The following is a 144,179-nucleotide window of genomic DNA, read 5'->3' on the forward strand; positions in this document are numbered from 1 at the left end:
GAAAAAAGGGGGGTCCCAAAACGCATTTTTCCCATGTTAATTTCCATAGGGCGGTTGGCCTCACTTTTAGCTCGAACGGCTGAATGGATTTGCACGAAACTTGGCAAAATTGTAGGGACTGTTAGCCCGATGTGCCTTTGCTAGGTCTCAATATATGTGTTCCAGTGGATTTTGAGTAATTTAGGTTAAAAAAAAGATATATATCTGGGCGGAGCCTAACCACACATCTGATCTGATTGGCTGTCAGCACTTCATCCAAGAAGTGTTGGCAGCCATCTTGGGACCAATATACATGATAGCACCTCATTAAAAAGCATTTTAGTTAATAGAGGGTTTTAGGACTTTAGTTACATTATAAATCATTTGTTGATGGTACCATACTCGTTTTAGGAATTGTGGTGGGTTCTAAGGTGATTTTACCATGTGAAAAAACCTTCTGCTGTGATATCATGAATATTGTTTGAAAGAAAACTAATATCTCATGATTTTCCCACAGTGGTTTGGAAGGGGATCTATAAGCTAAACTGAAAGCATATTTTCTGTAAATTCACATTATCTTTCTCAGTCATGTGAAAATGAAGTCTGACATTCTCAGTAAAACATGTACATCCAACAAGGACAGAGACTGTCAGTTGATTCCTTTGTGTTCTACTGCAGCCTCCTAGAGTGTTCTAAAGAACAACTAGAGCGCTAACAGTCCTACTTATTACAAAGGTATGGCACACCTGAAGCCATCTTGATTGGAATAAAGTGGTAACTCTTAAAACATTTAATTTAAAAAGAAACAACATGAGGGGGTATATTTTGCCATAGAAAGTATGATTAGTGCTGCAGAATGAAAAATTAGGGCACATTTTGAGTGACTTCTCAAATCCTTTTCTATTTCATTAAAACATTCTGACATGCAGTCTCCCAAAATGGCCACCAGAGACAAAAGAGCCCAAATGTAGCCCAAATATCACCCAGATGTAGCCCAAGTATAGCCCAATGACAGAATGTCCCAGAGTGTTCTAAAGAACAACTAGAGCGCTAACAGTCCTACTTATTACAAAGGTATGGCACACCTGAAGCCATCTTGATTGGAATAAAGTGGTAACTCTTAAAACATTTAATTTAAAAAGAAACAACATGAGGGGGTATATTTTGCCATATAAAGTATGATTAGTGCTGCAGAATGAAAAATTAGGGCACATTTTGAGTGACTTCTCAAATCCTTTTCTATTTCATTAAAACATTCTGACATGCAGTCTCCCAAAATGGCCACCAGAGACAAAAGAGCCCAAATGTAGCCCAAATATCACCCAGATGTAGCCCAAGTATAGCCCAATGACAGAATGTCCCAGAGTGTTCTAAAGAACAACTAGAGCGCTAACAGTCCTACTTATTACAAAGGTATAGCACACCTGGAGCCATCGTGATGGGAATAAAGTGGTAACTCTTAAAACATTTAATTTAAAAAGGAACAAAATGAGGGGGTATATTATGCAATAGAAGGTATTATTAGTGCTGCAGAAAGAAAAATTAGGGCACATTTTGAGTGACTTTTCAAATCCTCTTCTATTTCAATAAAAAATTCTGACATGCAGTCTCCCAAAATGGCCACCAGAGACAAAAGAGCCCAAATGTAGCCTAAATATCACCCAGATGTAGCCCAAGTATAGCCCAATGACAGAATGTCCCAGAGTGTTCTAAAGAACAACTAGAGCGCTAACAGTCCTACTTATTACAAAGGTATGGCACACCTGAAGCCATCTTGATTGGAATAAAGTGGTAACTCTTAAAACATTTAATTTAAAAAGGAACAAAATGAGGGGGTATATTTTGCCATATGAATTATGATTAGTGCTGCAGAAAGAAAAATTAGGGCACATTTTGAGTGACTTCTCAAACCCTCTTCAATTTCATTAAAAAATTCTGACATACAGTCTCCCAAGATGGCCACCAGAGACAAAAGAGCCTAAATGTAGCCCAAATATCACCCAGATGTACCCCAAGTATAGCCCAATGACAGAATGTCCCAGAGTGTTCTAAAGAACAACTAGAGCGCTAACGGTCTTACTTATGACAAAAGTATGGCACACCAGAAGCCATCTTGGTTGGAATGAAGTGGTAAGTCTGAAAACACTCAATTTAAAAAGGAACAACATGAGGGGGTTAATTTTGCCATAGAAAGTATGATTAGTGCTTCAGAAAGAAAAATTAGGGATCATTTTGAGTGACTTCTCAAATCCTCTTCTATTTCATTAAAAAAATTCTGACATGCAGACTGAAACATGCACTTTGAATACCAGCAGCAGACGTCCCTGGTGAGCAGTAGCTTTACTACAGTGATCTAATGTGCAACTAGAGTGCTAACATTCAGAATTTATGGCAAATGTGTGACACATCTGAATGCCTTCTTGATGGAACCAAAGTAAACAAGCATTAAAAATGCAATAGATCTCGCCCTCGTTTAAGTTAAAGCCATTCTGTTTGTAATGAGGTGGCTTTTTAGCTTTGCTTTTATTAGTGTTTTTTCAACTTTCATGTAAATAACATGCATCTGTATGCATATAAGTATATGTATGCATGCATTTATGTTTGTATTTATATAGATATACAGATGATATATGTTTATATATGTATGTATATATATATATTCACTGAAAAAACCATAGGCTATAGACCATATATAGTTAGGAATTAGCATTTACAAAACCTTGAAAATTCACTGAAAAAACCATAGGTTATAGACCATATATAGTTAGGAATTAGCATTTACAAAACCTTGAAAATTCACTGAAAAAACCATAGGTTATAGACCATATATAGTTAGGAATTCGCATTTACAAAACCTTATTTTACTCACACAAAACCATTGAAATTCCATATATAGTTAGTTGCACTAACTATATATCGCGCACCCGCAATCCACTGCTGATGATGTCACATATTACATCATTCATGACATGGTCAGTGACATCACTGATGACATCTCAAATGACATCACTGATGACATCTCAAATGACATCACTGATGACATCACTTATGACATCTCATTTGACATTACTGATCACATCACTGATGATATCATTCATGTGATAATACGATGAACCTCTTCAGACTCTAATATAACCTTAGATACAATCAGTGTAAACAGACACTCACAGACTGTCACTCATCCATGGAGTTACTCACACACCTAGTCAGTCATGCAAAGAATCAATCACACCTCCATTTCCTCAACTATACAGTTATACAAACTTTACTTATTCAAACATATACTAACACATATTTACTCTCTTATACAATCCCTGATACAAGTTCACAATGATCCATACAGCCACTCACACATTCACTGGCTCTTATGCACAGTTATTTATATATGTCAACTCTCACATGTACTGTGTTTTACATATGTACTTACTTTGACATGTAGCACTGAGATATCCATTCACTCACCAATACACTCATGCACACAGTCAACCGCCCATACAGCTGTTTCCACATGCACTTTTGAAACCATACATCTAGTGAATCAACTGCTCACACATCTATGCACAGAGTCATACACCTCCCAGCCACCCACACACACACTCAGTCTCCCATACAAATACTTGGGCAACCAATCAATAACCCATATAGTTACTCATATAGCTACTTATCAACACATGCAACAGTTTAAAGAACAACAGACATAATGATGCACAAATTAAGACAGTTTAGTCACTAACCCATGCACTCAGTGAGACACATTTAATCACTCACTCATACAGTCAGTCATGCACCTACAAAATCCTTCATCCAGACACTTATACATCCACTCATTCTTCAATATGTAAGACATATTTTAACTTTACAGAAACATACAGTCACTGGATGTTGTCATCAGTGATGTCATCAGTGATGTCATTTGAGATGTCATCAGTGATGTCATCAGTGATGTCACTGACCATGTCATGAATGATGTAATATGTGACATCATCAGCAGTGGATTGCGGGTGCGCGATATATAGTTAGTGCAACTAACTATATATGGAATTTCAATGGCTTTGTGTGAGTAAAATAAGGTTTTGTAAATGCGAATTCCTAACTATATATGGTCTATAACCTATGGTTTTTTCAGTGAATATATATATTTCCGACCTGTTCACTTAATATATACGGAGTGCATGTCGTAGGTTGATTAGGTTTCAACATTATACCACTGTCTTAACCTTGTGATATACTTTATATGATGAGTATTGGGTTTTTTTGTTGACAGGAGGATAGCCGATACACGGCATTATTGTTGTTTGTGGTGTTACTACTAGCAAAACAGTATTATAATTGTGATATTGAGACACTCTAAGATGGCGCCCCTTGCTGAAAAGAAAAAAAATAGCATCAGTCTTTTGTTTGTTTCTTTATGTTTGTAAACATTCATAATGGCGCTGCGCTCGTCTTGTGAGACGAAAACATTGAGAAAGGGAGGGCTCTCCCGAAACGCGTCTGTCCTGAATAAATCTGCCCTGTGAATACGAGCTGTGCCGTGCTTGCGAGTGCTTTTTTCTTCCTTTGACCCGGCTGGGCATTTTGAGGATTGTGGAGCTTTGATATTTTTGCCGCGAGCATCAACGCGGTTTGAAAAGCACCCGCTACTTGGAGTGACTCGTGTCTTGTTGGTGCAACAACGGAGCGGTTTTGATCTATACACGAGTGCACCGCCACCACCGGAGAACGTGTACCGAGGCTGAAAGCATACCTCGACGTTGCATCACTCCGGACTCGAGCAGAACAAGGGATTGCAGCTAATCGGCAGACCCACGAAGCGGTAAGCCGTTTTTCAATTACTTTCCCAATTTGACTGTTCGAGTTGAGAGATTAGGTGGCTTAGCGAAAGCCGGCAGTAGACTCTTAGCAGGGCAACTCCTTGGATCCTGGGACCAGGCTCCAATCGAGACACAAGCAGCATGTTCAACATGTCAGAGCGCAGAGACGCCGCTGGGGGCATGTTCAAAAACAAAAACCCGGACATCTCCAAACCAGCACATACCACCAACGTGACCACTCCTAATGCCCTGACAACGCAGTTCCAGAAGTTGGAAAAATTATACGAACGTGAATTGCGGAAATGGTGGGAGGGTACGTCTTTGCAGGGTTACGTGGAGGTACAGAGAGTACCCAGAGGTTTAAGAATCTTTACCGTCCCTGCATATGAAAATCCGGACCCCCTCCTACTAGAAGCCTGGGCGGCTCACATAGCGAACTCGTGCAAAGGCATGCTGGAGATCTTAATCCAGTTCGCTTGGAGTGATCGCGACAAAGTGGTCAAAGAAATTGAAGAATTGGAATCTGTCATAGCACAAAACACAGACAAAGAGGAGCAAGATATGCTGAGGGCCAATATGAAGAAAAGACTCCAAAAATATGAAACGAAAATCAAATTACGGAAACAAGAAAAGTTTGACCGAGATGAACGTGACTATGCTATGGGAAGGGTTCTGACCTTCTCGAAAAAATATGATCAGCCACGTAAGGAGGTGGCCAGAAAGAGGCAGTTGCCCAAATCAAACGTCGACACGAGAGTGGAAACTTCAGACTCCGACGTTAATGCCAGTGAACTGTCAGGAGAAGAAACATCTGGCGCGGCATCCTCATTTGAGGCAATAGATGAACAGACCCCTTTTCAGCAGGAGTACACGGTCATCCAAGAAAGTTGGCTAAGGGGCGGCAAGAACAAGCCACCAGAAGCGGCCGACAAACCCGACGGGGAGGCTGGAAAAGAAAAAGAAAAGGGAAAGGGCAGAGGCACCAACCAGACCAAACCGACAGCCAGGGTCACCAGGAGTCAAAGAAGAGGAAGACGGTAAATTTATCAGAACAACTTACCATCGTTAACCTCTCTGAAAGACACCTTACACCAACGGAAGAGTCTGTACTAAAGCTAGGACTCACTTTTTGTCCGAATAGAAATATGGAATATACGCAAACGCGTATTGATTTATACAAATTCATTCGGAAAGTCAAACTTCACAAATTTCATAAAACTAAGCCCACAGCAAAAGAAGCTCAACAACTGAGACTAAATCGGAATGTAACGGACCTCCTCACAGTTAACGACCTGACAGCCTGCGAGGTATTACACAATCTGAGAAGAGAAGGCGACCTGGAAGCCAGTCCAGTAGAAAATACGCTTACACAAAGACTGGCCAATGTCGACATAGATCAGATTGCACCCAAGAGTGATTTTAAGTTGGCTTCCAAATTTGTGCCCCAATCACCAGTGGATCCTATCGACGTCTTTTCTGATGTGGTCATCAGGGACCTGATGTCCTTAAGAAACGCTGAGAGCAACCAGAAGACGCAATTCAATACCACGAGGGAGCAACAACATGCCATTAAGTCACTCATGGAGGATAAGAACATTGTATGCAAACCCTCAGATAAGGGAGGCAATGTTGTAATCATGTCAAGGCCTAAATACACCGCAGAAGCTATGCGTCAGCTACAGGATACGTCATGTTATGCTGTGATCAAAAAACAAGAATATCTTAACAGCATTAACGAGCTTCATACCTTACTCAAGAAGTGGTACGATAAACAAATGCTAACGCTGGAGGAATATCTGTTTCTAAAAACTACGAATCCCATATTACCTTGCTTTTCTACCATCTACCCAAGGTTCACAAGGACATCAAGGAACCTCCAGGGAGACCAATTATTTCTTCCATAGGAGGTCTGACTGAAAATCTGTCCAAGTTCCTGGATCACCACCTGTTTAACTTTGTATTGTCCCTCAGATCATATATCAGGGACACTACTGATTTCATTGAAAAGGTGGAACAGTTGGAGTGGCAATCTTCTTATATCTTGATCACCATGGATATAACGAGTTTATATACTTGTATTGACCACGAACAGGGGTTACAGGCAGTCGAATACTTCCTCAACAAGAAAGAACTCAAATATGCGATGCATAATAAGATGCTTTTGGAATTGATTTCATACTGCCTGCATAATAACATCTTTCTCTTCCAGGATACTATGTACCGCCAACTCTCTGGTACGGCCATGGGTTCCTGCTTCGCCCCCAGCTACGCAAATCTTTTCGTCGGCTGGTGGGAGGAGCAGGTAGCCTGGGCCCCCAGACTGGCCACCTGGAACACCAGGGTGGTCAACTGGAGCAGGTACATAGATGATCTGTTCCTGGTGTGGAACGGTACAGTAGAGGAAGCTAACCAGTACATCCAACTGCTCAATGAAAACGAATACCATCTGAAGTTTACCAGTGAAATCAGTAGGGATAGGGTCAACTATCTAGACCTAGAAGTGAGCGTGAGTGAGGGACGTATCTGCACACAACTTTACCGCAAGCCCACGGCCGGCAATAGCGTCTTACACGCTTCTAGCGGTCATCCCCGTAAATTAATCAACAGTATCCCGTACGGGGAGTTTTTGCGGTTAAAACGTAATTGCAGCCACAATACTCATTTTGAGAAAGCAGCTGGTGAATGCATGGAACGATTTCTAACCAAAGGCTACAGTTTTTCCCTATTGCAAAACACCCTAGAGAGGGTTAGGAAAGTACCACGTGCTAGTCTTTTTGTTAAAGAACAAAGTCCTGATACTGAAGGTAAATTTCGCATAATAACACCATATGCTGCCGACTCATGCAAACTGCGATCCATTTTGTCTAAACATTGGCATATCTTAAAATCGGATCAAATTGTAGGGCCGGATATCCCCAACACCCCACTGATCACATTCAGAAAGGCCAGATCACTCAGGGACAAGATGGTTCATAGCTATCTACCACCATTGAAAAGATCACTAGGCACCTTAAAAGACGCCAAAGGCTTTTTCCCTTGTGGAAAATGCAAAGCCTGTGCCTCAAGTAAAAGGACGTTAACATACCGAGTCCCAGGAATTAAGAATGGTAGGAAAATAGCAAAGTTCATGTCATGTCAGTCTGACTTTGTTGTTTATTGCCTCATGTGCCCCTGTCAGTTACAGTATGTTGGGAGTACCATCAATCCTGTTAAGTTGAGAATTTTGGAACATATGCGGGCCATTGTGAACAAGGATATCACGTATCCAGTGGCCCGCCATTTCTCTCTTAAACACAACAGTGATAGAAACCTTCTTAGATACTTCTGTTTGGACCGAGTCGAGGAAAATCCCAGGGGGGGTAATAGATTACTTGCACTCAGAAGACTCGAGTCCCGTTATATTATAGACCTTGAGACGAAAGCACCTGGAGGCTTAAATTTGGGAGAGGAACTGGCCTCACACCTGGGTTGAACATATGTGCAGTTCTATGCTATGACTTCTTGTCAAGTTGAGTACTGAATTTCCAACATTGACTTGACATCTTGCTAATTTGTGCTAAGATTCATTGGAGTTGTTTTGTATGTTTTTGTTTTTGATTTGTTTCCGATGTGTGATGGATGCCTTCATCACCACTGAAATTATACTGAAGGATATGCTTAAGTAGGTAACCACATTGCATGTTCTGCAGTCCATACAGGGGCTGCAATTGCCGATCCACGGCAAGATTTTTCCGACCTGTTCACTTAATATATACGGAGTGCATGTCGTAGGTTGATTAGGTTTCAACATTATACCACTGTCTTAACCTTGTGATATACTTTATATGATGAGTATTGGGTTTTTTTGTTGACAGGAGGATAGCCGATACACGGCATTATTGTTGTTTGTGGTGTTACTACTAGCAAAACAGTATTATAATTGTGATATTGAGACACTCTAAGATGGCGCCCCTTGCTGAAAAGAAAAGGAAAAAAAATAGCATCAGTCTTTTGTTTGTTTCTTTATGTTTGTAAACATTCATAATGGCGCTGCGCTCGTCTTGTGAGACGAAAACATTGAGAAAGGGAGGGCTCTCCCGAAACGCGTCTGTCCTGAATAAATCTGCCCTGTGAATACGAGCTGTGCCGTGCTTGCGAGTGCTTTTTTCTTCCTTTGACCCGGCTGGGCATTTTGAGGATTGTGGAGCTTTGATATATATATATATATATATATATATATATATATATATATATATATATATATATATATATATTACCTACTGGCGGTCGCCACTAGGTAGTTATAGTTAGGATCTAGTTTCCATTGGAAATCCGCAACATTCTATTTCGAATAACTTTGGCGCTGGTGGATGAATCTTTGCGAAATTCTCCAAGAAGATGGCCTGCTCCGCTCCTTCCCTGAAAGTTTGGAGTTGATCCTTCAAGCGAGGGCCAAGAAAAAAGGCCCGAACAGCTGAATGGAATTACACCAAATTTGGCAAAAAGGTAGAGTTCGGTTCTCAGATCACCCTTTTTGTTAAATGGTGTAAATCCATTCAGTAGTTCCTGAGAAAATCAAAAGTAAAATCATATATATATCTTGAGGCGCTTACCGTACGCGTACTGTCAGCGTATGGTAAAGCGTACCATTACGCGCATGAGCTGCATGCTCATTGGTTGTCAACTGTCTGTCAACACTCCAAACCAGGAAGTGTTGGCAGCCATCTTGTGCCTCGGTAGAACCGTGGCACAAGAAAGTAGTAAAATAAAGGTGAAAAACACGCACAGGGGGCAGGGTAGAAACACCCTGACCCCCTAGTCCTGCTCAGTGGGTCCCACAAGGACCCCCAAGCCCAACATTTTTTTTTTTAATTGCTTGGTACGCATAGGTGCGCGTACCCCGTGGTTAAAAAAAAACAAAAAACTAGGTCTGATTTTTTGGGGTAATTAGCCCCCCCACACTGCCCGGGGCTTTTTAAATAAAAATTAAAAATTAAAATAAAAAGACATGTGTGGGGGGGCTGAAACCCCCCCCCACACGCCCCGGGGGCCGCCACCTCCCTGGGGCTTTAATATTTAAAAGTGGGGGGTACGTGATGGACCCCCCAGCCCTGGGGATGACCACCCCCCAGGGCTTTACAATTGTTGGGAGGAGGGCCGCGCGGCCCCCACCTGGAGCCCTCGATGGCCCTGGGGACCGCCACCTCCTAGGGCCGGCTCCTGCAGTGTCCCTGGGTGCCTACCCCTGGCACACAGCTGTTTGCTATGGTAGGGCGGGAGCCTCGTGGCTCCCACCGTACCACAGCAAACCGCTTTCCTATTTGAAAGAGAAAGCAGGTTAACCTGCTATCGCTTTCAAGTAGGAAAGCAGATTGCTTTTCGTCAGAGAGAGCAGCATGTAAGCTGCTCTCTCTGACGAAAAGCAATGCCGGCTCCCGAAGGACGCGGGGAGCCAGCTGGGACCGTGGGGGCTTTGGGGCTCCCCCCACGGTCCCCAATGTTATATTTCAGCCCCGAGGGATGGGGTCCCCGGGGATTATAAAAAATGAGTAATACCGGCTATTTTTTTTTTACGGTAGATTTACCGTACGCGTACCATGCTCGTACGTACGATGTACCGTGCAAAGTCTGTAAGTCGTCCGGTAAGCGTACCTAAGCAAGAATAATAAAAATATTTTTCAAATATTTATGAAGTGTATGTGTTTAGATGTTGGGTGGCTCTAATCAGAGCCCTTGTGTTTATTGGGAGATTTTAGAACCTATAAGTAAGTACCGATGGAGAGTCTTAAGTTCAAGAGGAAGACTCTGTTCCCCTCACCTGTAAAATGTACACCATCTCTTCTATAGATGCCATCCATATTGAAGCATAGATTGTTATGGTAAATGGACCTCATTCTATAGTCTCTGAAAACGCAGAAACAGATTTATTTACATGTTTCCTAGCTTTGTCAATTTGTGGACAAAATTGATTGGACCAGTTCCAGTTCTGCCTTTAGCATACATTAGAATAGACAAAGGTAGTTTGGGGGAAAAGTGACATCAGTTCTGTAAAGGTGTCCTTCATAAACATTTCCAGAGCTATCCCAGTCAAAGTGCCTAGGTCATTGCCACCACAGTGCACAATTATGAGATGAGGGTGTTGGAGATGCAAAAAGGATTTCACCAATGGCATCAATTGGTGCAATTTTTTCCCTCTCTGTCCAATCCATTTAATGTCTACATTTGGTAAACCTAGGTCTTTGTTAATTCCTTTCTGTTGTGCGTACCTTTGACTCCAGAAAATATAGTTGTGTCCCACAATCTACACTGTAAGCATTTTGAAGAGAGGTCTGGATGCACTCGGATGGTCTCTGTAAATGAAATGGCAGTTTGAAAACTAAGATTTTTCTAAAATGGTGGATTAAATGCAGTTTTGAAAAAAGAAAAGAAATGATTGGTTGTTTGAGAACATTCTACACTGAACAGTAGGGTGCATGTTTCTGCTTTTTAAAAGCCTGTTATTTATTGGTTAAGAAAAAGTGATACAAGAGAACATTACTGAAGATAAGCTGGTTTATTGAGAAGTCAAGCACACTTGCTGTTTTGATTTGCAACAATGTATGATGAACTTTTCACCTGTGTGCTCAGTTAGGTGTTCTCTGAAGTGTTTCTATGGTAACTGGCAGAATGTGGAATGGGGGCAGGGTTGAAAGTTTTGTGAGGTGGGAATGCTTGCTTTTTAACATGCACCATTTTTCTCATAACAGACAGAAGCTTCCTTTCTACGAACAAGAGCAATATGTTACTCATCATCTTCACCACCAGTACTTTAAGTTCTAACCAGGGGCCAGATGTAGGTGTCCAAATACCGGTCGGAAACGGCCGAAAATACAGATTTTCTGCCGTTTCCGACAGGTATTTGGACATTGGTATGTAGGGTTAGCAAAAACATACAGATTTGGTAAATTTACCGAATCGGTAATTTTATCGAATCGGTAAAATGACTGAATCTGTCATTTCTTATGTAGGTAGCACTTTAAACAGTGCTGCAGGGCCTTTAGAATTTGTTATTTACCACCTAATTCCTGTGTACATGCACATCTGTGCATGTACACCTGTGCCATGTGACGCACATACATGCCCTTAGGGCATGTATGTGTGCCACATGGCACACAAGCCAGAAACAGGGGTGTAACAGGGTGTCAAAGTGACACCCTGTCCCCCTTGGCAATTCGGTATTTTTACCGATTCAGTAATTACAGAATCGGTATTTGCTATTGATTCCTATGGGCTTCAAGGCCCATAGGAATCAATGGCAAATACAGATTCGGTAATTACCGAATCGGTAAATAACAAATCCTTCCGATTCTGTAAAAATTACCGAATTTTTACCTATATCCTATTTACCGATTCATAAATACCGAATCGGTAAAATTCGGTATTTATGAATCGGTAAATAAGATTTACCTACATCTAGCCCCATGTGAGGGGTCTCCCACAATGTATGTGTAAAATTAGCCACTGTTCACTTTTCATGAGTTCACCGTTTACTTCTATGAAGTTGATATTAATAAATGTTTTTATATAATGCACAATTGAAAATTAATATACAGAGTACACACAGAGCTAGTTGTTTTACTTTTAAGAAAGCTGTAAAACTTACATAGACTCTGTGGTTTTTGGTCATGAGTGAGTGAGCGACTCTGAGAGGTCGGGACTCTGACTCCGTAGTCTTATGTTCTGGGTTGTATAATCATTGGGGATCATCGCTGCATTTGGGAGCTAAATAATGACTCTGACACACTAGCTAGTCAGTAAGGAGATTGGGGGTTCAACTTCTTTTTATGACTGAGGTATGTGGAAAGTCTAACTGCGCCTATTATCACCAATGCCCTATTTCTTGTCCATAGTTCTGTATGTGTAGAATAGTCCCTGCAACAGTAGTAGTATGTCCTCCTATCCAATCAAAAAGTAAACTAGTATCTTATTCTTGGTGGCCATTGACATTTTATTGTTGGGAATTGTCAAAGCATAAACATTAAGAAGACTTCAATAGACATTATGGACAACCCAGGAGACTGCACTCAGTGCCTAGAGCTATTGCTGAATAGGAGTTGTGTTTAACACCTTTTGCCAACTGTGCAAGCTTAGCTAGCTACACAGACAGACTGATAATAATAAATAGTAGCAGCCAAGAGAGCCATAGTAGAGGCAGGATAAGGATTTAGAAACAGTCTACAAGAAGATCAAAGACGATTTAGGAAAAAATAGAATTATGATGAACGTTTTGAATTAATAGGCGCTGTAATAGTTAGGGAAGTATAATTATTAATAATAACAGGAAAACGTACTGGGGCCAGCAGAAGAGCCTTTGGCGGACCGATCCTGGCCTTCCTGCTCCGCCGGCGCTACCACCTCTGTCCTCTTGCCCATGGGAGGTGCTGATGTACATGAAAGAAAGACACAAACATGGATGATTGTTGTCAACAAAATCAAACATTTCAAAAAACCAATAACAAAATATTTCGGGGAAATAAACAACAATTGCACTAAATTTATTGACCTATCTGATGTGGTCCACTAGGATATTAGTATTGCTAGATTCGCTGACTGTCTACTTGGAAAGTTATGTAACTCACTAAACCAACTACAAAAAAGGTTCTACTAGGACTGGCAGCACTCAGTAGCACGCGAAGTGACAGACACAGTCCGCCATGATTGCAGACCGCTAAAAAATTTCCTAGTAAATAACAAGTCATAATATACTCAACCTATCAATCCACCACCACTATCTCTTCTTAGTGGCAGGAGTACAAAGGAAGGACTGGACTTGAGTCTCTAATCTCTCTAGCATTAGGCAGTTCTGTAAAGTACACTCGTACATAATCACTCAGGCCAAATGAGCACAAAATTGAAAACAAGTAAGAATAGAAGCACCGCCACTGAGCAGGCGAGCACCTGCAATCATAGAAGTTTTTGAAACATAATTTAGCTGCAATATAATCGGCAGCATTCTTGCTCTTCGGAAAAAACATATATTTGCAATATAACACAGAGCAGAAGAAAACAAAGTAGTTATTAAATAGCTACTAGTACTCACCAAGCCCAGGGATCTCGACGCTAAGCAGGTCGAGCAGGTTTTGTTCCAGGTCCAGTATGTCGGAGCACCAGTATGTCACCTGGTTGTAGGTGCGCCGGACCCCTGACTCCCGATACATGGCCCAGCACACCTTACCCCATAGCTGGCGACGCTCCCGGAGCCCGTACCCGGTATTGGGCCTGCCGCCTGCTGCGATGGTCTTGGGGAGGTTGTATGAAAAACAGAAGTGAAAACCCATCAACCTTGTTGGGATTGGGGCAGAGAGATATATACAGCAAACAATATCCCAACTGGTATTATTTTTGGAAAAGTATAAAGGATATCTATACAGTATTATCCATCAAAGACCAAGGAAACTCATTTTGGTTTTCTTTTGTGCCCAAGGCATCATTTTATCAGCATTTATCTGCAAAAATAGGGCAATTGTGGTTACAGTTGATATCAGCACTGTAATTAGTAAATAACAAATAACAGCCCAAAGATGTACAAGGTGCACAAGTACAAAAAGTGAGTGACACTACGGCGACACAAGTGACAGTGAAAGCCGCGTGAACGGCGCAAGGTGTATGGTGAAAAATTATGTACAGTGCTTAAAAACAAAGTGGTTTATCAAACAGTTCAAGTTTGTTTTACAGTTTTGACAATTTTTTCAAAAACCACTAAGTACGGGGCGCCTAATGTCTTGCTGGAGAGTCGACGGCGTTTCGATCCATATGAGTAAGGATCATCATCAAGACTGAGGGGCTGTAAACTGTGCTGTAGAGGGAAGATGAAGGGTGGGGGTAGGGAGGAAAGGGGTTAATGAAGGAGGGGAGGAGGTGTAGATGAAGTGTTGTTGGGGTAAAGTAGAGGGTCAAGCTGGGGGTAGTGTTTTAGGGTAGTGCAGTGGTGTTTGTGGTGTTTGTGTAGTATCAGGGGTCATGCTGGGGGTAGTGTTTAGAGTAGTGCTGCGGTGTTTGTGTAGTGTACAAGGTAGTGTTTTAGGGTTAAGGGTAGTGCAGTGGAGTTTGTGTAGTGTAGTGGGTCGTGCTGGGGGTATTGTTTTTGGGTTTAGGTTTTTGCAGTGGTGTTTGTTTAGTACAGGGGGTCATGCTGGTGGTAGATTTAGGGTTTATGGTAGTCCAGTGGTGTTTAGGTAGTGTAGGGGGCCGTGCTGTTGTAGTGTTTAATTAATTAGGGTAGTGCATTGGTATTTGGGTAGTGTAGGGGTCGTGCTGGGGTAGTGTTTAGGGTTTAGAGTAGTGCAGTGGTGTTTGTGTAGTGTAGGGGGTAGTGTTTTAGGGTTTAGGGTAGTTCAGTGGTGTGTGGGTATTGAGTGGGTTGTGCTGTGGGTAATGTTTTAGGGTTTAAGGTGGTGCAGTGGTGTTTGGGTAGTGTAGTGGGGCATGCTGGGGTAGTGTTTTAGGGTTTAAGGTGGTGCAGTATTGTTTGGTAGTGTAGGGGGGCATGCTGTGGTTAATATTTTGGGGTTAGGGTAGCGCAGTGGTGTTTGTGCAGTGCAGGGGGTCATGGGGGTTAGTGTTTTAGGGTTTACGGTAGTGCAGTAATGTTTGTGTAGTGAAGGTGGTCATGGGGGTAGTGTTTTAGGGTTTAGTGTAGTGCAGTGGTGTTTGTGTAGTGTAGAGGGTTGTGGGCAGTATTGTTTTAGGTTTTAGGTGGTGCAGTGGTGTTTTGGTACTGTAAGGGTTTGTGCTAGGTGTAGAGTTTTAGGGTTTAGGGTAGTGCAGTGGTGATTGTGTAGTGTAGGGGGTCATTCTGGAGTAGTGTTTTAGGGTGTAGGGTAGTACCGTGGTGTTTGTGTAGTGCAGAGGGTCATGCTGGGGGTAGTGGTTTAGGCTTTAGGGTAGTGCAATGGTGTTTGTGTAGTGTAGGGGGCCGTGCTGGGGGTAGTGTTTTAGTGTCTAGGGTAGTGCAGTGGTGTTGAGGTAAAGCAAGGGGTCGAGCTGGGGGTAGTGTTTTAGGGTAGTGCAGTGGTGTTTGGGTAGTGTAGGGGGTCGTGTTACCGGAGAGGTCGTCCAACTAAACTTCAATGGTGCCCTAGTGAGGAGCCGGCCGCGTTCAACGTGTCGTCCTCTGCCGGAGTGAATGATGATGCGGAGCCCACCCTCCGCCCGCATCTGATGCCGAGTTTGCTGCTGATGTTTCCGCCTGCCTCTGTCACCTGTTGAGTCTGTCACTACAGTGCCAAGCTTTGAGCATTTAAAGTAATTTGTGCCAGATATTTGATGCCCGTTTGAGCCTGCCTCCCGCCTGCCTGTGGTGCTGAGTAGGACCGGAGCTGGATGCCGGTGTCGAGCCTGCCTTCCCCTTGCCTCTGATGCCGTTTTTCTTCAAGGCGCACCATTGTTGAGCCAGCCCGTTTCCAACTTGTCAGTATTTGCAGTTTGACACCGGAGTTGGAAGCCGGTGTTCAGCTCGCTATCCGCCCACCTCTGATGCCGCTTTTCCTGACATCGTTAGAGAAGCTTAATGGCCGCCCGTAATCCCACCAATCGAAAAAATGAGATGATAAAAAATGGCGGACGAGGAACAACATCAACAACAGCATTACCGATGAAACTGAAATGATCCCGAATGCCATTCTGGGTGCTTGTTACCTGAAGATCAATTTGACCTCACTTTTTTTTGCTAAAGATACAATATTGACTGCAGCCATGCAAAATGATTTTAACGTTAAAGGATTCATTAGTTTAAGTCGCCTGACCCTAGGATGGCGACTATATAAGAAGTATGTGAAGCGCTTCACCTTCTCCTGTGGGGCTGCATGGTGAAATCTTGTAATCTGAGCTAGTTTGTCTGATGCAGTGCCTGGTATTTATGAGTGAGTTATTGCTAAGTCGATCCTTTCAACGCGGCGATTCTCATGAGCGCTGAACCTGACCTTAAGATGGCGCCCGTGTTTTAGAACTTGGCGTATTTAATGAGCGATATGTTCATATGAAACTGCTTCATGACTGTCACTGATTATTGCGGATTCGATACCTGTTGATAATAAGGAGCGCTTTATTATAAGTATGGCTTCATGAACACGGCGACCATTATGAGAGCTTTTCCTGTCCCCAAATGGCGCCTGTGACTCAGTTCTTAGCACATTCAATCAGTGATATGGACGTCTGATAATGCTGTTTTATTGATTTCGGATCAATCATTTTCTACTACACTTAGCTGGGGGACTCTTCATCAACATTTCCAGTGCCTTACTAGTTTAACTTGCAAAGCACTGGAGCCCTCTTCAACCCTCACACAGCTATCATGGAACTCATCCTCTTAAGGTGTTATCGTCAATGTATTCAAACTATTCAAGGATTTACATAGGCCCGGTCCTTACATGCTTGACTTAAAAATGGCGGCCTCCGCTGCCTTTATTTCTCCTGCAGCCACTATAACAGAACCCAGGTCCTTCTCAGATACCGAGCTGGACTACACCAAGCATCGCCTTCTCCGCCTACATGTCAATTTCAGCAACAACGTCATCCAGCAGGGATGTTTCCCTGAGCGTGGAGTGCCAGCAGTTTGGCCTCTCCTCTATTGGGGACTTGGTATTCTATGTTTGACTATGTAACTGTAGCTAATATACCTACTCAAAATTGATTATTCCTGTCCTCTCAACCGCTGACACCTGAGCAACATGGCTGATGCCCGGTGGAGCTGTTAGGTAGCTGTTGAGGAGATTGGCCCCATTTTAACCCCTTGACCATCACCTACCCAGCCGGATATTGGGCATAGTTCACCTTGTCTCCCCGCTGTGTCTCAACTCCCTCTCTGGCTTGTTTCTTTGCCCTCCCCCACCTCCTTCTTTTACTTCTATCCTTGTAACCTATAAACCTACTCTAAACTGTTTTTCACTAATGTTGACACCTGAGCAAGTTGGTTGATGCCCGATGGAGTTGCTAGACAACTATTGAGGAGATGGGTCCTGGTTCCCCCTCAACCTTCACCTACCCAGCCGGGCATTGGGGACAGTTCTTCCTCGTCTCCCTGCTATGGCTCCTTCCTCCACTCCTTTCCTATAAATTCTCTCAACCTCGTTGTTTGTTTACTGTAAATTATTACAGTATTGCAACTGATTTGTAGCGCATTGTTCCTCAGTTATAGTTATGTGATTCCAAAGGGTCTAGCCAGCGCATTATAATCATTTTGATTTACCTTCTAATGCAACGTTCCCCTGGTTAAGTGCTCTGATACCTCCGGGTCTAGATAGTGCTATATAACCATCGCAAATCAAATGAACAAAATTTTTTTTTTTCCTGAACGCTGAGACCTGTGCAACATGGCTGATGACCGATGGAGCTGCTTGACAGCTAATGAGGAGATTGGCCCTGGTTTCCCCCTTGACCGTAACCTACCCAGCCGGACATTAGGCATAGTTCCTCCTTGTCTCCCTGCAAATACTCCATCCTCCCCTTCCTCCTACAAATTTATGAAACATTGTTTAAGTGCACTGTACCTTACTATGCTCTTGTATCTGATGTAACTTGTAACGCAACGATCCTAAATGTAAAGAGCTCTGATACCCTCTTGGGTCAAGTTTGCGCTATATAAAGCTTTATGAATAAATAAATAAATAGGGTAATGCAGTGGTGTTTGTGTAGTGTAGGGGGTTGTGTTTTAGGGTTTAGTGTAGAGCAGTTGTGTTTGGATAGTGTTGGGGTCATGCTATGGGTAGTGTTTTAGGGTTTTGGGTACTGCAGTGCCAATTGATTAGTGTAGGGAGTCGTGCTAGGGTAGTGTTTTACCCTTAAGGGCAGTACAGTGGTGTTTGTGTAATGTTGGGGGTCGTGCTGCGGGTGGTGTTTCAAGGTTTAGGGTAGTGGAGTGGTGTTTGTGTAGTGAAAAGGGTCATGCAAGGGTAGTGTTTGAGGGTCTAGGGTAGTGCAGTGGTGTTTGGGAAGTTTAAGGAGCTGTGCTGGGGTCAGTGTTTCAGGTTTTATGCTAGTGCAATGTTGTATGTTTAGTGTAGCGGGTCATGCTGGGGGTAGTTTTTTAGAGTTTAGGATAGTACAGTGGTGTTTGTGTAGTGTAGGGAGTCCTGCTGGGGTAGTGTTTTACGGTTTACCGTAGTGCAGGTGTGTTTGGTAGAGTAGGGGGTTGTGCTGGGGGTAGTGTGTTAGGGTTTAGGGTAGTGCAGTGGTGTTTGTGTAGTGTAGTGGGTCGTGGGGGTAGTGTTTTTGGGTTTATGGTAGTACAGTGGTGTTTTGTGTAGTGTAGGAGGTCATGGGGGTAGTTTTTTGGGTTTATGGTAGTGCAGTAGTGTTTGGTAGTGTAGGGGGTCATGCTGGGCGTAGTGTTTTAGGGTTTAGGGTAGTGCAGTGGTGTTTGTGTAGTGTACTGGGTTGCGGGGGTAGTGTTTTAGAGGTTAGGGTAGTACAGTGGTGTTTGTGTAGTGTAAGGGGTCGTGGTGGTAGTGTTTTAGGTTTTAGGGTAGTGTAGTGGTGCTTGTGTCCTGCAGGGAGTCATGCTTTTGGTAGTTTTTAGTGTTTAGAATAGTGCATTGGTATTTGTGTAGTGTAGGGGGTCACGTTGGGGTAGTGTTTTAGGAGTTAGGGTAGTGCAGTGGTGTTTGGGTAGTGCGGGGGTCGTGTTTTAAGGTCTAGGGTAGTGCAGTGGTGTTTGTGTATAATGCAGGAGGTCATGCTGGGGATAATGTTTTAGGGTTTAGGGTAGTGCAGTGTTTTTTTGGTAGTGTAGGGTTTTGTGCTGGGTGTATTGTTTTAGGGTTTAGGGTAGTGCAGTGGTGTGTGTGTAGTGTAGGGGTCATGCTGGGGGTAGTGTTTTAGTGTTTAGGGTAGTGCAGTGGTGTTGGGGTAAAGTAGAGGGTCGTGCTGGGGGTAGTGTTTTAGGGAAGTGCAGTGGTGTTTGTGTAGTGTAGGGGGTCATGCTGGGAGTAATGCTTTTATGGTAGTGCAGTGGTGTTTTGGTAGTGTAGGGGGTCGTGCTACCAGAGGGATCGTCCATCTAAACTTCAATGGTGTCCCAGTGAGGAGCTGACAGCGCTCGCCACAACGTCCTCAGCCGGAGTGAATGCAGATGCGGATCCCGCCCTCCGCCAGCATCTGATGCCGAGTTTGGTGCTGGTGTTTCCACCTGCCTCTGTCGCCTGCTGAGCCCTTCTCTACAGTGCCAAGCTTTGAGCATTTAAAGTAATTTGTGCCAGTTATTTGATGCTGGCTTGAGCCCGCCTCCCACCTGCCTGTGGTGCTACGTGGGACCGGAACTGGATGCCGGTGTCGAGCCTGCCTTCTGCTTGCCTCTGATGCAATTTTTCTTCATGGTGCAACATTGTTGAGCCGAGCTAGCTTCCCGCCTGCCTGTAATTGCAGTTTGACACCGGAGTTGGAAGCCGGTGTTCAGCCCTCCATCCGCCCACCTCTGATGCCGCTTTTCCTAACATCGCTATAGAAGCTTAGTGGCCACCCGTAACCCCACAGATCAGAAAAATGAGATGATCTAAAATGGCGGACGAGGAGCAACACAAACAATGGCATTACCGATGAAACTGAAATGAGCCCGATTGCCATTCTCGGTGCCCGTTACCTGAAGATCAATTCAACCTCACTTTTTTTCGCAAAAGGTACAATATTCACTGCAGCCATGCAAAATGATCTTAATGTTACGGGGTTCATTAGTTTAAGAGACCTGACCCTAAAATGGCGACTATATAAGAAGTATGGGAGCGCTTCACCTTCTCCTGCGGGGCTGCATGGAGAAATCTTGTAATCTGAGCTAGTATAACAGTGCCTGTTATTATGATGAGTGAGTTATTGCTAGGCCGATCCTTTCAACGCGGCGATTCTCATGAGCGCTGAACCTGACCTTAAGATGGCGTACGTTTTTAAGAACTTGGCATATTTAATGAGCGATATCTTCATCTGAAACTGCTTCATGACTGTCACTGACTATTGCTGATAATAAGGAGCGCTTTATTGTAAGTACGACTTCATCAACACAGAGACCTTTATAAGAGCTTTACCGGTCCCCAAACTGCACCTGTGGCATAGTCCTTAGCAAATTCAATGAGTGATATGGCCGTCTGGCAATGCTGTCTTATTGATTTTGGATCAATCATTTTCTACTACACCTAGCTGGTGGACTCTTCATCAACATTTCCAGTGCCTTATTAGTTTAACTTGCAAAGCGCTGGAGCCCTCTTCAATCCTCACACAGCTATCAAGGAACTCAGCCTCTTAAGGTGTTATTGCCAATCTATTCAAACTATTCAATGATTTACATAGGACCGGTCCTGACATGCTTGACTTAAAAATGACGGCATCTGCTGCCTTTGGTTCCCCGGGAGCCACTAAGACAGACCCCAGTTCCTTCTCAGATACCGAGCAGGACTACACCAAGCATCGCCGTCTCCGCCTACACGTCGGTTTCAGCAGCAACGTCATCCACCGGGGATGTTTCTCTGAGGGTGGAGTCCTAGCAGGGTGGCCTCTCCTCTATCCTCTATTGGGGACTTGGTATTCTATGTTTGGTTATGTAACGGTAGCTAATATACCTACTCAAAATTGATTATTACTGTCTTCCTGACCGCAGAGACCTGAGCAACATGGCTGATGCCCGGTGGAGCTGTTAGATAGCTGTTAATGAGATTGGCCCCGGTTCAACCCCTTGACCATCACCTACCTAGCCGGACATTGGGCATAGTTCACCTTGTCTCCCGCTGTGTCTCAACTCCCTCTCTGGCTTGTTTCTATGCCCTACCCTCCACCTCCATCTTTTGTTTCTATCCCCATTAACCTATAAATCTACTCTAAACTGTTTTTCCCGAATGTTGACACCTGAGCAACTTGGCTGATGCTCAATGGAGTTGTTAGACGACTATTAAGTAGATTGGCCCTGGGTTCCCCCTCGACCATCACCTACCCAGCCGGACAGTGAACACAGTTCTTCCTCGTCTCCCTGTTATGGCTCCTTTCTCCTCTCCTTTCCTATAAATTCTCCCAACCTTGTTGTTTGTTTACTGTACATTATTTCATTATTGTAACTGATGCAATTTGTAACACGTTGTTCCTCTGTTATTGCTTTGTGATTCCAAAGTGTCTAGCCAGCGCATTATAATCATTTTGATTTACCTTCTAATGCAACGTTCCCCTGGTTAAGTGCTCTGATACCTCCGGGTCTAGATAGTGCTATATAACTATCGCAAATCAAATGAACAAAAAACTGTTTTTTCCTGAACGCTGAGACCTGTGCAACATGGCTGATGAGCGGTGGAGCTTCTTGACTGCTAATGAGGAGATTGGCCATGGTTTCCCCCTTGACCGTCCCCTACCCAGCCGGACATTAGGCATAGTTCCTCCTCGTCTCCCCGCTATTACTCCTTCCTCCCCTCCCTCCTACCAATTATTGAAACATTGTTTAAGTACACTGTACCTTAATATGCTATTGTATCTGATGTAACTTGTAACGCAACAATCCTAAATGTAAAGAGCTACGATACCCTCTTGGGTCAAGTTTGTGCTATATAAAGCTTTATGAATACATAAATAAATAGGGTAATGCAGTGGTGTTTGTGTAGTGTATGGGGTCGTTCTGGGGTAGCGTTTTAAAGTTTAGGGTAGTGCAGAGGTGTATGTGTAGTGTAGGGGGTCATTCTGGGGTAGTGTTTTAGGTTTTAGGGTAGTGCAGTGGTGTTTGTGTAGTGTAGAGGGTCGTGTTTTAGGGTTTAGCGCAGTGCAGTTGTGTTTGGATAGTTTTGGTGTCATGCTGGGGGTAGTGTTTTAGGATTTAGGGTAGTGCAGTGGTGTTTGTGTAATGAAAGGGGTCGTAACACCACTGCACTGCCCTAAAGGGTAAAACACTACCCCCAGCACAACTCCCTACACTAATCAATCGTCACTGCACTACCCTAAATCCTAAAACACTACCCCCAGCATGACACCTACACTATCCAAACACAACTGCACTACTCTAAACCCTAAAACACGACCCTCTACACTACACAAACACTGCTGCACTACCCAAAAACCTAAAACACTACCCCCAGAATGACCCCCTACACTACACATACACCTCTGCACTACCCTAAACTAATCTTTAATCTTTATGTTTCCCCAGTGGCTCCGATTGCTGTGGGCCATGGTTTGCAAATTGTGTCCTACGCCGATGACATGCAGTTGGTTATCTCCCTTTCGCGTGTGCCCGGCCTTGCTGTGGACAGTTTCAGAGCTTGCATGCAAGACCTTGCAGCCTGGATGTCCACTAACTGCCTCAAATTAAATGGCAGCAAGACCGAGGTGCTCGTGGTTGGGGGGAACCCATCTGTTTGGTCGTCGGCGTGGTAGCCCCCATGCTTAGGTGAGGTTTCAATACCTCGTCAGCAAGTTAGGAACCTTGGAGTCTGGCTTGACATTGACCTGTCCTTTGGACCCCAGATAGGCCGTGTGGCGGGTGTCTGTTTCAGCTTTCTAAAAAAACCTACAGAAGGTCCTAGATCTCCTCCCTACGTCTGTCCGTAGAACGCTGGTACATGCCCTCGTCACATCGCGCCTAGACTACGGCAATCTGTTGTATCTGGGAGCAACCTGTAAAGCAATAAATCGCCTTCAGGTGTTACAGAATGCGGCAGCTCGCCTCATTTTAAAATTTCCCAAAAGTTCGGTCTCCAAAGCTGCCCTTCAGACCCTCCACTGGCTGCCAGCAAGGAGCAGAGTTGAATTCAAGGCCCTCTGTACTTGTCATCGCCTCCTTGCTGGGAAGACGCCAGCACCACTCCAGAATCTGGTCACCAGGTATGTACCAACACGCGCCCTGCGCTCCTCCCATGGAGGCCCATTAAAGGTCCCTAGGATAAGGAGGGCTCGCATGGGAGGAAGATCATTTCGCTACCTGGTCGTGAAGAGCTGGAATGCCCTACCTCTTAACCTCCGCCTGGAGTCATCTGAATCCAGCTTCCGGAAGAAGCTAAAAACATACCTATTTTCACGATAATCGGGCTTACTCCACACTCCTGTCTTTTGAGTTCTTCAGTTTCAGCGCGGGGACACGCCATCTGAGCGTAACCAGGCGCTTTATAAAATTCCCTTATTATTATTATAAGAGAACTGACCCTAAGATGGCGACTATATAAGAAGTATGGGAGCGCTTCACCTTCTCCTGCGGGGCTTCATGGTGAGATCTTGTAATCTGAGCTATTATAACAGTGCCTGTTATTATGATGAGTGAGTTATTGCTAGGCCGCTCCTTTCAACATGGCGATTCTCATGAGCGATGAACCTGACCAAGATTGGGTCCGTTTTTTAAAACTTGGCGTATTTAATGAGCGATATCTTCATCTGAAACTGCTTCATGACTGTCACTGACTATTGCTGATACGATATTTGTTGATAATAAAGAGCGCTTTCTTGTAAGTACGACTTCATCAACACGGCGACCTTTATAAGAGATTTACCTGTCCCCAAACGGTGCTTGTGACATAGTTCTTAGCACATTCAATGAGTGATATAGCCGTATGGCAATGCTGTCTTATTGATTTTGGATCAATCATTTTCTACTACAACTAGCTGGTGGACTCTTCATCAACATTTCCAGTGCCTTATTAGTTTAACTTGCAAAGCACTGGAGCCCTCTTCAGTCCTCACACAGCTATCATGGAAATCAGCCTCTTAAGGTGTTATCGCCAATCTATTCAAACTATTCAATGATTTACATAGGCCCGGTCCTGACATGCTTGACTTAAAAATGGCGGCATTTGCTGCCTTTGTTTCCCCGGCAGCCACTTAGACAGACACCAGTTCCTCCTCAGATACCAAGCAGGACTACACCAAGCGTCGCCCTCTCCGCCTACACGTCGATTTCAGCAGCAACGTCATCCACCGGGGATGTTTCTATGAGGGTGGAGTCTTAGCAGGGTGGCCTGTCCTCTATCCTCTATTGGGGACTTGGTATTCTATGTTTGGCTGTGTAACTGTACCTAATATACCTACTCAAAATTAATTATTACTGTCTTCTTGACCGCTGAGACCTGAGCAACATGGCTGATGCCCGGTGGAGCTGTTAGATAGCGGTTGAGGAGATTGGCCCCGGTTCACCCCCTTTACCATCACCTATTCAGCCGGACATTGGGCATAGTTCACCTTGTCTCCCGCTGTGTCTCAACTCCCTCTCTGGCTTGTTTCTATGCCCTCCCCCCACCTCCTCTTTTGCTTCTATCCTCTTAACCTATAAATCTACTCTAAACAATTTTTCCCGAACGTTGACACCTGAGCAACTTGGCTGATGCCCAATGGAGTTGTTAGACAACTATTAATGAGATTGGTGCTGGGTTCCCCCTCGGCCGTCATCTATCCAGCCGGACATTGAACACAGTTCTTCCTCGTCTCCCTGTTATGGCTCCTTTCTCCTCTCCTTTCCTATAAATTCTCCCACCTTGTTGTTTGTTTACTGTACATTATTACATTATTGCAACTGATGCAATTTGTAACACATTGTTCCTCTGTTATTGCTTTGTGATTCCAAAGGGTCTAGCCAGCACTATAATCATTTTGATTTACCTTCTAATGCAACGTTCCCCTGGTTAAGTGCTCTGATACCTACGGGTCTATATAGTGCTACATAACCGTCGCAAATCAAATGAACAAAAAACTGTGTTTTCCTGAACCCTGAGACCTGTGCAACATGGCTGATGACCGGTGGAGCTGCTTGACAGCTAATGAGGAGATTGGCCCTGGTTTCCCCCTTGACCGTCATCTACCCAGTCGGACATTAGGCACAGTTTCTCCTCGTTTCCCCGCTATTACTCCTTACTCCCCTCTCTCCTACGAATTATTGAAACATTGTTTAAGTACACTGTACGTTACTATGCTCTTGTATCTGATGTAACTTGTAACGCTACAATCCTAAATGTAAAGCGCTCTGATACCCTCTTGGGTCAAGTTTGCACTATATAAAACGTTATGAATAAATAAATAAATAGGGTAGTGCAGTGGTGTTTGTGAAGTGTAGGGTGTCATCCTAGGGGTAGTGTTTTAGGGTTTAGGGTAGTACAGTGGTGTTTGGGTAGTGTGGGGAGCCATACTGGGGTTGTGTTTCAGGTTTTAGGGTAGTGTAGTGTTGTTTGTGTAGTGTTGCTGGTCATGCTGGGGGTAGTAATTTAGGGTTTAAGGTAGTGAAGTAGTGTTTGAGTAGTGTGCGGGTAGCATTTTAGGAAAATGCAGTGGTGTTTGTGTGGTGTTGTGGGTCGAGCTGGGGGTAGTGGTTTTGTGTTTAGGGCAGTGCAGTGCTGTTTGTGTAGTGTAGGGTGTCTTGTTTTAGGGTTTAGGGTAGTGTAGTTGTGTTTGGGTAGTATAGACCGTTGTACTGGGGTAGTGTTTTAGGGTTTAGCGTAGTGCAGTGGTGTTTTTCTAGTGTCGGGGGTTGTCATTGGGGTAGTGTGTTAGGGTCTAGTGTAGTGCAGTGGTGTTTGTGTAGTGAAGGGGTCGTGCTGGGGTGGATTTATAGGTTTTATGGTAGTGCAGTGGTGTTTGTGTAGTGTAAAGGGTCGTGTTTTAAGGTTTAGGGTAGTGCAGTGGTGTTTGTGTATTGTAAGGGGTCATGCTGAGCGTAGTGTTTTAGGGTTCAGGGTGGTTCGGTGGTGTTTGTGTAGTGTAGGGGGTCGTACTGGGGTATTTATGTATGCTTTAGGGAAGTGCAGTGTTGTTTGTGTAGTTTAGAGGGTTGTGCTGGGGGTAGTGTTTTAGGGCTTAGGGTAGTTCATTGGTTGTTGGGTAGTGTAGGGGGTTGTGCTGGGGGTATTTTTTATGGTTTAGGGAAGTGCAGTGGTGTTTGTGTAGTGTAGGGGGTAGTGTTTTAGCGCTTAGGGTATTGCAGTGGTGTTTGTGTAATGTAGAGGGTTGTGCTGGGGTAGTGTTTTAGGGCTTAGGGTAGTGTAGTGGTTTTTTGGTAGTGTAAACGGTTGTGCTGGTGGTAGATTGAAAGATTAAGTTTGTGCAGTGGTGTTTGTACAGTGTAGGGCATTGTGTTGGGGTATTGTTTTAGGGTTTAGGACAGTGCAGGGGTATTTGTGTAGTGAAGGAGGGCGTGCTTGGGGGAGATTTGTATGTTTTAGGGTAGTACAGTGGTGTTTGTGTTATGTAGAGGGTCGTATTTTAGGGCTTAGTGTAGTGCAGTGGTGTATGTGTAGTGTACAGTGTATTGCTGGGGGTAGTGTTTTACCATTTAGGGCAGTGCAGTGGTGTTTGTGTACTGTAGGGCGTTGTGTTGGAGGTAGTATTTTAGGGTTTCGGGTAGTGTTGTGGTGTTTGTGTAGTGTAGGGGGTCGTGCTAGGTGTAGTGTTTTCGGTAGTGCAGTGTTGTTTCGGTAGTGTAGGGAGCCGTGCTGGGGTAGTGTTTGATGTTTTAGGGTAGTGCGGTGTTCTTTGTGTAGTGTAGCGGGTCATGCTGGGGATAGTGTTTTAGGGTTTAAGGTAGTGCTGTGGTGTATGTGTAGTGAAGGGGGTTGTGCTGGAGTAGTGTTTTAGGGTTTAGGTTACTGAAGTGGTATTTGAGTAGTATAGGTGGTAGTTCTTTAGGATTTAGGGCATTGCAGTAGTGTTTGTGTAGTCTAGGCGGTTGTACTGTGGTATTGTTTTAGGGTTTAGTGTAGTGCAGTGGTGTTTGTGTAGTGTAGGGGGTTGTCCTTGGGGTGGTATTTTAGGGTCTAGGGTAGTGCAGTGGTGTTTGTGTAGTGAAATATGGTGATGCTGGAGGTAGATTTTTAGGTTTTAGGGTAGTGCAGTGGTGTTTGCGTAGTGTAGGGTTCATGCTTGGGGTAGTGTTTTAAGGTTTAGGGTAGTGCACTGGTGTTTGGGTAGTGTAGGGAGCTGTACTGCAGGTATTGTTTCAGGTTTTAGGGTAGTGCAGTGTTGTTTGTGTAGTGTTGCGGATCATGCTGCGGGTAGTGTGTTAGGGTTTAGGGTAGTGCAGTGGTGTTTGTGTAGTGTAGGGGGTTATGCTGGGGGGTAGTGTTTTAGGGTTTAAGGTGGTGAAGTGGTGTTTTAGTAGTGCAGGGGTTAGCGTTTTAGGTTGAGGGAAAGAATTGAATGTGGTCCATCCTGCTCTAAGACTAGTTAGCAGACTTTTGATATCACCAACTGCTATGTTTATTCCTGTGCTCTATCCGGCATTGGTGGAAACTTTGTCCTTAGCCCTTCTTTATCCCTTCGAGCCCACAGCGCATAGATGGTCCTTTTCCTTTGGTCAAGTGGGCTAGCAGGTGGCAGAATGACTGTGCAATGTTTTTGCCTACCTCCCTGGCCACTATCTCCCTTGGGGTCAGCCCATCTATCCTGTGCGCTCCGGTGGAGCAGCTTATATCTTTGCTGCTGCTCCCCTGTTCACGCGCCAAGGTGCCATCCTGTTTTTCATATGTAATGGTTAGGTCAGTACCAGGATACCTTGCTGTCTTATTTCCCGGTACCCCCTCTCCTATGTTTGAAATTTGGGGCATATTTATGTGGGGAATTGAGCTACCAGAGCATCACTTTTTAGTATGCTCCAGTGGCGCAATGCCACGCTCTCTATCCACAAAGCAAAGCAGCATTGGGGCACATTTTGTAGATGAACCCCACTTTGTAAATATCTTACCCTTTCACGCAGGCATTGCTGTCTATATCCGAGACAGCACCAAAAATGAATTGCACTGAATAGCAGGCAGTAGATTTGCTCAATGAGTAGAAATACTTTTATTTCTCCTTGTTTTTTCTCTTTTTAAGTATGCTGTTTTCTAAAGCAGACACAGAAGGAGCAAATCGCCTTTAAAAATGCAGGAAGGTGTTTCTTTCTGTACACAAATAATCATCCCTGCAACATAGACACACTGGTACAAGGGTGCCCACATTGCTATGATCCTTCCCTGGCCTGCAGGCACCCTTGGACCATGGTACAAGGGTGCCCACATTGCTGCGATCCTTCCCTGCCATGCAGGCACCCTTGGACCATGGTACAAGGGTGCCCACATTGCTGTGATCCTTCCCCGCCATGCAGGCACCCTTGGACCATGGTACAAGGGTGCCCACATTGCTGCGATCCTTCCCTGCCATGCAGGCACCCTTGGACCATGATACAAGGGTGCCCACATTGCTGTGATCCTTCCCTGCCATGCAGGCACCCTTGGACCATGGTACAAGGGTGCCCACATTGCTGTGATCCTTCCCTGCCATGCAGGCACCCTTGGACCATGGTACAAGGGTGCCCACATTGCTGTGATCCTTCCCTGCCATGCAGGCACCCTTGGACCATGGTACAAGGGTGCCCACATTGCTGCGATCCTTCCCTGCCATGCAGGCACCCTTGGACCATGGTACAAGGGTGCCCACATTGCTGCGATCCTTCCCTGCCATGCCGGCACCCTTGGACCAGGGTACAAGGGTGCCCACATTGCTGAGATCCTTCCCTGCCATGCAGGCACCCTTGGACCATGGTACAAGGGTGCCCACATTGCTGCGATCCTTCCCTGCCATGCAGGCACCCTTGGACCATGGTACAAGGGTGCCCACATTGCTGCGATCCTTCCCTGCCATGCAGGCACCCTTGGACCATGGTACAAGGGTGCCCACATTGCTGCGATCCTTCCCTGCCATGCAGGCACCCTTGGACCAGGGTACAAGGGTGCCCACATTGCTGCGATCCTTCCCTGCCATGCAGGCACCCTTGGACCAGGGTACAAGGGTGCCCACATTGCTGCGATCCTTCCCTGCCATGCAGGCACCCTTGGACCAGGGTACAAGGGTGCCCACATTGCTGCGATCCTTCCCTGCCATGCAGGCACCCTTGGACCATGGTATAAGGGTGCCCACATTGCTGCGATCCTTCCCTGCCATGCAGGCACCCTTGGACCATGATACAAGGGTGCCCACATTGCTGTGATCCTTCCCTGCCATGCAGGCACCCTTGGACCATGGTACAAGGGTGCCCACATTGCTGTGATCCTTCCCTGCCATGCAGGCACCCTTGGACCATGGTACAAGGGTGCCCACATTGCTGTGATCCTTCCCTGCCATGCAGGCACCCTTGGACCATGGTACAAGGGTGCCCACATTGCTGCGATCCTTCCCTGCCATGCCGGCACCCTTGGACCAGGGTACAAGGGTGCCCACATTGCTGCGATCCTTCCCTGCCATGCCGGCACCCTTGGACCAGGGTACAAGGGTGCCCACATTGCTGCGATCCTTCCCTGCCATGCAGGCACCCTTGGACCATGGTACAAGGGTGCCCACATTGCTGCGATCCTTCCCTGCCATGCAGGCACCCTTGGACCATGGTACAAGGGTGCCCACATTGCTGCGATCCTTCCCTGCCATGCAGGCACCCTTGGACCATGGTACAAGGGTGCCCACATTGCTGCGATCCTTCCCTGCCATGCAGGCACCCTTGGACCATGGTACAAGGGTGCCCACATTGCTGCGATCCTTCCCTGCCATGCTGGCACCCTTGGACCATGATACAAGGGTGCCCACATTGCTGCGATCCTTCCCCGCCCTGCAGGCACCCTTGGACCATGGTACAAGGGTGCCCACATTGCTGCGATCCTTCCCCGCCCTGCAGGCACCCTTGGACCATGATACAAGGGTGCCCACATTGCTGTGATCCTTCCCCGCCATGCAGGCACCCTTGGACCATGGTACAAGGGTGCCCACATTGCTGCGATCCTTCCCTGCCATGCAGGCACCCTTGGACCATGGTACAAGGGTGCCCACATTGCTGCGATCCTTCCCTGCCATGCAGGCACCCTTGGACCAGGGTACAAGGGTGCCCACATTGCTGCGATCCTTCCCTGCCATGCAGGCACCCTTGGACCAGGGTACAAGGGTGCCCACATTGCTGCGATCCTTCCCTGCCATGCAGGCACCCTTGGACCAGGGTACAAGGGTGCCCACATTGCTGCGATCCTTCCCTGCCATGCCGGCACCCTTGGACCAGGGTACAAGGGTGCCCACATTGCTGCGATCCTTCCCTGCCATGCGGGCACCATTGGACCAGGATACAAGGGTGCCCACATTGCTGCGATCCTTCCCTGCCATGCGGGCACCCTTGGACCATGGTACAAGGGTGCCCACATTGCTGTGATCCTTCCCCGCCATGCCGGCACCCTTGGACCATGGTACAAGGGTGCCCACATTGCTGTGATCCTTCCCTGCCATGCGGGCACCCTTGGACCATGGTACAAGGGTGCCCACATTGCTGCGATCCTTCCCTGCCCTGCAGGCACCCTTGGACCATGGTACAAGGGTGCCCACATTGCAGCGATGATTCCCTGCCATGCAGGCACCCTTGGACCATGGTACAAGGGTGCCCACATTGCTGTGATCCTTCCCTGCCATGCCGGCACCCTTGGACCATGGTACAAGGGTGCCCACATTGCTGTGATCCTTCCCTGCCATGCAGGCACCCTTGGACCATGGTACAAGGGTGCCCACATTGCTGTGATCCTTCCCTGCCATGCAGGCACCCTTGGACCATGGTACAAGGGTGCCCACATTGCTGTGATCCTTCCCTGCCATGCAGGCACCCTTGGACCATGGTACAAGGGTGCCCACATTGCTGTGATCCTTCCCTGCCATGCAGGCACCCTTGGACCATGGTACAAGGGTGCCCACATTGCTGTGATCCTTCCCTGCCATGCGGCACCCTTGGACCATGGTACAAGGGTGCCCACATTGCTGTGATCCTTCCCTGCCATGCAGGCACCCTTGGACCATGGTACAAGGGTGTCCACATTGCTGTGATCCTTCCCTGCCATGCAGGCACCCTTGGACCAGGGTACAAGGGTGCCCACATTGCTGTGATCCTCCCCTGCCCTGCAGGCATCCTTGGACCATGGTACAAGGGTGCCCACATTGCTGTGATCCTTCCCTGCCATGCAGGCACCCTTGGACCAGGGTACAAGGGTGCCCACATTGCTGTGATCCTCCCCTGCCATGCTGGCACCCTTGGACCAGGGTACAAAGGTGCCCACATTGCTGTGATCCTTCCCTGCCATGCAGGCACCCTTGGACCATGATACAAGGGTGCCCACATTGCAGTGATCCTTCCCTGCCATGCCGGCACCCTTGGACCATGGTACAAGGGTGCCCACATTGCTGTGATCCTTCCCTGCCATGCCGGCACCCTTGGACCATGGTACAAGGGTGCCCACATTGCTGTGATCCTTCCCTGTCATGCAGGCACCCTTGGACCATGGTACAAGGGTGCCCACATTGCTGTGATCCTTCCCTGCCATGCAGGCACCCTTGGACCATGATACAAGGGTGCCCACATTGCTGTGATCCTTCCCTGCCATGCCGGCACCCTTGGACCATGGTACAAGGGTGCCCACATTGCTGTGATCCTTCCCTGCCATGCCGGCACCCTTAGACCATGGTACAAGGGTGCCCACATTGCTGTGATCCTTCCCTGTCATGCAGGCACCCTTGGACCATGGTACAAGGGTGCCCACATTGCTGTGATCCTTCCCTGCCATGCAGGCACCCTTGGACCATGGTACAAGGGTGCCCACATTGCTGTGATCCTTCCCTGCCATGCGGCACCCTTGGACCATGGTACAAGGGTGCCCACATTGCTGTGATCCTTCCCTGCCATGCTGGCACCCTTGTACCATGGAACAAGGGTGCCCACATTGCTGTGATCCTTCCCTGCCATGCAGGCACCCTTGGACCATGGTACAAGGGTGCCCACATTGCTGTGATCCTTCCCTGCCATGCAGGCACCCTTGGACCATGGTACAAGGGTGCCCACATTGCTGTGATCCTTCCCTGCCATGCAGGCACCCTTGGACCATGGTACAAGGGTGCCCACATTGCTGTGATCCTTCCCTGCCATGCCGGCACCCTTGGACCATGGTACAAGGGTGCCCACATTGCTGTGATCCTTCCCTGCCATGCAGGCACCCTTGGACCATGATACAAGGGTGCCCACCTTGCTGTGATCCTTCCCTGTCATGCGGGCACCCTTGGACCATGATACAAGGGTGCCCACCTTGCTGTGATCATTCCCTGCCATGCCGGCACCCTTGGACCATGGTACAAGGGTGCCCACATTGCTGTGATCCTCCCCTGCCATGCGGGCACCCTTGGACCATGGTACAAGGGTGCCCACATTGCTGTGATCCTTCCCTGCCATGCGGGCACCCTTGGACCATGGTACAAGGGTGCCCACATTGCTGTGATCCTTCCCTGCCATGCGGGCACCCCTGGACCATGGTACAAGCGTGCCCACATTGCTGTGATCCTTCTCTGCCCTGCAGGCACCCTTGGACCATGGTACAAGGGTGCCCACATTGCTGTGATCCTCCCCTGCCATGCAGGCAGCCTTGGACCATGGTACAAGGGTGCCCACATTGCTGTGATCCTCCCCTGCCATGCAGGCACCCTTGGACCATGGTACAAGGGTGCCCACATTGCTGTGATCCTCCCCTGCCATGCCAGCACCCTTGGACCATGGTACAAGGGTGCCCACATTGCTGTGATCCTTCCCTGCCATGCAGGCACCCGTGGACCACGATACAAGGGTGCCCACATTGCTGTGATGTTTCCCTGCCATGCAGGCACCCGTGGACCACGGTACAAGGGTGCCCACATTGCTGTGATGTTTCCCTGCCATGCAGGCACCCTTGGACCACGGTACAAGGGTGCCCACATTGCTGTGATCCTTCCCTGCAACACAGGCACCCTTGGACCACGGTACAAGGGTGCCCACATTGCTGTGATCCTTCCCTGCCACGCAGGCACCCTTGGACCACGGTACAAGGGTGTCCACATTGCTGTGATCCCTCCCTGCCACGCAGGCACACTTGGACCATGGTACAAGGGTGCCCACATTGCTGTGATCCTTCCCTGCCACGCTGGCTCCCTTGGACCATGGTACAAGGGTGCCCACATTGCTGTGATCCTTCCCTGCCATGCAGGCACCCTTGGACCATGGTACAAGGGTGCCCACATTGCTGTTATCCTTCCCTGCCATGCAGACACCCTTGGACCATGGTACAAGGGTGCCCACATTGCTGTGATCCTTCCCTGCCATGCAGGCACCCTTGGACCATGGTACAAGGGTGCCCACATTGCTGTGATCCCTCCCTGCCATGCAGGCACACTTGGACCATGGTACAAGGGTGCCCACATTGCTGTGATCCTTCCCTGCCCTGCAGGCACCCTTGGACCATGGTACAAGGGTGCCCACATTGCTGTGATCCTCCCCTGCCCTGCAGGTATCCTTGGACCATGGTACAAGGGTGCCCACATTGCTGTGATCCTTCCCTGCCATGCAGGCACCCTTGGACCATGGTACAAGGGTGCCCACATTGCTGTGATCCTTCCCTGCCCTGCAGGCACCCTTGGACCATGATACAAGGGTGCCCACATTGCTGTGATCATTCCCTGCCATGCAGGCACCCTTGGACCACCATGGTACAAGGGTGCCCACATTGCAGTGATCCTTCCCTGCCACGCAGGCACCCTTGGACCATGGTACAAGGGTGCCCACATTGCTGTGATCCTTCCCTGCCCTGCAGGCACCCTTGGACCATGGTACAAGGGTGCTCACATTGCTGTGATGTTTCCCTGCCATGCCGGCACCCTTGGACCATGGTACAAGGGTGCCCACATTGATGTGATCCTTCCCTGCCATGCAGGCACCCTTGGACCATGGTACAAGGGTGCCCACATTGCTATGATCCTTCCCTGCCATGCAGGCATCCTTGGACCATGGTACAAGGGTGCCCACATTGCTGTGATGTTTCCCTGCCATGCAGGCACCCTTGGACCATGGAACAAGGGTGCCCGCATTGCTGTGATCTTTCCCTGCCATGCAGGCACCCTTGGACCATGGTACAAGGGTGCCCGCATTGCTGTGATCCTTCCCTGCCCTGCAGGCACCCTTGGACCATGGTACAAGGGTGCCCACATTGCTGTGATGTTTCCCTGCCATGCAGGCACCCTTGGACCATGGTACAAGGGTGCCCGCATTGCTTTGATCCTTCCCTGCCATGCAGGCACCCTTGGACCATGGTACAAGGGTGCCCACATTGCTGAGATCCTTCCCCACCATGCAGGCACCCTTGGACCATGGTACAAGGGTGCCCACATTGCTGTGATCCTTCCCTGCCATGCAGGCACCCTTGGACCACCATGGTACAAGGGTGCCCACATTGCTGTGATCCTTCCCCGCCATGCAGGCACCCTTGGACCATGGTACAAGGGTGCCCACATTGCTGTGATCCTTCCCTGCCATGCAGGCACCCTTGGACCATGATACAAGGGTGCCCACTTTGCTGTGATCCTTCCCTGCCATGCAGGCACCCTTGGAACACCATGGTACAAGGGTGCCCACATTGCTGTGATCCTTCCCTGCCATGCAGGCACCCTTGGACCCTGGTACAAGGGTGCCCACATTGCTGTGATCCTTCCCTGCCATGCAGGCACCCTTGGATCATGATACAAGGGTGCCCACATTGCTGTGATCCTTCCCTGCCATGCAGGCACCCTTGGACCATGGTACAAGGGTGCCCACATTGCTGTGATCCTTCCATGCCCTGCAGGCACCCTTGGACCATGGTACAAGTGTGCCCACATTGATGTGATCCTTCCCTGCCATGCAGGCACCCTTGGACCATGGTACAAGGGTGCCCACATTGCTGTGATCCTTCCCTGCCATGCAGGCACCCTTGGACCATGGTACAAGGGTGCCCACATTGCTGTGATCCTTCTCCGCCCTGCAGACACCCTTGGACCATGGTACAAGGGTGCCCAAATTGCTGTGATCCTTCCATGCCCTGCAGGCACCCTTGGACCATGGTACAAGGGTGCCCACATTGATGTGATCCTTCCCTGCCATGCAGGCACCCTTGGACCATGGTACAAGGGTGCCCACATTGCTGTGATCCTCCCCTGCCATGCAGGCACCCTTGGACCATGGTACAAGGGTGCCCACATTACTGTGATCCTTCCCTACCAAGCAGGCACCCTTGGACCATGGTACAAGGGTGCCCACATTGCTGTGATCCTTCCCTGCCATGCAGGCACCCTTGGACCAGGGTACAAGGGTGCCCACATTGCTGTGATCCTTCCCTGCCATGCAGGCACCCTTGGACCATGGTACAAGGGTGCCCACATTGCTGTGATCCTTCCCTGCCATGCAGGCACCCTTGGACCATGATACAAGGGTGCCCACATTGCTGTGATCCTTCCATGCCCTGCAGGCACCCTTGGACCATGGTAAAAGTGTGCCCACATTGATGTGATCCTTCCCTGCCATGCAGGCACCCTTGGACCATGGTACAAGGGTGCCCGCATTGCTGTGATCCTTCCCTGCCATGCAGGCACCCTTGGACCATGGTACAAGGGTGCCCACATTGCTGTGATCCTTCTCCGCCCTGCAGGCACCCTTGGACCATGGTACAAGGGTGCCCACATTGCTGTGATCCTTCCATGCCCTGCAGGCACCCTTGGACCATGGTACAAGGGTGCCCACATTGATGTGATCCTTCCCTGCCATGCAGGCACCCTTGGACCATGGTACAAGGGTGCCCACATTGCTGTGATCCTCCCCTGCCATGCAGGCACCCTTGGACCATGGTACAAGGGTGCCCACATTGCTGTGATCCTTCCCTGCCATGCAGGCACCCTTGGACCATGGTACAAGGGTGCCCACATTGCTGTGATCCTTCCCTGCCATGCAGGCACCCTTGGACCAGGGTACAAGGGTGCCCACATTGCTGTGATCCTTCCCTGCCATGCAGGCACCCTTGGACCATGGTACAAGGGTGCCCACATTGCTGTGATCCTTCCCTGCCATGCAGGCACCCTTGGACCATGATACAAGGGTGCCCACATTGCTGTGATCCTTCCCTGTCATGCAGGCACCCTTGGACCATGGTACAAGGGTGCCCACATTGCTGTGATCCTTCCCTGCCATGCAGGCACCCTTGCACCAGGGTACAAGGGTGCCCACATTGCTGTGATCCTTCCCTGCCATGCAGGCACCCTTGGATCATGATACAAGGGTGCCCACATTGCTGTGATCCTTCCCCGCCATGCAGGCACCCTTGGACCATGATACAAGGGTGCCCACATTGCTGTGATCCTTCCCTGCCATGCAGGCACCCTTGGATCATGATACAAGGGTGCCCACATTGCTGTGATCCTTCCCTGCCACGCAGGCACCCTTGGAACATGATACAAGGGTGCCCACATTGCTGTGATCCTTCCCTGCCATGCAGGCACCCTTGGATCATGATACAAGGGTGCCCACATTGCTGTGATCCTTCCCTGCCACGCAGGCACCCTTGGACCATGGTACAAGGGTGCCCACATTGCTGTGATCCTTCCCTGCCATGCAGGCACCCTTGGACCATGGTACAAGGGTGCCCACATTGCAGTGATCCTTCCCTGTCATGCAGGCACCCTTGGACCATGGTACAAGGGTGCCCACATTGCTGTGATCCTTCCCTGCCATGCAGGCACCCTTGGACCATGATACAAGTGTGCCCACATTGCTGTGATCCTCCCCTGCCATGCAGGCACCCTTGGACCATGATACAAGGGTGCCCACATTGCTGTGATCCTTCCCTGCCATGCAGGCACCCTTGGACCATGGTACAAGGGTGCCCACATTGCTGTGATCCGTCCCTGCCATGCAGGCACCCTTGCACCATGATATAAGGGTGCCCACATTGCTGTGATCCTTCCCTGCCATGCAGGCACCCTTGGACCATGGTACAAGGGTGCCCACATTGCTGTGATCCGTCCCTGCCATGCAGGCACCCTTGCACCATGATATAAGGGTGCCCACATTGCTGTGATCCTTCCCTGCCATGCAGGCACCCTTGGACCATGGTACAAGGGTGCCCACATTGCTGTAATGTTTCCCTGCCCTGCAGGCACCCTTGGACCATGGTACAAGGGTGCCCGCATTGCTGTGATCCTTCCCTGCCACGCAGGCACCCTTGGACCATGGTACAAGGGTGCCCGCATTGCTGTGATCCTTCCCTGCCACGCAGGCACCCTTGGACCAGGGTACAAGGGTGCCCGCATTGCTGTGATCCTTCCCTGCCCTGCAGGCACCCTTGGACCATGGTACAAGGGTGCCCGCATTGCTGTGATCCTTCCCTGCCCTTCCCTGTACCATGGTCCAAGTGTGCCTGCATGGCAGGGAGGGATCACAGCAATGTGGGCACCCTTGTACCATGGTCCAAGGGTGCCTGCAGGGCAGGGAAGGATCACAGCAATGCGGGCACCCTTGTACCATGGTCCAAGGGTGCCTGCAGGGCAGGGAAGCATTGCTGTGATCCTTCCCTGCCCTGCAGGCACCCTTGGACCATGGTACAAGGGTGCCCGCATTGCTGTGATCCTTCCCTGCCATGCAGGCACCCTTGGACCATGGTACAAGGGTGCCCGCATTGCTGTGATCCTTCCCTGCCCTGCAGGCACCCTTGGACCATGGTACAAGGGTGCCCACATTGCTGCGATCCTTCCCTGCCATGCAGGCACCCTTGGACCATGGTACAAGGGTGCCCACATTGCTGTGATCCTTCCCTGCCATGCAGGCACCCTTGGACCATGGTACAAGGGTGCCCACATTGCTGTGATCCTTCCCTGCCCTGCAGGCACCCTTGGACCATGATACAAGGGTGCCCACATTGCTGTGATCCTTCCCCGCCATGCAGGCACCCTTGGACCATGGTACAAGGGTGCCCACATTGCTGTGATCCTTCCCTGCCCTGCAGGCACCCTTGGACCATGATACAAGGGTGCCCACATTGCTGTGATCCTTCCCCGCCATGCCGGCACCCTTGGACCATGGTACAAGGGTGCCCACATTGCTGTGATCCTCCCCTGCCCTGCAGGCACCCTTGGACCATGATACAAGGGTGCCCACATTGCTGTGATCCTTCCCTGCCCTGCAGGCACCCTTGGACCATGGTACAAGGGTGCCCACATTGCTGTGATCCTTCCCCGCCATGCAGGCACCCTTGTACCATGGTACAAGGGTGCCCACATTGCTGTGATCCTCCCCTGCCATGCAGGCATCCTTGGACCATGGTACAAGGGTTCCCACATTGCTGTGATCCTCCCCTGCCCTGCAGGCACCCTTGGACCATGGTACAAGGGTGCCCACATTGCTGTGATCCTTCCCTGCCATGCAGGCACCCTTGGACCATGGTACAAGGGTGCCCACATTGCTGTGATCCTTCCCTGCCATGCAGGCACACTTGGACCATGGTACAAGGGTGCCCACTTTGCTGTGATCCTTCCCTGCCATGCCGGCACCCTTGGACCATGGTACAAGGGTGCCCACATTGCTGTGATCCTTCCCTGCCCTGCAGGCACCCTTGGACCAGGGTACAAGGGTGCCCACATTGCTGTGATCCTTCCCTGCCATGCAGGCACCCTTGGACCATGGTACAAGGGTGCCCACATTGCTGTGATCCTTCCCTGCCCTGCAGGCACCCTTGGACCATGGTACAAGGGTGCCCACATTGCTGTGATCCTTCCCTGCCATGCAGGCACCCTTGGACCATGGTACAAGGGTGCCCACATTGCTGTGATCCTTCCCTGCCCTGCAGGCACCCTTGGACCATGGTACAAGGGTGCCCACATTGCAGTGATGATTCCCTGCCATGCCGGCACCCTTGGACCATGATACAAGGGTGCCCACATTGCTGTGATCCTTCCCTGCCATGCCGGCACCCTTGGACCATGGTACAAGGGTGCCCACATTGCTGTGATCCCTCCCTGCCATGCAGGCACCCTTGGACCCTGGTACAAGGGTGCCCACATTGCTGTGATCCTTCCCTGCCCTGCAGGCACCCTTGGACCATGGTACCAGGGTGCCCACATTGCTGTGATCCTTCCCTGCCGTGCAGGCACCCTTGGACCATGGTACAAGGGTGCCCACATTGCTGTGATCCTTCCCTGTCGTGCAGGCACCCTTGGACCATGGTACAAGGGTGCCCACATTGCTGTGATCCTTCCCTGCCATGCAGGCACCCTTGGACCATGGTACAAGGGTGCCCACATTGCTGTGATCCTTCCCTGCCCTGCAGGCACCCTTGCACCAGGATACAAGCGTGCCCACATTGCTGTGATCCTTCCCTGCCATGCAGGCACCCTTGGACCATGGTACAAGGGTGCCCACATTGCTGTGATCCTCCCCTGCCATGCAGGCACCCTTGGACCATGGTACAAGGGTGCCCACATTGCAGTGATCCTTCCCTGCCATGCAGGCACCCTTGGACCATGGTACAAGGGTGCCCACATTGCTGTGATCCTTCCCTGCCATGCAGGCACCCTTGGACCATGGTACAAGGGTGCCCACATTGCAGTGATCCTTCCCTGTCATGCAGGCACCCTTGGACCATGGTACAAGGGTGCCCACATTGCTGTGATCCTTCCCTGCCATGCAGGCACCCTTGGACCATGGTACAAGGGTGCCCACATTGCTGTGATCCTCCCCTGCCATGCAGGCACCCTTGGACCATGATACAAGTGTGCCCACATTGCTGTGATCCTCCCCTGCCATGCAGGCACCCTTGGACCATGATACAAGGGTGCCCGCATTGCTGTGATCCTTCCCTGCCATGCAGGCACCCTTGGACCATGATACAAGGGTACCCACATTGCTGTGATCCTTCCCTGCCATGCAGGCACCCTTGGACCATGGTACAAGGGTGCCCACATTGCAGTGATGTTTCCCTGCCATGCAGGCACCCTTGGACCATGATACAAGGGTGCCCACATTGCTGTGATCCTTCCCTGCCATGCAGGCACCCTTGGACCATGGTACAAGGGTGCCCACATTGCTGTGATCCGTCCCTGCCATGCAGGCACCCTTGCACCATGATACAAGGGTGCCCACATTGCTGTGATCCTTCCCTGCCATGCAGGCACCCTTGGACCATGGTACAAGGGTGCCCGCATTGCTGTAATGTTTCCCTGCCCTGCAGGCACCCTTGGACCATGGTACAAGGGTGCCCGCATTGCTGTGATCCTTCCCTGCCACGCAGGCACCCTTGGACCATGGTACAAGGGTGCCCGCATTGCTGTGATCCTTCCCTGCCACGCAGGCACCCTTGGACCATGGTACAAGGGTGCCCGCATTGCTGTGATCCTTCCCTGCCCTGCAGGCACCCTTGGACCATGGTACAAGGGTGCCCGCATTGCTGTGATCCTTCCCTGCCCTGCAGGCACCCTTGGACCATGGTACAAGGGTGCCCGCATTGCTGTGATCCTTCCCTGCCCTGCAGGCACCCTTGGACCATGGTACAAGGGTGCCCACATTGCTGTGATCCCTCCCTGCCATGCAGGCACACTTGGACCATGGTACAAGGGTGCCCACATTGCTGTGATCCTTCCCTGCCACGCAGGCACCCTTGGACCATGGTACAAGGGTGCCCACATTGCTGTGATCCTTCCCCGCCCTGCAGGCACCCTTGGACCATGATACAAGGGTGCCCACATTGCTGTGATCCTTCCCTGCCCTGCAGGCACCCTTGGACCATGATACAAGCGTGCCCACATTGATGTGATCCTTCCCTGCCCTGCAGGCACCCTTGGACCATGGTACAAGGGTGCCCACATTGCTGTGATCCTTCCCTGCCATGCAGGCACACTTGGACCATGGTACAAGGGTGCCCACATTGCTGTGATCCTTCCCTGCCATGCAGGCACCCTTTGACCATGGTACAAGGGTGCCCACATTGCTGTGATCCTTCCCTGCCATGCGGCACCCTTGGACCATGGTACAAGGGTGCCCACATTGCTGTGATCCCTCCCTGCCATGCAGGCACACTTGGACCATGGTACAAGGGTGCCCACATTGCTGTGATCCTTCCCTGCCCTGCAGGCACCCTTGGACCATGGTACAAAGGTGCCCACATTGCTGTGATCCTTCCCTGCCATGCTGGCACCCTCGGACCATGGTACAAGGGTGCCCACATTGCTGTGATCCTTCCCTGCCATGCCGGCACCCTTGGACCAGGGTACAAGGGTGCCCACATTGCTGTGATCCTTCCCTGCCACACAGGCACCCTTGGCCATGGTACAAGGGTGCCCACATTGCTGTGATCCTTCCCTGCCACGCAGGCACCCTTGGACCATGATACAAGGGAGCCCACATTGCTGTTATCCTTCCCTGCCATGCTGGCACCCTCGGACCATGGTACAAGGGTGCCCACATTGCTGTGATCCTTCCCTGCCATGCAGGCACCCTTGGACCATGGTACAAGGGTGCCCACATTGCTGTGATCCTTCCCTGCCACACAGGCACCCTTGGCCATGGTACAAGGGTGCCCACATTGCTGTGATCCTTCCCTGCCACGCAGGCACCCTTGGACCATGATACAAGGGTGCCCACATTGCTGTTATCCTTCCCTGCCATGCAGGCACCCTTGGACCATGGTACAAGGGTGCCCACATTGACGTGATCCTTCCCTGCCATGCAGGCACCCTTGGACCATGATACAAGGGTGCCCACATTGCTGTGATGATTCCCTGCCATGCAGGCACCCTTGGACCATGGTACAAGGGTGCCCACATTGCTGTGATCCTCCCCTACCATGCAGGCACCCTTGGACCATGATACAAGGGTGCCCACATTGCTGTGATCCTTCCCTGCCCTGCAGGCACCCTTGGACCATGGTACAAGGGTGCCCACATTGCTGTGATCCTTCCCTGCCATGCAGACACCCTTGGACCATGGTACAAGGGTGCCCACATTGCTGTGATCCTCCCCTACCATGCAGGCACCCTTGGACCATGATACAAGGGTGCCCACATTGAAAGTGATGTTTCCCTTTCCTGCAGGCACCCTTGGACCATGATACAAGGGTGCCCATATTGCTGTTATCCTTCCCTGCCATGCAGACACCCTTGGACCATGGTACAAGGGTGCCCACATTGCTGTGATCCTTCCCTGCCCTGCAGGCACCCTTGGACCATGATACAAGGGTGCCCACATTGCAAGTGATGTTTCCCTGCCCTGCAGGCACCCTTGGACCATGATACAAGGGTGCCCAGATTGCTGTGATCCTTCCCTGCCATGCAGGCACCCTTGGACCATGGTACAAGGGTGCCCACATTGCTGTGATCCTTCCCTGCCATGCAGGCACCCTTGGACCATGGTACAAGGGTGCCCACATTGCTGTGATCCCTCCCTGCCATGCAGGCACCCTTGGACCATGGTTCAAGGGTGCCCACATTGTTGTGATCCTTCCCTGTCATGCAGGCACCCTTGGACCATGGTACAAGGGTGCCCACATTGCTGTGATCCTTCCCTGCCATGCAGGCACCCTTGGACCATGGTACAAGGGTGCCCACATTGCTGTAATGTTTCCCTGCCATGCAGGCACCCTTGGACCATGGTACAAGGGTGCCCACATTGCTGTGATCCTTCCCTGCCCTGCAGGCACCCTTGGACCATGGTACAAGGGTGCCCACATTGCTGTGATCCTTCCCTGCCACGCAGGCACCCTTGGACCATGGTACAAGGGTGCCCATATTGCTGTGATCCTTCTCTGCCATGCAGGCACCCTTGGACCATGGTACAAGGGTGCCCACATTGCTGTAATGTTTCCCTGCCATGCAGGCACCCTTGGACCATGGTACAAGGGTGCCCACATTGCTGTGATCCTTCCCTGCCCTGCAGGCACCCTTGGACCATGGTACAAGGGTGCCCACATTGCTGTGATCCTTCCCTGCCACGCAGGCACCCTTGGACCATGATACAAGGGTGCCCACATTGCTGTGATCCTTCCCTGCCATGCAGGCACCCTTGGACCATGGTACAAGGGTGCCCACATTGCTGTGATCCTTCCCTGCCATGCAGGCACCCTTGGACCATGGTACAAGGGTGCCCACATTGCTGTGATCCTTCCCTGCCATGCAGGCACCCTTGGACCATGGTACAAGGGTGCCCACATTGCTGTAATGTTTCCCTGCCATGCAGGCACCCTTGGACCATGGTACAAGGGTGCCCACATTCCTGTGATCCTTCCCTGCCATGCAGGCACCCTTGGACCATGGTACAAGGGTGCCCACATTGCTGTGATCCTTCCCTGCCATGCAGGCACCCTTGGACCATGGTACAAGGGTGCCCACATTGCTGTGATCCCTCCCTGCCATGCAGGCACACTTGGACCATGGTACAAGGGTGCCCACATTGCTGTGATCCTTCCCTGCCATGCTGGCTCCCTTGGACCATGGTACAAGGGTGCCCACATTGCTGTTATCCTTCCCTGCCATGCAGACACCCTTGGACCATGGTACAAGGGTGCCCACATTGCTGTGATCCTTCCCTGCCATGCAGGCACCCTTGGACCATGGTACAAGGGTGCCCACATTGCTGTGATCCTTCCCTGCCCTGCAGGCACCCTTGGACCATGGTACAAGGGTGCCCACATTGCTGTGATCCTTCCCTGCCATGCAGGCACCCTTGGACCATGGTACAAGGGTGCCCACATTGCTGTGATCCTTCCCTGCCATGCAGGCACCCTTGGACCATGGTACAAGGGTGCCCACATTGCTGTAATGTTTCCCTGCCATGCAGGCACCCTTGGACCATGGTACAAGGGTGCCCACATTGCTGTGATCCTTCCCTGCCATGCAGGCACCCTTGGACCATGGTACAAGGGTGCCCACATTGCTGTGATCCTTCCCTGCCATGCTGGCACCCTTGGACCATGGTACAAGGGTGCCCACATTGCTGTGATCCTTCCCTGCCATGCAGGCACCCTTGGACCATGGTACAAGGGTGCCCACATTGCTGTGATCCTTCCCTGCCATGCAGGCACCCTTGGACCATGGTACAAGGGTGCCCACATTGCTGTGATCCTTCCCCACCATGCCGGCACCCTTGGACCATGGTACAAGGGTGCCCACATTGCTGTGATCCTTCCCCACCATGCCAGCACCCTTGGACCATGGTACAAGGGTGCCCACATTGCTGTGATCCTTCCCTGCCATGCAGGCACCCTTGGACCATGATACAAGGGTGCCCACATTGCTGTGATGATTCCCTGCCATGCAGGCACCCTTGGACCATGGTACAAGGGTGCCCACATTGCTGTGATCCTTCCCTGCCCTGCAGGCACCCTTGGACCATGGTACAAGGGTGCCCACATTGCTGTGATCCTTCCCCGCCATGCAGGCACCCTTGGACCATGGTACAAGGGTGCCCACATTGCTGTGATCCTTCCCTGCCATGCAGGCACCCTTTGACCATGGTACAAGGGTGCCCACATTGCTGTGATCCTTCCCTGCCATGCGGCACCCTTGGACCATGGTACAAGGGTGCCCCCATTGCTGTGATCCCTCCCTGCCATGCAGGCACACTTGGACCATGGTACAAGGGTGCCCACATTGCTGTGATGATTCCCTGCCATGCAGGCACCCTTGGACCATGGTACAAGGGTGCCCACATTGCTGTGATCCTTCCCTGCCCTGCAGGCACCCTTGGACCATGGTACAAGGGTGCCCACATTGCTGTGATCCTCCCCTACCATGCAGGCACCCTTGGACCATGATACAAGGGTGCCCACATTGCTGTGATCCTTCCCTGCCCTGCAGGCACCCTTGGACCATGGTACAAGGGTTCCCAGATTGCTGTGATCCTTCCCTGCCACGCAGGCACCCTTGGACCATGGTACAAGGGTGCCCACATTGCTGTGATGTTTCCCTGCCATGCAGGCACCCTTGGACCATGGTACAAGGGTGCCCACATTGCTGTGATCCTTCCCTGCCATGCAGGCGCCCTTGGACCATGGTACAAGGGTGCCCACATTGCTGTGATCCTTCCCTGCCCTGCAGGCACCCTTGGACCATGATACAAGGGTGCCCACATTGCAAGTGATGTTTCCCTGCCCTGCAGGCACCCTTGGACCATGATACAAGGGTGCCCATATTGCTGTTATCCTTCCCTGCCATGCAGACACCCTTGGACCATGGTACAAGGGTGCCCACATTGCTATGATCCTTCCCTGCCCTGCAGGCACCCTTGGACCATGATACAAGGGTGCCCACATTGCAAGTGATGTTTCCCTGCCCTGCAGGCACCCTTGGACCATGATACAAGGGTGCCCAGATTGCTGTGATCCTTCCCTGCCATGCAGGCACCCTTGGACCATGGTACAAGGGTGCCCACATTGCTGTGATCCTTCCCTGCCATGCAGGCACCCTTGGACCATGGTACAAGGGTGCCCACATTGCTGTGATCCCTCCCTGCCATGCAGGCACCCTTGGACCATGGTACAAGGGTGCCCACATTGCTGTGATCCTTCCCTGCCATGCAGGCACCCTTGGACCATGGTACAAGGGTGCCCACATTGCTGTAATGTTTCCCTGCCCTGCAGGCACCCTTGGACCATGGTACAAGGGTGCCCACATTGCTGTGATCCTTCCCTGCCCTGCAGGCACCCTTGGACCATGGTACAAGGGTGCCCACATTGCTGTGATCCTTCCCTGCCATGCAGGCACCCTTGGACCATGGTACAAGGGTGCCCACATTGCTGTGATCCTTCCCTGCCATGCAGGCACCCTTGGACCATGGTACAAGGGTGCCCACATTGCTGTGATCCTTCCCTGCCACGCAGGCACCCTTGGACCATGATACAAGGGTGCCCACATTGCTGTGATCCTTCCCTGCCATGCAGGCACCCTTGGACCATGGTACAAGGGTGCCCACACTGCTGTGATCCTTCCCTGCCATGCAGGCACCCTTGGACCATGGTACAAGGGTGCCCACATTGCTGTAATGTTTCCCTGCCATGCAGGCACCCTTGGACCAGGGTACAAGGGTGCCCACATTGCTGTGATCCTTCCCTGCCACGCAGGCACCCTTGGACCATGGTACAAGGGTGCCCACATTCCTGTGATCCTTCCCTGCCATGCAGGCACCCTTGGACCATGGTACAAGGGTGCCCACATTGCTGTGATCCCTCCCTGCCATGCAGGCACACTTGGACCATGGTACAAGGGTGCCCACATTGCTGTGATCCTTCCCTGCCATGCTGGCTCCCTTGGACCATGGTACAAGGGTGCCCACATTGCTGTTATCCTTCCCTGCCATGCAGACACCCTTGGACCATGGTACAAGGGTGCCCACATTGTTGTGATCCTTCCCTGCCATGCAGGCACCCTTGGACCATGGTACAAGGGTGCCCACATTGCTGTGATCCTTCCCTGCCCTGCAGGCACCCTTGGACCATGGTACAAGGGTGCCCACATTGCTGTGATCCTTCCCTGCCATGCAGGCACCCTTGGACCATGGTACAAGGGTGCCCACATTGCTGTGATCCTTCCCTGCCATGCAGGCACCCTTGGACCATGGTACAAGGGTGCCCACATTGCTGTAATGTTTCCCTGCCATGCAGGCACCCTTGGACCATGGTACAAGGGTGCCCACATTGCTGTGATCCTTCCCTGCCATGCAGGCACCCTTGGACCATGGTACAAGGGTGCCCACATTGCTGTGATCCTTCCCTGCCATGCAGGCACCCTTGGACCATGGTACAAGGGTGCCCACATTGCAGTGATCCTTCCCCACCATGCCGGCACCCTTGGACCATGGTACAAGGGTGCCCACATTGCTGTGATCCTTCCCCACCATGCCGGCACCCTTGGACCATGGTACAAGGGTGCCCACATTGCTGTGATCCTTCCCTGCCATGCAGGCACCCTTGGGCCATGATACAAGGGTGCCCACATTGCTGTGATGATTCCCTGCCATGCAGGCACCCTTGGACCATGGTACAAGGGTGCCCACATTGCTGTGATCCTTCCCTGCCCTGCAGGCACCCTTGGACCATGGTACAAGGGTGCCCACATTGCTGTGATCCTTCCCCGCCATGCAGGCACCCTTGGACCATGGTACAAGGGTGCCCACATTGCTGTGATCCTTCCCTGCCATGCAGGCACCCTTTGACCATGGTACAAGGGTGCCCACATTGCTGTGATCCTTCCCTGCCATGCGGCACCCTTGGACCATGGTACAAGGGTGCCCCCATTGCTGTGATCCCTCCCTGCCATGCAGGCACACTTGGACCATGGTACAAGGGTGCCCACATTGCTGTGATCCTTCCCTGCCATGCTGGCACCCTCGGACCATGGTACAAGGGTGCCCACATTGCTGTGATCCTTCCCTACCATGCCGGCACCCTTGGACCATGGTACAAGGGTGCCCACATTGCTGTGATCCTTCCCTGCCACACAGGCACCCTTGGCCATGGTACAAGGGTGCCCACATTGCTGTGATCCTTCCCTGCCACGCAGGCACCCTTGGACCATGATACAAGGGTGCCCACATTGCTGTTATCCTTCCCTGCCACACAGGCACCCTTGGACCATGGTACAAGGGTGCCCACATTGCTGTGATCCTTCCCTGCCATGCAGGCACCCTTGGACCATGGTACAAGGGTGCCCACATTGCTGTGATCCTTCCCTGCCCTGCAGGCACCCTTGGACCATGGTACCAGGGTGCCCACATTGCTGTGATCCTTCCCTGCCACGCAGGCACCCTTGGACCATGGTACCAGTGTGCCCACATTGCTGTGATCCTTCCCCACCATGCAGGCACCCTTGGACCATGGTACAAGGGTGCCCACATTGCTGTGATCCTTCCCTGCCATGCAGGCACCCTTGGACCATGGTACAAGGGTGCCCACATTGCTGTGATCCTTCCCCGCCATGCAGGCACCCTTGGACCATGGTACAAGGGTGCCCACATTGCTGTGATCCTTCCCCGCCATGCAGGCACCCTTGGACCATGGTACAAGGGTGCCCACATTGCTGTGATCCTTCCCTGCCATGCAGGCACCCTTTGACCATGGTACAAGGGTGCCCACATTGCTGTGATCCTTCCCTGCCTTGCGGCACCCTTGGACCATGGTACAAGGGTGCCCCCATTGCTGTGATCCCTCCCTGCCATGCAGGCACACTTGGACCATGGTACAAGGGTGCCCACATTCCTGTGATCCTTCCCTGCAAATGCTGGCACCCTCGGACCATGGTACAAGGGTGCCCACATTGCTGTGATCCTTCCCTGCCATGCAGGCACCCTTGGACCATGGTACAAGGGTGCCCACATTGCTGTGATCCTTCCCTGTCGTGCAGGCACCCTTGGACCATGGTACAAGGGTGCCCACATTGCTGTGATCCTTCCCTGCCATGCAGGCACCCTTGGACCATGGTACAAGGGTGCCCACATTGCTGCGATCCTTCCCTGGCCTGCAGGCACCCTTGGACCATGGTACAAGGGTGCCCACATTGCTGTGATCCTTCCCTGCCCTGCAGGCACCCTTGGACCATGGTACCAGGGTGCCCACATTGCTGTGATCCTTCCCCACCATGCAGGCACCCTTGGACCATGGTACAAGGGTGCCCACATTGCTGTGATCCTTCCCTGCCATGCAGGCACCCTTGGACCATGGTACAAGGGTGCCCACATTGCTGTGATCCTTCCCTGCCCTGCAGGCACCCTTGGACCATGGTACAAGGGTGCCCACATTGCTGTGATCCTTCCCTGCCATGCAGGCACCCTTGGACCATGGTACAAGGGTGCCCACATTGCTTTGATCCTTCCCCACCATGCAGGCACCCTTGGACCATGATACAAGGGTGCCCACATTGCTGCGATCCTTCCCTGCCATGCAGGCACCCTTGGACCATGGTACAAGGGTGCCCACATTGCTGTAATGTTTCCCTGCCATGCAGGCACCCTTGGACCATGGTACAAGGGTGCCCACATTGCTGTGATCCTTCCCTGCCATGCAGGCACCCTTGGACCATGGTACAAGGGTGGACCATGGTACAAGGGTGCCCACATTGCTGTGATCCTTCCCTGCCATGCAGGCACCCTTGGACCATGGTACAAGGGTGCCCACATTGCTGTGATCCTTCCCCGCCATGCAGGCACCCTTGGACCATGGTACAAGGGTGCCCACATTGCAGTGATGTTTCCCCGCCATGCAGGCACCCTTTGACCATGGTACAAGGGTGCCCAAATTGCTGTGATCCTTCCCTGCCATGCAGGCACCCTTGGACCATGGTACAAGGGTGCCCAGATTGCTGTGATCCTTCCCTGCCACACAGGCACCCTTGGACCATGGTATAAGGGTGCCCACATTGCTGTGATCCTTCCCTGCCATGCAGGCACCCTTGGACCATGGTACAAGGGTGCCCACATTGCTGTGATCCTTCCCTGCCCTGCAGGCACCCTTGGACCATGGTACCAGGGTGCCCACATTGATGTGATCCTTCCCTGCCACGCAGGCACCCTTGGACCATGGTACCAGTGTGCCCACATTGCTGTGATCCTTCCCCACCATGCAGGCACCCTTGGACCATGGTACAAGGGTGCCCACATTGCTGTGATCCTTCCCTGCCATGCAGGCACCCTTGGACCATGGTACAAGGGTGCCCACATTGCTGTGATCCTCCCCTGCCCTGCAGGCACCCTTGGACCATGGTACAAGCGTGCCCACATTGCAGTGATGTTTCCCTGCCATGCCGGCACCCTTGGACCATGGTACAAGCGTGCCCACATTGCTGTGATCCTTCCCTGCCATGCCGGCACCCTTGGACCATGATCAAGGGTGCCCACATTGCTGCGATCCTTCCCTGGCCTGCAGGCACCCTTGGACCATGGTACAAGGGTGCCCACATTGCTGTGATCCTTCCCTGCCCTGCAGGCACCCTTGGACCATGGTACAAGGGTGCCCACATTGCAGTGATGTTTCCCTGCCATGCCGGCACCCTTGGACCATGGTACAAGGGTGCCCACATTGCAGTGATGTTTCCTTGCCATACTGAGGTTCCGTGACGATTTGAACCCGTGTTTTCAATATTGTCGTAAATACATAATTTTGGTATCAGTGAACCGCAAATGATCCATTTAGCATATCCTGGTGTTTTCGCTAGGCTACGAGCAAGAGCACTCCTGTTATGAACACATTTCTGATCAACCAATGGCATCCATCTTAGATTACGGCAGCCATTTTGTATTTCTTGCCCTCACATAGTCAATGGACACATGGGCTATGCAGAATGATCCAATCGAGCTGCTGTGTTTTTATTCCCAATAATGCTCTGACTGTCTATGAGGCGATCTCTAAGCTACAACCTAACTTGAGTGGATGAACCTCTCAACCTCTGCGCACTGTTGCTACTAGTGCTTCACACTAGAAATTTCAACCTTTTGGTTTTTATTTCACCACTTTCAAATATGAATTACTCATAGAACCAAATTCACCTTCTTCTTTGAAAGTATGATATTTAATTATCAGTTCATTTTCAATAAATTCAAACATATGTTCAAAAAACAAAACATTTCATAATTTCAATATATCAACATAATCTTTCTTGACATCGTGTGGTCGGTGTAGCCCGATGCATTTCGAGTCCTTGTTGGACTCTTCCTCAGGGGCCTGAAAATATGAATGTCTCATATCAGCAATTACATTATGATATTCTCTTAATTCTCATCAGATTCAAGTTAATAAAAAACCTCCGAATGCTCAAACCAACGAACTGTCATGCACATTTCATGTACTGAAAATAATGGTTGCATCATGCACTTTTGAACCTTTTTAAATATAGAAACCACCACCATTTCACCTCAAAAGTGAATGTATTCAAATGTGTTGAAAATTGAATGTACTCACAACCAAACCGCAAGGTAGTAATCCCTGTAAGCAAAAAAACGCTCTAACTACAAATGCACGCTAAAAACATCTGCCAATATCCTGAAACCAAAGACCAAAGAGCCGACTCGTATGGCTTCCTCTTACCTCGAGTATTTTAAATAGGAAACCGCCGCGTTTCCGTATCACTTGTAAAATGCCACCTACAACAAAAGAGTAACAATCCTTAGCCTCGTACTCCAAAGGTCAAGTATAGCCTCCGCTTTCCCCCACAAACGCCCGTTCTTACCTCTACGCTTAGCACCAACTCCTAACTCCACTGCCTGCCGGTTTCGAGCCCTGCTCCGGGCTCGCCTGGTTTAAAAACACATTGATGAGGCTAAGGATTGTTATATGTTTGAATTTATTGAAAATGAACTGATAATTAAATATCATACTTTCAAAGAAGAAGGTGAATTTGGTTCTATGAGTAATTCATATTTGAAAGTGGTGAAATAAAAACCAAAAGGTTGAAATTTCTAGTGTGAAGCACTAGTAGCAACAGTGCGCAGAGGTTGAGAGGTTCATCCACTCAAGTTAGGTTGTCAGTTAGCAGGCACGGAAGCAGGACAAACGTGCCACCACTGCAGCACGCATGTGAAAAAACAAGAGGATTAAAACTATATTTTCGCTAAAAGAAGGAGTGCCTTCCTTTTCATTATCTCACGCGATCTCTAAGCTACACAAGATTTCCGAGTCTATTCACGTAGACAAGGGAAACTGGTCCTTAATGGAGTGGCTTTGGACTCTGTTATCGACGTTGGGATGGAAGGTTCTGATGGTCATTGGTATCATCCTAGTATTCCTGTTCTCGTGCTGCCTTATTATCCAATGTGGTCCCGCTTTGTGTAGTCTCTGTGCTGCAACCTGTTTCAGAAAACCACCTGCGTTTGGAGAAAAGGTGCGGGAAAGGATGATGATGCAACAACATGTCACTGACCTGATGAGCATAGAGATAGACTCTGACATAGACTGAGTAATTGCCTATGTAAGGGCAAAAGGAGGGCCTGAGGTTCCGTGACGATTTGAACCCGTGTTTTCAATATTGTCGTAAATACATAATTTTGGTATCAGTGAACTGCAAATGATCCATTTAGCATATCCTGGTGTTTTCGCTAGGCTACGAGCAAGAGCACTCCTGTTATGAACACATTTCTGATCTACCCATGGCATCCATCTTAGATTACGGCAGCCATTTTGTATTTCTTGCCCTCACATAGTCAATGGACACGCAGTGACCTCTTTCACTTAAGGACACGTAAGCTTTAGCCGGCGATTCACCTTGCTAGTGACACGTGCACCTTAAGACAGAACACGCCATGGCTGCATGACTCGACAGAAGCTGCCTCCTCTGCCTGAGGCCAGTCCTGCTATACTGGTTCTCGTGTTCGTTGGCCTGATCATGATTAGGCGGCCGAAGCTGGTAGCCTTGCCCATTTACGACCCACAAACATCTCTTATCCTGCTTTTCTATCTTCCGCACCTGGCTCCGCTCCTTTCCTTCTGGGCCTTTATTAGGGGGAGGTAACGAAATTTACGATGAGGCGGTCCGGCTCTTGAATGAAAAGTTGACATGGGATTATGATGGAATAGTGGGAACCCCTCGTTCGTAATGTTTTGACATCAGATATTGTTAACGATTCCTGGGCAACGCCAAATATTTATTGTTTAGGACACCAAGGTTTAGAAATGTACTAGCATGTAAAGAATTTGCCCCAAGCCTAAAATTTAGTATATAAGGAGCAAGCCACTTTGTACAAATCGAACAGGCTCCTAGATACTGCCCGTGTGTAGTTTCTGTGACTTCTGTGTCCCTGCAGTAATAAACCTTTGGTCTTTGACGCCACCATCGAGAAGCCCGTGTTTCCGTTTATTTGTGCACCGAGACAGGTAGAACTCCGGGGTCTTCGGGTGTTATCCCTGACACCTCTGGACGGAACCAAAAAGTCCAGAACTCCAATTGGCGCCCTACGTGGGGCGACGTCATTCGGTACCGGTCCAAAAGCCTGAAGATTTCGAGAAGCTTTGTGTGAAGATTCCTGAGGGAGGCGCCCCACTTCATCGATCCCGGCATATCGCAAAAGTGGCCCGACGTTCTCTTCCACGAGGGTTCCCGTTCGGACGGCTGCAGTGGTCCGTTGCCTTGACCGTCGCCCTGTCTTGGACCCGAGGTGCAGACCTTAGTACGGCGAGACGTAGACGGGTTTCTCCTTGGTGACGTCTTCAGTGCCTCAGTTAAGTATTAAGTGGTTGCTAGTTGGTTACTTCGTAAGGGTTGCTCCTGTTTGGATAATCCTTTTAGTTCTTGGTTTGGTTTGGTTTGGTAAGATTATCACTGGTTGTTCTAGTTACGATAATCTTTTGGTTTAGTTTGGGTATCGATACATTTGTTCGCTTTGGTAGGCCTAAGTTCTTGGTTCGAGTGCGCACCTTTTGTTTGTGTTTTGTCTGTTCTGTGTTCCGGATTATAAAATAGTAAGTCGGAAAAATTGTATGTTGTCGTGTTTTGGTTGCAACAGTGATTCCCGGTTGGAGGACTCATGTCTGGTTCCTCCGATTGGAACTCCTCTTTATGATCTGTATTGTAAGTTTGGAGTGGGTCCTATATCTTATAATGAGGTGTGGATCCGATATACAGAGAAAGACGGTGTCCTTAGTTGGCCACTGCATGGTAGTTTTGAACCTGAAATTCTTGATAATTTGGAAATGAAATTGTTTAAGAAGAAAGCCCGGCCGGCAATGTTTGATTCTTTCCGTTATTGGCGAAAAGAATCTAAACAGAGAGAAATTAAGAAGTTAAAGAAAGAACAGAAAGAGCAAGAGTTGACTTTAGAACAGTCTGCTAAGCAGCTGCAACTCAACGAGTCTGAGAAAGCAATGGAGGTGGCCGTTAGAGAGCGTAATTTAGCGATAGACAAGTGCTATCCTGCCTTGCCATCGAGTACAGCTAAGATAATAGAGGACCCCGAAAAGGATCCCTTGTTGTCTTACTTGTTGAGGTCACCCCCACCGTACGCACAGGGTGCTACAGCTCCACCTTTACCAAATGTTCAATTACCGGTTGCTGGACAGCCTGGTATTCCTGCTCCTGCTCCCCTGAATCAAGCTCCTGTACCTCCTGTGGTCAATGTTAATGTTCCTCCGGCACCCCCTCTTCCAGAGTTGCCGGCTTCTTTGCCTATGCCTGCACCGCTCACACCTGTTGTTTCACAAGCTACTTTGCCTGCTACTCCTACTGTTCCTGTTTTATCTGTTCCAACTGCTACTTTACTTACGGCTTCTGCTAGCATTATGACTCCGCTTTCTGTTCGTCGGAGAATCACTGATTCTGTCTCTAATATTCTATCTCCCTTCTATAAAACTTTAATTAAGACTCCTGCCTCTGATTCTGTGCAGAGACGTAGTCAGCTTCCCAGTACTGAAGAACGGGGAATATTAGATTCCACAGCTCTTAGATGGATTTCGAAAAGTGGAAGATATAGTACTAGAGATGTATTAGATACATTTATGCAATGGAATGAACCGACACAGCGATATGCGTTCGATGAAATGTGCTCCCTTTTGCGTGAGGAATTGGAAGAGGATGACTCTGAATCAAATCTAGAAGAATTAATTCAAGTCCAGAAAGAATTTGCTGCAGTCATGATAGTTAATCAAAATATAAAGGAAGCGATGGAACTGATTTTAAGTTATAGGAATGATCCATCCCTTCGTTCACCGAGGGAGTTAGAGAAACGTAACACGAAGCAGAATCGCCAATATCCTATGAGGGAGGTTCCTCCAATATGGCGCGAAGCTGTACAAGCTGATGCAGTGAATGGTATTCCTGCCGCTCCGGCCCAATTCCAGAGAGTGTGGATACACATTCCGTGGAAGCGAGCTGAAGTGTTAGCAGTGAAACAGGCCTTGCCTGATCCGCGTAAGAATCCAGCCGGATATTACAAAGAGTTAGCGCAGACAGTTGAAGCTTGTGTGATGAATTTAGCGGACATTGACATGTTATTTGGTAATGTAGTACCACAGCCAATTTGGGCTAAAATTCGTAAAGAGAATCATCCAGTTGCCCTGGGTGGTGATTGGGCAGCTATAATAGCAGCGGATGGTCAGCAAGTGGGTGGTTCCAAACCCGAACCTCTAATTGCTGATTTATCGGGTAGAATAATCGACTTAATGAAGACTCTGATGCCAGCATTGCGCGTTAACTGGGACAAGTTGTCCGCATGCAGGCAGAAGAAAGACGAAAGTGTCTCCGACTTTTTCACAAGGTTTGAAGAGACTTTCGTAGATCACAGTGGTCAGGATATGAGCACGGAAGGAGGGCACCCTTGGACCATGGTACAAGGGTGCCCCCATTGCTGTGATCCCTCCCTGCCATGCAGGCACACTTGGACCATGGTACAAGGGTGCCCACATTGCTGTGATCCTTCCCTGCCATGCTGGCACCCTCGGACCATGGTACAAGGGTGCCCACATTGCTGTGATCCTTCCCTACCATGCCGGCACCCTTGGACCATGGTACAAGGGTGCCCACATTGCTGTGATCCTTCCCTGCCACACAGGCCCCCTTGGCCATGGTACAAGGGTGCCCACATTGCTGTGATCCTTCCCTGCCACGCAGGCACCCTTGGACCATGATACAAGGGTGCCCACATTGCTGTTATCCTTCCCTGCCACACAGGCACCCTTGGACCATGGTACAAGGGTGCCCACATTGCTGTGATCCTTCCCTGCCATGCAGGCACCCTTGGACCATGGTACAAGGGTGCCCACATTGCTGTGATCCTTCCCTGCCCTGCAGGCACCCTTGGACCATGGTACCAGGGTGCCCACATTGCTGTGATCCTTCCCTGCCACGCAGGCACCCTTGGACCATGGTACCAGTGTGCCCACATTGCTGTGATCCTTCCCCACCATGCAGGCACCCTTGGACCATGGTACAAGGGTGCCCACATTGCTGTGATCCTTCCCTGCCATGCAGGCACCCTTGGACCATGGTACAAGGGTGCCCACATTGCTGTGATCCTTCCCCGCCATGCAGGCACCCTTGGACCATGGTACAAGGGTGCCCACATTGCTGTGATCCTTCCCCGCCATGCAGGCACCCTTGGACCATGGTACAAGGGTGCCCACATTGCTGTGATCCTTCCCTGCCATGCAGGCACCCTTTGACCATGGTACAAGGGTGCCCCCATTGCTGTGATCCTTCCCTGCCTTGCGGCACCCTTGGACCATGGTACAAGGGTGCCCCCATTGCTGTGATCCCTCCCTGCCATGCAGGCACACTTGGACCATGGTACAAGGGTGCCCACATTGCTGTGATCCTTCCCTGCAAATGCTGGCACCCTCGGACCATGGTACAAGGGTGCCCACATTGCTGTGATCCTTCCCTGCCACGCCGGCACCCTTGGACCATGGTACAAGGGTGCCCACATTGCTGTGATTCTTCCCTGCCACACAGGCACCCGGAGTCGAACCAGAGTCCAGCCCGTCTGCGCCCGTCAGCGACAGGGAAGCGCCAGGGGCCAGGCATAATATCTCAGGTGACTCTACTGATCTATCTACTGTCCTGCGAGCCCTAAAACCCTCTAGGCTGCCTTGTCATCACACCTTAACCCCTGATTTTCTTGCTACTACCCCTGTATGTGGCTGCTGTAATAAGCCCACCTTTTTTACCTCGCCGGATAGGGCTATTTATCGCCCCCCTCCTACAGGGCCTTCCCCCTCTCCCACTGTCTACACGGGGCTCCTTTTGAACACCCGCTCATTGGTCAAAAACAATGTCTCTTTTAGAGACCTTATCTCACAGGAAAAGCCTTCCTGGGCCTTTATTACAGAAACTTGGGCCTCAGATTCTTCTCAGCCGGATTTGATAAATGCTATTCCTGAAGGATACTCACTGGCCAGGATGGACAGAGTGGGTCGTGTGGGAGGAGGCCTGGGGTTACTTTACCTCAGCTCCATAAAATGCCGGACTGTCCATCTGTCTTCCCCCGCTAAGAAATTGCAAGCAATGCATTTTACCCTCAACCCCTCCCCCACTATCTCCTTTACTGGGATACTGGTCTATAGACCCCCTGGTCCTAGGTCGGCTTTTTGCTCCGATCTTCTTGAAATCTTAGAGCCCTACATCGCAGGGCCCTGTTTGACCATTTTAGGAGATTTCAATTTCCATTTGGAGAAGCATACTTCCCCTGACACCTCCCATCTATTAGATGCCCTATCCTCCTATAATCTACCTCTGCTAAAGACCGGACCTACCCATTTAGCTGGCCACACTTTAGATGGAATTTTCAGTAATGACTCCCGTCTCTCTATTGGTGCCCCTTTCCCTTTGTCATGGTCGGACCATTTTGTTGTCCCTTTTTGTTTTTCCCCTCTTCCCTCCAGCTTCACCCAGCCTGGTCATACCAAGTGGGCCCTAAGAAGGAATTTTGGGGAGATTACTAACGACTCCCTTGCCCCTTATCTAGCTTCATTTAAGCCCTCTTCCACCGGTGATGTTCACTCGGCGGCTCTTGACTTCTCCAATTCCTTGACGGAGGCTGTCAACTCTCTCGCCCCTGCCAGGCTTCACTACTCGGCTAGGAAACGGCCCTCCGCCCCCTGGTACTCTGAATCTCTTAGGATTCTTAGACAAGGATGCAGAAGGCAGGAAAGGCTTTGGAGGACACATCTCGATCCTATAGAAAGGGAAAAACACAAAACCCTTCTCAAAGAGTACAAATCGGCCGTACTCAGAGACAAACAGGCTCACTTCTCCAAACTCACATCCTCTCTTAAATCACCCAGTGATCTTTTTAAGATAGTGGATAATCTCTCCCTCATTCAGATGCCTGATCCCATAACAGCATCACAGGATCTGTGTGATCAGATCTCCACCTTCTTCCATGAGAAGATTATGGATATCTACACAGACTTGGAAACTCAGAATCTCAGTCCCCTCCTTGCCTCTTCCTTAATCCCCCCTGATATCCCTGTTCCTACCCCCGTCCACGCTCTTTCCCAGTTCCCTGCCATCACCTCTGCTCATCTTAACTCTCTGCTCGACAAACTTAAGTCTGGATCTCCTCTGGATCCATGCCCCCTTAAGGTCCTCAAAGACTGCAGACATACTATCCTTCCCCCCTTGATGGAAGTGATGAACTTGGCCATCTCAGAAGGGATTTATCCCCTCTCTTGGAAATTGGCCACTGTCAAGCCCCTTCTTAAGAAATCTACCCTGGACCCTGGGACATTAAAGAACTTTCGTCCCATCTCCCTTCTCCCTGCCCCTGCTAAACTTTTGGAGACTCATCTCAACCTCCACTTGAGCTCTTTCCTTGACAGTACCAACTCTCTTGATCCCTCACAGCATGGATTCCGGAGGACCCATAGCACTGAGTCGGCACTTACAGTGGTAGTCGATAGCATTCGCTCTAGGGTCGACACCGGCCACACCACCTTACTGGTGTTATTAGACCTTACGGCGGCTTTCGACACCCTGTCTCCAAATATTCTTGTTAACCGACTCAGTGAGCTGGGAGTCAAGGATTCTGCACTCAATCTTCTTACCTCCTTTCTTGACCAACGAAAGCAAAGGGTCAAGCTTGGCGAGTATTTGTCACCTGTCAAGGCCGTGAAGTGTGGGGTCCCCCAGGGCTCTTCACTGAGCCCGACGCTTTTTAACATTTACGTCGCCCCTCTCGCCAGGCTTATAAGATCCTTTGGCCTGGAAGTTCTCTCCTATGCCGACGACACGCAGATTATGGCTTCCATCTCCCAATCTGTGAGCCAAACCGCGTACAATTTTAAAAACTGCATGGAGGCGGTCGCCGGATGGATGCTTAAGAACTTCCTTAAGTTAAACGGCGAGAAAACAGAGATTCTTGTTTTCGGAGGCAAAAGTGAGATCTGGTCTATGGATTGGTGGCCGTCTGTCCTCGGGGCCTGTCCTACGCCCACTTTTTCTGCCCGTAACCTTGGGATCATATTGGACACCTCTCTTTCCCTGGACAAACAGGTCAGTAGGACAGTGTCCACCTGCTGTAATGCCCTGAGGGTCTTAAGGAAGATCTCTCACTACCTTTCCCCTGAGGCGCGCAAACAGGTAGCAATAGCGGTCATTGCTTCGAGACTGGACTATTGCAACGCCCTATACCTTGGCATCAGCAGTGGTCTCATTCAGCGCCTCCAGACCGTACAGAATGCGGCTGCCCGGTTTGTTGTAGGTGCTCCCAAACGTTCCTCGGGCACCACCATCAGAAAAGACCTGCATTGGCTCCCCATGCAGGCAAGGATCAACTTTAAGGCTCTATGCCTTATTCATCGTGCCCTTAATGAATCTGGACCAGAGGCTATTCGTGCCCTGGTGGCCCACTATGTCCCTGGGAGAGCACTCCGCTCTTCCAACAAAAACCTGCTTGTGGTTCCTCGCATATCCAAGGTTCGGTGGGGAGGAAGGTCTTTTCGCTTCCTTGCGCCTAGACTTTGGAATACGCTCCCTAGTGATCTCAAGTTGATCTCCTCTCACCTCCAATTCCGCAAGGCACTTAAGACTTGGCTATTCCTAGCAGCTTATCCCTAAGTTCCCCCACTGGTTGATACCTGAGCTCTCTGATTCCATCTTCAGCGCCTTGATGCCTTGGGTTTAGTTGCGCTTCTGTATACAAATTAAAAATAATAATAATAATAATAATAATAATAATACAAGGGTGCCCACATTGCTGTGATCCTTCCCTGCCACGCAGGCACCCTTGGACCATGATACAAGGGTGCCCACATTGCTGTGATCCTTCCCTGCCACACAGGCACCCTTGGACCATGGTACAAGGGTGCCCACATTGCTGTGATCCTTCCCTGCCATGCAGGCACCCTTGGACCATGGTACAAGGGTGCCCACATTGCTGTGATCCTTCCCTGCCCTGCAGGCACCCTTGGACCATGGTACCAGGGTGCCCACATTGCTGTGATCCTTCCCTGCCACGCAGGCACCCTTGGACCATGGTACCAGTGTGCCCACATTGCTGTGATCCTTCCCCACCATGCAGGCACCCTTGGACCATGGTACAAGGGTGCCCACATTGCTGTGATCCTTCCCTGCCATGCAGGCACCCTTGGACCATGGTACAAGGGTGCCCACATTGCTGTAATGTTTCCCTGCCATGCAGGCACCCTTGGACCATGGTACAAGGGTGGACCATGGTACAAGGGTGCCCACATTGCTGTGATCCTTCCCTGCCAAGCAGGCACCCTTGGACCATGGTACCAGTGTGCCCACATTGCTGTGATCCTTCCCTGCCATGCAGGCACCCTTGGACCACCATGGTACAAGGGTGCCCACATTGCTGTGATCCTTCCCTGCCATGCTGGCACCCTTGGACCATGGTACAAGGGTGCCCCCATTGCTGTGATCCTTCCATGCCCTGCAGGCACCCTTGGACCATGATACAAGGGTGCCCACATTGCTGTGATCCTTCCCTGCCCTGCAGGCACCCTTGGACCATGGTACAAGGGTGCCCACATTGCTGTGATCCTTCCCTGCCATGCAGGCACCCTTGGACCATGGTACAAGGGTGCCCACATTCCTGTGATCCTCCCCTGCCCTGCAGGCACCCTTGGACCATGGTACAAGCATGCCCACATTGCAGTGATGTTTCCCTGCCATGCCGGCACCCTTGGACCATGGTACAAGCGTGCCCACATTGCAGTGATGTTTCCCTGCCATGCCGGCACCCTTGGACCATGATACAAGGGTGCCCACATTGCTGCGCGATCCTTCCCTGGCCTGCAGGCACCCTTGGACCATGGTACAAGGGTGCCCACATTGCTGTGATCCTTCCCTGCCCTGCAGGCACCCTTGGACCATGGTACCAGGGTGCCCACATTGCTGTGATCCTTCCCTGCCATGCAGGCACCCTTGGACCATGGTACAAGGGTGCCCACATTGCTGTGATCCTTCCCTGTCGTGCAGGCACCCTTGGACCATGGTACAAGGGTGCCCACATTGCTGTGATCCTTCCCTGCCTTGCAGGCACCCTTGGACCATGGTACAAGGGTGCCCACATTGCTGCGATCCTTCCCTGGCCTGCAGGCACCCTTGGACCATGGTACAAGGGTGCCCACATTGCTGTGATCCTTCCCTGCCCTGCAGGCACCCTTGGACCATGGTACCAGGGTGCCCACATTGCTGTGATCCTTCCCCACCATGCAGGCACCCTTGGACCATGGTACAAGGGTGCCCACATTGCTGTGATCCTTCCCTGCCATGCAGGCACCCTTGGACCATGGTACAAGGGTGCCCACATTGCTGTGATCCTTCCCTGCCCTGCAGGCACCCTTGGACCATGGTACAAGGGTGCCCACATTGCTGTGATCCTTCCCTGCCATGCAGGCACCCTTGGACCATGGTACAAGGGTGCCCACATTGCTGTGATCCTTCCCCACCATGCAGGCACCCTTGGACCATGATACAAGGGTGCCCACATTGCTGCGATCCTTCCCTGCCATGCAGGCACCCTTGGACCATGGTACAAGGGTGCCCACATTGCTGTAATGTTTCCCTGCCATGCAGGCACCCTTGGACCATGGTACAAGGGTGCCCACATTGCTGTGATCCTTCCCTGCCATGCAGGCACCCTTGGACCATGGTACAAGGGTGGACCATGGTACAAGGGTGCCCACATTGCTGTGATCCTTCCCTGCCATGCAGGCACCCTTGGACCATGGTACAAGGGTGCCCACATTGCTGTGATCCTTCCCCGCCATGCAGGCACCCTTGGACCATGGTACAAGGGTGCCCACATTGCAGTGATGTTTCCCCGCCATGCAGGCACCCTTTGACCATGGTACAAGGGTGCCCAAATTGCTGTGATCCTTCCCTGCCATGCAGGCACCCTTGGACCATGGTACAAGGGTGCCCAGATTGCTGTGATCCTTCCCTGCCACACAGGCACCCTTGGACCATGGTATAAGGGTGCCCACATTGCTGTGATCCTTCCCTGCCATGCAGGCACCCTTGGACCATGGTACAAGGGTGCCCACATTGCTGTGATCCTTCCCTGCCCTGCAGGCACCCTTGGACCATGGTACCAGGGTGCCCACATTGATGTGATCCTTCCCTGCCACGCAGGCACCCTTGGACCATGGTAACAGTGTGCCCACATTGCTGTGATCCTTCCCCACCATGCAGGCACCCTTGGACCATGGTACAAGGGTGCCCACATTGCTGTGATCCTTCCCTGCCATGCAGGCACCCTTGGACCATGGTACAAGGGTGCCCACATTGCTGTGATCCTCCCCTGCCCTGCAGGCACCCTTGGACCATGGTACAAGCGTGCCCACATTGCAGTGATGTTTCCCTGCCATGCCGGCACCCTTGGACCATGGTACAAGCGTGCCCACATTGCTGTGATCCTTCCCTGCCATGCCGGCACCCTTGGACCATGATCAAGGGTGCCCACATTGCTGCGATCCTTCCCTGGCCTGCAGGCACCCTTGGACCATGGTACAAGGGTGCCCACATTGCTGTGATCCTTCCCTGCCCTGCAGGCACCCTTGGACCATGGTACAAGGGTGCCCACATTGCAGTGATGTTTCCCTGCCATGCCGGCACCCTTGGACCATGGTACAAGGGTGCCCACATTGCAGTGATGTTTCCTTGCCATACTGAGGTTCCGTGACGATTTGAACCCGTGTTTTCAATATTGTCGTAAATACATAATTTTGGTATCAGTGAACCGCAAATGATCCATTTAGCATATCCTGGTGTTTTCGCTAGGCTACGAGCAAGAGCACTCCTGTTATGAACACATTTCTGATCAACCAATGGCATCCATCTTAGATTACGGCAGCCATTTTGTATTTCTTGCCCTCACATAGTCAATGGACACATGGGCTATGCAGAATGATCCAATCGAGCTGCTGTGTTTTTATTCCCAATAATGCTCTGACTGTCTATGAGGCGATCTCTAAGCTACAACCTAACTTGAGTGGATGAACCTCTCAACCTCTGCGCACTGTTGCTACTAGTGCTTCACACTAGAAATTTCAACCTTTTGGTTTTTATTTCACCACTTTCAAATATGAATTACTCATAGAACCAAATTCACCTTCTTCTTTGAAAGTATGATATTTAATTATCAGTTCATTTTCAATAAATTCAAACATATGTTCAAAAAACAAAACATTTCATAATTTCAATATATCAACATAATCTTTCTTGACATCGTGTGGTCGGTGTAACCCGATGCATTTCGAGTCCTTGTTGGACTCTTCCTCAGGGGCCTGAAAATATGAATGTCTCATATCAGCAATTACATTATGATATTCTCTTAATTCTCATCAGATTCAAGTTAATAAAAAACCTCCGAATGCTCAAACCAACGAACTGTCATGCACATTTCATGTACTGAAAATAATGGTTGCATCATGCACTTTTGAACCTTTTTAAATATAGAAACCACCACAATTTCACCTCAAAAGTGAATGTATTCAAATGTGTTGAAAATTGAATGTACTCACAACCAAACCGCAAGGTAGTAATCCCTGTAAGCAAAAAAACGCTCTAACTACAAATGCACGCTAAAAACATCTGCCAATATCCTGAAACCAAAGACCAAAGAGCCGACTCGTATGGCTTCCTCTTACCTCGAGTATTTTAAATAGGAAACCGCCGCGTTTCCGTATCACTTGTAAAATGCCACCTACAACAAAAGAGTAACAATCCTTAGCCTCGTACTCCAAAGGTCAAGTATAGCCTCCGCTTTCCCCCACAAACGCCCGTTCTTACCTCTACGCTTAGCACCAACTCCTAACTCCACTGCCTGCCGGTTTCGAGCCCTGCTCCGGGCTCGCCTGGTTTAAAAACACATTGATGAGGCTAAGGATTGTTATATGTTTGAATTTATTGAAAATGAACTGATAATTAAATATCATACTTTCAAAGAAGAAGGTGAATTTGGTTCTATGAGTAATTCATATTTGAAAGTGGTGAAATAAAAACCAAAAGGTTGAAATTTCTAGTGTGAAGCACTAGTAGCAACAGTGCGCAGAGGTTGAGAGGTTCATCCACTCAAGTTAGGTTGTCAGTTAGCAGGCACGGAAGCAGGACAAACGTGCCACCACTGCAGCACGCATGTGAAAAAACAAGAGGATTAAAACTATATTTTCGCTAAAAGAAGGAGTGCCTTCCTTTTCATTATCTCACGCGATCTCTAAGCTACACAAGATTTCCGAGTCTATTCACGTAGACAAGGGAAACTGGTCCTTAATGGAGTGGCTTTGGACTCTGTTATCGACGTTGGGATGGAAGGTTCTGATGGTCATTGGTATCATCCTAGTATTCCTGTTCTTGTGCTGCCTTATTATCCAATGTGGTCCCGCTTTGTGTAGTCTCTGTGCTGCAACCTGTTTCAGAAAACCACCTGCGTTTGGAGAAAAGGTGCGGGAAAGGATGATGATGCAACAACATGTCACTGACCTGATGAGCATAGAGATAGACTCTGACATAGACTGAGTAATTGCCTATGTAAGGGCAAAAGGAGGGCCTGAGGTTCCGTGACGATTTGAACCCGTGTTTTCAATATTGTCGTAAATACATAATTTTGGTATCAGTGAACTGCAAATGATCCATTTAGCATATCCTGGTGTTTTCGCTAGGCTACGAGCAAGAGCACTCCTGTTATGAACACATTTCTGATCTACCCATGGCATCCATCTTAGATTACGGCAGCCATTTTGTATTTCTTGCCCTCACATAGTCAATGGACACGCAGTGACCTCTTTCACTTAAGGACACGTAAGCTTTAGCCGGCGATTCACCTTGCTAGTGACACGTGCACCTTAAGACAGAACACGCCATGGCTGCATGACTCGACAGAAGCTGCCTCCTCTGCCTGAGGCCAGTCCTGCTATACTGGTTCTCGTGTTCGTTGGCCTGATCATGATTAGGCGGCCGAAGCTGGTAGCCTTGCCCATTTACGACCCACAAACATCTCTTATCCTGCTTTTCTATCTTCCGCACCTGGCTCCGCTCCTTTCCTTCTGGGCCTTTATTAGGGGGAGGTAACGAAATTTACGATGAGGCGGTCCGGCTCTTGAATGAAAAGTTGACATGGGATTATGATGGAATAGTGGGAACCCCTCGTTCGTAATGTTTTGACATCAGATATTGTTAACGATTCCTGGGCAACGCCAAATATTTATTGTTTAGGACACCAAGGTTTAGAAATGTACTAGCATGTAAAGAATTTGCCCCAAGCCTAAAATTTAGTATATAAGGAGCAAGCCACTTTGTACAAATCGAACAGGCTCCTAGATACTGCCCGTGTGTAGTTTCTGTGACTTCTGTGTCCCTGCAGTAATAAACCTTTGGTCTTTGACGCCACCATCGAGAAGCCCGTGTTTCTGTTTATTTGTGCACCGAGACAGGTAGAACTCCGGGGTCTTCGGGTGTTATCCCTGACACCTCTGGACGGAACCAAAAAGTCCAGAACTCCAATTGGCGCCCTACGTGGGGCGACGTCATTCGGTACCGGTCCAAAAGCCTGAAGATTTCGAGAAGCTTTGTGTGAAGATTCCTGAGGGAGGCGCCCCACTTCATCGATCCCGGCATATCGCAAAAGTGGCCCGACGTTCTCTTCCACGAGGGTTCCCGTTCGGACGGCTGCAGTGGTCCGTTGCCTTGACCGTCGCCCTGTCTTGGACCCGAGGTGCAGACCTTAGTACGGCGAGACGTAGACGGGTTTCTCCTTGGTGACGTCTTCAGTGCCTCAGTTAAGTATTAAGTGGTTGCTAGTTGGTTACTTCGTAAGGGTTGCTCCTGTTTGGATAATCCTTTTAGTTCTTGGTTTGGTTTGGTTTGGTAAGATTATCACTGGTTGTTCTAGTTACGATAATCTTTTGGTTTAGTTTGGGTATCGATACATTTGTTCGCTTTGGTAGGCCTAAGTTCTTGGTTCGAGTGCGCACCTTTTGTTTGTGTTTTGTCTGTTCTGTGTTCCGGATTATAAAATAGTAAGTCGGAAAAATTGTATGTTGTCGTGTTTTGGTTGCAACAGTGATTCCCGGTTGGAGGACTCATGTCTGGTTCCTCCGATTGGAACTCCTCTTTATGATCTGTATTGTAAGTTTGGAGTGGGTCCTATATCTTATAATGAGGTGTGGATCCGATATACAGAGAAAGACGGTGTCCTTAGTTGGCCACTGCATGGTAGTTTTGAACCTGAAATTCTTGATAATTTGGAAATGAAATTGTTTAAGAAGAAAGCCCGGCCGGCAATGTTTGATTCTTTCCGTTATTGGCGAAAAGAATCTAAACAGAGAGAAATTAAGAAGTTAAAGAAAGAACAGAAAGAGCAAGAGTTGACTTTAGAACAGTCTGCTAAGCAGCTGCAACTCAACGAGTCTGAGAAAGCAATGGAGGTGGCCGTTAGAGAGCGTAATTTAGCGATAGACAAGTGCTATCCTGCCTTGCCATCGAGTACAGCTAAGATAATAGAGGACCCCAAAAAGGATCCCTTGTTGTCTTACTTGTTGAGGTCACCCCCACCGTACGCACAGGGTGCTACAGCTCCACCTTTACCAAATGTTCAATTACCGGTTGCTGGACAGCCTGGTATTCCTGCTCCTGCTCCCCTGAATCAAGCTCCTGTACCTCCTGTGGTCAATGTTAATGTTCCTCCGGCACCCCCTCTTCCAGAGTTGCCGGCTTCTTTGCCTATGCCTGCACCGCTCACACCTGTTGTTTCACAAGCTACTTTGCCTGCTACTCCTACTGTTCCTGTTTTATCTGTTCCAACTGCTACTTTACTTACGGCTTCTGCTAGCATTATGACTCCGCTTTCTGTTCGTCGGAGAATCACTGATTCTGTCTCTAATATTCTATCTCCCTTCTATAAAACTTTAATTAAGACTCCTGCCTCTGATTCTGTGCAGAGACGTAGTCAGCTTCCCAGTACTGAAGAACGGGGAATATTAGATTCCACAGCTCTTAGATGGATTTCGAAAAGTGGAAGATATAGTACTAGAGATGTATTAGATACATTTATGCAATGGAATGAACCGACACAGCGATATGCGTTCGATGAAATGTGCTCCCTTTTGCGTGAGGAATTGGAAGAGGATGACTCTGAATCAAATCTAGAAGAATTAATTCAAGTCCAGAAAGAATTTGCTGCAGTCATGATAGTTAATCAAAATATAAAGGAAGCGATGGAACTGATTTTAAGTTATAGGAATGATCCATCCCTTCGTTCACCGAGGGAGTTAGAGAAACGTAACACGAAGCAGAATCGGCAATATCCTATGAGGGAGGTTCCTCCAATATGGCGCGAAGCTGTACAAGCTGATGCAGTGAATGGTATTCCTGCCGCTCCGGCCCAATTCCAGAGATTGTGGATACACATTCCGTGGAAGCGAGCTGAAGTGTTAGCAGTGAAGCAGGCCTTGCCTGATCCGCGTAAGAATCCAGCCGGATATTACAAAGAGTTAGCGCAGACAGTTGAAGCTTGTGTGATGAATTTAGTGGACATTGACATGTTATTTGGTAATGTAGTACCACAGCCAATTTGGGCTAAAATTCGTAAAGAGAATCATCCAGTTGCCCTGGGTGGTGATTGGGCAGCTATAATAGCAGCGGATGGTCAGCAAGTGGGTGGTTCCAAACCCGAACCTCTAATTGCTGATTTATCGGGTAGAATAATCGACTTAATGAAGACTCTGATGCCAGCATTGCGCGTTAACTGGGACAAGTTGTCCGCATGCAGGCAGAAGAAAGACGAAAGTGTCTCCGACTTTTTCACAAGGTTTGAAGAGACTTTCGTAGATCACAGTGGTCAGGATATGAGCACGGAAGGAGGGCAGAGATTATTTGTTGATAAATTTGTGCACAATCTGTTGCCAGAGCTTAGTAATAAATTGAAAGATTCTGAGAGTGCGTGGCTGTCTCGACGACTGCGCAAATACTTGCAACTGCCCAGTATTATGAAAATAGGGATAAAGAAGAAAAGGAAAAGTCAGATAAGAAAACGAAAGATTTAAAAACTAAAGTCCTTTTGCAGCAAGCATATCCGCCTCGCACGAATCAGACTAATACACAGCAAGGGTCATATCAGAGGACAGATTATGGTTCTCAGAGACCGCAATATCAATGGAATCAGTGTGCTTACTGCAAGAAAGAAGGTCATTACAAGAATGAGTGTCCAGTGTTAGCACAGAATAATGCTGCAGCAGCTCAGAGAGGTCTTGGTGGTTCCATGCAAAGTTCTAGAGGTCGAGGACGAGGTGCTATGCCTCCACAGACGAATGATCGCCCTTCTAATTATTTTGATCAGCGAAATGGACAGTCTGCCCAACACAATAGATCTCAACAGTATCACGTTGAAGACTACAGTGAAACCAATGAGGAATTTCAGCAAAGTGAGTACTAGGACAGCCATGGACAAAGAGAGGGAGTAGTATCAGTTCCAGTAGATCAGAGTGGGCCTTATGTCGCAGTAGCAACATCAGGTGTAGTCGAACCGTTTCTGTTGGATACTGGTGCAGCAAAAAGTTCTATCATTCATGCGAAACTCCCTGGCGCACCTTTGTCTGGCTCAACAAATGTTTCTGTAGGTTTTTCAGGCGCCCCTGTTTATAGTCCCGTATCTGGTCCTTTGTCTATTTCTGTTGGACCCCGTCAATTGAAAGCACCCTTGATTTTGACGACAGGTTGTAATGAAAATCTGCTTGGTTTAGACTTGTTAAAACGCCTGTATGCGACATTGTACTGTTCTCCGGCAGGAGTACAGCTTACATTGGGTAAAAGAATCATCTCTCCGATGTACTTGTCGATGGATGCGCTCCCACCAGAGCTGCGTTCTCTCCCTGATTCTCTTTGGGCGACTGGTCCTAACGATGTAGGTCTTTTAGAAATTCCACCATATGTAGTCACTTTGAAAGCGAATGTCAAATTTCCACGAATCCCACAATACAAGATCTCTAGTGAAGGTGAACGTGCGCTTTTATTGATTGTGCAAGATTTGATCAAGAAAGACGTAGTAGAAGAAACCAGAGGAAATGTCTGTAACAGTCCTGTATTGCCAATTCTGAAACGTACTGATCCTTCAAAGCCTCCAGTCTATAGGTTTGTAATCGATCTTAGAGAGGTTAACAAAATTGTGATTCCGCAGTTTCCAGTGGTTCCAGACATTACTGCATTGTTAACGATGATTCCTGCTACAGCCACATGGTTTCAGTTATCGACTTGAAGAATGCCTTTTTCAGCATTCCGATAGCCAAGGAGAGCAGAGATATTTTCGGCTTCTCCCTAGGAGGTCGAAGCTTCAGGTTTAAACGTGCTCCACAAGGCTATTGTGAGAGCCCGTCCATTTACAGCCAGGCATTAAAAAGTCAGTTAGATTCCTTTGTACTTCCTCCTGGTTCTGCCTTAGTGCAATATGTCGATGATCTTCTAGTGGCTGCCGATGACAAGGAAACTTGCAAAGCAGCTACAATTTCCTTATTGCATCATTTGTCCAGTTTGAATCACAAGGTGTCACCTTCGAAAATGCAATACTGTTGCCAAGAAGTGACCTACCTAGGTCATCTCTTGTCAAAGGAGGGAAGAAGGTTGACCCCAGAGAGAATAAAAGCAATTACGCAGATGAATGTTCCTAGCACACAGAGAGAAGTGCGTGCGTTTTTAGGAATTACTTCATACTGTAGGCAATGGATCCCAAATTTTTCTCTTTTGGCTAAACCATTGGTAGCTTTGACTGGGAAAAATGTTCCGAGTCCGGTGCCATGGTCTGCCGAATGTCAGCAGAGTTTTTCTGAGTTAAGAAATGCACTGTGTTCAGCTCCTGTATTGGGTACACCTGACTACAGCAAGCCATTCACGCTCTATGTTCATGAGAGAGAAGGTTGCGCGTTGAGTGTTCTGACACAGAGATTTGGTGATAAACAACGCCCTTGTGCGTATTTTTCATCAACATTAGATCCGGTAGCTAGAGCATTGCCTAGTTGCTTGAGAGCTACAGCAGCAGCTGCAGCTTCCATTCGACAATCTGCTGGTTTGGTTATGAACAACATGCTAGTGGTCATGGTTCCTCATGCCGTGGATACACTCATGAACCGAACCAAGACGCAACACCTTACCAGTGCTAGATTATCAGGCTACGAGCTGACACTGCTAGCGAGTCATATTCAGATCAAAAGATGCAATGTATTGAATCCAGCAACATTGTTGCCGACTAATCAGGAGTCGAGTGATTCGGTACCACATGACTGTTGTTTCAGAACCGAGGAAGAGACAAAAGGACGAATTGATCTTAAAGACACTCCGTTACCAGATCCAGATGGCACGTTGTATGTTGATGAGTCCTGCTTTAAATTGGAGAATGGTGATGTGACTGCTGCTTATGCAGTAACGACTTTGAGTACGATTGTGGAGACTGCAAGGGTGAGTCAGAATTCTGCCCAAGCTGCAGAATTGATCGCACTAACGAGAGCGTGTGTTTTAGCTAAGGGAAAGAGAGTGAATGTGTTCACAGATAGTCAGTACGCGTTCGGCGTGGCCCATAGTTTTGGCCGTTTGTGGAAAGAAAGAGGTTTCATTACGTCCCATGGGACTAAGATTCAACATGATCAGCTAGTTAATGATTTGTTGGAATCTCTAACCTTACCGACTGAAGTTGCGATTGTGAAATGCAGTGCTCATAAAGCAATCACGTATGATGTTGGTCGTGGGAATGCTTTTGCTGATGAGACCGCTAAACAGACAGCTAGGAATATGATGAGTAGAATGTATGTTGCAACGTCTGCAAGATGGATTTCTGAGTCTGGAATGTGTGAGGACACAGTGGAAAGTGTGAAAAAAATTCAGAAAGAGGCGACTGAGGAGGAAAAGCTTGCATGGAAAGAGAATACGGGTAAATTGGACTCGAGTGGGTGTTGGATTGATTTGTCAGAACAGCAGCGTTGGATGTTGCCTGATGCGTATGTGCTTGCAGTAGTAACGATGGCGCATGGGGCAGCGCACATCAGTTCTAAAGGGATTTGTAAGATGTTGGCTCCAGTCTGGAAGAATGATGGGATTACCAAGTGTGCAGAGAGAGTGGTGAGAAATTGCATGGTATGCCTGATGCATAATCCTGGCAAGGGAATCCCCACACCCGCTGGTCATTTTGCTCCTCCTTCTTGCCCCTTTGAAGTGATTCAGCTAGACTTCATTCACTTGGATCGTTGCAATAATCTAAAGTACGTCCTAGTGGTAGTCTGTGCTTTTTCCAGATGGATCGAAGCATACCCACTGAAGGACAATAGTGCCTTGTCCACTGCCAAAATCCTTCTCAAAGAATACTTCCCCAGATTTGGAATGCCACGGATTGTATGGTCAGATAATGGAAGTGAATTCGTAGGGAAAGTTATGCAGAGTGTGTGTTCCGGCTTAGGGATAAAACAGAAGTTCCACAGTGCGAATCATCCCCAGTCTGCTGGTTTAGTTGAGGGTTACAATGGCACCCTCAAACTGAAACTTGCTAAGATACAAGCATCCACGGGTTTGTCCTGGCCAGATGCACTACCTTTGGCTCTGTTATCCACAAGAGCGACTGTGCATTCTAGAGTAGGGCTTAGTCTGTATGAAATTGTCTTTGGTCGGCCTGCAAATGTTTGGGGGGTACCTAGACCGAAGGAATACCCAATGTTAATTGATTACCTTTTCGACTTGACTGCTAAATTGAGTCTTATTCACCAACAGGTTTTCGATGCATTGCCAAAGCCACCGGAGAGTCCAGGTCATCAGCTGAAACCAGGTGACCAAGTGGTCATACGAAATTTTGGACGGACGAGAAATCTCCAACCCAGATTCGTCGGACCATTTCAAGTATTGTTAGCAACGAGAACTGCTATTCGTGTGGCTGGCCGAAAGAACTGGATCCATGCAACGCACGCCAAGCATGTGCCCCTACCGCTTCCTTATGATAACTGGGTGAAGAAAGGAATCGGTGCCTCTGAAACTGAACAAGTCCCCAGGTTCATCCCTTTCAGCGATGCAGAATTAATCACTGATTCCTCGAACTTTGACCCCCTTCTGAAACTGCTCCTTTGAACTCTGAACATTTGTCCTCTGCACCAAAAGAACATTTGCCATCTGCGAACTTGAACATTGCAACCCCTGCTGAAAATACACTGTTTCCAGATCAAACAGCTCCTGGAAAATTGAGATACAACTTACGATCTCGCAATATGGACAAATAAAGCAGGAAACTGCCTATTTCACACATTTGAATTTTGATACATTGCCTCCAGCCAGGAAGTTTGCTAATACTTTGTATTGTTATGTTGTTTTATTTTGCCTTGCCGTCTGGGTAGCCGTAGGGTCGTGGCTGTGTGCCTAGTTGAATCTGCGGGGGTCAGACACAAGGTCGATCTTTCTGTTAGTTCTGGGAACTCCCAGGGCTGATAGAGGCATTTTCATCTACGTACACATCATCAGTGGTCGCGAGCGGATTGTAGAAGATATAATTTATGTTCGCAGAAATAGACTTTACAAGATTCTTCATAGCAAATGCTTTCTGATGCAATGTGCAATTACGTTTTTGATTGTTTTAATAACGTTGGTGGGGGGAATCGTCTTTGGTGTGCATCTAATTTTTACACCGGTAACAACTACAGTACCTCCCCTTGATCCTGTTTCTTCTACTGTTGCTTCTTATCATTCTTTTCACTCGTTTCCTGAACATGAACATGAACAAGCTCGACGCTCAGAATTCATTAATAACACTTTTGTACAGCTCTTGCATCAACACCAACTGGTAGTAAACACAACAAACTGCTGGGTGTGTGGCCTGATACCCCACACTATGGATAAAGGCATTCCCTATCTAGTCTTGCCTTTTAGCTATAATGGATCATTTCAGGCCTTTCAGACCATTTTTGCCTATGCCCTCGAGACCTATCCTCCACGTCCACCATGTTCCACTAAATACAACTCTGCCAATAAAGCTTTAGTCCAAGGAATTATTGACATGATTAAAGACGTCAATAATACTCCATCTTACCCTAGAGATGAATTACGGGTATATTTGAGTTGGAATTCTACAGAGTATCGCCTTAGTTTGGGAGAAAGCAAGCGTAAGAGCTCCACTCCAGTCTGGGTCGTGCCTCACCGAGGTCAAGTCTGTTTGCAAGGAAATGGGAGAAATCCAAGAGCTCAGCTAAAAAAGAGTGAGTGCGTTGAGACTTACGTGTTTCTGTCTAACTCTTCCCCTGCCTTTCTTACTGCTAGGGGTACCTACTTCATTTGTCAAGATAGAGCGTACACATGGTTGCCTGCTGACTTTTCAGGCTCATGTTATATTGCTCGACTGTTGCCTCCAACATACACTGCTTCTTCGGATTATCACAAGACCAGAGTAGCAAGAGGTGTTTTCAGCAAGGAAGATACCGCTGGTCAGGAAGCTGGAGACTTCTTCAAAGGTTTCCTTCCGTTCTGGGGGCCTATGGCCAATAGTAGAAATCTACGTCAGCTAACACGGGTAGTTGAATCTACTATTACAGAAACTGCTGGTGCCCTTAGTAACTTAACAGCTGAGCTTCAGGCGGATCGTCTCATGACGTTGCAGAACCGTATGGTTCTAGACGTAATACTTGCAGATCGAGGTGGGGTATGCAGAATGATCCAATCGAGCTGCTGTGTTTTTATTCCCAATAATGCTCCGACTGTCTATGAGGCGATCTCTAAGCTACACAAGATTTCCGAGTCTATTCACGTAGACAGGGGAAACTGGTCCTTAATGGAGTGGCTTTGGACTCTGTTATCGACGTGGGGATGGAAGGTTCTGATGGTCATTGGTATCATCCTAGTATTCCTGTTCTCGTGCTGCCTTATTATCCAATGTGGTCCCGCTTTGTGTAGTCTCTGTGCTGCAACCTGTTTCAGAAAACCACCTGCGTTTGGAGAAAAGGTGCGGGAAAGGATGATGATGCAACAACATGTCACTGACCTGATGAGCATAGAGATAGACTCTGACATAGACTGAGTAATTGCCTATGTAAGGGCAAAAGGAGGGTCTGAGGTTCCGTGACGATTTGAACCCGTGTTTTCAATATTGTCCTAAATACATAATTTTGGTATCAGTGAACTGCAAATGATCCATTTAGCATATCCTGGTGTTTTCGCTAGGCTACGAGCAAGAGCACTCCTGTTATGAACACATTTCTGATCTACCCATGGCATCCATCTTAGATTACGGCAGCCATTTTGTATTTCTTGCCCTCACATAGTCAATGGACACGCAGTGACCTCTTTCACTTAAGGACACGTAAGCTTTAGCCGGCGATTCACCTTGCTAGTGACACGTGCACCTTAAGACAGAACACGCCATGGCTGCATGACTCGACAGAAGCTGCCTCCTCTGCCTGAGGCCAGTCCTGCTATACTGGTTCTCGTGTTCGTTGGCCTGATCATGATTAGGCGGCCGAAGCTGGTAGCCTTGCCCATTTACGACCCACAAACATCTCTTATCCTGCTTTTCTATCTTCCGCACCTGGCTCCGCTCCTTTCCTTCTGGGCCTTTATTAGGGGGAGGTAACGAAATTTACGATGAGGCGGTCCGGCTCTTGAATGAAAAGTTGACATGGGATTATGATGGAATAGTGGGAACCCCTCGTTCGTAATGTTTTGACATCAGATATTATTAACGATTCCTGGGCAACGCCAAATATTTATTGTTTAGGACACCAAGGTTTAGAAATGTACTAGCATGTAAAGAATTTGCCCCAAGCCTAAAATGTAGTATATAAGGAGCAACCCACTTTGTACAAATCGAACAGGCTCCTAGATACTGCCCGTGTGTAGTTTCTGTGACTTCTGTGTCCCTGCAGTAATAAACCTTTGGTCTTTGACGCCACCATCGAGATGCCCGTGTTTCTGTTTATTTGTGCACCGAGACAGGTAGAACTCCGGGGTCTTCGGGTGTTATCCCTGACACCTCTGGACGGAACCAAAAAGTCCAGAACTCCAATGCCGGCACCCTTGGACCATGGTACAAGCGTGCCCACATTGCTGTGATCCTTCCCTGCCATGCCGACACCCTTGGACCATGGTACAAGCGTGCCCACATTGCTGTGATCCTTCCCTGCCATGCCGGCACCCTTGGACCATGGAACAAGGGTGCCCACATTGCAGTGATCCTTCCCTTCCATGCAGGCACCCTTGGATCATGGTACAAGGGTGCCCACATTGATTTGATGTTTCCCTGCCATGCAGGCCCCCCTGGACCATGGTACAAGGGTGCCCACATTGCTGTGATCCTTCACTGCCCTGCAGGCACCCTTAGACCATGGTACAAGGGTGCCCACATTGCTGTGATCCTTCCCTGCCCTGCAGGCACCCTTGGGCCATGGTACAAGGGTGCCCACATTGCTGTGATCCTTCCCTGCCATGCAGGCACCCTTGGACCATGATACAAGGGTGCCCACATTGCTGTGATCCTTCCCTGCCATGCTGGCACCCTTGGACCATGATACAAGGGTGCCCGCATTGCTGTGATCCTTCCCTGCCATGCAGGCACCCTTGGACCATGATACAAGGGTGCCCACATTGCTGTGATCCTTCCCTGCCATGCAGGCACCCTTGGACCATGGTACAAGGGTGCCCACACTGCTGTGATCCTTCCCTGCCCTGCAGGCACCCTTGGACCATGGTACAAGGGTGCCCACATTGCTGTGATCCTTCCCTGTCATGCAGGCACCCTTGGACCATGGTACAAGGGTGCCCACATTGCTGTGATCCTTCCCTGCCCTGCAGGCACCCTTGGACCATGGTACAAGGGTGCCCACATTGCAGTGATGTTTCCCTGCCATGCCGGCACCCTTGGACCATGGTACAAGGGTGCCCACATTGTAGTGATGTTTCCCTGCCATGCCGGCACCCTTGGACCATGGTACAAGCGTGCCCACATTGCTGTGATCCTTCCCTGCCATGCAGGCCCCCTTGGACCATGGTACAAGCGTGCCCACATTGCAGTGATGATTCCCTGCCATGCAGGCACCCTTGGACCATGGTACAAGGGTGCCCGCATTGCTGTGATCCTTCCCTGCCATGCAGGCACCCTTGGACCATGGTACAAGGGTGCCCACATTGCTGTGATCCTTCCCTGCAGGCACCCTTGGACCATGGTACAAGGGTGCCCACATTGCTGTGATCCTTCCCTGCACTGCAGGCACCCTTGGACCCTGGTACAAGGGTGCCCACATTGCTGTGATCCTTCCCTGCCCTGCAGGCACCCTTGGACCATGGTACAAGGGTGCCCACATTGCTGTGATCCTTCCCTGCCATGCAGGCACCCTTGGACCATGGTACAAGGGTGCCCACATTGCTGTGATCCTTCCCTGCCCTGCAGGCACCCTTGGACCATGATACAAGGGTGCCCACATTGCAGTGATGATTCCCTGCCCTGCAGGCACCCTTTGACCATGGTACAAGGGTGCCCACATTGCTGTGATCCTTCCCTGCCATGCCGGCACCCTTGGACCATGGTACAAGGGAGCCCACATTGCTGTGATCCTTCCCCGCCCTGCAGGCACCCTTGGACCATGGTACAAGGGTGCCCACATTGCTGTGATCCTTCCCTGCCATGCCGGCACCCTTGGACCATGGTACAAGGGTGCCCACATTGCTGTGATCCTTCCCTGCCATGCAGGCACCCTTGGACCATGGTACAAGGGTGCCCACATTGCTGTGATCCTTCCCCACCATGCAGGCACCCTTGGACCATGGTACAAGGGTGCCCACATTGCTGTGATCCTTCCCTGCCATGCCCGCACCCTTGGACCATGGTACAAGGGTGCCCACATTGCAGTGATGGTTCCCTGCCATGCAGGCACCCTTGGACCATGGTACAAGGGTGCCCACATTGCTGTGATCCTTCCCTGCCATGCAGGCACCCTTGGACCATGGTACAATGGTGCCCACATTGCTGTGATCCTTCCCTGCCATGCTGGCACCCTTGGACCAGGGTACAAGGGTGCCCACATTGCTGTGATCCTTCCCTGCCACGCAGGCACCCTTGGACCATGGTACAAGGGTGCCCACATTCCTGTGATCCTTCACTGCCATGCCGGCACCCTTGGACCATGGTACAAGGGTACCCACATTGCTGTGATCCTTCCCTGCCATGCAGGCACCCTTGGACCATGGTACAAGGGTGCCCACATTGCTTTGATCCTTCCCTGCCATGCGGCACCCTTGGACCATGGTACAAGGGTGCCCACATTGCTGTGGTCCTTCCCTGCCATGCAGGCACCCTTGGACCATGGTACAAGAGTGCCCACATTGCTGTGATCCTTCCCTGCCCTGCAGGCACCCTTGGACCATGGTACAAGGGTGCCCACATTGCTGTGATCCTTCCCTGTCATGCAGTCAGCCTTGGATCATGGTACAAGGGTGCCCACATTGCTGTGATCCTTCCCTGCCATGCAGGCACCCTTGGACCATGGTACAAGGGTGCCCAGATTGCTGTGATCCTTCCCTGCCACACAGGCACCCTTGGCCATGGTACAAGGGTGCCCACATTGCTGTGATCTTTCCCTGCCATGCAGGCACCCTTGGACCATGGTACAAGGGTACCCACATTGCTGTGATCCTTCCCTGCCCTGCAGGCACCCTTGGACCATGGTACAAGGGTGCCCACATTGCTGTGATCCTTCCCTGTCATGCAGTCAGCCTTGGATCATGGTACAAGGGTGCCCACATTGCTGTGATCCTTCCCTGTCATGCAGGTACCCTTGGACCATGGTACAAGGGTGCCCACATTGCTGTGATCCTTCCCTGCCATGCAGGCACCCTTGGACCATGGTACGAGGGTGCCCACATTGCTGTGATCCTTCCCTGCCATGCAGGCACCCTTGGACCATGGTACAAGGGTGCCCACATTGCTGTGATCCTTCCTTGTCGTGCAGGCACCCTTTGACCATGATCCAAGGGTGCCCACATTGCTGTGATCCTCCCCTGCCATGCCGGCACCCTTGGACCATGGTACAAGGGTGCCCACATTGCTGTGATGTTTCCCTGCCATGCAGGCACCCTTGGACCATGGTACAAGGGTGCCCACATTGCTGTGATCCTTCCCTGCCCTGCAGGCACCCTTGGACCATGATACAAGGGTGCCCACATTGCTGTGATCCTTCCCTGCCATGCAGGCACCCTTGGACCATGGTACAAGCGTGCCCACATTGCTGTGATCCTTCCCTGCCCTGCAGGCACCCTTGGACCATGGTACAAGGGTGCCCACATTGATGTGATCCTTCCCTGCCATGCAGGCACCCTTGGACCTTGATACAAGGGTGCCCACATTGCTGTGATCCTTCCCTGCCATGCTGGCACCCTTGGACCATGGTACAAGCGTGCCCACATTGCTGTGATCCTTCCCTGCCCTGCAGGCACCCTTGGACCATGGTACAAGGGTGCCCACATTGCTGTGATCCTTCCCTGTCATGCAGGCACCCTTGGACCATGGTACACGGGTGCCCACATTGCTGTTATCCTTCCCTGCCATGCTGGCACTCTTGGACCATGGTACAAGGGTGCCCACATTGCTGTGATCCTTTCCTGCCATGCAGGCACCCTTGGACCATGGTACAAGGGTGCCCACATTGATGTGATCCTTCCCTGCCCTGCAGGCACCCTTGGACCATGGTACAAGAGTGCCCACATTGCTGTGATCCCCATGGTGCCCACATTGCTGTGATCCTTCCCTGCCCTGCAGGCATCCTTGGACCATGGTACAAGGGTGCCCACATTGCTGTGATCCTTCCCTGCCATGCAGGCACCCTTGGACCATGGTACAAGGGTGCCCACATTGATGTGATCCTTCCCTGCCCTGCAGGCACCCTTGGACCATGGTACAAGGGTGCCCACATTGCTGTGATCCTTCCCTGCCATGCAGGCACCCTTGGACCATGATACAAGGGTGCCCACATTGCTGTGATCCTTCCCTGCCATGCAGGCACCCTTGGACCATGATACAAGGGTGCCCACATTGATGTGATCCTTCCCTGCCATGCAGGCACCCTTGGACCATGGTACAAGGGTGCCCACATTGCTGTGATCCTTCCCTGCCATGCAGGCACCCTTGGACCATGGTACAAGGGTGCCCACATTGCTGTGATCCTTCCCTGCCATGCAGGCACCCTTGGACCATGGTACAAGGGTGCCCACATTGCAGTGATCCTTCCCTGCCATGCAGGCACCCTTGGACCATGTTACAAGGGTGCCCACATTGCTGTGATCCTTCCCTGCCATGTAGGCACCCTTGGACCGTGGTACAAGGGTGCCCACATTGCTGTGATCCTTCCCTTCCATGCAGGCACCGTTGGACCGTGGTACAAGGGTGCCCACATTGCTGTGATGATTCCCTGCCTGCAGGCACCCTTGGACCATGGTACAAGGGTGCCCACATTGCTGTGATCCTTCCCTGCCATGTAGGCACCCTTGGACCATGGTACACGGGTGCCCACATTGATGTGATCCTTCCCTGCCCTGTAGGCACCCTTGGACCAAGCTTTTTATCCTGTGTGAAGAACCTGGTTTGCATGTGATTTAATGGTGTCTACATAATAAGCTCGGTAGTTTTAGGGGATAAGATACACCTTAGCTTCTTTGTTTTAGGGACTCTTTGGTTTCGATCTGAAATTGTGGCAATATACACAAGGACTACTGCTTCAAATTATGTAATTTTGAGCTCAGAGCTATCTACTGATGGATCAACAATTCAACGTGAGCATTTCATGCATTTAAATAACAATGCATATGAAGGGTTCCAACATGTTAAAAGTGGATTTTGTCACTAGAAACAGTCTCTGAATTATATTGACTCGTGGCATCAAACAGAGGGGCATATTTACAAGGGAATTGTGCTACAGGAATGTCACTTTTAATGACGTCCCTGTGGCGCAATGCCCTGCTCCATATTTACAATGTTGCATTATAATGTCTTCTTGTACATATGCCTCTTACAGCATCAGTCCGCTGAGGCAAAGGGGCAAGCAATGGTTGTTGCTCTGGGTATTCCATCGCAACACCAATCGATTTTTGACACTGGCCCCTATTTACTAGGGTGGCACAAATATGGGGCAGCCTAAAAAAAAGACCAGCGAAAACCTGGTCATAAACAAGCCTAACGAGGAGAAATTAATATTTTCTTCTCTTTTTTACTGTCTCTATATGTGCTGCATTTGCAGCACACATAGAAACAGCAAATCACCATTAGTGATAGTTCATATCAATCATTCAAAAATAATGTTTGTAACTTCTATGTGTTCTGCAATCTGCAGCACAAATAGAAGTTACAAAACACAATTTATGATTGTTTATGTGCAGGAAGGACACCTTCCTACACACAAACAATCATTCCCTGCCTGCCGGTGGTGGTGGTGTTGATTGTGGCGGTGGTGACGATGGTGGTGATGGTGGCGTTGTTTGGAGCTGTGGTGATGGTGGTGGCGTTAATGGTGGTGGTGGTGGGGTTGTGTGCCCTGCTGGCGACTGGTTCTCCTCCTCCTCTTGTCTCCCCTCTGGCCTGAGTGCCTTCCCTCTGCTCCCCTCTGCTGCACTGTGAGAAGTCTCGCCTATGAAGACAGAATGTAGATATGCTCACTTATCTGGCAGCATTTGCATTGTAATAAATATTATACCTGCCAATCACACTGACTGTCCTCTGCTTGCTTATTGCTGTCACATGCCTTTGGGTTTGCTAGACTGACTGTTCTGAACATGTGTTACTACGGACTACATCTCCCATAATACATTGCAGGTTATGAGTAAAACATGGACTGGAGTGGGCGTCCCTAGGCCTCTCTGGGGATTGGGGGTGGGGAGGGGGTGCACAGCATGCTGTGCATGCATCTTACCTTGTTTGTTGGCAGCTCTGGCCAAGCTGTCTGCGTCACCAACGCCACTCACACTCTCCGGCTGGAGGGTGGACTCAACCACGAGCTCCAGGGCTTTTGGTGCAGGTGCTCTGCTCCTCCCTCCACCAGTTTTGCTGGCCTGCTTCTGCCTCTCTGCCATCCTCGCTTTAGCAGTCTTCCTCAGGTCATACCATCATTTTTTAATATCCTCAATGGAGCGCTGGGTGACTCCGATGACATTGACCTTGTTCTGAATGGCAAGCCGGATCTGTCTTTTTTTGGGATTCCTGCACATGCAGGGACTGCTTGCCAAACAACTTGTCATAGTCTGTGGTGACATCTTTGATTAGGACCTCCAGCTCCCTCTCGCTAAATTTCTGCTTTCTCTTCCTTTCCGCTCCCTCCTTCTGCCTCTCCTGGTTTGCCATTTTGCTTGGGTTTTTTGCAAGAAGAGGCTGTGTTGCTCCTGGCTTCTCTGCTCGGCTCCCCTGCCTCACAGTAGGCTCCAGGTTTAGTGCAGCTGCCTGGGTGTGGCCACTTCCTGTTTCGGAGGTAATTGGGATGCACAGGATTGGCTGATTCCACATTTTCTGAATTTTTAAATTACCGAATTGGTATTTACCGATTTGGTTTTGTATTCGGTATTTTATTTTTTTACTGATCCTTTCCAAATCGCTATTTTTTACCCATTAATACCGATTCGGTAATTGATAGCGAATCTTTACGTACATCGGAGATACTGATTCCTTAATACCAAATCGGTAAAATTCGGTATTAAGGAATCGGTTTTTCACGATTACCTACATCGAGCCCGTAGTCCACTCCTAGTGCATGGTCTCCTGCGACTATGTGCAGCTCTGAGCGATACATGGCACTAATTGAGCTTGATAATCTGTCAATCTCGGTTCTGGGACAAAGATAATAACAATAATTTCTGGAAAGAAGGGAATAACTTGAGAACCACAATCCCATCTTGCCCAAGCACAAGTTACACCTAATCACCCTAGTCCAAATCTTTTCCCATGAATGTCTAAAAATCAGCCTGTATCATATCCACGGGCAAAGCATGTCATCTGTGTCATGCCAAGAGGTCTAAGCATACTGGCTGTGTTAAACTCAGTGGAAAAGCGTACCTTCTGTGTTACGCCCATCGGTCCAAGTGACCAAGACCTCTCACTCCTTTCAGATACAGATGGTGTTGAGGAACCATTGACACTGTGAAAAACGTTTTTTACAAAGAAAATAAGATTGAGGTGCTAACTCCGACAACCAGGATAGCCTAACAGAAAAAAAGCATCCTGGGAGGTAGAATTACAATAATGTTATTGTATGATTATTTAAGATCATTACAAAGCATACAAAAATCTCAAACTTTTGATGTAGTCACCTGTGACTTTTCATTACAAAAATGTTGGGTCATAATGAAGAAGTGCATATCAAATATTTTACAGATTGTTCAAAACCTGTTTGTGTTTATAAGTGCAATAACAGCATCATGCGTGTCTGATGGGGCATTATAAGAAATGGGGGTGGGGTGTGAAATCACATTGGAAGCAGGGGACAAATCTTTTAAAAACTGATTGAGTGCAAGGAATTTACAGAGTACTCTGATCCGCACAGAGCAGTCAGGTGTAACTTAGAGGCAATGCGTAAAGTATTTGTGCAATACTTGATACAGTAAAACAGTGAAAACACCACACAAGAAGGATCCCACACCAGATTAAATTAATTGATCTGACATTAATAAATAAAACCAGACCTAAACAACAAACATTAAATGAGTAAATCTGGAGTTCTTTAAGTTTAAAGTTTATAGAGAAATAGCACCAAAAACCACAAAGCACTATTGGGGATATCTGTTCACGCTAGACCAGGACAAAGTCACAATATCTTGCTGACCGTGATGGAGTGCTGGAAAAAATGAGTTGCATAGCCGAGGAAATACGTTGGTTCTAAGGGGCAATGAGGCTAAATTTCAAGGTCCTGTTACAATGGCATCAAGGATCCTGTGACGGGGCTTGTGATGCGAAGTCCGGTGGTGGGGATGCACAGCACAGCTGAGTCAATGCACCAATTCAAATGAGGGGTGAAGCTGCGATGCAGAATTCCAGAGATGTTGTCGAGGCTAAAGTCAATGAGAAATGCAGGGAAAAGCGCTGGAGAAATCATTGTGCAGTGACGGAACTGAAAGCAATGCATTGGTTCCAAGATGCAGGTTGCAGAGGCAATATGTGTGTTTAGCACGGGGTCTAATCCAAGCATTAGCAGTGATGCATTGGTTGTGCTCGGTGATGCATTGTTTAGCCTAGAAGATGCATCTGTTTTGCTTGAAGATGCATCGCTAAGCAGAGTAAATGCATTGATTCCAGTGGCAAGCCCCTTAAGCACACTTCCAAGGGTCCAGCACTGTGGTGGCACCACTTGGCACGGTGGAATCACAGGTGGCAGAGTCCAGGTGCAGGGAGTAGAAGCATATTATGTCCCTGAAGCTTCAGATCAGGAGGCCACCCAACTAGCCCTTGGGGTCATGATATGCAGGTCCTTCTCACCCAGGTAAAGGGGCCTCAGGTCAGCGCAGCAAAGCAGGAGTCCATCCAGCAGTGTGCAGTTTAGCAGAGTGGCATCAGCAGCACAGCAGTTCTTCTCCCTGGCAGAGTATGCACAGGTGTAGAAGTGACCTGAAGAGGGGGTTTCTAAGGTCCAGTAATTAAAAGCAGTAGTGCCTTTGAAGTAGGAGAGAATTTAAAGACAGGCTTTGAAGTGCAGAGATGTACTGCCTTCCCTGCCATGGCTCCTAACTAACTACAGGGAGAATGCAGCTCTTTGCTCCCCCATGGTCCCCAACATAAGGCCAATCCCCGCGGGATGGGGTTCCTGGGGCCATAGTTGGCTTCAGGAGGGGGGCCACGAGGATCCTCTCCCCAAAAAAAGTCTGGCCAGTCCCTGGGGGATGGGGTCCCCTTGGCCCCCCTCCCTTATACATTTTTTTTTAAAAGGCTGGACAGGCCCCAGGGGATGGGGTCCCTGGGGCAAATAGTGGCTTAGGGAAGGAGGGCCATATGGCCCCCCTTCCTAATACATATTTAATTTTTTTTTAAACAAAAGGCTGGCCAGGCCCCGGGGGATGGGGTCCCCGGGCCATAATTGGCATCAGGAGGGGGGCTACACGGCCCCCTCCAAAATACAATGAAGAAAAGGCTGGCCGGATCCCAGGGGATGAGGTGCTTGGGGCCATAATTGTGCTCGGGAGGCGGCAGCACAGACCCATTCCTATTGAAAACAAAATGGGTCATGCCCTGGGGGATGGGATACCCAGGGCCCAAAAAATACTAAAAGAAGGGGGGCCACACAGCCCCCCATCTAAAATTGCAAGAAAGAAACAAAAGCCAGAACCTCGCCGGAGGCCCCGCCTCCTCCCTGCACCACTCTGAAAACGTGCCTCCTGGCGTGTTCTGGGTTGAGGGATTAAGTCCCCTTGAATACCACCGGTCCTTAGGGGCCAACTAGCCCACCAGGTACCTCCAATAACCCCCACACAGTGGGATCGTTGAGGGGTGGTCTGAGGCCATGCCCCTTTTTACACCACTCTGCAAACTCGTCTCTTGGCACATTGCTGGTGGGGCAATGAGGTCCTCTAGTGTCCTGAGGACCTCAGGACTACAGTGGACTTCATCCCCCGAGTATAAGTGCACCAGGAGGAACATTTGAAAGTTGTGTAAAAAGGGGGCATGGCCTCGGACCACTCTCAGCAATCCAGGTGTGTGGGGCTTACGGGAGGTACCTGCTGGGCTAGTTGGCCTCCAGGGACCCTCAGGATTCAAGTGGACTTAATTCACCAACTCAGAACATGCCAGGAGGCGTGTTTGCAGAGTGGTGGAAAAAGGTGGCGTAGCCTGCATCCACCTGTCAGCTATCCCACAATCTGGGGCATACTGGAGGTATCAGGTAAGGTAGTTGGCCTCTAAGGACCCCCAGCAGCAAAGGGTAATTTAATCCCCATCCAAGAGCCCACCAGTAAGTGTGTTTGCAGAATGGTGGAGAAAGGGGGAATAGCCTGCTATGAGAACTTAGCAATCCTGCTGAGTGGGACTTATAGGAGGGGTTGTTTTCTTCAGTAAATCCCACACTGTTGGATAGCTAAGAGATCTTCGGAGGCCACGCTCACCTTTCTCCACCACTCTGCAAATGCACCTCCTGGAACAGTACTGGTTGGGGATGAAGTCTACTTTACTCCAGATGGACTTTGGTAGCCAAGTTGCCCTCCTTGTACCTTCTGTAAGTCTGATACCGCGGAATTCGGGAGTGCTGGTTGGAGGCCCAGCACCCTTTCTCCACCACTGTGCAAACATGACTACTAGTTAAAGAAGCATTTGTAATATAATATGTCTCGCATTTGCTAGAGCTAATAGCTTTGGTAAAGCTAATAGCTTTGTTAGAGCTATTAGTGTTGTATATCTAAAAGTGTTTTATTAATGTTTCTTGGAGTGGAGTGGATGTAGGTTGGTTGTAGTGGAATTATGTGGTATGTTTTGCAGTGGATAGAAAGTATGTGGTATTTAGTGTATAGGAATTATGTAGATTGTGATTATGTCTTATGGAGAGTAAATATGTGGTATGTGAGTCTGTGTTGTGGAGTGGTAACCTCAGGTTTACTCGTCCTCGTTTCCATAGAAGCTAAAATATGAACTCAATGAGACACAAAAAGAAGGAATCACCGAGAAGCCCTTCTGGACCTAGACAGAAAGACAAAGGTATCAGCAAGGCCACTGGAATTATGCGACAGTTTGGCTGCACCAACCTTCGTACAATTATACATTTTCCGCATTAGACACATAATTCATCATCTGCTGCCTAATCTGCAGATTTGAACACAAAAGCCTTGTTTCTAGCTCAAACGGCTCAAACATTATCAAAAATGCAGCTACAAGTGTTACAGCACGGTGGAAGGTCCTTTGTGACCAAAAATGGTCCCTTGTTACTTATTGCTAAATGTGGGTGTTAAATTGGTACCAATGGTGTGCAAGTCTCTCTTGCCTCTTTCTGCATTTCTGTTGATTCTTTCTGCACCTTTCTTTCTTTTTCTGGCCTTCTCTTGCCTCTTTCTGTACATCACTGCTACTTTCTGCTATGACTGTGTCAGTTATGTATTAGAACCCTGATTGTTGTATGCACAATCTCTGTGGAAAGAACTGTTGGGCCTGGACGTTTTTGCGGGGTTATCCCCAAACTTTTGACTTCCTCCTGTATTTTTTCTGGCCTTTGTTGTTGGCTTCAGGAATCTGGGCACTTTACCACTGCTAATCAGTACTAAAGTGGATGTGCTCTCTAATTAAAACATGGTATGATTGGTTTACACCTGTTTGGTATATTTAATTTGCCTGTAAGTGCCTTGTACAGTGGTATCCCATATACACTAAGCCTGTAAATTAAATGCTACTAGAATGCCTGCAGCCCAGATTGCGCTTCCCCTGAAGTAGCCTTTCAAACCTGTCTCACACCTCTTCCACTGCTGAGCCTGCATGTGCCGATTGCTGCCACAGCGACTTGGCATTTAAAGTTACTTGACAAGCCTGAAACTCCCTTTTTACTACATATAGTTCAACCCTAACGCAGGCCATAGGTAGCCCTATGGGCAAGGTGCAGTGTAAGTAAAAGGTAGGGCATATGACTTTATTGTGTGACATGTCCTGGTAGTGACAAATACCCTATTTCTTTTCACTACAGTATGTTGTGCTCCTCTCGTAAGTTAGCATTGGGAATCCCCTTATATGTTTGTTAGTGGTAATTTCTGAGCTAAAAAAAGTAGTGTGGCCATATTTGGTATGGTTGGAATCGTGGTGACAAATTCTGCTTATTGGTGTAGGTGTATTTTTTATTACAATAGCAGAAATTAAGCGAAGGCGGTAAACCCGGCTCTGCACATGTAGTTTGAGGAATTCTGGCACTCCACGCTCTGTGGAGGACTGCAAAATTTCGTAATTCAGCCATTCGGGTACGAAGCAGAGTTTTTTTCTGTTCCCACACTCAAGTTTTCATTTGGCTCTCAACCGCGAGGGCCAAGACTCTTGGCCGCTTACAGGCCCGCATAAGACTTTTCACACCACTAGCAGCTCCCCTGAGTCTTGCTCACAAGCGTTTTGAGATAGCACAAATAAGTTGAAAAACTTTTGTATAAGGGTGTTGTTTTTTTATTGGGGGCATGTACCTGGATTTATTTGTACTTTTATTGGATTAAAAAAAAATATTGTGGTGGGTGGCCCGCAGTTTCAGTAGCGGTCTAGTTATTTATTTGCATTTAATTTTTCTTCTGTCATGAAGGAAAAATGTTGTACAATTTACTACATGTTCTCCCCATTTTTTTAAATGAATTTGCAATACCAATGTAATTCACTTTGTGGCCTAGTCTGCCAATGGGCTTTCCTTTCCAGCCATCAGGCCATGTACTATTCATGGGTGCATGAAATAACTGTTTAGGCCATAGATGGCATTGGACTAAAATACACATGTTTTTTTGTGGTGTTTCATTTTTTTCGTTTGCTATTCCTGAATGAATGTTGTGTCTCTGTGTTGCCATGCCTCTTTTGTCTGGCCAGTTTGTGTGTATGTGTGTTTGCCATAGGCCATCATTTGCCATTGTTGTTCATTATAAGAAACACACAAAGTGCCTACACCACCCTTATTTATACACACTCTTACTTATAACGGTCGAACAACAGCTTCTTTAGTTTGACCAGGTTTTTTTATTTAAACCATCCGTTTATGTTTTCTTTTTAAAGACTTTTTTTATAAGCTCATTAATGCAAAAAATGAGACAACTGTACATTCATATGTTTACACTAGTATGCAATGCAATTTACAAACATAAATAGAACAATACATATAGACACTAAATCAAATTAATTTTACATCCCAAAAAACTCTTTAGACAAAACAAGACATTATATATTCATGCATACTTGATTTCAAAGAATAAAGGACAAAGTCAAAGAACCAGGAGTGCAGTCAATAAATGAAACAATCTTTAGACCAGCTACTGCTAGTTTATACTGTAGATGACCATATTTACTCCTTCGAATTTGCTGACGCGTTTCGAAAGCAGGAAACCAGTTCCTGGAATCTCATCAGGGCTTTGTCATTTATCTACATGAGATGCAAAGAAAACAATAAAGTTTTATTTACAATGTTACTGGCTCTTCTCCATTATAGTTGCACTAATTTCCGTTAAAATCTATCTAATTTAGTACAAATCAACCTACCAGGTTGTTACGAGAAATGAGGGGCTGTAGAAAGTGATTCCTTTATATCAAAAAGCGGTAATTCATGGATTTGAATTTGCTCCATATATGTGAATGTGCTTTCTCAGATAATGCACAGACTCTCCAGTTTATATTCCACACACAAATCTATCCGGGGAAAATGGCGGATATTAGTCATTTCAAAGTCATGGAGTTGACTTATTTTATGAAAACGGCTGCATTTATGACATACCTTTTACTTAATGCTTGTAGCCAATGTGGGTCATTTTTCATTTGTACTTCTCAGCTACTTGAGTGGGGGGAAAGGGGGCGGGGGGGAGAGTAATTATTTTGCGCAAAATCTTTCATTTTAGAGGTGTACTATGCGACCAAGACACTTCATGAGAGAGCAGAACTTATTGTGGTTATCTTTCAAGGCAGGTACCCCATGTGGGTACCAGGGCGCGTAGGATGCACTGACACAACAGCGGTGCAATCATGAGGCACTTTAAGAGCGGGTTGCCTTGTCTGACATCTTTTATTTTCTATAGTCTTGCTACCTCGGACAGGCTATTAAGCCCTGTCTGTGTGCTGTTAAACTTCAGAATTAGATATTGTTGTTCATTATGTCATGTGGCCAGGGCCCCATTTTTTATAGTCAGTGTCCACTCTAGGCCTGCATGTATTCTTTGTTACCCAGGCCTTCTGCTTGTTGTTAGGACCATGTGGTTGGTGGCCATTTTGTGTAGCCAGTCAATGTGCTTTTGACATAGGCCTGCATGTCTTCTCTGTTTGTGATCACACCTTCTTGCTGGTTGTAGTTGTTCTGACCATGTTGCTTGTGGCAAATTTGTGTAGCCAGCCAGTGTGCCTTCCCCATAGGCCTGCATGTCTTCTCTGTTTGTTACCATGCCTCCTTGCTGTTGTTGTTCTGATCATGTGGCTGGTGGCCATTTTGTGTAGCCAGCCAGTGTGCTTTCTCCAAAAGCCTGCATCTCTTTGTGGCCATGCCTTCTTGCTCATTGTTTTTGTTCTTACCATGTGGCTGGCGGCCATTTTGTGTAGCCAGCCAGTGTGCCTTCCCCATAGGTCAGCATGTCTTCTCTGTTTGTGACCATGCCTTCTTGCTGGTTGTTGTTGTTGTGACCATGTGGCTTGAGGTCATTTTGTGTAGCCAGCCAGTGTGCTTTACCATAGGCCTGCATGTCTTCTCTAAAAGTGTGCCTCCATGCACAGTGTTAGTTGTTGTTGATGACCATGTTGCGATTTTGTGCGTCCAGCCAGTGTGGCCTTTTGCCATAGGCTTGCATGGCTGGTTGACAATGATAGAAGTTTAATACATTAATATGCTTGCCGATATTTTCACTTATCTTAAAATTTTATATTTTGATATTTTGAATTTTAGTTGTTTTCATTTTACATTTCTGTAGTTTCTCAAACTAAATGTGTTGATTTTTTTTGTTGAATTAAAAAATATATATATTTGAAAAAAAAATTGGGATTTTTTAATTGACTTTTTTTGTTATATGATTTAATTTTTTTTAAACTATACATATATTTGTTCAAAAATTGTTATTTTTATTTTTTTAATTTACATTTTGTTAATTTACATTTTTTTGTTTTGATCTAAACATTTTTTTCCATTTTCCTAACCTCTAGCATCAATTGTACAAGGATTATTCCTTTGTCACCTGCACCTCTCTGAGTGTGACATCCCAATGTGATGTACATAAAGCAAAAAGTTACATCTGTATGTTGTTGCTCTTTTTGCTACTTCCTGAAGTGTACTGCACACAATTAAAGTTTGCTGGTATGAGTTTACGAATGGATAGTTACACTGTATTATTGCTAAGTCACCACACTAAATGATATTGTTTGTTTGTACTACTACTTTAACTGCAACAATACCATGCTTCACTGATGTTTTTCTTGCTTGTTTGCTTTTAGGTGCGCAAGAGAAGAGACATCACCCGCAGGAATGCCAGACAGAGGGCCTGTGCTCAAAGTGATGGGAACTGACTACGCAGCACAGTCATCTCTTCAGCTTGTTGTGAAGTTAAGTGCCACTGCCAACTGACAGATTCAAGATGGCCCCAAAGAAAGGTCTGCCAGGAAAGTGGCTAGTGGGGAGCAGAAGAAGCAGATTTCCACCACTGGCATGCCAACCGCAACCTTTTTCAGGAAAGTTGTTCCTACCGCTAAGCCCAGGAACATGTCTGCCATTGAAGCAGCCAGTTCAATCATGTCGACGCCAATGAGAAGGGATATTGAACTGGTGTTCTCCCTTTTGCAAAGTAGTACACAATCGTTTCAGGAAACACAGCAAAATAAACAATAGCCACAGCCAGCAATAGTATATATGTCTGATGTTGGAGCAGAACAGGACGTTGAGCTTCCTTCCATGCAAGAAGTTGAACCTTCTCTTTTAGAATCATTAGCTCCCAGATCTCAAGCAAGGAAAAGGAAGGGTACTACTGCACCATCTTCAACAAGCACCACTTTTGATGATGATTATAGAGTGGAACCCGACAAACTCCAGGAGACATCAGGAGAGGCAAAGAAAAAGAAAAGTTCCAGAAAGACTTAGGCTTATGGAAGGGGATGAAGAGGAGGATGACGATGACAATAAAGTCAAGATGGAAGGTGACACAGAGGAATCCGGCATTGCTATTGGACCATCTCCAAGGGATGTGGCACAGGTAGCACCACCACCAGCTCCCATATTTACAAAGTCCCAGCTGAGACTTGCACCAAGCCCAGTACTCCTCCCCAATTTGGGACTTTTTCACAGTTAGCAAAAAGGGGGAGCACATTGCAGTATGCAACATTTGCCACACAAATTGTTGTCTAAGTAAGCCAGGTACCCATATAATACTGGACACCAGGAGACCCATATGAAAAAGCACCACACAATGAAGTGGGAGGAGCACTTTAAAACAATTGCTGAACGTGGTAATGGTGGTGGGAAGAGCCATGGAACATCAGCTACATGTCTAATCACAGTGGAAGGTGATGATGTGGAAGAAGACGGTGACATCTTCACGCCAAGCAGCCCTGTTCCCAGCAGCCTGAATGCAGATTCACCCACCTCAGTGATTTCACAATGGTACAAGAAGACTCAAACTGAGATGATGGAGATACCAGGGCATACAGTGACTGACCCACCTCCACATCACACATTGAGTCTACCACTAGCATCTACTTCTCAAAAGGTACCTATGTCAGTGCCCCAACAAAAGAAAAAAATCCAGGCTAATATTACAGGCATGTTTAGGCCAGGGGGGCCCTATTAGCGAAACTACCCAACTGCACGTTTGTACAATTGGATGCTGGCAAAAATGTTAGCACTGGATCTCGTCCCATTTCCTTTTGTGGAAGGAGTGGGATTCTTAGAATTTGTGGCAGCCATCTGTCAAAAATGGAAGGTACCAAGTTGGACCTATTTTGCCAGAGTGGCTGTTCCAGCACTGCATCACGATGTGCTGCAGCTAATTGGACACCTTTACAGCAAAGTGTTGTTCACACCATACACCTGACAACAGATATGTGGACCAGTTGTCAGGTGGCTGATCACATGTGCATCACGGCACACTGGATCTCTTTTGCAGGCGTAAAGCAAAATATATTTTCAGGTCTTGGCGCTAAAGAAAGTTTTAGGAGCGTTTGCAGTGGCCATTTTTGTGATAGAGAAATCACATACAAACATCTGTAAACATCTTGGAGAAATTTAACAGCAAGGTGTATGAATGGTTGCAACCAGAGGTCTTATAATTGAAATTGTTGCCACAGACAATGGCAGTAACATAGTCAAAGCCATGTGAGACAGAGGCTTTCAGGATTCTGTGTTTGTCCCATTTGCCTCAACCTGGTGATGCAAGACTTCTTAAAAAATGAAGACACAGTCACCAACATAATGACTTTGAGAAGTTAGCCTGGCATATGATGTCCACTAGTTCTAGTGGGCACCTTGCACCAGTCTAAATCGACCCTTATTGATGGTGGTTGTAAAGTCAACCTTATAGACAAGCTATCCTAGTGGTAGCATGGACCAGCAGTCTTAGGCTAAGACTTCAGAGAGCATGTTAAGATACCATAGATAATCCCTTGAATACCAAATGAAAGAAAACCACACAAGGTGTATATCAAATATATATGTATTTATTCTAAACACAACCCCTCTGGACTCTTTATAAGGTCAGAGGCAAAAGTACATTACAAGTTACTCAATTAGCATACGATAAGTTGCACAAATACAGTTTTGCCCTACGGGCGTCTAAAGCCATATACTAAAATAGTAGTAGAAGAATCACAGCAGAAATAGAAAGTAGGCCTAGGGAATCGCTGGGGCTACTCTAAACAACCAAGGGTTAGGAAGGAGGAGGCCCACTGGAGACGCGTGCTGTGTCTAAACACAGTCGCAAGTTACAATTGACTTACTATGGGAAATGTAGAAGTTACAAATTTACAATTTAAGGACACTTCCGGATGGACTTTGATGAAACCCCATTAGACTAGGACATTTCGAGAGTCAAGACCCACGGGAGCACTGGAGTATTCGTGTTACCTCACCCAGGGAAGCCGGGTGCATAGGTACCTTTTGGTGTCGGGTTTCGGCGTCGTTTTCAATGGAGAACTGCAAAGAAGTGCTGCAGGCTACCAGAAGAAAAGTGTCCGGGAGGATCCAAGAGTGGATCAAAGATCTGAAGAACCTGAAAGCAGAGGGGACAGAGTCTGGGTCACTAGCCAGTGACCAGGAATGAACCAGGAAGGAACCAGGCGATGTTGGGTGATTTCAGGTGAAGAAGTGAAGCTTGTCTCTGCAGCCGTGAGGACCAGGAGGTGTCGACATTGACCAGGAGCTGGATTCTAACTGATCTACATAGGATCTAGTTGACTGCGGTGCTGGTATCCAGATTGGACCCAACAAGCCTTGGCAAACGCAATCCATGCAGGAGATGAAGATTGGCTTTGGTGCAGACCAGCAAGGTTGGGGGCACCTCTCCTTTGCAGGGAAGTTGGAGCAAGCCTTGAGCAACCAGGAAAGCAGTTTAAGTTGAAAATAAAGTCTTCAGGGGGCTCACTAGCCAATGGACTAGGTACCAGGAAGATGCATCGAGCTGAAATGCAAGAGCAGGCCCCACGCGGCACTCGTGGAGTGTGGAGGGGTGAGCTTCAGGGCAAATGGTGCTCGGGCCTGGAGATTCTCGTACCCCAATGCAGAACTGCAAGTTAACTCAGGAGTCGATGCAGTTAGCAAAAAGCAGGATGTTCAGGAGTTCCTGTCCCATGTCTCTCGTGTTCTGCCATGGGCTTCAGCTTTGCTGGAGTCGTCGAGCAGCATCAGAGATGTCTAGAAATCTATGTCCTGTGTCACAGAGTCTTCGGAGTCCAGCTAGAGCCTCAACAATGCAGTCTGGCAAGTTACTGGTGGTGCCTGTTTGCACAGGGTGGTCACTCCTTGACCACAAGGGAGATGTCTTCCATCTTCCAGTCGAAATGGAATGTCTAAGGTCCAGGATTTATGTTTCAAAGTTTCGTCCAGGGTAATCTAAAGTCCTGGGGACCCATCTCCTGTACTTATACTGAGTTAAGGGGTGGGATTACCTGATAGGTCCCTTCTATGGCTGGACCTGGGAAGGGGGTAGTTACACCCCTTTCCCTTTGTCCAGTTTTGCACCAGAGCAGGGCTGGAGGGCCCCAGCAACTGGTTTTAACCGGGCTATCCATGGAGCACCTTGTGTGCCCCAGGCAGTGTCTGGAAAATGCATTCTAAATGCAGCCCTCCCTGCCCCAATACACTAAAGTCTGTCTGGGGGGGTGCTAACACCCCCCCTGACAGGAAACCTATTGTCCAGGGCTCCCTTGCCAGAGTTTCATCCAGCAGCAGGAGGTCAGACTCATGTCTGTGGCAGCAGCATCCATTTTGTGATGCTCTGTTTAACTTTAACCGGGTTGTAGAGTAACTACATGTCTTCTCCCTCTAGAAGGGTGGAATGCTACCCCCGCCGCCAGGACTGGCGGGGGGGTGTAGTATTCCAAAGTGTTTGACACCTTACACAACATGTTTTGATTAAGCCAAACCAAAGTTAGCATTAACCGCGAGGATTATAATGCACTTAAGAGTATATGGTATGGCAATATCATAGAACAGCTATAAGGAGATGGTTCTGAAAGCTGCAGAGGGGCTCAGCTCATGCTAGGGCACCCTCTCACATAAAACCAAGCACTCTGCCTCCAGGGTTGATAAGGCCTGCCATAGGAGTGGCTTACAGGTTACTATGTGTCTATATATAAAGATGGGTATAGATATACTATATCCCAGTAAGGGGTGATTACACCACCGTTCCCAGGCTGTGTGAACAGACCTGTGGTGAATAGTCTTGAGCGTAAACGGTTCAAAACCACGCTTGGCATTTCCAATGGTTTTTATGCCCATAGATTGGATGGTCTAAGTTCCCAATGGACCTCCTTTACATGCGGCGGTGTGCAAAATATGTTTCGGCGTCTCCCTATTGGCTGTAAGAACAGTCCTGGAGTTTTTCCGCCCGCATAGTCTCTCTTTTGGAGAGAATCGACCCAGTTGCTTGTTCGTATGTGGATGACATTTATCTCATAGAGGACGAACTTTGGGAGCATCTGTGTCGAGTTAATAGCATAGTTTGTAACTTTGCAGACATGGGTTACAAGTTTAACTTTGCAAAATCGCACATTGCGGAGTTTACAATGCTGTTTCTGGGCTACGAGCTTAACAATGAAGGAAAGGGGTTGGCTCCTCATTTCCTGGAGATATGCGCACAGTTGCGCTCTCTGACAACACTGAAAAAATTACAATCTTTACTGGGCTTTTTGAATTTCGGGAGAACTTACATTCCGGAATATGCCCAGGGTATCAAGCCTTTATATGCTTAACCATCTTTTTCCAAATCATGCTGGCTGCCTGAGCATTCAGCTATTCTGCAGTCCTTGCAAGCTGATTGGCTCGCTTCTGAATACTTACAGACTCGTGATAACCAGACCAACCTGGTGATAAGAATTATCCCTGGGACGGTGGGTTTCACGTACCTAACTTTTAATGAAGGAGATACAGTACCTATTGCTTACAAGTCACACTTGTACACTTCGGCTGAAATGCGATTTCCCACTGTGGAGAAAGTTTTGACGGCTGTGCAGATGGCAATTCTCAAGGAACGTGCCCTGTCACAGGGAAAACGCATGTTGGTTGTTGCCCCGTGTCCTGCCTTGGAGGCAGTTACGAAAGCCAGTATACCAAATTCCAAAGCTTTGCTCCCTCGGTGGATTCAATGGGCTGCATCCTTGTCATCCCAGGATGTCACGTTTATTTTTGACGCCACTTTACGGTCGCAGGAGTACTTACAGTATGAATTCGTTCATCCGGCTCCTTTAGCAATGCGGCCGTTGGAGGGTTATTATTGCATCATTTACACTGATGGATCGGCGCAGGTTGCGCATGGCTCTAAACATGCCTACGTTTCCGCGTGCGCCATTGTGGTCAGTGCCATGGTGAACGATGAGTTCAAGTCCAGTGTTGTGCACGCGCAGACACTTGGGGACTGCACCGCACAGTTAGCAGAACTTCGTGCTCTGATGCTCGCATTAGAGTACGCTGATCCTTGTGTGACGACTTTAATTGTAAGTGACTCTTACTACTGTGTCCAGTCTTACAATGAGAACTTGTTCTTTTGGATTCAGAATGATTTTCTTAATTCCAAAGGTAGCACAATAAAACATAAAATGATCTGGGTCCGAGTGGCTGAACTTAAGGAAAAGTTACCACTCGTGTTTGTGATTCATACTCTTGGCCACCATCGTTTGGGAGTCCACGCTGTCGGTAATTCGCTTGCTGACGAAGCGGCGAAGTCAGCAGTATCAAAATACTTCGTTGCAGCTGTTACACGGTCCAAAAGTAAAATAGATGATGACATCTTGGCGGCTGTAGCTGCCACTGAGAAGGGATGTAAATATCCTGCGAGGTTCCCTTCGAAGTACACATACCACTTAAGTCCTGATAAGGTTCCTTACGTGAAAATTCCTGGTGTTGGTGAACGTTTGATTCCCAACATGGATCGCAGAGCTACTTTGATTTCAGCGGCGCTTGAAGGTGTGGCATCTGCGCATGCGGGCGTCTAGGCCACTGTAACTCAGCTACAACAAAGGTTCTGGTGGCGGGAACTGTACAAACAGACACGCCAATATGTCCTTCAATGTGACATTTGCCAGCAGATTAAGCCTTCGACTGCTGCGCGTCCGCCTCAGACACAGTTGTACATATCTAATAAACCGCTAGTTTGCGTTTATTTAGATCACTGCGGTCCTTTTTCTTCTGATACTGCGTATAAGTACATCTTAGTAGCAGTTGATTCATGCACACTCTTTGTGTGGGTATGGCCCCATCGCAGCGCTGATTCACGGACTGTCATAAGAGATTTGCGTGTCTTTGTAGGGATTTTTGCCTGTGGTATCTTCCATTCGGATCAGGGTCCGGCTTTCGCCTCTAAGGCGTATAAGGATGCTATGGTTTCGTTGGGGATCCAAGTCAAGTTTTCGTCTCCGTACAGATCTGAGGGTAACAGTGTAGTGAAATGAATGAACCGTGACTTAAAGCAATCTTGGAGAGCTCGAGTTATAGGCACTGGCAGAAACTGGCTGGCCCACCTTAATGGCATGCAGCGTGCTCTTAATAATCTCCCTAGAAAGTCTCTGGGTGGGCGGACCCCATACGAAATGCTCTTTGGTATTAAGATGTATGTTCCTGACCTCGACGGTCTAGACTGCAAGGCCCACGATCAACATACAGGTCCCTTATTGATGATGTCCCCCGATTGAGAAACCATCGGAATCAAGGCATCACATAAAAATAAGTCAGAATATCGTTAATCATCCTCAGGACCACCGCTCATCCATACACCATAAGAAACACCAAGACATAACTAAAAACGTTATTTGTACATCATGAAACCTTTACCAAAAGACTAGGCAAAGATGGCGACCGGAATACATGAGAAAGTCATGTGATCCCAAAACCAGGAAGTAAATACCGCCCTGAATGTTGTCTCTCAGATCGTGAGACGGGACCTAAATGGAGCATACTGCGAACGAAAGGTAAGATCCAGCGGACACCCTTAATATACCCCCGTGGACACTAAATGCGCATACAACCATTGAGACATTCTCTTTTGGTCCCCGCAGGCGCAGTGTCAAATCGCTCGCCGAACTCAAACGGAATCCCATTTACAGCGCTCTAAAACAAACTAACCGGTAAGACCAGCCGCCTAACATTGTACAAATCCAGTTTAAGACAAAGTTCGACAGAGGTCACTGATACATTCCTTTTCCCCCCATTTTCTCTCCATTACTGTAGAAACAAAGGGGAAAGACACACCCTCACCAGTGAGTATGTGTACTGAGTATGTTTGACGCTGAATGTTGTCATTAAACTTCGCTTAATAAGGTGTGTACACTTATTGTACAGGTGGTCCCGCTCCGTGGAAAGTGATGAATTTATGAGGCACATCTGACTCGCATTTGGAGAGGTAAGAAGCATAGAATTGGGTGTTGAACCAACAGCAGCCCATACATATATAGATCTCGCACTAATACAGGTCCCCCCTGTTCTTTATTCACAGTCTATGGTCCTGACGAGAACTCCACAACCAAGGAGTTCGAAACACGTAGACCTTCCCAGATCACGTTGTTTACGTGGAAACCTTAAGAAAATCAAACAAATCTTTTTGATTTAAGAGAGTTATATTCAAAAATAAGATTCTAGGGTTTCCTATATATGAATTGTATATAAATTGTGAAAAACTGTTTGTTTTTCTAGACTGGTAGTTGTATGATTGGTTTTGGAGTATGATTGAGATGCCCCTCAGTATGAATGTTGTATAAAAGTTAGCATTTTCATGATTATTGTTTGTGTATTGTTTTTTTGTATTGTGCTTCACAAAAAAGTCTTGTTGAAAGATGAAATATTTTGAAAAAATACAGAAAAGAATAAACTGGTAAATAAAATGCAAATTCAAATGGATTAACTCAATGATAAGACTCTCTCTTGCATATAGTTTTGTTCATATGCACGGAACGAAATAAGTGTTTAGAATCAATTGGCAGTATTGGCATTTCGTTTGGTATTACTAGTTAAGGCAGGGTTTGGCCTTACTGCTTGGGAACCCATACCCAGTGGTGATCAGCTTGCGACTTTAAGCACAGCTTTTGGATTATCATTTCGATTTTCCTATTTCACATGTGTCCAGCCTGTGTTTCATTGCCTGAGCTGCGATTTCGACTGGGCCATTGATTTGTGTCTCTGCTTGAAGACTTCTCCTGACGTCGAATTTAATCACCTGATGAGCACCTTAGTTGCTCACGAGTTGGTTTGTTCTGGCGAAAGGGTTATGGCCTTGGCAGCGATGCATGGACTAATGGGTCAGTGGGACATACCCGCAGGGGCGAATGACTTTCTGGCAAATAGCATTCTTGAGAACCCACTGAGTTGTCCTCTGATGTTGCTAGAGGATCCGGTGCTGGAAGAGCACGTATGTTCTTTCCCATTACTTAATTGGATGGCTGAACTGTTTTCGGATGATGACAGTGATTTCATGTTGGAAGTTGTTGCTGCATATTTTGCATATTCTGTCCAATTATGAGATGCCTTGGAGACTTTCATTATTATGGCACATGACTTTTTATTTTTTTTGAGAAGTGCCTTTTTTCTTATAAACATTTGGATTCATGCGGCCTGGTCCTATATCCTTGTACTTCAGAGGCCTAACGTTGCAGTCTTTTGATAAAATTTGTTTAGCCACTATAGGCATTCATACATATTTTTATATTTTAGCTTAGCTCAATATTGTTGAACTCTGCTTTCATGTTATGCCCCTATTATAGTGTTGGCTTTCCTTTTTTGACTGTGCTCGGATAATTGGAGGGGTGTCTGGTTTGGTTGGTTGGCTGGTTTGAAAATCAGTCCTGTCATGGTGAATTCCGTTATGGGCAAGAAGCCCCAGGATAAGGATGATTTTCCTTTCTGGCTTGCCGAGAAATTTGACCAGCTGGAAGCTGTATTTCCTAATACGACTCCTGGTGAAAAACACCGGATTCTTACACTTGTCGGTGTCAGTTTGTAGCAGGGATTCCGTTCTCCTACAGAACTGTGCATAGAGATCTAGAACCTTAGTGAATTAGGGTGACCCAAAACTCACCTCAGTATCCAAAATCCCCTTACCGAGCTAGCTACAGTGTCTCATTGGTCATAACAAACTCCCAATGACTTAGACAAACCAGAACATGAACTTAGGTTACCTCAGGTATCGTGGAATTCATGAACACTCTTTCGCTCTATAATCATTTCAAACCAGAACTTGGAGTAAAGAGGACACGTGCATATTTGAAATATTTATTATTCAATGCAATGTTCTCAAACGCAGCATCTTATACAATACTAACAAACAGATTATAAGAATCAAAGCTATCAGCGTAGTTACTAGTCCATAGTACGCAAACGGTGATAGCATATTATAATGCTGAAATGAATTGGAATTAACAACACCTATTTCTCTCCTCCCTATTTAGCATATTATATTATATTATGAAGGTCTCTTTTGGATTTTAGCAGGGCGGGCCCATACCTCTAAATGTCAGGAGGAGAGGATCACATCATCAGCTACCAGCTCTCTGCATGTGAAGCATCATCAAGTGTGTTCTTGCATTTCCTGTAACTCTATCTTAAACCCGCTTAGAGCCTAATGTTGGCAGCGACTGTATTTATGTTATGTCTAATGTGGTGCGAAGATCAGACCTCCCAGCAACCTTGTATCGAGTTATTCTTAGAGGGTTCAGCACTCACTGTTCAGACAGTGTACCAAGCAAAACTGATATCAGAATAATAACACATTATTCTCAAATAAATCACATCACTCTTCTAGGTTGAAAGCTACAACAACAAGTATGTGTCGTGTGCAAACTGAAGCCGAAGGAAAAATGGCGTTTAAACATGTGATAAGCTCATGCTAACTTAACACAGTATATATAAAGCAGTATCTATATGACAGGGTGGCATAATACATGCTGCAGCCCCTGGTAGGCTTTGGGTGCACTTATGCCCTGGGTACCTAGGGTACACTATACAGGGACTCACAAGGGTGACCCAGAAACCATCTGGTATGTACCAAAAGTACTTGGTATCAATTTAGAGAGAGACCAGCTGGGCTGTGGTCCTGATTAGCAGGGCTACAACCAGTCTAAAGTCGAAAAACCAGAAAATCACAGCAAAAACTGGGGATGACCATAGGAAGCAGACCCTACTCTCCTACACATCCCCCCCAATGCAGGGACATTAAACTTACCTTGACCAGTTGAGTCTTGATGTTCTAAGTAGAAATATCTGCAGATTCTATCTGCATTGGCATGGTCACTCCCAGGTCTATGTTCCACTGTAAAGTCCCTCCCCTGTAGGGAAATGTACCACCTGAGTAGTTTGGGATTTTCACCCTTCATCTGATTTAGCTACAAGAGGGGCTTATGGTCTGTCTGAATCTTGAAGTGAGTACCAAACAAGTATGGCCTCAGCTTCTTCAGAGCCCAAACCACAGCAAATACCTCCCTCTCAATAGCTGACCAACGTTTCTCTCCAGGGGTCAGCCTTCTGCTAATAAAAGCTACTGGCTGGTCTTGACCATCTTTATTCAATTGTGAAAACACAGTCCCCACTCCCAACTCTGAAGCATCTGTTTGAACAATGAACATTTTGGAGTAGTCTGGACTTTGCTGAATAGGTGCAGTGCACATGGCCTGCTTCAGGTCATAAAATGCCTTTTGACAGCTTACTGTTCACTGAACTTTCTTGGGCATTTTCTTTGAAGTTAAGTCATTGAGGGGTGTCATAATGGAACCATACAATTTGGAAAACCTTCTGTAATACCCAGTCAGGCCTAAGAAAGCTCTGACCTGAGTCTGGGTGGTGGGAGCAGCCCATTTCTTGATGGTCTGGATCTTGCTCTCCAATGGTTGAACCTGGCCTCCAACTACAAGGTGGCCCAGGTACAGAACCTGACTCTGCCCTATCTGGCACTTAGTAGTCTTGATAGTTAGGCCTGCCTTTTGCAGAGCCTCCAAAACATTCTTCAGGTGAATCGGGCGATCTTCCCAGGTGGGGCTAAAGACAGCAATATCATCAAGATAAGATGCACAGAAGTCATCCATACCTGTGAGGACTTGGTTCACCAACCTTTGGAAAGTGGCAGGTGCATTCTTCAAACCAAAAGGGCTTCATCACAAATTGGTAGTGCCCACCAGGGGTTGAAAATGCTGTCTTTGGCTTTGCAGAATCAGCTAGTCTAATCTGCCAGTAGCAGATTAGACTAGCTTAACTACTCATAACTTGGCAGATGCCAATCTGTCAATTAGCTCATCTGCCCTGGGTATTGGGTGGGCATCTGTCCTAGTAACAGCATTGAGACCTCTGTAGTCCACACAAAACCTCATCTCTCTCCTACCATCTTGGGTGTGTGGTTTAGGCACAAGCACTACTGGACTGGCTCTCTGAGGGTTCAATGACTCCCAACTCCAACATCTTTTGGACCTCTGTCCTGATACAATCCCTGACATAGTCAGGTTGCCTGTAACTATTACTCTTAACAGGCAGACTGACCCCAGTGTCCACTTAATGAGTTCACCAGGTAGTCTGACTCGGAGTCAGTGAAAACACATGTCTGTAGGCCTGCAGAACTTGTCTGCAGTCATTCTGCTGTTTTTCAGTGAGGCTGCTTGCCAAGACTGTATACACCATCAACTGACCCATCATCAGGGTTCTGAGAAAGCAGGTCTGGGAGAGGGTCACTCTCCTCCTCCTGTCCTTCATCAGTGGCCATGAGCAAGCCCATGTCGGCCCTGTCAACATATGGTTTCAAACTGTTGACATGAAGCACCCTGTGGGGGCTCCTGGGAGTTCCAAGATCAACCAAATAGGTTACTTCTCCCTTCTGTTCAACAATAGTGTGCGATCCAGAGCATTTGTCTTGAAGAGCTGCTGGGGCCAATGGCTCCAACACCCACACTTTCTGCCCTGACTGGTAAACAATCAGTACAGGCTTTTGGTCATGCCAGGCTTTTTGTAATTTCTGGCTACTCTCAAGGTTTTTGGATGCCTTTTTCATGTACTCAGCCATCCTGGAGTGGAGACCAAGTACATAGTCCACAATGTCTTGTTTGGGAAGTTTGAGAGGTAACTCCCATCCTTCCTTCACCAGACACAGGGGTCCTCTTACAGGATGCCCAAGCTAAAGTTCAAATAGGGTGTAGCCAACCCCCTTTTGTGGGACCTCTCTATAAGCAAACAAAAGGCAGGGCAGTAGGATATCCCATCTTCGCCTGAGCTTTTCAGGGAGACCCTTAATCATGCCCTTTAAGGTCTTGTTGAATCTCTCCACTAGACCATTGCACTGTGGATGATAGGGTGTGGTGAACTTGTAGTTCACTCCACACTCCTTCTACATTGCAGTCAGGTAACTAGACATGAAGTTTGCCCCTCTATTTGATACAAACTCCTTAGGGAAGCCCACTCTTGAGAAAACTCCCAAAAGGGCTTGTGCCACAACAGGTGCTGTTGTGGTCCTACGTGGGATGGCTTCTGGGTATCTGGTGGCATGATCCACTACCACCAGAATACACCTGTGCCCAGATGCTGTTTGGGGATCCATTGGTCCAACAATGTCAATCCCTATTCTCTCAAAGGAAACCCTCACCACAGGTAGTGGTATAAGGAGGGCCTTTGTAGTGCCATCTGATTTGCCACTGGCTTTGCAGGTGACACAGGAGCGACAACACTCCTTGGTATCCGATGACATGTGAGGCCAGTGAAAGTGAGGGACAAGCCTGTCCTAAGTCTTGTTCTGGCCAAGATGTCCTGCAAGGGGAATATCGTGGGCTAATGTAAGAAGGAAGCCCCTGAATGCCAATGGTATGACCAACCTCCTGGAAGTACCAGGCTTGGGGTCTCTAGCCTCTGAATACAGGAGCCCTTCATCCCAATAAACCCTATGGGTTCCATTACCATTCCCAGCAGCCTCAGCAACAGCTTGTTGTCTGAGGGGTTCAAGAGAAGGGCAGTCCAACTGCGCCTGCCTCAGATCTGACCTGGAAGGTCCCCCTGTCCCAAGAAACTCAACCTGATCAGGCTTAAGCTCTTCTATGACAGTTCCTTCTTTAGGCTCACAATCAGCTTCCTCAGAAGGCTGATCCTCATTCTGAGGCAGGGGGGAAGGCACAACCCTAACCATACGGCTTCTCCTCCTGGTAGGCAACTGGTCCATTGTTCCAGAATCCAGTGCCCGTTGAGTGTTGCAATTTCTGACCTGTGACCTAGTCACAGCAAGCACATGTGCTGAGATGTCTAACATTTCTTTATGTGTCCTATACTCCACTTCGGCCCATGCTGAAGTCTCCAGGTCATTGTCAAGCAAACATTCTACAGGGAGCTCTGAGCTAACAACAACCTTCTTTAGGCCAGTTACCCCTCCCCAGGAGAAATTAACAACTGACATACTGTGTGTGGTAGTGACATTGCTAGCAGTGGTCACTAGGTAATTGTCACCTAGTATGATCTGTCCAGGGTTCAGAAAGCTGGGTGTCACCATTGTGACACTAGCAAATGTGTCCCTGTAGGCCTGAGCCATCTTATCAATAATTAAAGGAGTCTGTCTGTACTTGCCCAAGTTACCTGGACTCACAGTAGAGGACATAGGCATGTCTACATCACAGACAAGAACAGCTTGAGTTGGTATTCTGACTAGGCCAGAATCCATCTCAGTACCCAGGGTTAACCCTACTACACCCTTCTGTTGAGAACCACCACTATTAGCTGAGCTAGAGGGTACAGTAGCCTTAGGGGCAATGGTGGCTGGAGCTGTCTCCTTCTTGGTGCACTCATTAGTCCAATGAGTAGTTACCTTACAACTTTTGCATCAGGATTTATTTGGACCTTCTTTCTTTTTGGATTGTTGGGAACCCCCACCATTAGAAATGTTTTGGGGACCTTGAGAAGACATCTGTTCTTTTGCTTCCCCCCACCCTTTTGGTCTTGCTTCTCCTGATCACTACCTTGGTTCTGTACCTTCTGCTTCACCCTGGTTCTGACCCACCTATCTGCCTTCTTACCCTATTCTTGGGGAAAGGTCAAAGCAGAGTCAACCAAGTGCTGATGCAATAACTGGTTCTGACAATTATTAAGAATCTGCTCTCTCATTATAAGGTTATACAATCCTGAATAGTCATAGTAACCAGCCCTCCAGAGACTTAGTAGCACAATCTACAAAGTCAGTCCAGTCCTGAGTCTGTGCTTTTTTGATGTCTCTGAACAGCAACCTATACTGCTCAGTGGTTAAGCCAAACCCATTTTTAGAGCACTCTTCAGAACTGCATAGTTGTCAGCATCCCTATCACTAACTGTGAGGAGCTTGTCTCTCCCTTTGTCTGAAAAGGAGAGCCATAAGATTGCTGCCCACTGACTCTGGGGTGCCTGCTGTACTTTGCAGGCCCTCTCCAAAGCAGTAATCCACTTATGGATATCATCCCCACTCTTGTAGGGAGGGACAATCTTACTTATGTTTCTATGACCATAAGACCTTTCCCTATATCTAGGAATGTTGCTGCCACCAGTGGGCTCTAGCCCACACAATTTTCTCACTCTCTCACGAGCCAGGGTCTCTTTGGCCAGGGCAATTTCTTTTCTCCTGATCCTAAGCTTGGATTCCCTCATCCTAGCCTTATGCTCCCTTCTCTGAGGTGAAGGCATTCTCCTCAGTGCTGAGGCATTTGACCCTACTGATGAGTCAGAATGGCCATATCCACTGGAAAGGGACCTGGGTCTTCTGTGATCACCATTAGTTCTACTTGGGGGTCTGGATTGGATCCTTCCTTCTCAAGTCCCATGTAGTCCTAGGTTAACCTGGTTCAGTTCAGTTACCTCTACCTGGTTCAACCCTTCTTCTTCAAAGTCCACTGGGTCTTGCCCATTGGCATCCTCTTCAGTAGAAGGGCGGCCCCCCTCTCTACTACCTTAGTTACCTGGGTCTGATGCATTCTCTACATCATGAGCCACTAAGATATCTACCGGGTGGTTAAAGGTTGGACTTTGTCCTTGTCTCAGTCTTCTGATTGAACACAGACTTCTCAGTTTTTGAAAAGTAAATGTGTCATATTTAGAAGGCACCCTTATGGTTTCTTCTGGCAGAGACCCAATAGGTCCTGCTTCCAAGGACAATTTTAGTGAGGTGTGGTATGTGCACCTACCTACACTACATGTTTCCTACTAGAACCTCTCTAGGAGTTGTAGTCAGGGTGTGCTAAGCCCTTATCACCTACAGCTGCTAAGTTCAGTAGAACTTATATATTATAAGAACTTGATTTATATGTACCTACAGGTACTTTAATGTGATCTTTCAAATTATATTTTGAGATTATTTGGTAAAACCATTGCAAGCTTTTATCCCATCCGCTGCCTGCAAAGAAGTGCTGCAGGCAACCAGAGGAAAAGTGTCCGGGTTGATCCAAGAGTGGATCGAAGATCTGAAGAACCTGAAAGCAGAGGGGACTAGACAGTGACCAGAATGGAACCAGGAAGGAAACAGGTGATGTCGGGTGATTTCAGGTGAAGAAGTGAAGCTTATCTCTGTAGCCACAAGGACCAGGAGGTGTCGATGATGACCAGGATCTGGCTTCAAGCTGTCCCACAAAGGATCTAGTTGACTGCACAGTGTTGGTATCCGGACTGGACCCAACAAGCCTTGGCAAACGTAATCTATGCAGGAGATGAAGATTGGCTTCGGTACAGACCAGGAAGGTCTGAGGCGCCTCTCCTTTGCAGGGAGGCTGGAGCAAACCTGGCGCAATCAGGAAAGCAGTTTAAATTCAAAAGAAAGTCTTCAGGAGGCTCACTAGCCAACATACTAGGAACCAGGAAGATGCAATGAGCTGAAATGCAAGAGCAGGCCCCACGCGGCACTCGTGGAGTATGGAGGGCTGAGCTTCAGGGAAAATGGTGCTCAGGTCTTGGGCTTCTTGTACCCCAATGCACAACTGCAAGTTAACTCAGGAGTCGATGCAGTTAGCAAAATGCAGGATGTCCAGGAGTTCCGGTCCCACGTCTCTCATGTCCGCCATGGGCCTCAGCTTTGCTGGAGTTGTCGAGCAGCATCAGAGATGTCTGGAAATCCATGTCCTGTGTCACAGAGTCTACGGATTCTGGTGGGAGCCTCAACAATGCAGACCGGCAAGTTACTGGTGGTGCCTTTTTGCACAGGGTGGTCACTCCTTGACCACAAGGGAGCTGTCTTCTGTCTTCCAGTCGAAATGGAACATCGAAGGACCAGGATTCATGTTTGAAAGTTTCGTCCAGGGTAATCTAAAGTCCTGGGGACTTAGCTCCTAAACTTATACTGAGGTAAGTGGTGGGATTACCTGATAGGTCCCTCCTATGGGTGGACCTGGGAAGGGGGTGGTTACACCCCTTACCCTTTGTCCAGTTTTGCACCAGAGTGGGGCTGGAGTGCCCCAGCAACTGGTTTGAACCAGGTTATGCATGGAGCACCTTGTGTGCCCCAGACGGTGTCTGGAAAATGAATTCTGAATGCAGCCCTCCCTGCCCCAATATACTAGGGTCTGCCTGGGGTGGTGCTAGCACCTCCCCTGACAGGAAACCTATTGTCCAGGTCTCCCCTGCCAGAGTTTCGTCCAGCAGCAGGAGGTCAGACTTGTGTCTGTGGCAGCAGCATCCATTTTGTGATGCTGAGGCTCTGTTTAACTTTAACCGGGTGTACAGTAACTACAAGTATTCTCCCTCTAGAAGGGTGGAATTCTACCCCGGCCGCCAGGACTGGCGGGGGGGGGGGTAGTATTCCATAGGGTTTGACACCTTACACAACATGTTTTGATAAAGCCAAACCAAAGTTAGCATTAACCGCAAGGATTATAATGCATTTAAGATTATATGGCATGGCAAGATCATAGAACAGCTACAAGCCAATTGCCTAATGCCTATTCCTTTTTGCATCACTTAGCACTATAAGGGCTGTCTCATATTTATATTATTACCTACAAGACTGCCTGCCAAAACCAAATTCCAATTTGTTTCCTGCATCAAAGATGATTAAATATCCTCTTGAACTACCCGGGCTTGGATTGGATGAGGTAACTTCAACTATTTCAGGGGAGACTGACTGATTATAAGAGTGATGATTTACATTGACTGAAGATTCATGTGGTGGCAGACACTGAGGGAGAGTGTGTTGAGCTGTAATATGGGAAATATCTTAGAATGATTATTGATTTGCATTGTTTGGGGCTTGAGTGATGGGCGCTCATTTTTTTCTTTGTAGGTGATGAGCCCTTTCACACTTAGCAAGATTCAATTGCAGGGTGTTCTCCTTTTTTCTATTTCTTCAGAGACAAGAACAAACACTTTAGTTAACAAACAAAAACCTATGCAAAATACTGCAATTGTTTCTCTACTTGTTCTTCAACAGCAGTGCACTCCACGTCTATCTTGCTTGGGTCATCGTGATTCATGATGATGACTAATCAGAGTCAAGACAGGAGGAATATCATGGAAGAACTCAGGGTGGGACTCAGGAGCAGCTGGACTACCTCATCAACAGCTAGAAGCAAGAAGTTATTGAGTGTCGACTTCAGTTCCAAAGTAAACCAAGAGACTGAGGCCTAGTACTCAGCTGTGTGGAATATAGAGAGGTATGTTCATGAAATGCTGCTCTGTGTGTGTGTGTGTCTGTGTGTTGGACTTGTGGCAAAAGTGATACTCTGAATCCCTGTTTTGCATTTTTTGTGCTCTGCGTCTGCGTCTTCTTGATACGCTTTTCATGAAACTTACCTTCTTTTAGTCATTCCCCTGGACTCTAAAATGCATTTTCTCTTTTACGATCTGCATGCTTTCTTCTAGTCTCTTTCACCTACGAAAGGTGAAAGATAGCTGAGCTCAACAACACTTCTGCTTACCTACTGGAACAGTGCAGCCTGTCCCAAAGAGTGGACATTCCCAAGGAGAATTCAGACGCACCACCCAATTTAGCAATACAGTATCATATTTATTCTAACAATCATATTAACTAAGAGAAGTGGGTGGGTGAGTTCACTCCCCAACCTAGAAGACAGAAAATGTAAATATATGATAAATTGGGTCTCAGGGGCAGAAGGACTATTTGCATTGCATGTATTTGTACTCTGCCATACTCTTTCCTTTGTTTCCTTCTAACACCAGATTGACGGCGAATGATGTGCTGCAGCTTATTACCTTGCTGAATGTTTGCCTTGTGTTGTAGTGTTTGTCTTTAGCAAACCTGTCTACAAATCCTAATACCCATCCAATTATCAAACCCCTAACCCTCATCCTCAAGCTGTGTGATTTATTGAGGTGCGGCTTAAAATCCACCATCAAATGTATCACACACTTGGTGGGTTGGATGTGGTGAAAGCAACACCAACTTACTGTAGAATCTTCTAAGCAGTAGCCCACACCAGCCCATTACCAAGCAGTGCATTAAAATCTACATTTAGAATGAAGAACATCAGTTGTCAGCATCATCATTCAGGCCTTGTGTTGCCAAACCACAATCGCCTAACCTAAACTTGTCCTCTCCAGACTTAGAGTCAATTTTTTATAACTTGAGGATTTCACAAATAATGTTGATGGTTACACATTAGCCAACACTTACTAGCATTGCTATTTTTTCTTTTTTAGCACAATAAGGCATTTATCATTGTGCAATCATTAAGTTCTCAGGTGGTGTCAATTCTTTGTAAATCCTTGATAAATAGATAACCCACTTACTCAGTCTTTCTACTTCCATTTAGTCGTGTACGATGGATAATGAATTAATCATTCAGATCAATCCTACAGTTGGAGTTCACCTGGGTGGAACTGGAAGTGGGACCTTGCTTGTAATGCCTCCCCTGGTATTGATGCATGTATATTCGGGTAAGACAACTAGTATGTATGTAATTCACCATAGTAAGACATACATTTCCTGCTACTGTTTTTTATCTAGATAGTTCTACACAATATAGGTTATCATGGCAGCATTCCCCATCATGGTTAAGATTGTTAGAGAAGCATAGGTCTAGACTCTATAACTAAGTGTCATGCTCTCTAAAGTTACAATCACTTGAACAGGCTGCGTAAAACTACTTGAAGGCAGCAGTGCAAAGTAAAAGTAAAGAAACTACTTCAGTCATAAATGTAGATAAATAGTTGTGCCCTTCATTTACTTACAAATAAACCCACCCTCTCTACCCAAACAACTCTTCCAAATAAAATTGACTCAAGCCCCAAACATTCTGCTCCCCTGATTGTGCTAGTTTTTCTTGCCTTGTGCCCCGCTTATTGTGCTCATTTTTCGTACCTCCTTTTCCCTGATTGTGCTCGTTTTCCTTGCCTTCTGCTCCTGATTGTGCTTGTTTTTTTCTTATCTTCTGTTCCCTGATTGTGCTCGTTTTTCGTGCCTTCTGCCCCCTGATTGTACTCGTTTTTCTTGCCTAGTGCCCTGCTGATTGCGCTTGTTTTTCTTGCCTCTGATCCCCTACTTGTGCTCGTTTTCTTGCCTTCTGTCCCCCTCGCTGCCTCTGATTTTTCCCTCACCCCCGTGCACACTGCTTACCTCCCGCTGCTGCTGCCCCTGTGGCCCCGCCCCCTGCGCCCATTCGCCATCCCCTGCCTCCCGCCTCCCAGCTGCTCCACCCTCCCTGCTCCCCCTCAAATGGCGGCAGCTGGGCGGCCGGGCCGCTGGCTCGCCGAAGGTGCGCATAAGGCAAGCCCGTCTGCGCCTGTCCGCGCCTGGACCGCGCCCAGAGCCAGAACCACTGGACACCGCAAACACCAGACTCCACTGTGATGCCAGCAGCCTCCACACACTCAACGCCGGCTGAAACCACACCTGCTTTCAGGCCACCCCGAAATGGACCCACAGATCTTTCTCCTGCCGCACATGCAGCTTCACCTGCGAAAGAACCACCAAACCTCCAAGAACTGGGCCCAAACAACTCCGCTGCATACTCCTCAACACCCGCTCCGCACGCAAACACGCCGTCGAGCTCTGGGATCTGCTCGACAACTCTGCCCCAGACGTGGCCTTCCTGACTGAGACCTGGTGGAATGACTCCTTGGCGCCCAACATTACCATAGCCATCCCAGACGGCTACAAGATCACCCGCAGGGATTGCGCCAATGGATCCGGAGGAGGAATAGCCATCATCCACAAGTCCACCCTCAAGGTCGCCACGCACGCAGACGATACCCTCCACACTGCTGATCACCTGCACTTCTGGATCCACACCGACCCCAACACCACAAAACAACTGTCCAGTCCCACCTCCCTTCACACCCTCTTCAGCCAGCCCCAACAAACAACAAGTCCCTCCCACCAAAGCAATTTTTTTTAAAGGACAAGAAAAGGCCCTTATTGATGTTGGTCCGGAGCTGGTCCAGGCTTTGCTCCATAGCGGTGAGCCGGGCCTCGGTGGTGTCTAGTCACTGCAGTGTGTGGTGCAGCAATGGCCTGTTGCCATTGTGGTAGGGTGGCAAGAGTTGGCTGGCCCCTGCAATGGGATGGCAGGGAGGCTAAGGGCTAAGGGGGACCAACTGCACTGGGGTCCAGCTGTCATGCATTCATTTCCTCCTCTTCCAGGATCACCAGCCACTGTTATTCCTGCTAGATACGCTCCAGCCTCTGCCACCTCAAACATGCCTTCAACTCCTGCCTGTCAGATGGTCTGGCTGGACAAGCAGGAGCAGCTATAATGAGAAAAACATAAAAGAAAAATTGTAAATAATGCTCTGTGCAAACTATTGTTTTAAATTACTGGGTGGCACACTATCAGCACATTGCTGGTCCCGTCGGGCCATTGGAATGTATTTGATGTAATTATGATTAGGAGAGTTGTAAGCCCAACACCCACACAGGTTGCCACACATAAAAAAGCACTGACTGTGCACAGAGAATAACTTCAGAGAATCAAAAAAACTGTGATTTGATTTTTTATTTTCTTCTAAAGGCTTTTCAAGTAACTATAAATAGAGTCAGACACTTTGAGTTGTAAAAAAATGACTTCTCATTGAAGAGTACGGCCTTATGCACCATTTGGAGTTCAAGTTGTGTGTGGTGCTAAAACAATGGATCCATGCTCATTGCTAGCCAGCGCCTCTGATACTTTGCTACTTGCTGTAGTTGTCAATTATCTAATTCCAATGGCTTGCTCTGTGCTAAATGCATTTCTCTTTCTACCTCGTCTCCAAAGAGGCAGATGAATAATAAATAATATACTAAGTCAGTCACATAACTCATGTATGAAATGCGGATATTAATATATTATTCTTTCTACCTTAATTAGATGTTGAGGAAAATGAATCTAATGGAGTGCACTACAGGTAAAGGAACAGACTATATATATTTTATTTGGCACATTCGTCACTGTGTATCCCATATGCCAAACTTGGCATCTAATCATGCATTTACTTTCACTGTTCTCTGAGGCCTCGCCTGCAACCACATATTTCCAACACATTCATTTGCTGAGCAGTAACCAAGGAAAGGAAACTTGACCTTGCTGGTAGGTCACTCATACACCACACAGTTCCGCCTGTGTGTCCTGACCCTGCCCCAGCTGCTGCTGCTGTAGAAGTTGAGGCCCTCCTCCACCCGCAGGCTACCACCTGCGCCTTATCCCTGCTGGCCAGTGGTAGGCCTTAGGTTTGTATCACTGTCGCTGTCTGTCTGTCTTCCCTGTACTGCCCATACTGTCTGCTGGTGTCTGTGACCGCCGTTGCCTGTCTTCCCCTGTGCCTACATTCTTATCTGTGCCCATTTTCTTGCCTCTGTTCCCTGGTTGTGCTCGTTTTTCTTGCCTCTGCCCCCCTGATTGTGCTCATTTTTCTTGCCGTCTGCCTCCTGATTGTGCTTGATTTCTTGCCTTCTGTCCCGCTGATTGTGCTAATTTTCTTGCCTTCTGTTCCCCCTCGCTGCCCCTGATTGTGCCCAGCTACCTTGGTGCCCTTGTCGCTCCCGCAGCTGTGCCCCCTGTGGCTCCACCCCCCTCACTGCCCATTCGCTGCTCCCGCCTCCCAGATGCTCCTCCCTCCCACCTCCCCATATAGGCCAGCCGCTAGGTGGTGAGGAGAGTGACCCTTGACCTTGCTGGCTGGTCGCTCCCCCACCACACAGCTCCAGCTGTGTGTCCTGACCCTGCCCCAGCTGCCGCTGCTGTAGAAGTTGAGGCCCTCCTCCACCCGCAGGCTACCACCTGCGCCTCATCCCTGGTGGCCAGTGGTAGGCCTTAGGTTTGTATCTCTGTTGCTGTCTATCTGTCTTCCCTGTACTGCCCATTCTGTCTTCTGGTGTCTGTGACAGCTGTTGCCTGTCTCCCCCTGTGCCTGCATTCTTATCTTTGCCCGTTTTCGTGCCTCCTTTTCCCTGGATGTGCTCATTTTCCTTGCCTTCTGCCACCTGATTGCGCTCGTTTTTCTTGCCTTCTGTTCCCTGATTGTGATTGTTTTCTTGCATTCTGCTCCCCTGATTGTGCTAGTTTTTCTTGCCTTGTGCCCCCCTTATTGTGCTAATTTTTCGTGCCTTCTTTTCCCTGATTGTGCTCGTTTTCCTTGCCTTCTGCTCCCTGATTGTGCTAGTTTTTTTCTTGCCTTCTGTTCCCTAATTATGCTCCTTTTTCGTGCCTTCTGCCCCCTGATTGTGCTCGTTTTTCTTGCTTAGTGCCCTGCTGATTGTGCTTGTTTTTCTTGCCTCTGATCCCCTGATTGTGCTCGTTTTCTTGCCTTCTGCTCCCCTAATTGTGCTCGTTTTCTTGCCTTCTGTCCCCCTCGCTGCCTCTGATTTTTCCCTCACCCCCAGTGCACACTGCTCACCTCCCGCCGCTGCTGCCCCTGTGGCCCCGCCCCCTGCGCCCATTCGCCATCCCCTGCCTCCCGCCTCCCAGCTGCTCCACCCTCCCAGCTCCCCGTCAAATGGCGGCAGCTGGGCGGCCGGGCCGCTGGCTCGCCAAAGGTGCGCCTAAGGCAAGCCCGTCTGCGCCTGTCCGCGCCTGGACCGCGCCCAGAGCCAGAACCCCTGGACACTGCAAACACCACAACACCAGGCTCCACTGTGATGCCAGCAGCATCCACACACTCAACGCCGGCTGACACCACACCTGCTTTCAGGCCACCCCGAAATGGACCCACGGATCTTTCTCCTGCCGCACATGCAGCTTCACCTGCGAAAGAACCACCAAACCTCCAAGAACTGGGCCCAAACAACTCTGCTGCATTCTCCTCAACACCCGCTCCGCACGCAAACACGCCGTCGAGCTCTGGGATCTGCTCGACAACTCTGCCCCAGACGTGGCCTTCCTGACTGAGACCTGGTGGAATGACTCCTTGGCGCCCGACATCACCATAGCCATCCCAGACGGCTACAAGATCACCCGCAGGGATCGCGCCAATGGAACCGGAGGAGGAATAGCCATCATCCACAAGTCCACCCTCAAGGTCGCCACGCACGCAGACGATACCCTCCACACTGCTGATCACCTGCAGTTCTGGATCCACACCGACCCCAACACCACCCTCAGGGGATCACTCATCTACAGAACCCCCGGGACCCTGGGCTCAGTTCAGTGACTCCATCGCTGTCCTCGCCAGCACCCACACACTCGCCTCCACGGACTACATCCTCCTAGGGTACCTTTACTTCCACCTCAAGAACAACAACAACACCAACTCCGCCACCCTCATTGCCAACCTCGCCAACCTTGGCCTCAAACAACTCGTCATTGCACCCACCCACGCCGCCGGCCACACGCTGGACCCCGTCTTCTCCACAGGCACCCAAGTAGCCTTCAACCACACCACCGAACTCCACTGGACTGACCACCGCTGCATTCTTTCCACCTTCAAGAAACCAACCATGCACCACCGCACCCAAAAGCTGCCTTGCCGCTGCTGGAGCAAAGTCACCGAAGACCAACTGATCACCACCCTCAACCAGAACCCACCCACCGACCACACCAACCCAGACGCCACAGCCCGCAACCTCAGACAGTGGATCGACGACTGAGCCAACACCCTCGCCCCGCTCAAGAAACCCTCCAACAGCCACACCAGCAAGAGAGCCACCTGGTTCACCGAAGAGCTCCAGACCTCCAAACGCGCATGCCGGAAACTGGAGAAAATATGGCTACACGAACGCACACCGGACAATCACACAGCCCACAAGGACACCACCCGCAGACATCACCACCTCATCAGATTAGCCAAGAGATCCTCCTTCAAAGACCGCTTGGACAACAACACACACAACAGCAAAGAGCTCTTCAGCATCGTAAAGGAACTCTCCAACCACAGCACCAACACCAACGACATCCTGCCCTCACAAGAACTGTGCGACTCACTAGCCATCTTCTTCCACAGCAAGATCGCTGACATCCACAACAACTTCAAAACCACAACCACCCGACTGCGCCAGACTCCACCTCCCCTGCGAACACCACCAGCACCATCCGCCTGACCTCCTGGTCCAATGTCAACAACGATGAGACACGCAATGTCATTAACTCCATCAACTCAGGATCTCTGTCAGACCTGTGCCCACACAACGCATTCAACAAAGCAGATGCAACCATCGCACCCCAACTATGGAAGGTCATCATCATCTCCTTTGAAACTGCGACATTCTAGGGAAGCTGGAAGCACGCCAAAATCGACGTCCTCCTCTAGAAGCCCAAGGCGGACCCCAAGGACCTCAAGAACTTCCGGCCCATCTCCCTGTTCCCGTTCCCGGCAAAGGGCATCAAGAAAATCGTCAACAGGCATTTGGCCCGCCACCTGGAAGACAACAATATCTTGGACCCGTCCCAGTCCGGATTCAGACAAAACTACAGCACAGAGACAGCCCTTATTGCCGCCACAGACGACATCAGGCCCCAACTAGACAACGGCGAAACATCAGCCCTCATCCTCGTGGACCTGTCGGCCGCCTTCGACACTGTCTGCCATCGCACTCTAAAGACACGCCTCCTAGAAGCCGGTACCCAAGAGAAGGCCATTGACTGGACCACGTCCTTCCTCTCTGGCAGAACCCAGAGCGTCCGCCTCCCACCCTTCCGATCTGAAGCCACCGACATCATCTGTGGCATCCCCCAGGGCTCATCCCTCAGCCCGACGCTGTTCAACATCTACATGGCCCCCCTTTGCACAAGTGGCCTGCCAACACGACCTCAACATCATCTCCTACGCCGACGACACCCAGCTCATCCTTTCCCTCACCAAGGACCAACACACCGCCAAAACCAACCTCCACGAGGGAATGAAGTGAAGGACTGGGTTTTTCTAAGACCCAGCGGTGCCAGGGGACAACACCTGAAACCTTCGTGGGTAACCTGTTCCGGCGTACAAATGACAGAGACACGGGACACTTCCTTCGGCGTCAAAGATTCGAGGTTTATTTACTGCAGGGAACACAGAAGTCACAGGAAGTACAGCGTGTGTATGTTCGAGGAGACTGCTTCCAATTGCTACTGCAGGTCGCTCCTTTTATACACATTTCTCTCATACGTTAACATGGTACACAAAGGTTTACAACTTGGTTCCCAGCATTATCCCCGAGAGGGGTCGCTTTGATGTATTCAGGGTCCGGAACATAAGTACGGAAACATTTGGTAGTTCCCAACTGTAAAAGCCCATCTTCCCACCATTAGTACATTCCAATCAGCAATAAACAGATCGAAGAAGGAACAAGGACAGGTGCAGAGGAAGACAGGACAGTGGGGAGATCGAAAAGGGTGTAAAAAGGGTGGTCTCGAAAAACACGAGCTACAGGCATCAAAGAGACGCGCCTAATGAGATGCACGGCTAAGACAATAGACCGGCACGGCAAGATGAGCCTCAAGCGGGGCCATCTGCCTTACAGTATCATCCCCCTCATCATAAAGACACTTTTGAAGGAACATGTGTCTTCTGCAAGAGTCTTGGGAATCCCAGGGTCGCGAAGCGGACAGCGTCCGTTCGCTGGCTACTTGAGGGCAAGAGACAAAATGGATGCCGTATCTAAGATGGAACCCGTGGGCTCGGATGGAGAAACCCACGAAACAAACGAACGGTTTAGGTTAGCACAGCGAAACTGCGCACACTTACTAAACTCGTCATTTGCGGTTCATAGATACCAGACTCGACCATATTCGTGCGAGTCGAAGACACCACTTACAATTGTCACGGAACCTCAGACGCTCCTTTTGCCCTCATGTAGGCAAGCACTAGTCAGAATCATATTCGATATTCATCAGATCGTCTAGATGTTGCTGCAACATAGCTCTGTCCAACCGAGCTTCTTTGGTAACAGGTGGCTGTCTTATACACGTCGTAGCGCAGAGGCCACATAAGGCAGGACCACACTGCACACAAAGGCAACACGTGAACAGAAACGCTGCAACAACTCCGATGATCATCAGAATCTTCCAACCCTAAGTCAACATCAGGCCCCAAAACCTTCCAAGTAGCGTCCAATCCCCTACGTCCACGTGTATGGACTCAGAGATCTTATGCAACTTTGAGATGGCTTGATAGACAGTCGGAGCGTTATCTGGAATGAAAATACAGCAGCTCGAATGGATCACCTTACATACTCCACCTCGATCTGCTAAAACAACGTCTAAAACCATACGGTTTTGTAACGTCATGAGCCTATCCGCCTGAAGTTCTGTGGTGATATTACCAAGGGCACTGGCAGTGATATTAGCTGTCGATTCCACCACTCGAGTCAATTGTCTCAGGTTCCTACTATTAACCATAGGTCCCCAAAACGGAAAGAAACCCTTGAAAAAGTCTCCTGCCTCTTGACCAGCAGTGTCCTCTTCGCTGATCACGCCTCTCACAACTCTAGTCTTGTGATAATCTGCATCAACAGTGAACGTCGGAGGCAACAGATTTGCAATATAACATGAGCCCGCAAAGTCAGAAGGCAACCATGTATATGCACGATCATGGCAGACAAAGTACGTACCCTTGGCAGCCAGAAACACAGGGGAAGAGAGCATCGGTAGAATATAAAACTCGGAGCAAGCACTCTCTCCGAGACGAGCTCTCGTTCTTCGGCCACGGCCAATTAAGCAAAAATTACCAAGGTGGGGTACGACCCATATCGGGGGCGAGCTTCTAAGCTGTTTTTCACTCACGAGCGCACTATACTCAACCTTACTCAGGACCCTATAGGCTTGTACCTCTTCCTCTGGGATGAGCGACGGGTCATAGATATCCCTATCTAAATCCTCTATCGCTATAGCCAAAGGCTTGTGGTACGAGCCAGGACCGGAGTAGGAAGAACGTGGCTCTCGATTGGGGTAGGAATCTAGTGCACTTCGAAACATTGTTTGAAATGCTCGAGCTGAACCCTGGGAACTATAAGGAAGGACCAGATACGGAATTCCCTTATCCGTTGTATGTGGCATTAACCCACACACCCAACAATTAGTAGTGTTAACCACTAACTGGTGCTGATGAAGGAGCTGAATAAAGGAATTATTTCGGAATTCTGCACGTCTAGCCTGTTCGTGTTCGGGTAAGATATGGAAGGAATGAGGGGATATAGTGGAGGTAGGTTTAGGTTCAGAAGTAGGAGTAGGTATGGCAGAAGGTAAGAAGTACGACATCATGTAATACACCCCACCCGCCAATAACAAAGAAACAATTAGAAACAGGAGGAACACCTGAAACATAAAGCATTTGGTACGGGTAATTTGTTGCAATTTGAATCTTTGCGCCTGAGCTTTTTCCAAATCCACAATTTTTGAGAACGCCATCTCCTAAAACTGTCCGCAACGTTTCTTGACGCACTTCGTTCTGTGTAGCAGTAGTCAATCCCTAGGAGTTCCTAGGAACCGACGGCCTTTGACCTAGTGTCAAGACCTACTAACCAGAAGGAAGTACACGCGCGACCCTACGGTTCACCTGGATGTAAGGTATTTTATATACAAGTATGTACAAAAGTCTCTCAGCTGTGGAAGCAAAAACACATGTGGAAAAAAACTCAATATTTACAAAAATCACAATAGTACGTGTGTTTAGACTGATCGTGGCAAAGGGGTAACGTAGATGTCAGAAGGATAGAAACGAATCTTTTATTAGTCTTTAGGATTGGATCGCAAAAAGTATCGCCTCTTTCCAGGACGTGTCTGTTCGTCAAACAAGGGATCCGATGAGGGAACAGAGTTCTGTCGATCAGTCGATTGTTCCGATCTTGAGTCGTGTGATGATGAACGTTCAACAATGTCTTTCTGCTGCACTGAGGATTCTCCAACAGGCTGTGCGTCGCTAAAAGGTACAAAGGTCTGCAGTCCTTCGGTTTCAGATGAAGCAATGCCCTTCCTCACCCACGAGTCCGCCGGTAAAGGTATAGGTACCTTTTTGGTGTGGGTGGCATGCACCCAGTTTTTGCGTCCCTCCAAGCGGACAGCAGTTCTCGTGGCAAGGAGGACCTGGAAGGGTCCAGTGAAGCGAGGTTCCAGATTCTTCTTGCGAGCGAAGTTTCTGGTAACCACCCAGTCTCCCGGTGAAACATCAGCCCTCATCCTCGTGGACCTGTCGGCCGCCTTCGACACTGTCTGCCATCGCACTCTAAAGACACGCCTCCTAGAAGCCGGTACCCAAGAGAAGGCCATTGACTGGACCACGTCCTTCCTCTCTGGCAGAACCCAGAGCGTCCGCCTCCCACCCTTCCGATCTGAAGCCACCGACATCATCTGTGGCATCCCCCAGGGCTCATCCCTCAGCCCGACGCTGTTCAACATCTACATGGCCCCCCTTTGCACAAGTGGCCTGCCAACACGACCTCAACATCATCTCCTACGCCGACGACACCCAGCTCATCCTTTCCCTCACCAAGGACCAACACACCGCCAAAACCAACCTCCACGAGGGAATGAAGTGAAGGACTGGGTTTTTCTAAGACCCAGCGGTGCCAGGGGACAACACCTGAAACCTTCGTGGGTAACCTGTTCCGGCGTACAAATGACAGAGACACGGGACACTTCCTTCGGCGTCAAAGATTCGAGGTTTATTTACTGCAGGGAACACAGAAGTCACAGGAAGTACAGCGTGTGTATGTTCGAGGAGACTGCTTCCAATTGCTACTGCAGGTCGCTCCTTTTATACACATTTCTCTCATACGTTAACATGGTACACAAAGGTTTACAACTTGGTTCCCAACATTATCCCCGAGAGGGGTCGCTTTGATGTATTCAGGGTCCGGAACATAAGTACGGAAACATTTGGTAGTTCCCAACTGTAAAAGCCCATCTTCCCACCATTAGTACATTCCAATCAGCAATAAACAGATCGAAGAAGGAACAAGGACAGGTGCAGAGGAAGACAGGACAGTGGGGAGATCGAAAAGGGTGTAAAAAGGGTGGTCTCGGAAAACACGAGCTACAGGCATCAAAGAGACGCGCCTAATGAGATGCACGGCTAAGACAATAGACCGGCACGGCAAGATGAGCCTCAAGCGGGGCCATCTGCCTTACAGTATCATCCCCCTCATCATAAAGACACTTTTGAAGGAACATGTGTCTTCTGCAAGAGTCTTGGGAATCCCAGGGTCGCGAAGCGGACAGCGTCCGTTCGCTGGCTACTTGAGGGCAAGAGACAAAATGGATGCCGTATCTAAGATGGAACCCGTGGGCTCGGATGGAGAAACCCACGAAACAAACGAACGGTTTAGGTTAGCACAGCGAAACTGCGCACACTTACTAAACTCGTCATTTGCGGTTCATAGATACCAGACTCGACCATATTCGTGCGAGTCGAAGACACCACTTACAATTGTCACGGAACCTCAGACGCTCCTTTTGCCCTCATGTAGGCAAGCACTAGTCAGAATCATATTCGATATTCATCAGATCGTCTAGATGTTGCTGCAACATAGCTCTGTCCAACCGAGCTTCTTTGGTAACAGGTGGCTGTCTTATACACGTCGTAGCGCAGAGGCCACATAAGGCAGGACCACACTGCACACAAAGGCAACACGTGAACAGAAACGCTGCAACAACTCCGATGATCATCAGAATCTTCCAACCCTAAGTCAACATCAGGCCCCAAAACCTTCCAAGTAGCGTCCAATCCCCTACGTCCACGTCTATGGACTCAGAGATCTTATGCAACTTTGAGATGGCTTGATAGACAGTCGGAGCGTTATCTGGAATGAAAATACAGCAGCTCGAATGGATCACCTTACATACTCCACCTCGATCTGCTAAAACAACGTCTAAAACCATACGGTTTTGTAACGTCATGAGCCTATCCGCCTGAAGTTCTGTGGTGATATTACCAAGGGCACTGGCAGTGATATTAGCTGTCGATTCCACCACTCGAGTCAATTGTCTCAGGTTCCTACTATTAACCATAGGTCCCCAAAACGGAAAGAAACCCTTGAAAAAGTCTCCTGCCTCTTGACCGGCAGTGTCCTCTTCGCTGATCACGCCTCTCACAACTCTAGTCTTGTGATAATCTGCATCAACAGTGAACGTCGGAGGCAACAGATTTGCAATATAACATGAGCCCACAAAGTCAGAAGGCAACCATGTATATGCACGATCATGGCAGACAAAGTACGTACCCTTGGCAGCCAGAAACACAGGGGAAGAGAGCATCGGCAGAATATAAAACTCGGAGCAAGCACTCTCTCCGAGACGAGCTCTCGTTCTTCGGCCACGGCCAATTAAGCAAAAATTACCAAGGTGGGGTACGACCCATATCGGGGGCGAGCTTCTAAGCTGTTTTTCACTCACGAGCGCACTATACTCAACCTTACTCAGGACCCTATAGGCTTGTACCTCTTCCTCTGGGATGAGCGACGGGTCATAGATATCCCTATCTAAGTCCTCTATCGCTATAGCCAAAGGCTTGTGGTACGAGCCAGGACCGGAGTAGGAAGAACGTGGCTCTCGATTGGGGTAGGAATCTAGTGCACTTCGAAACATTGTTTGAAATGCTCGAGCTGAACCCTGGGAACAATAAGGAAGAACCAGATACGGAATTCCCTTATCCGTTGTATGTGGCATTAACCCACACACCCAACAATTAGTAGTGTTAACCACTAACTGGTGCTGATGAAGGAGCTGAATAAAGGAATTATTTCGGAATTCTGCACGTCTAGCCTGTTCGTGTTCGGGTAAGATATGGAAGGAATGAGGGGATATAGTGGAGGTAGGTTTAGGTTCAGAAGTAGGAGTAGGTATGGCAGAAGGTAAGAAGTACGACATCATGTAATACACCCCACCCGCCAATAACAAAGAAACAATTAGAAACAGGAGGAACACCTGAAACATAAAGCATTTGGTACGGGTAATTTGTTGCAATTTGAATCTTTGCGCCTGAGCTTTTTCCAAATCCACAATTTTTGAGAACGCCATCTCCTAAAACTGTCCGCAACGTTTCTTGACGCACTTCGTTCTGTGTAGCAGTAGTCAATGCCTAGGAGTTCCTAGGAACCGACGGCCTTTGACCTAGTGTCAAGACGTACTAACCAGAAGGAAGTACACGCGCGACCCTACGGTTCACCTGGATGTAAGGTATTTTATATACAAGTATGTACAAAAGTCTCTCAGCTGTGGAAGCAAAAACACATGTGGAAAAAAACTCAATATTTACAAAAATCACAATGGTACGTGTGTTTAGACTGATCGTGGCAAAGGGGTAACGTAGATGTCAGAAGGATAGAAACAAATCTTTTATTAGTCTTTAGGATTGGATCGCAAAAAGTATCGCCTCTTTCCAGGACGTGTCTGTTCGTCAAACAAGGGATCCGATGAGGGAACAGAGTTCTGTCGATCAGTCGATTGTTCCGATCTTGAGTCGTGTGATGATGAACGTTCAACAATGTCTTTCTGCTGCACTGAGGATTCTCCAACAGGCTGTGCGTCGCTAAAAGGTACAAAGGTCTGCAGTCCTTCGGTTTCAGATGAAGCAATGCCCTTCCTCACCCACGAGTCCGCCGGTAAAGGTATAGGTACCTTTTTGGTGTGGGTGGCATGCACCCAGTTTTTGCGTCCCTCCAAGCGGACAGCAGTTCTCGTGGCAAGGAGGACCTGGAAGGGTCCAGTGAAGCGAGGTTCCAGATTCTTCTTGCGAGCGAAGTTTCTGGTAACCACCCAGTCTCCCGGTTGGAGCTGGTGGCCTGGACCCTCTGCCTGCGTCGGTAATGCTTCAAAGACCTGTTGATGAATTAACCTCAGTTAAGCAGTCAGATCATAAAGATAATCAATCAACATTGGGTACTCAAGATTAGAAAACACACTTGGTCTAGGGACCCCCCAAACATTCGCAGGACGACCGAACACTATTTCATAGGGACTAAGCCCTACTTGGGAGTGTACAGTCGCCCTTGTTGACAGCAAAGCTAAAGGCAAAGTGTCAGGCCAAGAAAGACCAGTCGTGGCCTGAATCTTCGCTAGTTTGAGTTTAAGGGTGCCATTATACCCTTCAACCAAACCTGCTGACTGGGGATGATTATGTATATGTAACAAACCGGGTCTGGCGTATGGCACAGTAAGGCTGCGCCCATTCAAGAAACAAACAAAACAATTTGCCAGTACTGTGCAATTATTTTATATATATTAGCAGAAGAGCTACTAATTACTCCTCTACAAAGACCAATCTTTCAGTCCAAGCAGTTTATGAAACCATCAGTGTTTATTTTATCATTTTATCTGAACTGTCTTCCAGTTTAGTTCATATATTTCATGATATTTTATTCCGCAATATTTACAAATACATGTATATACCGTCTGTCAATATACATAACGCAGGGGAGGAACAGGGAACTAAATGCAGGAACAGATAAATCAATGTGTTATTGGACAATTAGACGATTGACACAAGACATCGACGCTAGACAACAATCAACATTCATGGCTATCTACAGGGGGTTGGGGCGGTAGGAGTTGGTGGCGTTCCTTTCAAGTTGTTTATCATAGAACCACAGGATGTGACCTAATTAAATGAGCAGTACACCTTGGTTGCATTTATATCATTTTTAAATCATTTTTAAATCCTACTGGATATATGCTACCATTCACTATTTAACAAAAATACACAATTCCAGGCCACCTAACAAATAGCGCCTCAAATGGTCGACGCGTTTCGAATCCTAAAATTTTAAATAGGATTCTCCTCAGGACCGTGCAAAATTCAATCTGTGAAAAAATAATAAAAAGTAAACTGTCAGTGGCAAATAGAGGGACTCTCAACTCACATTTAGCATCCAACCACATTCAAAACGTTACCTGTCAGTGAAATGACTTGGGCACGATGATTTAGCTGAAAAATCAAAGGACATTTATATTCAAAAACTATCTTGATCTCTAGGATCACCTACACTCAAATGTACGGAAAAAGTTTGGAAGACTCACTAGATTATAGTGCTGACAAGGACCTTATGAGAGCATCCTCGCTGTTGTAAAATCCATCGCCTCTATTTATTCTTAATCAATTCACGATCGCACCTCAACCAAGATCTACAAAAAGAGAGAGAAAAGGAATGCAGCTTTAAATGTGCTGTTTCAGGCTCCTTGCTAGAAAAACATTATCGCCAGTCATGATCGGTGTCAGTTTCCTAAGGGGATAGGGGCCGCTTTCAGTGCGCTGAGTTCGGGGCTTCGCACTCAACTGAGTCGGTAAATCCCTCATCATACAACGGAACAAAACGGGTGGCTCACTGTTTACCTGGGGGGTGTGCGTCTTCGTCCTCCACTGGGTCGCGGTTATCAATATGCGCGATGCTAGTGTTCGCCGGGTCGTTCTATTTGCGCTATGATTGATGGGAGTTGTGGTTCAATTGGTGAGGTTCATGAACCTCACCAATTGAACCACAACTCCCATCAATCATAGCGCTAATACCCGGAAATAACTGCTACTTCAAAATAGAACGACCCGGCGAACACTAGCATCGCGCATATTGATAACCGCGACCCAGTGGAGGACGAAGACGCACACATAATGTTTTTCTAGCAAGGAGCCTGAAACAGCACATTTAAAGCTGCATTCCTTTTCTCTCTCTTTTTGTAGATCTTGGTTGAGGTGCGATCGTGAATTGATTAAGAATAAATAGAGGCGATGGATTTTACAACAGCGAGGATGCTCTCATAAGGTCCTTGTCAGCACTATAATCTAGTGAGTCTTCCAAACTTTTTCCGTACATTTGAGTGTAGGTGATCCTAGAGATCAAGATAGTTTTTGAATATAAATGTCCTTTGATTTTTCAGCTAAATCATCGTGCCCAAGTCATTTCACTGACAGGTAACGTTTTGAATGTGGTTGGATGCTAAATGTGAGTTGAGAGTCCCTCTATTTGCCACTGACAGTTTACTTTTTATTATTTTTTCACAGATTGAATTTTGCACGGTCCTGAGGAGAATCCTATTTAAAATTTTAGGATTCGAAACGCGTCGACCATTTGAGGCGCTATTTGTTAGGTGGCCTGGAATTGTGTATTTTTGTTAAATAGTGAATGGTAGCATATATCCAGTAGGATTTAAAAATGATTTAAAAATGATATAAATGCAACCAAGGTGTACTGCTCATTTAATTAGGTCACATCCTGTGGTTCTATGATAAACAACTTGAAAGGAACGCCACCAACTCCTACCGCCCCAACCCCCTGTAGATAGCCATGAATGTTGATTGTTGTCTAGCGTAGATGTCTTGTGTCAATCGTCTAATTGTCCAATAACACATTGATTTATCTGTTCCTGCATTTAGTTCCCTGTTCCTCCCCTGCGTTATGTATATTGACAGACGGTATATACATGTATTTGTAAATATTGCGGAATAAAATATCATGAAATATATGAACTAAACTGGAAGACAGTTCAGATAAAATGATAAAATAAACACTGATGGTTTCATAAACTGCTTGGACTGAAAGATTGGTCTTTGTAGAGGAGTAATTAGTAGCTCTTCTGCTAATATATATAAAATAATTGCACAGTACTGGCAAATTGTTTTGTTTGTGACTGGGGATGATTGGCACTATGGAACTTCTGAGTAATTCCAAGGCCCTTACACACACTCTTCATTACACTTCCTACAAACTCACTTCCGTTATCCGACCATACAATTCGCGGCATTCCATACCGAGGAAAGTATTCCTTCAGTAGGATTTTCGCAGTGGACATAGCAGTGTTGTCTTTAAGAGGGTAGGCTTCAATCCATCGGGAGAATGCGCAAACCACAACTAAAACGTACTTCAGGTTATTGCATCGCTCCATATGGATGAAGTCTAGCTGGATTACTTCAAAGGGACATGAAGGGGGTGCAAAATGACCAGCAGGTGTAGGGGTTCCCTTACCAGGATTGTACATCATACATATCATGCAATTCTTCACCAATCTTTCAGCACACTTCGTGATACCATCATTCTTCCACACAGGGGACAACAACTTACAAATACCTTTCGCAATAATATGTGCTAACGCATGTGCCATTGTCACAACAGCTAGCACATATGCGTCTGGCAACATCCACTTCTTGTGCTCCGACAAATCAATCCAACATCCATTCGCATCCAACTTTCCCGTACTTTCTTTCCACTTCGCCTTTTCAGTCTCGGTGGCCTCATTCTGTATCGCTTTCACACTCTCGATGGTATCCTCACACATGCTGGTTTCTGTAGGCCACCTTACCGAACTCGTCACATACATTCTAGTGCTAAGGTTCCGGGCAGTCTCCTTAGCAGTCTCATCCGCAAACGCATTACCACGACCAACGTCATCCGTCACCTTACGATGCGCACTGCATTTAACAATCGCTACCTGCTTAGGCAATGTAAGTGCATCCAAAAGATCATTCACAAGTTGTCCATGCTGAATCTTCGTACCATGCGACGTCATAAAACCTCTCTCTCGCCACAATCGTCCAAAGCTATGTGCAACGCCAAATGCGTATTGACTATCAGTAAACACATTCACCCGTTTCCCTTTCGACAACACACACGCTCTAGTCAGAGCTATCAGCTCCGCAGCCTGAGCAGAATTCTGATTCAATCTCGCAGCTTCCACAACAGTGTTCAAAGTTACCACAGCATACGCAGTCGTGACATCACCATTCGGTAATTTAAAACATGAACCATCCACATACAAAGTCCCATCGGGATCATCCAAAGGAGTGTTTTTAAGGTCCACGCGACCTTTTGTTTCTTCCTCAGTCCTTAAATAACAGTCATGAGCTGTTACTTCATCTGACTCTGTACTAATTGGCAATAAAGTCGCCGGGTTTAGGACATTACAACGTTTTATCTGAATATGACTTGCCAAAAGCATCAACTCGTACCCAGACAACCTTGCACTCGTCAAGTGCTGAGTTTTTGTACGATTTAAGAGAGTGTCAACTGCATGCGGAACCATCACCGTAAGCATATTATCCATGACCAATCCTGCTGATTGTCGGATGGACACCGCAGCTGCCGCTGTTGCTCTCAAACAACTCGGCAATGCTCTAGCTACCGGGTCCAAGGTCGAGGAAAAATATGCACATGGACGTTGCTTACTACCAAAAGGTTGCGTCAAAACACTCAACGCACAACCTTCTCTCTCGTGCACGTATAATGTGAACGGTTTACTGTAGTCAGGAGTACCTAACACAGGAGCCGAACACAACGCATCACGTAATTCAGAAAAACTTTTCTGACATTCTTCCGTCCATGGTAAAGGAGGTGGAACGTCCTTACACGTAAGAGCCACCAATGGTTTCGCTAACAGTGAAAAATTTGGGATCCACTGTCTGCAGTATGACGTGATGCCCAAAAAGGCACGCACATCTCTCTGAGTTGTTGGCACAGTCATCCGGGCAATCGCAGCAATTCTCTCTGGGGTCAACCTTCTTCCCTCCTTTGACAATAAGTGACCTAGATAGGTTACTTCTTGACAACAATATTGAAGTTTAGAAGGAGACACCTTGTGATGTAAGTCACAGAGATGTTGCAATAACGATACCGAACCAATTTTACAAATGTCCTGGGTGTCTGCAGCGACCAATAAGTCGTCAACATATTGGATCAAGGCTGCACCAGCCGGCAACATAGACGCATCTAATTGGCCCTTCAAGGCTTGACTGTATATCGATGGACTTTCACAGTAGCCCTGAGGAGCACGCTTGAACCGGAAGCTGCGTCCACCAAGAGAGAAACCGAAAAGGTCTCGGCTCTCCTCAGCAATCGGAATACTGAAGAACGCATTCTTCAGATCGATCACCGAAAACCAAGATGCCGATGCTGGAATCAGAGTCAGTAGTGCCGTGATATTGGGCACAACGGGGAACTGAGGAATCACAATTTTATTTACCTCCCGTAAATCGATAACAAAACGATAGACAGGTGGTTTCGAAGGATCAGTAAGTTTCAGAATAGGCAACACAGGACTGTTACACACGTTTCCCCGCGTCTCCTCAATAACGTCTTTCTCGATCAAATCATAGATGATCGCCAACAATGCTCGTTCACCATCAAGAGAGATACGATACTGGGGAATACGTGGCAACCGCACGTTAGATTTCAAATGGACAACATAAGGGGAGATGTCAAGCAGGCCCACGTCATTGGGACCTGTTGCCCACAAAGATGCAGGAAGAGAACTCAATTCCGGTGGAAGCTTATCGAGAGACAAGTACATTGGAGAGATAACTCTCTCACCCAAAGTAATCTTCACTCCCGCAGGAGAACAATACAAAGTCGCATATAAACGTTTTAGCAAATCCAGGCCCAAAAGATTTTCACCACAACCAGTGGTTAGAATCAACGGAGCTTCAAGCTCACGTGGCCCAATTGTAAGAGGCAAAGGACGTGAAACTGGATTGCTGACAGGGGCGCCAGAGAATCCAACGGAAACATTTGTTAAGCCAGACAAAGGTGCGCCAGGGAGTTTCGAGTGCATTATGGAACTTTTCGCCGCGCCAGTGTCCAACAGAAAAGGCTCAACGACGCCCGAGGTGGCAACTGCGACATAAGGCCCTCTCTGATCAACCGGAACTGATACCACTCCCTCTCCATGTCTATGGCTGTCCTAGTAATTACCGTCGTCAGTTCCCTGATCGACGTAATAATCATCTACATTGTACTGAGCAGATCGCCCTTGCGACGATCCACGCTGATCAAAACAATTATTGGAGTCAGAAGTGTTAGTGGAACGCTCATTCAAAACGGGACAGTTGAATTTTATGTGACCCTCCTGTCTACAGTAGGCACACTGATTGTACCCTAACGACGATCTTTGTGAGGAGGAATCATTTCGTGGTTGTGACCTATTTGATTGAGGCTGCTATCTATTACGTGGCTGTGAATCATTCTGATTCGAACGCGGAGGATACGCCTGTTGCAATAACACTTTAGTTTTGAGTTCTTTCGTCTTTTTATCAGCACGATCGTTCTCCTCTTTCTCCCTATTTTCATAATATTGAGCCGTAGCCAATATCTGAGCAGAAGTAGAAACGGCCCACGCGCTTTCGGAATTTTTTAATTTGTTGCTCAAGTCAGGCAATAAATTGGAAACAAATTTGTCCACGAACAACCTCTGACCACCTTCGGTACCCATATCTTGACCGCTGTGGTCGATGAAAGCCTCCTCAAATCTCGTAAAGAAATCAGAGACGCTCTCATCCTTCTTTTGCTTGCAAGCGGACAGTTTGTCCCAATTCACCCTCATAGCTGGCATAAGCGTTTTCATTAGGGTAATGATTCTCTGAGGGAGATCGGTAATGAGCTGTTCGGGTTTAGCCCCACCAACTTGTCGTGCGTCTGCCACGATAAGAGCAGCCCAATCACCACCTAATTCTACCGCATGGTTTTCTTGACGAATCTTTGCCCATACCTGCTGCAGTACGACATTGCCAAACAGCATATCAATATCAGCAAGATTCATTATCGTAGCGTCTACAAGCTGCGATAATTCTTTGTAGTACCCTGCAGGATTTTTGCGAGGGTCAGGCAAAGATTGCTTCACCTGTAAAACTTCTGATCGTTTCCATGGGAGGTGTATCCACACTCTCTGGAAATGTGGCAGGATTGGCGGAGCAGCGCCAGGGTTTCCTGGCATCCATACTGGTGGAACTTCACGCATGGGGAACTGACCAGGTACATCTAACGGTCCCTCAATATCTTCGACAAACAACGCTCGAGGCATCATAGAAGGACGAAGAGACAGTAATTGCTCGACTGCCCGTCGAACATTGGTACCTATGATCATTCCGCTTGAGAACTGAAGCTGTAAATTAGTCAAGGCAGTCATCACATCATCGGATGCGTCAGCCGATATTAGGTCACGTAAAGCTTTGCACATTTCTTCAAAAACAAATCTTTGTGTCGGTATATTAAATTGCTCGAACGTTTTCAATACCGCACGTGGAGCATTCCTAGCAGGACATCTCACCCAACCCAAAGCCATATTACACAATGAGTCACGCTCTCTACCACCAGGAAGCTGACTACGCCTTTGAGGACCGTCCGAACCAGCGGACTCAAGAATAGGTCCAAGAGGAGTAAAGAAGTTAGCAGCTACAGAAGGAGTACGACGTCGAACAGACGGGGACAAAGAATAGCCCAAAGGGGTAACAAGAGAAGTACCAGGAACAGAAGGAACGGCAGGAGAAACCAGAACAGTAGAGACAGCGGGAGCAGGAGTATGAGGAAGTACAAGTGGAGGAGCAGTAGGGACAGGAGCAGGTAGAGGAGCAGGAACAGCGGGAAGTGCAGGGACAGGAGCTGGTTGAGGAACAGGTACAGGAGGAACCACAGGAACTGCGGTATCCTGTGCGTACGGAGGTGGTGATTTCATAAGATAAGACATTAAGGGGTCCTCGATACCTTCCTCCTTTTTGTCCGTATCCGCCGGTAAAGCAGGATAGCACTTATCGACAGACATACGTTGTAATCTATCAAAGACTTCCTTTTCCTTTTCCTCCTTATCTCGCTGAAACTGCTCTGCTTTCTTTACAATGGTAGCAACACCATCTCTCTGACTACGTTTTAACAGTCTGATTTCTCTCTGTTTGGCTTCTTTACGCCACAACCGAAAGGCATCAAACATGGCCGGCCTTGATTTTTTCTTAAACAATTTAGTCTCGAGATTATCTAAGATCGGGGTTTCGAAACTACCATGAGGTGGCCAACTAAGGACACCATCTTTTTTGGTATAGCGGATCCAATATTCATTAAAAGTAATCGGACCTAGTCCATGCTTGCTGTAGAGCTCATATGTTGGAGTTCCAACCGGAGGTATCGGACATGAGTCCTCCAATCGGGAATCCGTACCACAACGACGAAAACAACTGAACAAAGTACTACAGCTAGGCATCTCACACGCTAGCTGAGTTTCACAAACTTCAAGGGTTACGGGATTTACCAAGTCCCAGCAATGAACAAAACCCTCGGTTTTTGGCGTCTGCAGGCGTCAAATAGTACAACAAAGAACCAAGTACTAAGAACCACAAATGCAATGGAACCATGCAACAACTAAGCAACCACAACTAAGGACTCTGGGAGCGACCCACAAATACTTAACTCAAAGATCGATGGCGTCACCAGGAAGGCCCGTCAATCGTCTCGCAGTAAAAAGGTCTACGCCAGGCGCCAAAACAGGTCTACAGTCAGGGCAGCAGTCCGTCGCAGCCGTCAGGAGGCAGGAATCTTCGCGGGAAAAGTTGTCGGGCCACTTATTTCGACAACAGGATCGATGAAGCGGGGTGCACCTTCCCTCGGAGATTTCACACGAAGTTCCTCACGATCGTCAGGCTTGGACCGGTACCACTGATGCAGCCCCACATTGGGCGCCAACTGAAGGACTGGGTTTTTCTAAGACCCAGCGGTGCCAGGGGACAACACCTGAAACCTTCGTGGGTAACCTGTTCCGGCGTACAAATGACAGAGACACGGGACACTTCCTTCGGCGTCAAAGATTCAAGGTTTATTTACTGCAGGGAACACAGAAGTCACAGGAAGTACAGCGTGTGTATGTTCGAGGAGACTGCTTCCAATTGCTACTGCAGGTCGCTCTTTTTATACACATTTCTCTCATACGTTAACATGGTACACAAAGGTTTACAACTTGGTTCCCAACATTATCCCCGAGAGGGGTCGCTTTGATGTATTCAGGGTCCGGAACATAAGTACGGAAACATTTGGTAGTTCCCTACTGTAAAAGCCCATCTTCCCACCATTAGTACATTCCAATCAGCAATAAACAGATCGAAGAAGGAACAAGGACAGGTGCAGAGGAAGACAGGACAGTGGGGAGATCGAAAAGGGTGTAAAAAGGGTGGTCTCAGAAAACACGAGCTACAGGCATCAAAGAGACGCGCCTAATGAGATGCACGGCTAAGACAATAGACCGGCACGGCAAGATGAGCCTCGAGCGGGGCCATCTGCCTTACAGTATCATCCCCCTCATCATAAAGACACTTTTGAAGGAACATGTGTCTTCTGCAAGAGTCTTGGGAATCCCAGGGTCGCGAAGCGGACAGCGTCCGTTCGCTGGCTACTTGAGGGCAAGAGACAAAATGGATGCCGTATCTAAGATGGAACCCGTGGGCTCGGATGGAGAAACCCACGAAACAAATGAACGGTTTAGGTTAGCACAGCGAAACTGCGCACACTTACTAAACTCGTCATTTGCGGTTCATAGATACCAGACTCGACCATATTCGTGCGAGTCGAAGACACCACTTACAATTGTCACGGAACCTCAGAAGGCTGTCACCGACTGGATGAGGAGCAACCGTCTGAATCTGAACTCAGACCAGACAGAGGTATTCATCCTCGGACCCCCCCCCCCCTCAGCCTGGGACGACTCCTGGTGGCCGACCACACTGGGAATAGCACCAACACCCACCGACCATGCACGCAACCTAGGATTCATCCTCGACTCCTCCCTCTAAATGGCTAAGCAGGTCAACGCCGTCTCCTCCTTCTGCTTCAACACCCTCTGCATGCTCCGCATCCCGACCGAAACAAGAAGAAGGGTGACACAGGCCCTCGTCAGCAGCAGACTGGACTTTTGCAACACACTCTATGCAGGAATCCCAGTCAAACACCTACAATGACTACAATGCATCCAAAACGCCTCCGCCCGACTAATCGTCAACGTCCCCCGCCACAGCCACATCACCCCCCACCTGAGAGACCTACACTGGCTCCCCATCGACAAGAGGATCACCTTCAAGCTCCTCACCCACGCACACAAAGCACTCCACAACACCGGACCAGCCTACCTTAACAGCAAACTCAGCTTCTACACCCCCTCGCGGTAGCTCCGCTCCACCAGCCTCGCCCTCGCTGACGTCCCCCTCATGCAACGAATGACCTCCGATGGCAGATCCTTCTCCTACCTCGCCACCAAGACCTGGAACACCCTCCCTACCCACATACGGCAGACCCAAGACCTACTCGCCTTCAGAAGACTCCTCAAGACCTGGCACTTTGAGCAGTAGCCTCTCCCCTCAGCGCCTTGAGACCCTCACAGGTAAGTGGCGCGCTCTCGATTGATTGATTGATTTTCTCTACTGGACGAGGTAGGGTAGAGAGATTAGACAAGAGGGTAGAGCTTTTTATTTATATTAAAGGGGCCACTACACTGATCATCAATTCATCATATTTGGCTTATTCGGTCACTGTACAATTTGAAAGGATGAAATCTGAACACGTGTAAATTAAATCTGCTATGGGAAGCCATAAATATGTTCTGGAATCTCTTCACATGGGTATCTTATTAAATGTGGCACATACCAAGAATGGATTTTCCAATTTGGTAGGCTAGGACGGAAGAACTTGGAAAAAAAAAGAAGTGAAGTGCAAAGAAGTGACTGAGTCAATCAATCATGACATTTGTATAGCGCGCTACTCAAGGGTCTCAAGGTGCTGGGGGAGAGGGGTCCGTTACTGCTCGAAAAGCTAGGTCTTGAGTTGCTTCCTGAAGGAGAAATGGTCCTGGGTTAGCCAAAGGTGGATGAGGAGGGAGTTCCATGTCTTGGCTGCCAGGTAGGTGGCTCTGTGGATGCGTCGAACGGCGGAGAGTGCGAGGCTGGTTGATCGTAGCTGGTGGGTGGGCGTGTAGAAGGTCAGGCGGTTGTTGAGGTACTTGGGGCCCAGGTCGTGGAGGGCCTTGTGTGCGTGGGTGAGGAGTCTGAACGTGATCCTCTTGCTGACGGGGAGCCAGTGCAGGTCTCTCAGGTGGCCGGATATGTGGCTGTGTCGTGGGATGTCCAGGACGAGTCGTGCGGAGGTGTTCTGGATGCGTTGGAGTCTTTTCTGAAGTTTGGCTGTGGTTCTGGCGTAGAGGGTGTTTCCGTAGTCCAGTCGGCTGGTGATGAGTGCCTGGGTGACCGTCTTCCTGGTTTCCGTGGGGATCCATCGGAAGATCTTTCGGAGCATGCGCAGGGTGTTGAAGCACGATGATGAGACGGCGTTGACTTGTCTGGTTATCGAGAGGGAGGAGTCCAGGATGAAGCCCAGGTTGCGTGCATGGTCCGTTGGCTTCGCAGTGGCGCCCAGGGCAGGGGGCCAACAGGAGTCTTCCCAGGTGGTGGGCAATGACCACAGGATGAGGACTTCCGTCTTGTCTGAGTTCAGTTTCAGGCGGCGTTTCTTCATCCACCTGGCGACGTCTTTCATCCCTTTGTGTAGGCTGGTTCTGGCGGCGGCGGGGACGCTGGTGAGGGAGAGGATCAGCTGGGTGTCGTCTGCATAGGAGATGATGTTGAGGTTGTGTTGGCGTGCGATGGCTGCGAGGGGGCTCATGTAGACGTTGAAGAGGGTGGGGCTGAGCGATGATCCCCGTGGTACGCCGCAGATGACTTCGGTGGCCTCGGATCTGAACGGGGGAGGCGGACTCTCTGGGTTCTTCCAGCGAAGAACGAGATGATCCACTCCAGTGCCTTCTCTTGGATTCCGATGTTGCTGAGGCTCTGCACTAGGGTGCAGTGGCAGACAGTGTTGAACGCTGCGGAGAGGTCCAGGAGGATGAGGGCCGCTGTCTCCCCGTTGTCGAGCAGGGATCTGATGTCGTCAGTGGCTGCGATGAGGGCGGTCTTGGTTCTGTGGTTGGCTCGGAAACCGGACTGCGATTGGTCGGGGGATCCGTTCGTCTCGAGGAAGGCGGCAAGCTGTGAGTGTCAAGACTTACTTCAGGCTTGTAACAGAGTCAGGATCCACAGGAGCGAAGATGTACCCCTACTCTCCCCTAAGGTAGAGCCAAATAGAGTATTATTGATCACTCTGGTATTGACTACTGCCTCCTGGAAGAGACAAAGGAATGGACCACCAGGGTCTCTCAATAAGCAGGACAGGTATCGATGCAGTAATGCTCCTCAACACCTTTCCCCAGGCACCGCATAAACAGAAAATAATAAAGAAGAGAAGAAGAATTAATAATTACCAGAAACTCTAAACTTAGTTAGTGGTAACAACCTAACTAAATTATTAGTACTTTCATTGTGTACAACCATATACTCACAATTATAACTGAAGGTTGTGACCTTGATTTGTTTTTGGTGGTTTTTTTTTCAGGCTTAAGCAAGGTAAATAACACGAAAGTATCTTGCAGAGCGTGACTCCAGCAACGTGATACAGTGTTGCACTCCTGGGCTTCAGCACCTCTTTTCTCTGAAATGAGAAACAGCTGATCAAGGCTCCAGGGGTTTTACAACAAACTAGGAGAGGTAGGCAGCCTTGGATTTTGTTCACACACTGAGAGAAGGAAATCAATTAGCAGCTCAGAAGTTTCCACGCTTAAAGAGCTGGGTAGATGCAGACAGCCTCGGTATTCAGCTCACCCATGTTTTGAAGGGAAGGGTGAATGAACTGCTCCAGACAATTTGTTTTCATGAGCAGTGGGAGATAGGCAAAAAGGGAAAAGCTCAGGTTTCATTCAATGAAAATGCAAGATAATCCTTACAAGAATTCACCATAAAAATTCAAGCAGGCCAAAATCTCCCAACGGCTTTCACAATATGTCCAGAATTCAAAGCGGGCAAATCCAGGTCCAGTGGGTGTGGCCCAACATCATACGAGTAAGCGAAGCACTGTTGGAAGCCAGTCACTTGACAAATAAGATGAAGTCGCGCCTTTGTGGCAGCACACAAACAAGGTTACTGGATTGCTAGAACAGGTGCATTGTGGGGGTTGTAGTTGGGACTGGTTTTATCCAAGTTAGGGCGCAGGGTGCTTGATGTGTAAAAGTTCTCCCTCCCAAGGATCTATTAATGGGTCTGGGCTTGGAGGGGTTCAAAGCATGAAATCTACGCACAAACAGTGGCGCACACACATGATCTGTGGGTTCCCAAGATCTGTCTTTGGGAGCATATCCCACCCAGTCAACCAGATAGTGTAATTTACCCCTATATCTTCTAGAATCCATGATACGTCTAACCTTGTATTCTAGCTCTTTGTCTACATTGAAAGGAGCGGGTGGGGATTCAGGACTTGAAGGAGGTTCTTACCCTTTAAGTAAGGAGGTATGAAAAACAGGATGGGCTTGTATCTCAGGAGGAAATTCTAGATTTATGGCTATAGGTTTGATGATTTTAAGGACTTTGTATGGCCCTATATATGTAGGTTGTAACTTTCTTGGCCCTGCTAATCTGAGGTTTTTGGTAGGTAACCAAACCTGACCGCCTATTGCATATTTAGGGGCAGGATGTCTGTGTTTGTCTGCTTGTATTTCCATATGGTCTTTAACTTGCTGTAATTCTTGTTTAGCTTTGGCCCAGATCTTGGTACGGTTAGTGTGATGTTCTGTAACTGCAGGTGTTTCAGATATTGTCTGAGGATGATGTAGTGGTAAAAATTTGGGATGATACCCCTAGGTAAAATAAAAGGGGGAAATCTCAACACAACACTACTCATTCTGCATGAATGCTGTGACGTGGGGGACCCGGATACGGGGCCCCCTGGTATGCCTATTAATGTATCTCCTCTTTTTATGCAGCACACCGAGGCCTGGAATACCCCTGACGTCATCGGATGCCGGCCCGGCGTGGAGTCATTGTATCCCTGCACCTTTAAGGGGCCGGAGCCGGACTGGGGACACTCCTTCCCTGCAGAGGTAAAACCCATCCCGGAATCCACGCAGGTGTGCGAGACACCCAAAGGTGGAGAAGGAGACTGGTGGCGAGAGTGGAGAGAGAGCGGAGCGGATTGGGAGGAGTGCGAGGAAGAAGAACGGAGGACGGAGGCGGAGTACGAGGACGAAGAGCGGAGGACGGAGACGGAGTACGAGGAAGAAGATCGGAGGAAGGAGGCGGGGTACGAACAGGAAGGTCGGAGGAGGACGGAGGAGGTACATCAGGAGAAGAGGAGTTCGGAGGAGGCTACGGGAGAGACGCCGGCCACAGCGAAGGAGGACGACCGTGACGGCGACTACAGCTTCAAGCCAGGAGGCCAAAGGGACCGCGCATCGCCCAGCCACACTTCCTCTGAAGTGTGGCTCGACCAGGTACGGTCAAGATTCAGAGGGTGGGCGGGCATTAGACGGAGTAAGCCACCCTGAGGACACGAGATTCCCACTGCACAGACCCCCCCCTTCACTGGGTCAGGTCACTTGTTCTGGGTACGGGGGTGCACGTGTGTTGTCCTCACCCATTTTCCCTGTGTGAGTTCTAAGCAAAGGCCAGAGTGACTCAGACCATTTCATTTCTCTTCTTTGCCGGTATCGTGAGGCTATCGAGACGGCGGAGAGACGGCCTACGACTCCCAGGAGGCAGTGGGAAAGACGGCCCGGAGCGGGAAGAACCACCACGGAGGAAACAGATCCACCCCTCCCTTTCTACAGAGTGCCTGTACAGAAACGTAGACTGTATAAAATAATAAAACCTTCACTACCCGGAATACATGTGTCGGTCAACCTTTTTGACAACCCTCCCGAAACCCCACAGATGCAGAATGAATCGTGTTGTTATAAGCAAATTCTGCCAAAGGGAGGGCCTGCACCCAACTGCTTGTGTCCACGTTTATTAAACTGCACAGATACTGCTCAAGCGTTTGGTTAGTCCTTTCTGTTTGACCATCAGTATGAGGATGATAGACCGTGGAAAGTCGATGGTCTATGTGTAAGGATTTGCACATGCCCCTCCAAAACTTGGAAACAAATTGCATCTCACAGTCAGAAATTTTCACAGAAGGTTAGTCTCACAATCTGTTTGATAAATACCTCTACCAATTCTTTAGATGTTGGGAGTTTTTTTAAGAGGGATGAAATAGGCCATCTTGGATAGAAGATGCACCACTACCAATATTGTAGTAAATCCACATGTGGCAGGTAAATCATTGATAAAATCAATGCAAATGAAATGCCAGGGAATTTGGGAATGGGCAAAGGTGAAGTTTTTTTGTCTAGCACAAGTGGAGCATGCTTTAACAAACTCACTTATGTCTTTAGTCATTCCTTTCCACCAGAACCATCTCTGACATGTTTGCCCAGTCTTTTCTCCCCCAGGGTGTCCTGCTAATGGTAATTTATGGCACCATTGCATATTTAAGTTACGGGTCTCTTTCGTAGGAATGAAAAGACGATTTTCATGATAGTAGAGGACTATTGGTATGAGGGTCTACCAACCATTCATTCGGATCTAGATTAGAATATGGTAGGACCAATTTTACCGGGAAAGCCTCAGAATGCTCCTTACATGTTTCTCCAATGGTAATTACCTTTCTTTCAGGTATAATGAGAATTGGAGAATCCAAAGTATTTTTAAGATGTGTTCCCAATCTAGATAATGTATCTGCCTTTCCTAGTTTTTCTACAGGAAGATATGTGATAACAAAGTCGTATTCACTGAAAAAGGAGACCCACCTCATCTGTTTGGGGGTAAGAGCTCTTGCAGACTTAAAAAATTGAAGATTCCTGTGATCTGAATAAATGGGTATGACATGGGGGGATAATGTCTCCATTCTTGAAAAGCCAACTTAATGGCTAGCAACTCTCTTTCTACTATTGTGTAATTTTGTTCTGCAGGTAAAAGTGTTTTTGAAAAATAAGCTGCAGGATGTAAACTCCCTATCTTAATGTCTCTTTGAGATAACACCCCACCAACTGCATATTGTGAGGCATCAGCCTCCAAGTAGTATTGCTGTGTTCCGTCTGCATGACGAAGAATGGGGGCAGAATTAAACTTATTCTTAAAGGTCAGGAAAGCTTGTTCTGTTTCATCAGTCCACTCAAAAGTGATTCTCTTTTTTAATAGTCTAGTGATAGGTGTAATAATATCTGAGATTTGATCAATGAATCTTCTATAGAAGTTGGCAAACCCTAGAAATAATTGCACTTCTTTCACTGTACTGGGGCTTGACCAATTGGTTATGGCTCACACCTTGGAGGGGTCCATGTGGATCCCGTCAGGAGATATGACAAACTCCAGGAAATCCACACATTTTGCATGACAGGTTCATTGATCAAGTTTGGCAATATTATAATTGTCCTGAAGATGTTATAAGATCTTCTTAACATGCCCCACATGTTCTTGTTTGGACTGTGAATAGATCCCTATATCATCAATGTATACTATTACAAAAAGGTCTAAGTAGTCCCTCTGTATTTTATTCAAAAAGAATTGAAAGGCAGCAGGAGTTCTGCAAAACCAAAAGTCATTACACAATACTCATAGAGCCTGAACTTGGTGCGAAACGCCGTCTTCCACTCATCTCTTTCTCTTACTTGGATCAAATGATAGGCCCCACGGAGATCAAGCTTGGTAAATAACTTGGTTCCACCCATGTGATCCAGAAGTATGGAGATAAGAGGAAGAGGGTACTTATTGTCACCTTGTTAAGTGCAAAAACAACAGTTGCTGGACAGAATGCAGAACAATATCATACATTCATCCCAGTACAGAGATCAGGGCCTAAATCCATAGTTTTTTTTCTCATCACACCACCTCATTTCAGACATGGCCATATACAAATCAGCCTTGACCCTGTGTCTCATGGGAACAATCCAGCCCGAACTGCCAAGCCATGTCTTCCCTGGACCGGAATCAAGCATCCTAGGACCAGTTTCTGGCTAGCAGCCATCTTCAGCCAGGATAGCTTGCCTCCAGTGGTGTGGAGAGCACGGGACTCACGTCTGAGCGTACCCGTCCCACTCCGGGTGACAAATGCAAAAACAACAGTTGATGGACAGAATGCAGAACAATGTCATACATTCACCCCAGTACAGACATCTGGGCCTAAATTCATTGTTTTTTTGCTCACCACACCACCCCAGTTCAGACAAGGCCATATGCAAATCAGCCTTGACCCTGTGCCTCATGGGAACAGTCCAGCCCGAACTGCCAAGCCATGTCTTTCCTTGACCGGAATCAAGCATCCTAGGACCGGTTTCTGGCTATCAGCCGTCTTCAAGCGGTATAAAAGGGGGTGGTGATTGACGGAGCATCTGAATCAATCAAACACTCACACCCAGTCAAAAGATCTGGGTTTAATCCATCACCGTTCTTTAGCCCACTCTGCCATCCCAGTTCAGACATGGCTATATGCAAATCAGCCTGTGCCTCATGGGAACAGTCCAGCCCGAACTGCCAAGCCATGTCTTCCCTGGACCGGAAACAAGCTTCCGAGGACCGGTTTCTGGCATTCCAGCCGTCTTCAGCCCGGCTTGCTTGAATCCAGTGGCAAAGTGAGCAAGGGACTCACGTCTGAGCATACCCTGCCATTCTTATGGCGGCCAAAAGCGGTACAAAAGGGGGTGGTGATGGACGGAGCATCTGAATCAATCAAACACTCACACCCAGCCGTCATCAGCCAGGATAGCTTGACTCCAGTGGCGTGGAGAGCACGGGACTCACGTCTGAACATACCCGTCCCATTCTGGGTGACGAATGCAAACACAACAGTTGAAGGAAAGAATGCAGAACAATGTCATTCAATCATCCCAGTACAGAGTTCTGGGCCTAAATCCACCATTTTTTTGCTCACCAAATCACCCAGTTCAGAGAGCACGAGACTCACGTCTTGATTAAACCCAGATCTGTGACTGGGGGTGAATGTTTTGCCAGTGTGCAACTTTCCGTCCATCATCTTGTTTGTTTTGCTATTCACCGTATGTGGAAAGGGTATGCCCAGAATTGGGTCCCTTGCTCACTACGCCACTGGAGTCAAGCTATCCTGGCTGAAGACGGCTGATAGCCAGAAACCGTTCCTAAGATGCTTGATTCCGGTCAATGGAAGACATGGCTTGGCAGTTCGGGCTGGACTGTTCCCATGAGGCATAGGGTCAAGACTGATTTGCATATGGCCTTGTCTGAACTGGGGTGGCATGGTGAGCAAAATAACAATGGATTAAACCCTAATCTGTGTCTGGGGGTGAATGTTTTGCCATTGTGTAACATTCCGTCCATCATCTTGTTTGTTTTGTTGGTCACCTTTTTAAGGGCGCAATAGTCCAGACAAGCTCTTAGACCTTCTTCTCATTTCGGAATGAAAAAGACAGGAGATGACACAGGTTATGTAGAATGTCTTATGAACCCTTTCTGTAACATATCCTGTATATAGTCATAAAGATATTTGGTCTCTGGTTCAGTTAGGGCATATATTCTAGTAACTGTCAAGTCAGCTCCGGGGACTAGGTCTATCCGACAGTCAAAGAAATGGTGGGGAAGGAATGCCACTGTTTTTGCTTCATCAAACACTTCTAAGTATTCAACATATTCTGGGGGCAACTCTGAAGGGATTGTGTCATCCGCTACTGCACAACCCAGAGGAGACTGCCATTGCACTGTTATGTTATGCTATGCTAATTTATTTTTCTAATGTGCACAGCTACCCAACAAGTGTTTCCCACGCAGGCCCTGAAAGAGACCCTGGAAACCTAAATTAGAATTGTTGATTGAAAAGCCAAGTTTTTAGTTACTTGCAAAAATTGGGGTAAAAATTCTCTTTCCGCATCACATCAGGTAGAGAGTTCCACAAAGTTGGTCCAAGAAAGGAGAAGGAGCAGCCTCCCATTCATGTCAATTTAATCCTGGGAATTTCAAATTTCTCTTCCATGGATGAACGAAGCAGGCGGGAGGGATGATAAGGGCGTACCAGATCTTGGAAGTATTTAGGAGCTGAGGTGATCTTGATTCTAAACATATAGCACAGTGCTTTACATTTTGTGCGATGTTCTACCCTGAGCCAGTGTAATTCTCTCAGGGCATTAGCCATGCTGGACATTCTAGGAAGTCTGAACAGCAATCTGGCTGCAGAATTCTGCACCACCTGAAGCTTACGCAGCACATCCCTGTTTGTACCCAGAAAAAGGACGTTAACATAGTCCAGGTGAGATGTTACAAGTGCCTGGACTACCGTCCTTTGGGTATCCGCAGTGAGCATCCAAATGATTTTCTTTAACCATTTGAGGATGGTAAAACAGGTAAATGTGTTCTACTTCTTGATAAAGAAGTTAGCGAGAGTGTAACATTGTAGTTCGTCAAGGACAGGCGGGCTAGGTTGAGTACCTGAGCCTGCTAGCTTCTTAACCATAGAAAATAGGGTACGAGGACAATTCTTTGCCCCCAGAATAGTGGAAGAGACATAATCGGCTCGTGCTATTTTGCATAAAGTGTGATATTTTTTCAGTGTGGCTTTGTAAGTACTTTTGGATTCGGGGGAGTAACCCCTTCTCCACATTCTTTCCATAGCTTTGCACTTACATATTTCAGCTTTTAGCTGCTCTGTAAACCAGGGAGCAGGAGGACGATGATTGTTAAATTTTTTCCACAGAGGATGGGAGGAATGCATTAGATGCGGAAGCATTCCAGTTATAAATATTGTCCAAAGAAGCAAGTGATATAGAATTCAGACAAGGAATATTATTTAACAATAAATGGTTACATTTTTCTATATCCAATTTTCCCCAATTTCTGGTCCGGCCTGATATATCAGGTAACAATGTGGCCAGTTTTAATAGACTTCTGTATTGGAACTTAACCGCAAAATGATCGGTCCATCATAAAGGCAGTGCAGGAGGACAAATAATATCAAGCAAGTTTGAAAAAATACGGTCCAATAAATGACCAGCTATGTGAGTAGGGCCTTAATTGCAGAGAGATAAGCTCAACGCCAATAAATCAGCAATCAGAGCCTTACTTGCTGAGCATTCCGTACATTCAAAATAAAGCATTAAATCTCCTAAAACTGAAAAATTAGCCAGTTTGAGTAGCCAAGGAGCCAACAAGACAAACGTTACATTTTATTAAGAGTACTGATTGTTTTACGAGTTCACATGTTATAAGTAATGTTTAATGTTGCACTTGCTTCCTTGGATTTGAGGCAGGCTGGTACATGATCTCACAGCTGCAGACAGCAGCCCGGCCCGAGTCACTGACCCCTAATACGGCAGGATCATGAATATACCACACTACGCATTGTGCACAGAGCAGCAGGCCGAAAGTGCATAGGTGAACAGTATTCTCTACAGTGATTAAGGGCGGCAGCAGGCTCACAACAGCGGGTCAGCATCAGCAGCAGCCAACATAGGGGTGCGGTAAACTTGGGAGAGGCAGAGGCAGGTTGGTGGTGATGCGAGCGCTGGCATGCTCCTCACCTCAGTTTCCTTGAGCATAGGCAAGCATAGAGAAACTCTGGGAAGATCTTAAAACTGCAGCTGCTGCTGCAAATGCCAGAGATGGCTGACTCACAGGCCCTTAGGTGAGTAAAATTACAGTCATCTAGTCCCATTTAGTGTATTGGACTGGCACTACTAAAGCGTGTGGCAGTGCAATACAAATTAATACTCGACCTGGACCTTCACAAAGGCGCTTTTTGTTTAGCACCAGAGCTGCTTTTGTTTGAGTGCCACACACGAATTGCTGAATTTACAAGATAACAGGGTCAGGGACTGACCAGGGTTCTGGGACAATTGATGTGAATTTAGCCCTGGCCATAGGGCAATGCACAGCAGGGACCGTTGGAACACTCCAGGAATTAGCTCCCATGAAACTGGTCATGCCTTTGGTTGGGAGAAAGATGAGACATAAAAGGACAAGTGAGGGAGGAATGTAAAGTGAGGTGACAGGTGAAGTTAGAAATGTGGCTTTTTCAGGTAAAAATGCAAGATATTAGCTGAGTTCTAAAATCATTAATGGACTTGTAAATTGCATTTTAACACAAATGTGTACATTCAGAAATCTGGTGCATTTCTTCTTAACACGTGTTTTTGGATTATATATATATATGTAGGGACCAGTGAAAAAATTTAAGAGACTTGTGGAGATAGTAAGCGAGAGATGGGAGTAAGAGAGGCAGAGCCAGCGAGAGAAGGATAGCGGCTGGGTAAAGATGAGAGGCAAGTGGAGAGGACATTTGGATGTAAAGGCACAGAACCAGCAAGAGACATGATGAGCCTGGTCATGGGGAAAAGGGCAGTGGCAGTGCTTTAGTACTCACAGGTACATAAACGCATTTCAAGTTTTTGATATGTGCTCAGCAACTGGTACAGAAGCCAATATGCACCATCATATTGTTCCCTTAGCCTGGCCCCTAACTCGGTAACTCCTCCCACTTGCCATACCT

Source organism: Lissotriton vulgaris, chromosome 4_2, assembly GCF_964263255.1.
Source record: "Lissotriton vulgaris chromosome 4_2, aLisVul1.2, whole genome shotgun sequence".
Taxonomy (NCBI): Eukaryota; Metazoa; Chordata; class Amphibia; order Caudata; family Salamandridae; genus Lissotriton; species Lissotriton vulgaris.